This window comes from Pteropus medius, unplaced genomic scaffold (assembly GCF_902729225.1).
Source record: "Pteropus medius unplaced genomic scaffold, Ma_sr-lr_union100, whole genome shotgun sequence".
In the NCBI taxonomy this organism is placed as follows: Eukaryota; Metazoa; Chordata; class Mammalia; order Chiroptera; family Pteropodidae; genus Pteropus; species Pteropus medius.
In genome coordinates, this window is record NW_024343732.1 from 2,710,565 (window position 1) to 2,822,965 (window position 112,401).

Here is a 112,401-nt window from a genome sequence, read left to right on the forward strand (position 1 = left end):
CTTTGTGAAGGTGCGCGCCTACGCCAATGACAAGTTCGTGCCCAGTGAGCAGGTGGAGGGCGTGGTGGTCACTCTGGTCAACCTGGAGCCCGCACCTGGGTTCTCGGCCAATCCGCGTGCCTGGGGCCGGTTCGACAGCTCAGTCACCGGCCCCAACGGCGCCTGCCTCCCTGCCTTCTGCGACGCGGAAAGGCCCGATGCCTACACGGCCCTGGTCACAGCCACCTTGGGCGGAGAGGAGCTGGAGCCCGCCCCCTCACGGCCGCGCCCTCTTCCGGCCACCGTGGGCGTGTCCCAGCCCTACCTGGACAAGCTGGGGTACCGCCGCACCGACCACGATGACCCTGCCCTCAAACGCAATGGCTTCCATATCAACCTTGCTAAACCCAGGTCTGGCGACCCCGCCGAGGGCAATGGCCCTGTGTACCCATGGCGCAGCCTGCGGGCGTGCCAGGAGGCTCCAGTGAACGCCAGCCACTTTCGCTTGCGCGCGTAGAGGCAGACAAGTATGAGTACAACGTGGTCCCATTCCGTGAGGGTGCGCCGGCCTCCTGGACCGGAGATCTCCTGGCTTGGTGGCCTAACCCGCAGGAATTCCGGGCCTGCTTCCTCAAAGTGAAGATCCAAGGTCCGCAAGAGTACATGGTCCGCTCCCACAACGCCGGGGGCAGCCATCCACGTACCCAGGGCCAGCTCTACGGGCTGCGGGATGCCCGCAGTGTCCGAGACCCCCAGCGCCCTGGAACTTCTGCTGCCTGCGTGGAGTTCAAGTGCAGCGGAATGCTGTTCGACCAGCGACAGGTGGACAGGACGCTGGTGACAATCATGCCCCAGGGCAGCTGTCGTCGCGTGGCTGTCAATGGGCTCCTGCGAGATTACTTGACCCGGCACCCCCCACCTGCCCCCACGGATGACCCGGCTGCCTTTGCCATGCTGGCCCCGCTGGACCCTCTGGGTCACAACTACGGTGTCTATACGGTCACTGACCAGAGCCCAAGGCTGGCTAAGGAGATCGCCATTGGCCGCTGCTTTGATGGCTCCTCTGATGGTTTCTCTAGGGAGATGAAGGCTGACGCGGGCACAGCTGTCACCTTCCAGTGCAGAGAGCCATCTGCTAGCCGGCCCAGCCTCTTCCAGAGGCTGCTGGAGTCCCCAGCAACAGCACTTGGTGACATCCGCAGGGAGATGAGTGAGGTGGCCCAGGCACAGGCCCAAGGTGTGGTGGGTCCCCTCCGTACCCGCCGGGGCAGAGCCTGGCAGTGATCTGGTCCCCAGCCTTGCTCCTCTGCCTTGCTCCAGACTCCTCTATTTCCAGGAAGTCTCACCCCCTTCTCCAAATGTCCCCCGCACCAGCCCAGTCAAGTCCGATGGTGGAAATGCCAGGCAGGCGAATATTGCTGTGTGACATTAAATGGAGTTCGAGTTTGTCCTGGCTGTGGGAGCCAGCATCCTGGGAGACTGCTGAGGCTGGAGGGACTCACTCCCAGCTCACATGCTAGCTATGATTTCAATTGTATTTAGACCCTGATTTCAAATATTATGCCCCTTGGGATTTCTGACCTTTGGCCTAAAGGCCCCTGTGTGTCGCTGATCTGGGTGCTTTATTGGGTCATCTGCCCCAAGCTTTATTCTTGGGGTTATTTATTGAAACAAAGCCTGTGGGGCTGGTCATGGGGGTGAGTGGTGGGTTCAGGCCCAGTGAAGGCCTGCGGAAGGGGCGTCTTGTCTCTGGGGCTGGGCAGCACAATTCTCACATTTGGTGCTTAGAAACCTCCGGGAAGTCAGGGCAGGGAATCGATTAAAGATGCTTCATTTTCAACTCATCGTGTCAGTCTTGGGGAGCGAATGATGGAGGCTGCAACTACTGACCCAAACACACCTTGGCAGAAACAGGCTCCAAACACACATGGACACTCATGTGCAAGCAGCTCAAGGGCCCTCACAAGACCCCGATGTGCCTTTTGCAGAGGTGTGGGCCCCAGCTGAGGCAAGCAGAAGTGTCTGTGACACGTGTGTGCAGAACCGAGTTGTGAGTGGCCAGAGCCTGTGCAGCCCTGACCGCTGAACACAGTAGCAACTGCTATCCTGGCCTCCTCAGTGCCTGGCTGTGGGCAGTGCCTCCTGCCTGGCCATGTGCCTAAGGGCTTCAGTGGGCAGGGAGGGGCCAAGGCAAGGGTGCATGTCCTAGGTGGCAGGAATTGAGCCCACTGTGGATTTCCTCAGCTGGATCCACAGCTGCCCCACCCTAGGCCCCACCCAGCTGACACCTGCCCATGCCTTGGCCAAATGATGATTGGGCTGCCCAAGGCCATGGTCCTGGGCCTTCTGACCTTGTTAGGACCCTCAGTCTGGAGGAGGGGGAACCATCACTTGCTCCTGTTTTGTGCATATGGCCAGGCAAGTCCTCTTGATGCCCCATGGGGCAGGTGCTGTTCTGACCACACACTCACTTTTCAGACAGAGTAACTGAAGCCCCAAAAGGAGAGGCAAAGGGCTGCCTGGGCCCTGGAGTGAATTCCAGATGCGGGGCGGGGGGTGGGGGAGGGTATGTATTCCCTGGGTGGGCCAGTTGGCCCCTGAGTCCATAAATGAGACTCCCTCAGCCTGGAGACATTGGCCTCTGGAAGGCATCAAAGTGGCATTGCTGGGTACCTGGGATAGGAGGCATTGTGCCTGGCTGATCACCCTGGGGAAGTGGTGACACCAGGGAGTGGGTGTGCAAGGCATTTACTTAGCCCAGGGCATGCTTGGTCTTTCTGCACACTCACTCGCCCACTTCCCCTTCTACTACTCACCCATCCACTCGGCCACCTGCCTGCTTCCACCCCCTCCCACCCACCCCACCTCTGCCTGTCCAGCATTTAGAAGTGTCAGCCCTGTGCCAACACTAGGGGCTTGGAGAGGTCCAGTCTTGGGGAGATAGGCTCACGTGCAGGCCCCAACGCACCTGTGCAGTCAGCGCTCAGCCCACATGGCCTGCCAGCTCTTCTCCATCTGATGACTCTGATAACTCCCAACCTCTCTGGACCTCACGCCTCTGCTTAGGCCATTCTCTTCATGGGACCACCATCCCCTGCCCAGGGGGTACACTTGGGGGCCCGGAGTGTCAGGGAGAAGATGGCAAACCCAAGGGCATCAGCCCCAGTCTCTGAGGGTAGGCCCTGGGGCTTTGCTGGATTCAAGGTGTGGGAGGCCCCAGTGCTGGCACCCCAGCCTCACCCTGGATAGGCTGTGGTGGACAAGAGAGGGGAGATGCCCTTGGGGAGCCAGGATGCATGTGAATTTATCCAGACCTTACTGTGTCTATACTCCCAACTGACAGGGAGGCTCAGAGGGACAGGCCCCCCATACAAGGTGACCCAACTCTGAGCCAGCCTGCCCCAGACCCCGGCTCAGGGCTGTCTGCTGGGGTCCTGGGCAGCAGCAGGAGCGGGGGCTCCCCTTGCAGCCGACAGGCGAAGTTGGCTTTCAGGCCGAGGGTGATGAGGTGTCAGGCTCCATGGCCAAATACCTTTCACTGAGAAAGTGTTGGGGCTGTGGCCACTGCCAGGCCTGCGGCAGACGGGTTTGGGGCAGACGGCTGGCTCCTCTAGGGGTGGGCGTCATCCTGAAGCCCCCTTCCTAGCTGCTGTGGCTGGACCAGGAGTGAGCAGGGGCTCCTAGAGAGAGTGGATCAGGGAGGGCATTCCAGGCAGAGGGCACAGCCCAAACAAACGCTTGGCACTGGGCAGGGACTATAGCCCAGTTCTTCCCCATTCCTGCTGACAACTCTTCAAAGGGCAACTCCTGGCTCCAATTTCCAGATGAGGAAACTGAGGCTCCAAGAGAAAGAAGCCGTTCTCCTGAGCTCTTAGCCCTGTGCTTCTTGACACTGCCTTGTGAACCCATTCTAGCAGCGAGCCAGGAGTCCACCCCACCCCTCCTGGAAAGTTGGCCATCAGCCTCCTGGTAAATCCATCTCTCGCCCCATACCCGGGGCTGCCAGACCACACCCATTGGCCTGGGGGGAAGGGGGAATGAGGCCCCCCAGAGACCCCAGCTCCAGCCATCCTGGGGTCAGCTCAGGGCACAAGGAGGCCCTTGGTCCCACGCACAGCATTTTAGACTTTTATAATTTTAGAACCAGGGGTTCTTAAAATTCCTAGCACCGTGAGTGGGAGAAAATCTTGGAACAATGCTTAAAACAAGAGAGTCTTAAAACCACAGAATCCAGGAAGAGGAAGATAAAAATGAACACACATTGAGCACTGACTAGATGCAAGCCCTCTCTGCTCCCCCAAGGTCTAACTCACTAAGAGCATGTAATGTGTATTTATTGTATCGGGGTTCAAAATATGCTTTTAGGGAGAGTGATTTTCATACTCCTCCTCCCTTCCCCCCATCTTGCACTGAAGGGACTTGCCCAGGGTCACACAGCAAATAGGGAAATTGGGCTGGGGGATAGTGCAATGTTTCCCAAAGAAGGGGACATAGGTGTTGGGTCTTGAAGGATGTGTAGAAGTTTGCCAGGTGGCTGGGCAGCAAGGGCATTCCAAGTAGCTGGGAAGGTGTATCCAAAGGCTGGAGGGGAAAACCCTTAGGTGGGTATGAAGAGCAATAGCAGAAGCGAGACATACAGGGAGGTGAACAGGGCCTTGAATGCTAAGTGAAGAACCTGAGTTGTCTCTGGTGGGTGATGGGGAGCCACGGAAGGTGCCAGAGCAGGGGAAGTTTACACAACGTCTCAACAAAGACTCCCCTGAGCTGGCGTGGCATTCTGCTTGTCGCAGAGTGTTTATTCTATGGGACTGGGATCTGCCCCCTTACATGTGGCAGCCCAATGCCCCCTTCCCTCCGGCTGCCTCCTGTCCTGGCTGAACATCGCTGGCTCCCCCATCGGGGCCTCGTGGACCTGGCTCGGCCACCCACCACTTCCCCAGCCCCATCTGTGTCTCTCATCAGCTCTCGGAGTTGGGTATGATCCAGTCTCAGACCCCAAAGACTGGAGCCAGCCTGGCGGGGAGACCTGGCTTCAGTCAGGTCGGGGAAATGCTCGGCGTTAATGGTGGAAACAGAGGCAGGGTGACAGCAGCGGAAGCAGTGTAGGTGGCCGTCTTGGCCACTCCCAGGGCAGGAGCTGCGGCCAGACCCCAGGGCCTGGGGCGGGGGTCTGGGCTGGCAGGAGGGAGGGGAAGCAGGGGCGAAGAAACAGGAGAAACGGACATATTGAGGTGGATGTGGGGGGAACAGATGCTGCCCTACCCAGGGTCACAGCCTCCGTGCAGCACAATGGATGTGGCACATGGAACCAGGCACCCCTGTCATCATTCCGAGGTCACACTGTCCTTGTCACACCCTGTCCCGGTCCTCCCTAGTCAGACACTCCCTTCCAAACCACTGGAGTCACCTTCTTGTGGCTACACTGCTACTCAGTCACCCCGCCCAGGGTGCACGTGGCTGGACTTGCCCCATGCGCTGGACACACCAGACACACTGGATGCTGCCATGCCTTTCACAATCACACAGGCAGACACGCCGTGACATGCAGGCCCGTGCTGCAGGGTCACTCGGCAGCATGGTGCATCGATACACCCAGTCAACCTGCTTCCTCCCACACTTGAGGACCCTCTGACGCCCAGACGCTCAGACTGCCCTAGTCAGGGCCAATTCTAGCCCTCCACGACTCCCCACAATTGAGTCCCTCCAAGCACACCAGGCCATAGCCAGGCGCACGTGCACATCCCACCTTCTCAGGGCCCTGGTGAGGGTGTGGGCCTGGGCTGGAGGCTGGGAGGTGGGCGTCGACATCTCAGCCTCATTTCCTGGGAAGTCCTGAATCCCTTCCTGCTGACTCAGCCCTGGGGGCCAGCCAGCCGGTGCTGCCAAACCTCAGGTATGTCCTCGAAGGCTGCCCGCAGGGCCTCTACCAAGGCGGGGGTGGGGCTGATCTCCCACTCAGGACTCAGCTCCTCCCGGGGCCCCAGCTCCCCCTTGCCTCAGATGGAGCTTCAGCTTTAATGGTAGAAGCTGAGGCTGGCTGCTCACACCCCCAGTTCTTCCCAGCCGAGCCAGGCTCCCTCATAAAAGGGCCTTGCTCAGCCTACTCTCTTGAAGACACCAAGCTCGGGTGATCTGGGGGGAGTTGGCCTGTCTGCCCATCCTGGAGCCCAGCACAGGGACAGGGACAGACAGACACATGTGCATACATGTGCTCTCATGTGATGTCTACATGCAGACCTTTGGGTATAGATATGCTCAGTCACATACAGGCTCAGCTCCGGACTGGCACTCACAGAGCCCCATTCTGAAGAGCAAGGCAGAACCGGGCACAGATACTCGAGTCCGTGGGGTCAGATGTGGGCCAGTGGGAGGGCCAGGGGCTGGGAAAACCCCGAGGAGGGCCCAGGGAAGGCTTTCTGCAGGAGAGGGCATTTAATACGGGCTTTGAAGAATGGATAGGAGTTTGTCAAACCAAGATCAGATGTCCAAAGTTCTCAAAAGCTGGTGTTACAATTTACCTTTTGTCTGTGAGAATTTTGAGCAGGGGAGGGTCACAATCAGACAAATCCAAATTCACTACCTCCTGCTGAGGACCCAGCCTCTGCCCCCGGGGCTTTCAGTCAGATGGGTGAGGCAGAGCCAGACCCAGCCAGGAGGGACAGAACAGACCTCAGGTTTATGAAGCACCTGATATGCACTAGGTTGGATCCTGTCAACAACCCTTTAAGGCAGGTTCATTATCATCCCCATTTTACAGCTGAGGAAACTGAGGCTAAGAGAAGGAAGTACATTGCCTAAGGAGGGTTCAACAACTCTGGTCTCCGACCTGAAATTGTGGCTACCGACTTGGCAGGCTAACCCTAAAGCGTGAAGGACAGAATGGTAAGGCTTAAATAAGTCAGCTTTGCCCAGTGTCGTGTCTTTGCACCTGGGGTCCTGGCTGGGGAAGGAGACCCCTCCTCATGGGACACACAAGTTCCTCCTGAGCTTTGTCAGCAAGATTGTCTCCCATCCCTCGTCATTGGACTGAATGAACTTAATGAGGGGCTTCCACGCAGAGGGAGGTCTAAGTGGGGGCCTGGGGGTTCTTCTCCAGGCCTTCTGGAAGGCTCGAGCCCCTGGCCTTAGCCTGCACCCGCTGTCTGGCCCAGTTGAAAACAAACACTTGGAAATGGCCAACCCAGCGGAATCTAGGTTGTGGTCAGGCCGTGGTTGAAGAAGCCACTGGAAAAACACGCAGTCCACGGAGCCAGGCCCAGCTTACATTTCACCAGGCAGAAGTGGCCTGCCCAGCGCCTGGAGCTGAGGAATGTCCGTTCTCTAACTCTTTGGAACCTGTTGTCTGACCAAGGAATCCAGCCTCTGGGCAGTGCCACTCTCAAGTCTCCTGTGTCAGGCTGTGACATGACTCTTAGTGTGTCCTCTTGGCTTGGCCCCCTGGCCAGACTGCTGTTGGGAGATCCCTTATCTGCTTGCATGCCCCTGACAATGGGGAGCTCACCGCTTTTACAGCTGTCATACTTAGCAGCCAAGAGCCTATGATTGGGCTGATTCCCCACAGGAGGTTTTGGCTCCCTTGGCCACATGGAGGGAGGTCAGGGCAGTCTGAGTACCCCCCATCCCACACCCCTCCGTGGGTCCGATCCCCTTCTGGGCCTCTGGACCTTCTTTGGGTTCAGCATGTCCCACAGGTAACCAAGTCTCTCTCCCCAGAATGTGCTCCTCATCCTGTGGCCATGTTTTAGCACTGTCTGTCCACCTGCCCTGAGCCGTGGCTGGGCAGGTCTCCCACGCACCCATCGGGCACCTACTGGACACTGAAGCACTTTACTTGCATCTCTTCTCTGACCTCTCCCAGTGAGGCTGTTCCTGTTACTGCTCCCCTCTACAGATGGGGAAACTGAGGCTCGAAGGGTTCACTTGGTGTCCTGGGGTAGCAGGGGCCGATTCTGGAAATAGGTTCAGCTCCCTGCTGGTGCCAGGATAGGGACTTTGTCTTTTAGGCTGGGGCAGCCCCTGGAGGACAAAGGGGGACCTGCAGCCTGAGTATCTCTGGCTTCCCACAAGATCTGGTCATTCCCCTGCTCCCACACCTTCTATGGCTCCCATGGTTCCTCAGTTGGGTCAGAAACACTAGGTGAACATTGCTGGGTCACCACAGAGACCTCTGAGCACAAAAATCTAGCGTCTTTTGTCAAACCCAGGTTCTGCCCCCAACCTCACAGTCTCAATGTTCTTCCCGAGGATTGGACCAACAACGGTCTCTCTTCTTCGGGTCTTGATAGATGCTGGCTGGCATGCAGGAGGTACTCAGTAACACACAGGAGAGGCACAGGGATTGGAACTGGGGTGTCCCAGGCAGCTACTGCCTCTCCCCAGGGCTTTGCAGTGGTGTTGGGTGAGGGACATTAAAACTCCCAAAGCACCTAAATCAGGGTCGTAATTTCCCCACCGGGGTCTGAGGACCTCCAGACTTCCTCCAGGGCACTGGTGTGACCAACCTTGAGATGCCTCCTGAAGTCCTGTGAAATCTTTACTAGGGATTGGCTATGGGGCCTCACCAGGCACTGATGAAGGGGCTCTTGGAATTTCCATGTTGAAAGCTGATGTGTGGGACCTTGAAGTTGCCACAGCCCACCTAACTTGGGCCGGAACATAACTATGCAACCTAGACTTGGAGAGCCCTCTAAATCTTCCTATGCACTGGCCCAGGGGGTCTGAAAACTTCTATTAGTGGTTGGGCATGGGGAGCCTCCAAATTCCCATGTGGAAAGCCTCAAAGCTCCTATTTTGGGGATCACACCCTTATCAGGGGCCTTGGGAGGGTGGACGGTTGTGGCCATTCTCCAAGTGAAAGACTGAGGTGCAGAGAGGGTTGGAGGGAACCCTGAAAGCCGTCTGGACCTGAGCCCTTCTGACCCCAGGGACTGGGGAGGGGTCCAGGGCCCAGGGACAGCAGCCAGCCTCACCAGGGACAGAACCCCAATTTCTGACCCTTCCCATCCCAGGTGGACTCCCTGGAGATAGAGAAGGCCCAGGGAGGAAGCAGCACTCACAAGTGCAGGAACTTCAGGTGAGAAGAGGTGGGGCCAGGATCTGGGGTGGAGCCAAAGCCCCTAATGAGGCGTGGAGCCAGGGCTGGGCAGGATCAGATGTCAGATGAGGGGAGAGGCCAGTCAGGGTCATGAGTCTGGGGTATCAACTGGGGTCCCAGTGAGGTGGTGGATCAAGCGAGGGGCAGGGTCCAGGTGGAGAACACGTGCCTGCTTGCCTGCTCCAGGAGAGACCACGAAATTAAACTGGAAGCTTCGAGGGACACTTTGACAACCAACGTGGGGCATCTGAGATCTCAGACACACCATCACCCCCAGACCACAGCTCTCCTCATCTGTTAACCCTCCCCAGGACTCGCTTTGGTCTAGAAAATCCTCATTGCTCAGGCAGGTAGGTATAAGGCTGAGAACCAGAGAGGGGGGCAATTCGTCTCTAGGGACACACAGCCCAAGCCCATAGCTGCCAGAGTTGCCTCATTTTTACTCCAGAAGAGAATGAGGTGCCAGGCAGGTGAAATGTCCCCAGTCTCTCAGGCACCCCTAGCCCTTGGCTGAGGTCCCAGGATGCTGGCTGGACAGTAAGGAAGAGATGGCTCAGGGGAGAAAAAAGCTGGGGAGGGGTCAGGGCTTAGGAAGAAGGGCTGTTGGGGAGTGAGCTGGGAGCAGAGGAGATGGTCTGGGGTGGCTAGAGTAGTTAGCTAGACTAAGAAGGGAAGAGAGGGCACTTAGGCAGAGGAAATGACAAATACAAAGGCCCTGAGGTGGGAATGTACTTATGGGAGGAGTCGTGAGTGGCCAGTGATGAGAGAGATGATGTAAAAGAGGGATTCTGTAGGGCCTGGCGGGAGAGGTGATGGATTCAGAGGGAAGTGAAAACAGGGCCAAGTAAACAAGCCTGGATCATTGTAAGATCGCCCCCTGGTGGCCCAGTGGAGAACCGGCAGGGAGTAAGGTCTGGTCCACCTCTGGCCCTGTCACAGGAAGTGTGGCAGCCTGAGCAAGGCTGCTCTCCTGTCTTCCTGATTTGGTTTCCCCTTGGCAGAATGGGGACAACACAGCCCTCGACTCTCCACAAGCAGGGACAACATCCTCAGCACTTTGAGGGGATGTACTTATGAGATTCCCATCAAACCCTACAGGCAGAACTTTTATTTCCGCTTCAGAGGGGGAAACTGAGGCTCAGGAAGGGCAACACATGGGATGCAGAGGCAGGACTTGAATTTGGGCCCTGGCAGTCTAGGCTGGCTTCTGGTGGGGGTCTGGCCCCGCCTGACAGGTGTCCCTTCTGTAAGGAGGCCCTGGCCAGGAGGCTGGACCAGGGTCAGGAGCTGGAGGAGGTGCTAAGAGTTTGTAAGGGCCGCAGGTAGGTGGGAAGGGTGGGGCTGAGGAGTCCAGAATGTGGGGAAAGGGCCTGCAAGCCCCCACCCCCAAGGTTCTCTCCTTGTATCTTGGTTTCTCGGATTCTTTGGTTGAGGGAGGTGCGTGGAACGTACCAACTCCCTCTTCGAACTTTTCCCTCGCTGTGTTTGGTGTCTTCTGGTGATTCTTGCATCAACTGGTGCCATCATGGGCCAGTGGGAGCCCCTTCAGTGTTGCATATTTCAGTCAGAGGACAGGCCTTTTGTCTTCCTGTCCTGGTGTCCCCGTCGACGAAATGGGGACAAGATGACCCCGTGTCTAATTTACTTTAAAATTCAGGTCCTCTGGATTTGAAGTAAATTGATCCTGTGTCTAATTTACTTTAAAATTCAGGTCCTCCTACAGATTTGGGTGCACTTTTAGAGATGGAAAGCACCATCCTCTTCCCAAATTCGCGCTATTCCAAGATAAGGACTCCGAAGGATCTGACAGCCCAGCACCCTGCCCCAGGTAATGGGCATCATGTGTGGGATCCACGCCAGGCAGAGGCCGTTACCCCAGTCAGGACCACATATTCCAGGTATTTGGCCACCACTTGAAAAACTCTAACCTAAAACTCAGTCTTTTTTATTGCCAATCAACCCCAGACACTTTGCTAATTAGCATGATGAAAGTATTTTTTTCTGGTGGGAGGAGTGAGGTTAAGATGTGTGGATCAGGGAGAATATAAGTGGCCTTCCTGCCCAGACACCTGGCCAGACCCTGCACTTAACCCAAGAGGCTCAGGCCAAGACCCCTGAGAGTAGCCCCCATGACCGGAGAACTTCCCAGTTGGTCTTGTGTCCTGCTGCTTAGAACCCTGCCCGAGTTTCGGTGGCCTCTACCTCAGTGAATGTGTGGCCCTAAGAGGAGAGAGTGTGCTTTCCTAGGGCTCCAGACCAGGCAAGTGGAGATGTGATTTCACAGAACCTGGGGGTGGGGTCTACGATGTCCCCCCACATCCCAGAGATACCCAGGACCTGGCTTCCCAGTCTGTCTCCCACCAAACTGGCTCACAAAAGGAAGATAAATCTATAAAAAGCCATGCAAATGACATGCAAACAATACACAAATACAACAGTTTAAATTCAAAGATCATGCAAATTATATGCAAACATCACTTAAGGGAGGGGGCCTGGGTTCCTGGTGAAGGTTGTTAGATGCATTGCCAAGGGATACGTTGAGTATAATAGTAATGACAGAGGTCCCCGTTTCCTGCCTTGAGCCTGGTCCTTTACATGGATCAGCTGTTGAACCCCACAGCCACAAGGTGAGGGGATCTTACATCCCTGGGGCCCCAGCCCAGAAGAGGAGGGTCTTCAGGACTCAGACTTCCCGCTCTGTGCTTTCTGCAACATATGGGCCACAGCGGCCCCTGGTGGCAAGTGCTGGGACAGTGGCTGAACCTCTCACCCCACCCACATCTGTCTCCTCCGATTCCTAGTGAAACCCCTGATCACCCACTTCCAAGCTCCAGGTTGGCGGGGGGATAATGAGCAGGACTGGCTGAGGGGAGTGATCGAAGTCTTAAAGACTCTGGCTTCCCTCCTTACATCAGCCTCTTTAGGGATTTTTAAAATACAAACTGCCCAAAAAGAAACAAGAGATGGACGGTCTCCCGCCAACCCCCCTGACCCCTGGTTCCCTCCCTGGAGGCCACAGCTGTGAGCGGTGTTTTCTTCCGGATACATTTGGATAAAGGCCCCTCCCCCCAATTTAAATAAATGTACACAAAGTGTCACCCTCCCTACTCTTAACACTAATGTTGTAGAGGAAAGCCCCGTCAGCCTTTTTACCAGTTGTATAGTCTTCCACTGTGTGGCTGGGTGGCCATTGATTTAAACGGTCCCCAACTGACTTTTGTTTTTGATTTGCACAAAATGTGGTAAGAAATGCTTCATTTTGCACTCATATCCATGTATCTATAGAAAAATTCCTAGAAGGAGGGATTGGTGAGGGAAAGGGTATGTACATTTTAAATAGATTCTAGAAAACTGCTGTATTGAGCGACTGTACTTATGAGCAATCCCACCAGCACTGCCTTCAGGCTCACAGCCCTGGCTCTGCTAGTCCCTCTAATTGGGGGTCAGGAAACCTCCAAGCCCCAACCTGTCTCACAGAGGCTCCATGCCAGCAGGGCAAGGTTCGGGGGTGCTGGGGTGACTCCTTTGTGTTCCTGTAATCTTTACAGCTTGATTACTGTCATGCTGCCACATTTTAGGCATTTTTGCATAGTGTGATACTAAATGTTAGCAAAATGAGCCTTTTTGTGCAGAATTTGACCTAGGGGTGTTTCCTGAAAACCCTTGAGGAGATCAGCGTGAAGTCAGCGGCCGAACCACAATCTGCATTCACACAATGGCCACCAGAGGGCGCGTGTGAGCCAAAGGCGAAGCCACCACGGGGCTCTGGCAACAGCCTCTATGGTGCAAGTGTCATTTCCCTTGAGAACGCCCGGTCATGGTCTTTAGTAACATTTCAACTGAAAATGGCAGAACTTGTATTAACAGGGAAAAAAAGCCAAACCATTCCCCAGGAAAATTCTGAGCCCACGACAGACTTAAATCAAAACCGTGTGAAATGATCCAATGGCAGGCAGTGTCCACGTGAGTCCACACACAAATGGACAAATGCATGAACGGGATCACAACTCGCTCGTCTGCGCCGGTACGACCCTGCGCCCGCACTGTCAGCCATTACCAGAAACAAATCTGATGGTGAATAATATTGAAATTAAAGTCAAAAATTTTAATGGGAAAATTTGTGACAAGTCCTAGAAGAGACAATTCATAGTCTTGCCATAAAATCACTGTTAGAAAAAAAAGTTGGGAAAATGAGTAGTGTCTCATCCCGCTTCGAACCCCATCTGACAAGCAAGAAATGGCATGGTGTCCTGGGCAGTGGCTCAGGGAGTCCGTTCTGCTGTCAGTTCTGAGTTTTCTGAGGTAATGAGCTGCAACGTGCAGTAAAAACACCAATGCCGGCAAACCACGGCAGGTCACACTGTTTGCTTTTCTGCTCGTCCCCAAAGCTTAATTAGATGCATGTGAGTTGGCACTGCTGGGATATCCAGCAGATGGAGAAGTCGACACCGGGGGGGTGGTCCCCTGCCAGCTGCCCCTGGACTGAGGAGATAGCAACAGAGCATCAGAGGGACAACCGTGAGACCGATGGCCCATCTCACCCCCATTTCTCCAAGAACCACGAAGAGGAGTCAGGAGACAGAGGTGGGACAGAGGGGTGAGACAGCTGGCCTCACTGACTGATCTGTGACATGGGGGAAATTGGACCCGATGGGCCACCCCATGGGGCTCTGGCGAAGGACTGATGTGACATCTCAGTACAGCTGGGGTTTCTATGCAGTCTGAGGGCGAGGGAGACCCAGTTAGACCTGGAGCTGATGATGGTCCCGTCCCTAACACATCATGGGAAGAGGCTCAGAAACCTGGCCCAATGCTCAGGGGCTCCCTCTGCCCCGCAGACATGTATTGGGCACACGTGATTCTGAGGTGTTCGTCCACAGGACCCCCCAGAGTGGAAAACACCACTGAAAATGGCTCTTCTCGGGCAGTTTGCTCTGCGGCGAGTCCTGTTTGCATGAGAGCAGGACTGCTTGTCCCCTTCCCAACGCAGGCTCTGGTGTCGGCTCCTGAGCCAACCTTTCCAGGTGCCCAGGTGTCACACCCTCCACGTGACCCGAGGGTTCAGCCTCTCCTGACTCAGCTGGAGACCAGTGCTACTGTCACTGGACAGTGCCCGCTGCGTGAGCCTCTTCACCTTCCTTTCTTGTACTTTCCCTCACAGGCTGAGCCCTCCCGCTGGCCCCCGTCCAACCTGCTAGGCGCCCCCCACCCCCGGCCAGCTATTTCCTCCCATGTGTCCCAAATAGCTGCTATGGTGCTTGCACCTCAGAGGACAGTGTCGGGCAAACGTATCAACAGATTTCCTTTGGGGGCTGCCTCAGTACATGGCATGGAGACACCAACAGGTCGGCGCTGCTCCACCTGTCAGTCTGAGAGCAGCTGGGACAAAGGCACTGGCCTCAGGGGGACACACACTGGCCTCAGATGGACATCTGCAGACCTGCGCTCCCGGAAGGTGGACGTGAGTGGTAAGGGGACCGGGAAGGGACAGGCTGGTGCCTGAGGGTGTGACTGGGAGCCACATTCCTCAGGCACCCAGGGTGGAGGTGGTGGCTTCCAGCCTGAGCAGCCTCAGTCCCTGAGACCTGCTCTTTGAAAGAGCATCTGTGCCTGCCCAGTGCAGGGGACCGCCGCAAGTTGGGTGGGAAACGGGTGGCACAGGCAGGGAGCTCACAGGGTGTGGCATCTGCACCAGAACCCCGACATTCCCATTACTATGTGGTCACGGTCTGGGAAAACCCTGTGGGGACCTGGCCTCCTGGGTATGGTCCCAAGGTTAAGGGCAGGCCTTGTCTGCCAGGGTCCCCGCTGGGATACTCACTCCAGTTGACTCTCACACACTTGCACCCACTATGACAGAGGTGCTGAGCTTGGCCCAAGCACCAAGCTCCCTGCTCTGCCCACGTGTTTGTTGTGAGCAGCGTGGTTGCCATGGTGATATGACATGCACCACCTTGCTGAAGGCACCAGGAGGCAGCCTCCCCTGTGCCTCTGCTTAGGTCTGGGGGTAAATCGGTGGAGGGCTGACTGTGGCACAGCAGGAAACACCCATGTCAGGCAAACGGGTGGGCTGTGTAAGGCCTCGGCCCGCCTCCCATGGACACATCACACCTGTGCCTGTGCAGCCTTCTGGGGATGACCCCGCATGTGGGGTCGGGCCCCTTAACCACAGTGGGAGGCTGGGAAGGCCCCAGGGATGAGAGTGATGGGGCCCCCCAATCCTAGCTGGCTCAGCACACTTCCTAGTACCCTGAAGAAGTTCCAGAGGGAGCATTCTGAGATGCCCCAGATCCCTGACTCATTTTCTTCCCAGTCGCCAAAGTAGATCTTCACTGTGGCCCAGCTGGGCACGAGCAGAGGGGACGGCTAGCCTGGCAAAGCCCAGGCACTGCAGGGCAGTGAGTCTGAGCCCAGCAGGGCTGCCTAAATGTCTCTAGGGTGTCAGGGCCTCATCTGCTCACCCCCATTCTTCCCCATGGGGTACAGGCTCTTCCCCAGGAGGCAGGGTCCTTCCTCTCAACAGCTAGAGCCATGTCTTGGGGCTTCACACCCACCACTCAGCAGCTGCTAGTTACTGAGTCCTGCGGGGGGTGGGGGGCAGCAGCGTAGGTCTTTGCAGAGTGAGCTGTGCCCCCAGGTGGTTCCGCCAACCTGCAGTCATCATGACAATGGATGGAGTGCCCAACAGGTCCGCCTCGTTGCCAGGACCTTGGGGGAGGCTTGCAGAGGCCATGAGGTGGCTGACAAGATGGTCGGTTCCGAGAACCAGCCACCCACAGGGCTCCACGTCTCCACCCCGACACCGACTCTGGGACCCTGAGGGCATCCTTGGGATTATGCCCTGAGACTCACCTGAGACCACAGGCTGCCTCCTCCAGGGGTAGGGCGGGGAGAGGCCAGCGTCTGCAGGGTGATGAGCGCGTCCCTGGCACTGGTCAGTGGGAAGTGTCCAGAGGATCCTGGGAGGGGTAGGAGGAATCAGGACAAATGTCCCAGCCCCAAAAGCTGCAGCAACTCAAGTGGGACCTGCTGGCCCCTCGTCAGGAAGAGGCCTTGACCACGGACACCAGCCTGGGGTGGGGACACTGACGCAGCCTGATGGGATCCACTGACATGACTGGGGTCACGGCCACTGCGAACAGAAACCTCACGGTTTAAATAAGGAAGTGGCGCATCGTGGCCAGTCCGGAGGGGCCGTGAGCGCTGTCGCCCACACCGCACTCGCAGCTCCGCGGGCCTGGCTGCAGGGGCACTACGGCCCGGGCTGGCGGCCTCACTCACCGAAGCTGGGTGTGGATGGGCAGCTGGGCTGGCTCCTCGGGCCCCCACCTTCGGTGGTGTCCGCCACCGTGTTAGCTGTGTAAATGCTGGCTTCTTCTTGAAACTTCCCCATGTTCTTTTTATACCGGATTCTTTTGTTGCCGAACCAGTTGGAGACCTGTGGACATACAGACAGAAGCTGCCGGAAGAGCTGACCCAGTGACGACACGACGTGTACATGACAGGCTCCCTGAGGTGCTCCTGTTTCTACCGCCCTGGAAGAACATCTGAGTGACAACACGTGGCCACGGGGACGTGTGAGAGGCCGAGACGGAGAAGGTGGTGCTGACTGAACCACAGACCCGGGGAAATGTCCATAGTGTGCTGAGAACACCCTGGAGCTGATGTGTCTTACGGGGGAGGGAGGAACTATGCTGCCCAGGAGCCAGGTGCTGCTGGAGGGGAAACGGGCACGTCTGTGACACGCGCAGAGACGAGCGTCCACTCACCGCAGGGCAGGCAGCAGACTGGATTCTGGATTCTTCTTTAGGGAGAGCCAGAGCTGGGGACACACGCCTGCGAGCACTGAGCTAAGTGCCTTTGCACCTGTGCCTGTGTTCAGCGCTCAGAGCCAGCTTGGGGGGGTCATTGCACTCTTCCTACAAGCCCGCGGTCTTGGCACATGGAGGAGACCCTCCGGGGGTTCCCCTCAAGGCGGCTCTCTGGGGGAGGCTGTCCTGGGCACTGTTGGGTACTGAGCAGCATCCCTGGCCCCCTCAGTTGTGACAATGAAAATGTCCCCTGGGGGAGGAATTGTCTGGGTAGCATCTATGCCAGTGCCTGCCTTTGAGGGTGGAGATGTGCACAAATGGAAACACCTCGACACCCCGAAGTGGAGCAGCTGCGTCCGCAGTGGGATGTGCGCACAGTTTAATGAACAGAAATAAACTTCTGAGTTACGGTGCCAGACTGTGGACAACCTTTCCTCTTTAAAGTCCCCACCTCCTCCTCTCAGTGTTAATCACGAAAGGGAAGGGCACCCGAGTGCGAGCTCCGCACACAGGGACCCTACCCTCCTTTTGGTTCCCACTTATCTTCAAGGAATGTGCCAAACGTCTCCATGGAACTAAGTTTGCAGGCAAATGGCAGCAAGCAGTTTTCTGTTGGACTCAACTGGCATTTTAGAAGGACAAAGAGCAAACTTTCTGTGAGGGTGGGACTGGGAGGAGGCTGGCCCTCTTCCTAGGCGGATGAGGGGGTCCAGTGGTTGGGGAGAGCTGGCCCCAGCCAATGTCCCCCTTCTCCATGGGGAGCGCCCCAACATAGCACCTCACACAGGTATGGGTGCCGCGCAGGCTCCCAGATACCATCTCCCCGACTATGGCTCGGAGCCACCAGCCACTCCCTGCCTTGTCCCTGTAGCCAAGCCAGCTGCAGCGGCCCAGGTTCCCCATTGCCCTCCGCCACCCACTGGCTTAACTCTCCTTCCCCTTTCTCCCTTGGGCCTCCTCATCTGGACCTGCGGCTGATTCTGTCCCGAAAATGTCTGTGACCTCATCTGTGACACCCTTTGCCCTAATTGTGCTCTCCTTCCTCACTACATTCTCCTTAGGTGAACCCCACTTCATGCATCTGTACCCCATATTCGGAACCCGCCCTCAACTGATTGTCAGCCATTTCAAGCTGCCCTGAGACCTGGTAGACCCAGCAAAGCGAGAAGAAACTTCCAGCACAGAATTCTGCTGCTGGTGGGTGGAGATTTCAGGGCCTGGCCATGGAGGGGGAGTCACTGAAATGTGGCCGGTGCTTCTCAAAATTTTGTCTGCAATGAACCCTTTCCTCAGGTGAAGTCTCAGACCCAAGCAAGACCCATCTGCCCTGCAGGGGTACCAGGCCCTGAAGTGAACCTGCCTGTTCTTCAGACAACTGCTCGTGGTGGCAAACAAGTTGCCACGCTTCACGCTTCTTTTGGGGCCTTGGAGCCCGAGGCTTGGCCCCTTGCTTAAGCTCTGGCCTTGGTGCTGAGGACACCACAGCAGTTCTGGGTGAGTAAAGTAAGATGGGACTGGGACACCTGCAAGGCATCATCGAGAAGTCACAGCTGGACTTGGCCTGGGCTGGAGCAGAGGGTAGTGGCTAAGGGCATAGGCACTGGAGGCCACCGGACTAGGCTGGAAACTCAGTTCCTCCAACTGGACAGTGCGAGGAGGGGGGTGCTTCAGTGAGCCAGTATGAGGCAGCATCAATACCAGCCATCCTGGCTGCCAGAAGCAGGGGCTGCCGAACCGAGACCCCCGCCTCAAGCTGGTGGGCTGCCTGTACTCATCGTTCCCACTTCAAAACTTTTTCTGAAATGTTTCTTAGACTCTTACCTTAGCTCCTCCTCCCTCGCCCCCAATTCCACTGAGAAGACTAATGGGGTCACCCAAGGTTGTCCAGGTCCCATCTCCCATCTGCACTAGCATTCCCCATCTGAAGTAGCGCTTTCTCTTGAGAGCTGGTTCATCATTTTAAGTCCTAATCTTGCTCCCAAATTTTTCTTCTCCTAAACTTATAACCTCACCTCTCTCATGCAACACAGCACAGTCCTGATACAAAAATATTACATTGTAAATACTCCAATTCACCCAGTACCACAAGCTACACTCTACCAGCATAGCCCCAGGGGCTCCCATGCCTGGTGGGTGCACGTGTCTGAATCCCAAAGGACGGAGCCCGAATCCTGAATCCCAAAGCACAGAGCCGGGATGCGAGCCCAGCCAGGCTGACTCCAGGCCTGGACACTTGGCTCCTGCTCCACACATTTAGTGAACGTCCCTGAGTGCCCTCCTCACAGGCCTTAGCCTTCCTCCCCTTCTGGGTTCAGGGGAGCACGCAGGAGAGGCCCGTCACCTGGGAGACTGTGATGCCGCCTTTCCTGGCCAGCTCTTGCTTCACTTCCTCGCTGGGGTAAGGGTTGCTCAAATGAGAATAAAAGTACTCATTCAGCACTTCTGTGGCCTGCTTGCTGAAATTCCGCCTCTTACGCCTGCAAAGACAGACAACCTCAGCCAGTGTCCACATGCTGGGACTCCACCGACGTCTCCTCATCCCCATGTATGATTACAGAGGTTAGAAAAACAGCAGCCAACACTTCCAATCGCCTTCCAAGAGGCTGTGTGAGGGCCACACCCGCAGCCACGGCCAGACCCCTGGATGAGCCCCGAGGCCACCGAGCAAACTTAAACCTAAGCTGGCACCGACTCGCGCCTCTTCCTAAGAGCTGACCCTGGGGCTGTGAGTGGTGGGCAGGGCCTGACCTGGCATCCAGGAGCCGCGAGCGCAGGGTCATCACAGCCTCACAGGTGCTCTGCTTCAGCTGCATCTGGATGGCACTGAACTTGCTGTGAATGATGCCAACCATGCGTTCCATCTCCTCGGGCAGGACGGGCCTTATCCTGCTTTGCTCCCGGAGAAGATTAGTGACGTGCGTGGTGAACTCATGGCAGGCCTGGGGCAGGGACACACACGCCAGCCTGTGACTACCCAGCAGGCTGGCTCGCGGCTCCGCGGGGACCAGCCACCTGCCAACCCCCTCGGCTCCCACAGAGACTGGCTATGGAGAAGTGAATGCAAAGGGCTTCAGTAAAACCGGCACCTTTGCCGTGAGACCAAGCGCGTGAACTCTCTGGTCTGTGCCACAAAAGAAAGGCGGTTAGCGGTCCATGTTTTGCTTTGACAAATGTGCATTCACATGATAGAAACTCTTCCATGCAGAAAGATCACCTGTTCATATTTCTCTAGCTCAGAGTGGTAAATCTGTCGGATCTGGGACAGCTTGGCCCTGTAGTCAGAGTGCTCAAGGCCATTGCCATTTGGACAGCCACCTGGTGTTGCTGCGCCAGCCGCCGCTGCCGCTCCTCTTCCTCGCTTCTCCGGCCTGGACACGCCCTCGGCCAGCAGCATGTTATCCAGCCTCATGAGCTGAGCGTCGGGGAGACCCTCTTCCGCAATGCCACGGATGCTTAACGCTGGGTAAGAGAGACCGGGCCGAGTCAGTGTCCGCTGTCTGAGCCCAAATGACCGCAGCCGGTCACCAGCACTGGCGCCACGTCTGAACGCTCCTCGCAGAACCCTCACGGGGCAGGAGGACTTCCTTTTATCTGGTAACAGACACTGAGTTACCCACCGTGACACTGAATCAGGAACTACAGTCGGGGCTGCGGTCTGAGGGGACAGACAGATGCCAGCTCAGTGCAAACCGTGAGGGCGAAACTCCCAGCCCACAGCTGGGTCCACACAGGGGGGCCGGGCAGGGCCGGGGCAGCGCCCAGCACTGGAGAGGCCTGAAGCCCTGCAGTGTGTCCCCTGAGGAGAGGGGAGGGCACGCTCCGACAGACGCTTGCCCAGCATGGGCGTGGCTACAAAGACGACCAGCAGCCTGGCACTGGCACAGGGCTGTGCTCGTATGCGCTCGTATGTGTCTGCTGCACCTGCTGTGAGTGTGAAGGAGGGCTGTTACGAAGTCAGTGAGGAAGAGCCTGACCCAAGAGGTACCAGAAAAAATGAACTGACTGAGATATAAAGCAGAGAAATGAGACAATGGCCCTGCAACCTGGAAAAGCCATCCCAGAGGGGCTGAGAGGTTGACCTGCTCAAGGACATGGCTAGACAGGCAGGGGAGGCAGTGGGGAGAGCTGCCACTATGTGGGTGGATGCAGGTCAGCTATGGGGTGGCCGGGACAGTCCCCAGGAACTGAGACCACTGAGTGTGGGCTTGAAAGAAAGGAAGCAGCCAGGGAGACCCCCACATTTGCCCCGTGTGGCATGGCGTTCTCCCAAACACAGCACACAGAGCAGCAGGTGGGCAATGAAAAGGCACTGCAGGCTGGTCCTTGACCTGGCTGAGCAGGGGCGTCCAGGTGGCCGCAAGGCAGCTGCTCACTGGCAGTCACGGTGGAGCTAACAAGTTTGGGCAGCGGGCAGGTAGGTATTCACGTGTTATCTGCATGTGGCGTTTTTGAGAAATCTGTATACATCTACCTGTACCTGCGGCTACACTTCTGGGAAGAAGGCCACACCCTATGAGTGCCAGAAAACCAGCATTTAAGGAACAGGCAAAGGAGGAGATAGAGAGAATAATCAGGTTGAAGGAAAAACAGAAGTGGTCACAGAGAAGTGAAATGTGGGCTTAGTCATCGGGACAGTGTCAGTAACTTCTGCAAGAGCGATGGCAGGGTCTGCTGGGTAGAGCCCGGCGAGAGGAGGGTGGGAGCCAGGCCAGGCGGCGGGGGCGAGAGAGGCTGCTGCAGGGCTACAGAATGAGGGCCAGGTCCGAGAAGCGTGGTCCTGTGTTGTGCTTGCTTTTTCAGTGATAGAAGCAATGTCCGCAGAGAAAGGGACAGGTGGAAGATTGGGGTGGGGCAGTCCCTGAGCGGACGGAGGCAGGGGACCGGGAAGGAGCGATGATGTCCATCTCGTTCTGACTTTCCAGAAAAACAAAGTTTAAAGTGTTTTCTCAGAAACGGTCTCTCTTAATACTATAAGCTACTAACTGACTTAAGTGCTCAGATAAAAACTGAGTTTAATCGCATCAGAGATACTCATTAATCATTTGTCCTTTTCTTGTTTCCCCACAGAACAGATTTACCTTTTCGGCCAAAAACTCACGAGTGAAAACTGAAGCCCAAAAAGAAATCCTCGTAGGAAACTTCCTCACATGTAGGGACCCTCGCCACCCAGTCTCACTGGGTTGCCACGTGGCTCTTTCGGAAAGGACTGAAGGAAAAGTGCCCCTTTCATCAGCTGCCTGTGGCCTTCCAGTTCAGAGACCCAACTCTCTCACTACCTTACTTGATCTTTAAGCAGCACCAGATGTAAACTTTAGTTCCCATGAGCCAGGACCGCCCCCGCAGGCTGTGCACACCCCCACGTGGTCCCTGCAGACTCCAGCAGGCAGCCTCAGCAGCCGGGCACCTGAAGGAAGGACCGGAGGACCGGAGGACCGGGAAGGCCCCTCCCTCCTCTCTCCCAGTCGCCCTCCTCCCCGTCTCCGTTTTCCCATCTTACTCCTCACATCTTCACAACCAACCTGCCATCAGCTCCTCCATTCCTGAGCCCTGCTGGGCCCCCTCTCCTGCCCTCTGTGACCTGCAGAGGAAAACCCTCTCCCCCGCTCCGACCCATGATTCATATCTGCCTCCACCTCCCAACGCTGGCTCCCACACAAGTCTTCTGTTCAAAGACCAGAATCTCTCTGGTACCCACAGGTAAAGCCTGGAGCCCGAAATGGCACTCAGGGTCGCGACTGACATCTTTCCAAACCCACCTTCAGGAACATTCCCTCTGCTGGGCCTTGCTCGGCCCTCCGATGCTCTGCTCCTGTCCCGGGCTGATTTGGCGGCCCCTCCCTGAGCCCAGGATGCGGGTCAGGAGTGGGCCAAGAGGGACAGGCAGTTCCTACTCTCCCCCTGCAGGGCCTCCAGCATGCCCTGACACCCAGGGGTGGCGAGGCCACCTCCACACCTTCCAGTACAGCTTCAACTGAATTAGGAAAAGTAGTGGTTAAGGTTGGAACACACAGCTTAGTGAAGGGGTGTGTGGGGCAGGTGCGTTCATGCGTGTGTATACATGTGACGCTGGGCTGCTGTGGGGCGTGGTATCTTCCACTCATTCTCTTATTTATGCAATAGCAAGTATCTGAGACTCCATCACAAGCCAGGGACCAAAACAACAAGGAACTTACTGCTCTCGAAATGAAAAACTCTCAAATAATGAAGAGTACACCTGAGGCTTTTTAAATTTCTCTTCCAGGGGTACATGCTGATGCAGCCTTTTTTTGGGGGGGGGTTTGAAATGCTGCTGCACGCTGAAAGTGCATGTCCTTTGATCTCCAAACTCCTGTCCTGAGAATTTATCCCACAGAAACACTGGCCCCTGAGAATGCTGCATTTATAGGACGTACATGACCACATGGTTCATAACTGAAAAACAGAAACTGCCCAGATGTCCTTGAATAAGGAGACGACATGCCCGTCACACCTCACAGTGTTAACTGAGCTTATGTGCTAGTACGACAAGCAGTCACATGTTACAAGTTTGATTTCCTTAAGACTGTATATTTTTGCAACATGTACATGTATGAGTAAAAGCAAACTTACCAAAAAAAATAAGTTATTCCGAGTCTTGGTCACCACTACCAGTCACAACTGTGGATGAAGCCACGCCAAGCACGTGTGTTTGGGCTTCACTTTACCTGCCTGCCAAGTGTCCTCTGCCCTCTGACAACTGCCCCTCCCAAGCATCTCCCTCAGCACAGTGCAACTGTCCTCCCAGTACACTGTCGCTGGCCTAATTTTGGTCATCAGACACTTGTTACCTTCAATTACAAGCTCATTTCCGGTTGGCTGTTCAAGAACATCTCTGTTTGTGCTCCTCAGCTCCCCCGGGGCCCCTGACTGGTGGGCAGGAGGCCTCAGGGACCAGGAGCTCAGCTCAGGGACACCAACTGTTGGAGGCACTTGAAAGAGGTGGAATTAAAACAGAGGCATCTCCCCAACACTGCCAGATTTTCTCCTAGTCCCGACTTAGTGAAGGTGATAAAAACCCCAGTAAACCAAACAGTAAAGTAAAATAAAATTGTGAATATGAACATATTATGTTTTTTGTAAGACACGATACGGTACTACTATGGACTGAATTGTGTCCCCTCCCAGATTCACATGTAGAAGCCCTAAATCCCCGACAAGACTGTATGTGGAGACGGGGCCTAAGAGAAGGTTATTAGAGTCAAATAAAGTCATAAGTCTGGGGCCCTGATCTGTAGGACTGTGGCTGGCTCCTCGATCTTGGAATCCCAGTCTCCACAACTGTGAGGAAATAAATGTCTGTTGTACAAGCCGCCCAGTCTGTGGTATTTTGCTACGGCAGCCCGAGCAGACTGAGACAGGAACATGACCCCAAGTCGTTTTCAATTTTCTCTCCTCACGGAACAAAGGCGTGGCTTTTTGGCGGGGAAGAAAGGCTCAGAGGAAAGGCCTCCTTTGCGCTGACAGCCACCTGTCCCCTCACCCCATTGGGTCGGGAGTGCTCAAGCTTAGCAGCAGGACTGTGCTTCAGCTTCCTCTGTGCCAGGGTGTGAGGCTGAGTGGAGCCCCTCCAGGAACCCCAACTGCCCAGGAGGGAGTCTAAACTCCTGGCCGAGTGCCGGACATGTCAGATGCCAACTGGCCCCTCTGAAAGGCCACTTTCTGACCAAGTGACCATAAACGCATCATCTGCAGCCCTTGGCTGGGGATGGGACTGAAGAAAGGAGAGGGTGTTTACTTAATCAGTAACCAAGAGCTTTCCTAAAATGTCTTACTAAGGCTCAAACCATGGGGGATAATCACGTATAGACTTACACAGTTTCAACACTGAAAATCAATGATTAGAGAAAACAGTGCCTGTTTTTTCTAAATCCTGATAAAAATCACCTCAAAGAATATGGAAGTAATTTGTTTCCAGACCCTAATTAAAATTTCCTGACGCCAGGGGGTATAGCAACTCAACCTTATCTTTTCTATACATTCCTTCCTTTTGGTGTAAAACTGTGCATCACTGAACCGTATATACCCTAAAAGAAACTTCTGATGCACCAGGCGTAATTTTTGCTTACTCCTCTGCCTATACGAGCGCGCCCACTTTTCCGAAGTCAGAGCACTATTTCAAGGCTACTTCAAGCTCTTCTCTTGGGTTACAGCCCTCAGCTAGGCCCTAAAAATCAATCATTCTAATATTTTCAGAGGTTCCGTTTTTTTTTTTCGTTAAGATGACACAGGACAGGCCTGGTTTGGAGCCTGCCAGGGTGTGGGACTCAGCAAAATGCTCACCTCCCTTCTTCCCTCCCTGCCCCCGTTTCCCCGCCTAGCGGGTCCTGGGCCCCCAGGCTGGGGAACCCCCTTGCCCTTGCAGAGGGGCCTCCAGCACCTAAGATGGATTAAGCTTTGGGAACGTGTAACAGAAAGGAGTCGAAGCTGAGTGAAAGGTGACCGAACTCCTTTAAGGGGCCTCTGGCGACAGGAAGTCTGAGCCTGCTGTTGGGACCTCAGGTACAGGGTCCCCAGCCCCGGGGTCTCGAGTTCAGGCTGAGCACCTACAACCAATGATGGTGACGCCCGCCCCACGTCCATCTGCCCGCACGCCTGTCCCTAGTGCCAGTCTAGAGTCCTGAGCACCAGCATCTGCGCAGGCACAGATGGGACGAATCATCGGGAAGAAAAGCTTGGGGGCTTCTTGCTTTTAGAAACTTTTTGATGCTTTTTTTGATCACTTGCTGAGCGCCAACTAAGGCTGGACATAAGCAGGGGCTTTGGGGGCTAAATCTTGGCAGGAACGGGGCCTCGGGGGTGAACCCAGTGTGGTCGCCGTGACTTGTGCCGAGGCTAACCTTTCCTGTCCTCATTCTCAAACTTGAGCTACGCTTCCCCAGCTCCAGGATCTCTTATAGTTAAAGAAGCAAAGGTAGTTAGGTAATTGTACAGGATTTTGGCAAAGGACTAAACCCAAGAACCACCATCGCTCTCTTTTACGAGGGTGCGTCCTCCCTAAACAATGCCTCTGACATCAGAGGACGTGGAAAGGGGTGGCAGGAGGTAAATAACCTTCTTTACATGGACTCCAACTGTTTAAGGAAAAAAAAAAACCCCAGCTATAGGGAAGGTCTCGACGGCCTGCGGTTGCTCTTTCTGATTCTATTGTCTCTATCGCTTGGGTGTCCCCCAGGTCCCTCTCTTGAGATGGATATCACTGGAGCATGTGTATGGGACCCAGGAGTCTTTTCCTAGCAGGGTCATTTTATCCGAAAGGCCAGAGGTCTCCCAAACCAACTCCAGACTCACCTGAGAGCCATGACACTATGTCTAGTAGCCCCATGCTCCCCAGGGGGCTCCAGGAGTTGGCAGGGACTATAGATCAGAGGCTTCCTGTCAGAGAAACCAGCTGATCCAGACCTAGTGCTAGTTGTTACTCCTGCTGGACAGTTTCTGAGCCTTACTTCCTCCATCTCTGAGTTGGGAATCCCACACATAAGGATTTGATGAGATCACGAGGGAAGCTGGGGCGCAGTGCCCCTGCCACAGATGTGCCTCGGTACCTGGGAGCTGCTGCTGCTGTGAAAAACCCTCAGATCATTGCTCGGGGGCCCAGGAATGCCTCCAGACCCCCACCATGGACCCGGAGGCACACATCCATCTGTCACTGCTGTGTGGGGCTGCCCTGCTCACTAGGGACCATGGCGATCTTGTCCCCTGCCATTGCCCCAGCTCCTCAACATACCCGGCCTTGTAAAATCATGCTCCGGAAATAGGACTTATGCTAAGAAACCTCTCTCCAAGGGCCACCAGGACATTTTTTTTGACCAGCACTATCAGGTCCTCAGCAAAGAGAGAGTCCTTTCACCAAAACACTTTAGAGAAGAGATTCAATAAAAGCCACCCACTCGTCATACAGAGAGCTCAAGACACATGCTCTATGAGAAAGTCACAGCCCAGTCTCATTCATGCAGAGCTCGAAACAGCTCAATAAATGACCAGCACACCAAAGTTGGCAGCATCTATGCGTGTATGTGCACAAATACATGAATCATAACCAAGAGGATTTATCTCAGCACACTGATGCTTTCAAATCCATCAGTGTAAATCATCAATGTAAATGGAAATCAGTGTAAATGAAAATCCACCAGTGTAAATCATCACAGTAACCTAGAGAAAAACTGTAACTCCAAAGATGCAAAAAGAAAAAGATTAAAACATTAATGATAAAAACCCTTAGCAGAGCAGGAATAGAAAGAACACTCCTTAACTTGATAACAGTCATCTCCCCAAAACGCACAACACATCCAGACTTACTGGGGACACTTTAGAAGCATTGCTTCAAGTCAGACATGGGCAGAGAGGCCTCTCCTTGGCTCTGTCCACAGGTGCCAGTGGAGAGGATGAAACCAAGAGCCTGGGAGGGACAGACAGGCAAGGTGACCCAAGGCTGAAGGGCATTCTATTAGGGTGATCGACATCACATAATTCAGCGGTACTACGGAGCCACCGTTTCCAGATGGACACACTGGACACACCCTGGCTGGCACGTCCCCAGTGGGAAGTCTCCCTCAGCCCACAGGGCTCTTGGGTGTATCACTCATTCAGCTGTTGGAATGTTGCTTACCCAGTTCAGACAAACACCGAAGGGAGTGCTGTGGGGGTTGCAGGCAAACTTGTTTAAACCCCACAAAAGCCCGACCTTTGTGCTTCCATTTGCTGGAAGCCATAATATCTGCTCTCTGTGATTTAAATAAGGAAGAGATTAGACAGACCATTAGACGTTCAAACTCCTGTGAGGCACCTGAGCGAGGGGGGTACCTTACAGCCTGGCAGGGCAAGGGGGTGTCTGGAGGAGGGTGACCTAGCCCTGGGGTGTTGCAGCCCAAGAAAGGTGAGAAGGGCATCACACGGGAGCTGTCAGCAGCAGGGCTCGGGAGCCGAGGGAGTGAAGAGGGGATGGGGGAGGAAGACTGGGCATACGCCGTTGCAGGAGGGACGACCAATTAAATAAATAAAAGTACTGAGGCTAATGGGAGCAGGGTTCTTACTATCAGAGAAAGGAGTTACAAATCTGGAGAGAGAAAAACAGAATGAACCCGTGGCGTTGAACTAGAATTAAAGATATTGGAACGAACTTGTACTTTTCAATGTGTACAGATATAGAAGAAGTAGATGTGAATTTGTGTGTGCATGCACACATACGTATCACCCATAAATATTCTTTCACTCTGTCCTCTGAGAGTGATCAGAGAAGTAATACCTCAATAGCAACGAGCGTATGTAAGGCCAAGATCCACTCTGAATAGAGCCAGGGCTCCTCAGAGAAATGGCTAATTCTGGCTGAAGCGGAGAGAGTAGAATATGAGTCCAGACTATGTTTTGGAAGCTACGATACTGTGATTTACAACAAGAAATATATGTTTAGTCTTGTCTACTTCTGGAACAGAGCTCCTAAAACCCTTGGAAAAAGGAATCTTTTGTTATGTAAATGAGGTGACTTTGGGGACAGCACCTAAGGATGGGGGATGGTTGCTAGGGGACCCAACCGTGTGACTGGAGGGTTGGAACTTTCAATTCCACCCCACCCCCAACCTCCAGACTCCCAGGGACAGGGGAGAGGGGCTGCATAGATGAGCAATGGCCAGTGATTTAATCAACCACACCTGTGTAATGAAATCCAAAAGGAGAGGGTTCAGAGAGCTTCTGGGTTGGTGAATGTGCGGAGGCTGGGGGAGAGTGATGTGCTCAGAAAGGGCATGGAAGCTCTGCGCCCCTTCTCCATACCTTGGCTTTATGCATTTCTTCCATCTGGCTGTTCCCGAGTTGTATCTTTTTATAATAAACCAGTAATTTAGTAAGGGAAATGTTTCTCTGAGTTTTGTGAGCCATTCCAGCAAATTAATCGAACCCAAAGAGAGGGCCCTCGGAACCTCCAATCTATAGCCAGTCAGAAGCACAGGAGATAACCAGGGCTTGCAACTGGCATCTGAACTGGGAGGTGGGAGTGTGCAGTCTTGTCGGGCTGAGCCCTAACCTGTGGGATCTGATGATTATCTCCAGGTAGACAGTGTCAGGATTGAGTTGAATCACAGGAGATTCAGGTGGTGCTGTGGAGAAACCTCCTGCCACACGTTGGAAACTGGGTATAGAACCTTTTACCAGCAAGTAAGGACATACTCGAAGGATGATGGAGACGTGTCAGAAGGACACAAGGCCATTTTGAAGGGGCTCCTACTATCCAAATCTGGGACAATTTGGGACAATTTGAACATCAAGATGAATGATGACAGTAAAATGACCATGATAAAATAGGCCTCCATGAATCTATACTAATGCCAAATAAATAAATAAATGGAAAATTCAATGAACATTTCTGTAAATCTGTGATTATTTCCAAAGAAAAAGTTAAACACACATGAACAAACCTATGAGAACAAATGCAGCACTCCAGCTACAATGGCTTTGTAAATCAAAAGGAAAATAACCTTCCAGTTACAAAGTGCACTAGAAGGGAACAGAATTAGAACAGAAATATAGGACAGGCTGGCTTCTATGGAAAAATAAAGTAGTGGTAAAGATAACAGATAAAATGTCGACTTCTACCTGGGCTAAGGAGTGACAACATGAAGATCCATGAGATATTTCTTTGAACTAATATGGTTCTCAAATCTGCTGTCAACACAGAGTCTTTAAAATGTCAAATAAGTATAAAAGAATATCATGTTCACCACAGTGAGATACCCCTTCACACCAACTAGATGGCTTATTATTAAAAAAAAAAAAAAAAAAAAAGACAATAACAAGTGTTGCTGAGGATGTGGAGAAACTGGAACCTTCATGCACTGCTAATATGACTGTAAAACGGTGCAGCCACCGCAGAAAACAGTCTTGCGGTTCCTCAAAAAGTTAAAGAGAATTACCATATGACCCAGCAATCTCACTCCTGGGTGTATACCCTACAGAACTGAAAGCAGGAACCTGAAAACACCTGTACATGCATGTTGACAGCAGCATTATTCACATCAGCCGAAAAGTGGAAAACAATCTAAATGTTCTACAACAGATGATGGATAAGCAAAATGCGGTCCGTCCACACAATGGAATGTTATTCGGCTTTAAAAAGGAATGAAACAGACACATGCTACAAATGGATGAATCTTGAAGACATTATGCTGAGTGAGGTAAGCCAGAAACAAAGGGACAAACATTGTACAATTCCACTTATATGAGGTACTGAGAGCGGTCAAAATCATAAAGACAGAAAGTGGAATGGTGGGTGCCAGGAGCTGGCAGAGGAGAAACGGAGAGTTGTTGTTTAGTGGGGACAGAGTTTCAGTTTAGGAAGATGAAAAGTTCTGGAAATGGATGGTACACTTAAAAATGGTTAAAGTGGTAAATTTTACCACAATGAAGAAAACTCAAACGTTAGAAAACAAAAGGAATATCACATTGTTACAGCATTTGGGTGAAACTTAAATGTAGGTTCAAAATTGAATTTCTCTTTTAGGCACCAGATAACTACTGGAGGCTGGCACCGTACCCACAGCCTTATATGTCTGAACTCACATGGTCCTCAGTAACCATGAGCTAAGTGTTATCACTGTCCCCTATTTACAGAGGAGGCCTGAGGACAGAGAAAGGTTCAGTCACATGCCAGATTCAGTCATGCAGAGGTGAAACAGAATTCAGACGCTATGGCTGCTTTTGGCTACTGTCCATGTTGAGTACATGCTAATCTCGTCCCAAAACCATGTTCAGAAAGAAACATACTTTTGTACCACATACACACTTTCCATGAGCCCCAGGATATCTGAAGTGCCATGCTCCAAAGTGACATACAAAATTCAAATAATTGACCTCAAGAGACCAGCTCACTCTAAGAAATCAAGTGACAACCTTTCTGTTGATGACCTCTGGTTTCAATGATATCTTCATCTTATTTGGTGGATTCTCTTGTAAACTCTCTTCCAGTTGTTATTAACCTTGACCAAGTGATCAAGGTCAGCACCACCAGTGAAAGGAAATATCAACAGCATGTACCTCCAACACAACGCACTGAAAAGAACACAACGTTGCTTCTGTAGGATTCCCGCCAAAGGCACAATGCCTCAGTCTAGTCGTGAGGAAGCAATGGACAAACCGCACTGAGGGACACCCTACGAAACGACTGAGCAGTTCTCAGCAATAGAGTGTGGGTCACAGACGACGAGGAAAGACTGGGGCACCATCACAGATCGAAGGAGACTAAGAAGACAGGATGGCTAAATGCAACGTGGGAGCCTGGGCCAGAAAAAGGGCATTAGGGCAAAACCCGGGGAAATCCAATAAAGCCTGCTGATCAGTGGTGAAAGAGCACCGTGCCAAGGTTAACTTCCTGGTTTCTGTCATCGCACTACAGTTCTGACGCGCTAACCGTGACGGAAGCTCAGAGCAGGGTGGAGGGGAACTCTGCACTACTTTTTTCAACTTTTCTGCAAATGTGAAACTAATTCAAAATAAAAAGTTATGTGGGTTTTTCTTTCTTTTTTTTTTCTTTTAAACAAAGGATTTGCAGTAGCCTTCCACAGGAATTACTTTGGATGCTTAAAAAACCAAAACTGTTATTATTCTACTTTTCTATCATCTTTCCCTTTTCCACAATAACTGAATATCACAGCACCTCTTAGGTCCCGCTGAAGACGAATGCAGCTGCTTGTTACTCAGCGGTAACAGTATTGCTCCAGTTATAAACTGCAAAAGAAATGGATGTGATACACCAGAAAGCAGGGCTCTGGAAAGACAGAAATGAACCATCTGCTGCCAGAGAGGGATGTGATGGGCACAGTGGCTCACGATGCACGCTAGGGCTGAGCCAGGACCAGAGGCGTGAGGTTGTCTTGGTCCTGGTTCCACACAGGAAGTATCTTCTCAATGGGTTACCTGTCTTTTCCTTGATCTCGCAGAGCACACTGAAGAGAGCAGGCTTCATCCGATGGCAATTCAGAGCATGCTTTCTGAAAGACAGGTGACAGAGGAGCATGTAAGAAAGAGAACCATTATCCTGTCCACCAGAGTAAAGATCCTTCATACTGACCCAGTTGGTTCTGCTGAAAATCCCTTACGGAGGTACGGTACCGTAGAAATTCATATGAATTGAATTTGTGCAGTTTAAGTGGAATATACAAATATTCAAAACATTTCCCTTTATATGTAGAATTAAAAATAATGCAAATAATTCATCAAGAACTATGAAATTTCAAGGTCCAGTGATCTGAAAGCTGTACTCACTCCACTGCTCTTGGCGGCACTTTGGTGCAGAAGCAGAAACCCCAGCCATCCCGCCCCAGTGCCGTGAGATGCTAGCTTCGCAGGTGTTTACTGAGCACCTACTACATGCCTCATACCACTTAGTTGTAGAGACACAGACACACGAGGTTTGTACTGATGTAGCAGTTAAGATGGAGGGGGTAACAAGCGCCAAACACACACACAAGCAAGAAAACCATGAGCCATGGTAGGTGTTTTGTGACGATTTAAACTAGAGTAATAGCTAGAAGGTTTACTGGAGTTTATGTCTCTGAGGTGACATCAAAGCTGAGATCAGAATGATAAGAAGTCAGGCAGAAAAAGGGCTGAAGAGAGTAATAATTTAGGCAGAGGAAACAGCCAGTGCAAAGCCCCCGAGTGAGAATACAGTGGCTTTTTAAGAAACCCAGGATGCTGTAGGGTAAGAGCTGAGTGAGGGAGCCACGTGGTGAAGTTAGAGAGACAAATGGGGCCGACTCAAAGAGCCTTGTGTGTCAGGGAAACCTGGCTTTTGTTCGCTGGTGATGAGAACTGTGGTTGGCAGAAGAACATCCCCCAAAGATGTCCACATGCTAATCCTTGGAACCATGAGTATGTTGCCTTACAAGAGAAAATACTCTGCAGGTGTGATTAAGGTTAAAGATTTTGAGATGGGGAGATTGACCCAGATTATGCAGATGAACCCATTCTAATTACACTCTCAGTCTTAAAAAGCACAGACTCTCCCAGCTGTGGTCAGGGAAGGACATGCGATGACTATTTCTTTTGATCCAAAGCAAATCCCTTAAGATAGGATACTCTGAGAAGGAATACAGAACAGAACGAACGACATGGTCATTCCTTGCTTGGCAAAGACTTCAAGGCTATGCTCGATTGAACAGCAGCTAAAGCAGGCAGGCAGCTTACCCGCACCCCGCTTCCAAGGCCATGCCTTCCACTCAGCCCGATGGAACCATACTGCATGCTTTCCTGCTCTGAGCCTTCCCTGCACACATGCTTGCCCCTAGCCTAGAATGCCATGCTCACTTTCTCTGCAGGGCAAAAAGCCTCACATCCAGATCAGTCACCTCCTTGGGGTGTGCTCCTGTGCCTCAAGCTGACTTCAGTTGAATTCCAGGGTCCCATCGTCCCTGCTCCACAAGCTCTCGTCTTGTTGAAGGGTGGTCTCCCTCGCCTTGGCTAATTCCTTATCACCCTCTCTCTGCTCCTCTGAAGCCTTATTAGCCCAACTGCCTGACTATACAGCACACGAAGCAGGAAGGGATGTCATATTCTAAAGAGCCCGAATGGTGTCATATTCTGGGAAAAGGAGGGGGCAGCAAGTCAGCACCAGAGCTCAAAAGAACACTGCCAAATCTCCACCCAGCCACCCCTGAGCTGTCTGACCTATGGCAAGTCCTTACTCCCTGGGGACCCGTTCCTCATCTACAGACTCAGTGAAAAATGCCGACTTCCTGGGATACTGGGAGGTTTGTACTCAAAGGCACTTGGTAACTGTCACAGAAATGAGTGCTACTTGCTCATTTGTGCAATTTTTCTGAAACTTTTTGCACAATGCTTTACTTACTAATGAAGCCACTTCAGAGGAATTTTGCTGTGATCCTAGATTTTAGGTAGCTTTGGGAAATCATTTTAAAACAAAACTCAACTCGAAGGGCATCAAGGACATCAAGACTTTCCTCTGGCACGAGACCAAGCCAAGCTAAGCATGTCAATCAAAGCTCAAAACCAAAACCTATAAGCGGGCTAAGAATAATGACTGCAGACACTCAGTCGACTGGTCTCTAATGAAGCTCCTTTAAGGATGATGAAAAAGAAAACTTCGACGCAAATTCTATCTCCCAGGTTTGAACTAAGAGAGTCCCTCATGCTAATGCCGTCTGGCTTTGGGAAATTCCAAACCATAAATTCCTCCTCTGACCTCTTGCATTCTTTGAACGATGTGCTGAAAGCTGAAGCTGACAAGCATTAACGTGCACTTCTAAAGGTCTATGTCCCCTTATTTAGTATTCCTGAGGCACTGAGATGAGGGGCACACCATTCAGTGGACGGTTTATGCTTTGCCATTTCGGGTAAGTTCTAAGGACAGTCAAAATTACACCATCTCTAATAATTAAGAATTTAATCTATATTATAAGCAAAGTCAATCTGCAGAAACACTAGAAAGTCACGCAAATTTCTACTGGTAGAAAATACTCAGAAAGTCATGTATGTAAAAATCAAATAAAAAAAGTCCAGAGAATTTTCTTCCTAAGAAATGCTATCAAAGCCCTAAACGTAGTACCTGTAATGTTGCCTAAAAGCCAATTTCTACTTTTATAGTTTCAGGCACACCACCCCACATACCATATTGCTTGCTCCTAAAACGTGTAACAGTGACCATTCTCCGACATACTTTTATCCGCTATATGTAAAGTTCTTTTTGCCCTAAATCTCATTACCATTCCCCAATGGTCATTTCCTATTATACTCAAGATCTACAAACAACATAAGTTTAAATTGTGGTTTTCTAGACTATACAAAGGAAATATGGAAACCACCCTGGAACCTCTAAAACCCGATTTCTTGAAAATATAAAAAGACCCTGAAACAAAAGGGCCTCATGTTTTTTTTTTCATTTAGAGGAAAAAAAAATAAACTATTTTCTGAATTTCATTTCTACTTTTCTTGCTATATTAAGCAGGAAAAATAATGCTAATGATGTGACTCCTGTGATTAATTTAAAATCCATTGTGCCCACAAATATAACTTAGGCTCAAAAATAATTTTCATTTGTAGATTAACCATCCATTAGCCAAACTGTTTTATGAACACTGAAAAACAGGATGCTACCATCTGCCCTCCCGAGAGCCTGACCTCTCCAAGTGTTGTCTGGGATCCGCAGCATTGGTACTCTTGGGAGGCTGTTAAAAATGCAGACTCTCTACCCCCACACCCAGACTTACCACATCACAACTTGCGCTACAGTAAGAATCCCACAGACATTTGCTGCATGCAGAGCCTAAGAAGCACTGTTCTAGGGCACCACTGTCCAGAATTTTCTGTGACGATGGAAATGTTCTCTATCTGAGCTAATGTGGTATCCTCTTGAGCACTTGAAATGTAACTAGTGCAACTGAAGAAGTGAATGTCTATTTATTTAAATTTAGGAAGACACATGGTGAATGACTACCACATTGGACTGTGCAGCTCTCTAACGTATGTGCATGCACCTGCAAAGGGTCAAGAAGCGACCTCGACTGCCAAATCTGCCAGTCCTGCAACACAACCCACCTGTCGTTCCAACATGCAGAATGACTGGAAGAAGGGACAGTCCTCTTCAGCTGCTTCTACCAGAACATCAGGTATGGAGCCTGGGTCTCCAGGATGACATTGCTGACCATTTCTGCTTCATTTTTTGATCAGGTTTCCAAAACTCACCACTCAGCCATTCCTAGCTCTAGAGTTTTCATACTGGCTTCTTAGGAATCTCATTACTGGACAATAGAGGAGTCCACCAGCCTCTGATGATTGGCTGTTTCTAGGCTCCAGGGCATCTGAGGCTTGAGGATCCCCAAGGGTGTGATGAATGAGCACACAGTTTGGGGTGTGGGGGAGGACCCAGAGCCTGCAACTGATTTTCAAAAGGGCCCATGATTCAACCACTGGCTAAGGACCCTGAGAGGAAGGAAGAACTCTGGAGCCTGACAATCCTAACAGAGGAGCCCTCAACTCTAGTCTGATAACCCTCCTAAACCCCTCAGAAAGGTAGCGAAGAGATGCAAATGAAATAACCTATGTAAACTGTAAAGTGCTATAAAATTTATTGTTACGAACAAGTAAAGCTATGCATGATAGAGTAAAATATTCAGACAATCCTTGGCAAATAAGATTAAAATTTCTGCCTTACTGATCCCATACAAAAAATGAATGAGAACGTGATCAGTGAAAGGTTCAAATCAGAAGACGGGGAACTATCCCTTCCCTAGGAATAGCTCAGGGTGTAGGCTAAGAAGTCACAAGATTATTCAAGGAGATAGGTCACCCCTCACATAGGAAGTCTCCAGCTGACTTGGGCTTAATCTAAACTAAGATGGTACATCTCACAGTTCCCGATATCCCTCCACTATCTGGATAATCAAAAGAAAAAACAATACACAGTTCACTATCCCAAGACTACTTAGTTATAATGACAAAATAAATTATGCACAAGCACTTTCATAGCGTAGAAAGAGAACAATCTAGGTTTAAGGAGAGCAGGTGTGCTCTCCTTCTTTAAACATACTTAAGGGGACAAAACAGGTTGAGAGGGCCTCACAGCTAATTCTTGCTAGCCAGGTGAGCTACAGGGACAATGAAGGGGTCAGCAGGCACACTGTGAGAAGGCCTCACCCAGTCAGCTGGCACAACCTTCTGGGTTGATAATCTACCAGGCTGCACAGTTTACTGTGAGGAAAAGACCCACCCAAGCTGTTTGCTCCAGAGTGGAGCAAAGGGCCCACCTGAGGACTAAAGACTGTTGTCTGGGCTTAGGGGACTCTGAGTTCTTCTAAAGGCTACCTCTAAAGAAGAGGGGCAGATTCTAAGCTTCCAAGTCTCAAAATAAAAGTCCTAGGGGGTCTTTCTACTGCAGAAAGAAACCAAGAACCAGCTATCTAACAGCCTTGTTGCCAGCATGCATAAGCTCCACTATTCAATTTCTTAGCCTTAAAAGAAAAAGTGCTGCCTTCAAGAAGAGCAAGGAAGAGGTGACTGACTGCACTTTATTCTAAAGCCTATCTAGGGGAGTCTCAGAGATTGCTACAAGGAAAAACAGCAGCCTTGGGGCTGTGCTGGGGTGACAAGTGCCTGAGGAAGGTCACAGCTGGGCAGAGCTCAAGTGACTCTCTGCCTAGGACAGAAGGATCATGGGTAGCTCCACAAACCCAAGAGCACTGCTTCTGTGGTTCCTGGGTATGAAGAACCTATTTCCTGCTAACTCTTCTAGAATCTAAGTGCCACAAAACTACATGCATGCTGGGTGCCACTGTGCACAGGAAAGTACAACAAAGACCCTGCTTTCGGACCAGTCTAGTGAACAGGGCATCACGCAAAGACACCCTCTCCCAGTCCAGCTCTTCCGTGCAGGGAGTTACCTCTTCTCAGCATACTCTTGATATGACAACTATTTATAAATTAGTCTCCCACACACCCTGCTTCTCAATGAGCTCCAAGAGGGCAGAGAACAAATACCTTAGCCATCTTGGTTTCCCTAGCACCTAGCACGCTCCCAGAAGTAGAATGAACATGGTGATGGTGGGATGACACTCCCCCTAACTTTCGGGGAGAGGTTATGAAACTGCAGAAAAAGTTGACATTCCAGAAGAATCAAAGGAAAGAAAGATTGAAGAACAAAATGAATGCTACGTCCACCTTTTACTCCGCCTCTTCTTTCCTGGGGCTGCTGTTCAACTGGCTTTGTAGAGGACTCTAGGGACTACAGTCCACGCGACTAGACCATGGTCCTACCCTCACAGACCATCATTCTCCCCGAAACAGGCCCCATTCAACGAGGCCTCATCCTTCAAAAGGACTTCAGTCCTTTCCTATTTTCTAATAATTTGAGCAGGCCCCAAAGACCCCCAAAGGGCTGCCTTGTAAAGCCGATTTTACCCATCATGGCTGAATGACAGTGGTGGATGGAGGTAAGTGGGGCAGTGGTCTTAAAACTGCTGTGATTTTCCCAGTGCAACTGAGACTTGTAGGCCCCGTGTGACCCAGTTCCAGCCTTTGCCCAAGCTCTCAACTCGGGAATTTCAGTCCCTGGCTCGGCTTTCTTTCCGCCGTTTCCCACCTCCAGGGCCTTTGAAGGTACTGTGCCCTCTCCACCTGGTTTCCTGCAGCGTGCCATCCCTTTCTTTACAGGTTTTCTCACAGTTGATGCTTAGTTTTTTGCACTCAGGTATCCCCCTCAAACCATGAGCTTGACAACAGGGACAATGTCAGCATCCAGCTCGGTGCTCTGAATATAGTGTCTAAAAGATATTTGCCTAATTAACAACAAAAAATGGGGTCCTTCGCTTCTTCACAGCTTCCCCACTAACCACTTCTGATGGTTCCCACACCGAATCGCCCATCTCTTCATTCTCAAGTACCATTCCCCACAACTCACATTCTCCATTATCTGCCCTCAAAACTTCCCATTATGAATTCCACTAATCCATCTGTTTACAAGCCCCCACACTCCTCTTAACCCTTTATATTCCATAAACCCGGAAATCATCTTTCACCATAAACCTCCCCACCGATAAACTCCCCTTAAACCTAACCGTCTCACCCCAGAACGAGCTCCTAAAACCCACCAGCCACTGCTCAGCCCATGAGCCTTTCAATCTGTTCCATTTTAACTCCATAAATCCCTTCGTCGTCCTCCTCAAGCCTCCCATGTCTGCCCTCCCGGCTCAGAGGCGCACCCCACGCTGTCGCCCTGCCCCCTCCTCAGCTTCACACCCAGAGCTGCCCGGGCCCTGGCCCCTCGGCCCGCCCCTTTCACGGCCGCCACTTTGGGTGGCCCCCGCTGAGCCCGCGCAGCACCTGGCCTGCGCCTCCTCCAGGCTCTGGTCGGTGATGGCCATGATCTGCTGCAGGACGTCGCCCGTGTCGGGGCCCGGGGGGCCCCCGGGCGGCGGGCTGCGCGGGGATGGGGGCGGCGGCGCGGGGCGCGGCTGGGCGTCCATGGGCGGTGGGACCCGGCGGGCGCTAAGGAGGAGCCACCGGCCCGGCGCCGCAGCCAACCGCCGCCGCCTGAGCGACGCGCACGCGCCTGGGCCCGCCCCCACCGCCGCGGCCCCGCCCCTGGACACGCCCCTAACAACCCGGCTCAACGGCCCAAGGCTCGGTTAGGAGTTGCGTCGGAGCTTCCCGCCCAACCCTCCTCCAGCTCAAGAGCGGGTGACGCCGGCTCCGCCCGGCTTCAGAGGCCCCCACCCCCACGTCACCGCCTCTCACACCTCCTGCCCAGAGGCCTTACTCCTTTTCCTCAGAGTTCCCACTCTTCTTCTGGGCCCCCGTATCTAAGCCCTTCAATCCTCAGGGACCCACACATCTCCTGAGTCCCCATTCTCAGAGCAGCCCACTCTTCCTCAGAGCCACCCCTTCCTTATAAAACATCCCTTGGCTCTCCAAACTCCATCAACACACTCCATTCATCTCCAGAAGGCCCGGTCCCCCAAAGTCACTAGGGCTCCCAGCCTCCTGGCTCTTCCCGGGAAGCTTTCCATGAGGATACGGGTTTGTGGTGATGGTGGCTGGGATGTTAGAACTGAGTGATTTTCTCGACTGTAGAAGTCAGTTCTATCCACCTTTCAAGATCTGACTTGAACTTAACCCCTTCCTCCTTTATTCATTCTCTTGCTTTGCAGCATTCCAGGCCTAGAAAACCCTAGCACCTGTGGATGCTTCCAGAAAACCTACCCTGTCGTGTTCTCCAAGACAACAGATCTTCATGAGAGAGAAAAGGAACAGACTGGACGTGAATGACTCCTCCAAAGTCATGGGACTGCCTGGAGCTTGTTAGCCCTCAGCCTGGCTGCCAACCCTTCAGGGCAGGGTCTTTCTTCCCATTGCTGCTGGAGAGGAAATGCAGCAACCATCTGGTGTGATTTGATTGGGGGACTCCAAAGAAGACATCAGGGAATGGAAATGAGTGACATGGGCCACTGTAAGAACTTCAAAAGCTCCCTGAAGGAAATGCTACACTTGACTGCGGTAACAGTACTAGAACATATGGGCACCACAGATAGAGGATGCTGTGTAAAAAGGTTAGCTGCTAGCATGACACTTGCATAGAAGGCCTGAAAATTGTGGGGAACTTTGGTGTCCTTCAGACAATGGGGTAGGGGAGTAGGTGTTTGAAAGCTTCAAGGACCAGCAGAGACAAAAATTTGGTCACCTGGTAGAGAAACCTACAAGAGTGAAAAACTTGATGGGATAAAATCCCGAAGGAGGTGCAAGGAGTGTGAGTTACATCCTGGAGGATGCTGATTGCAAGAGCAGCCAGCTCAGAGCAGATGAAACAGAGCTGCCTTTGGGAGGCCAGAGAAATTGATTAGCTGCCTTGGCTCCCAAAGTGACATGTCTGTTCAACAAGCCCAGAGTTCCATGGAAACAGGGGCTGCATCTTTCACAGGCATGTGACTGGGCACATGGTACAAGCTTCTGGCTGGGTCATCACCTCTGGAGATTCAGGCCTCAGATCCTAAGAGCCATGCAACCCACTTTGGACCCTGGAATACCCAGTATCCCAGTTCATTCTTATCTCCTCATAGAGCTGCCTTAGGGCAGATGGTTTTCCCAGAGGGAAGCCCAGCCCCATTTAATATAGAAGGCCCTACATGTTTTTGGTTCTTTGGCAATGTATCTTTTTAAGTTTAAGAATTTGGCCTCTGATGGGAGGCCTGGGTTCAAATTCAGCTGTTATTCCGTGTGTGTACCGGAAGCAGGGATGTAACCCTGTCTCCTCCTCAGGTGGAAGCAGAGAATACAGATCCTGGTCTACACCATGCCTAGCAGGGTACCTCTATGAACATCTAAGAGAGGGTTCATCATCATAGGTATGGCACGGCTGAGGCCTTGGGGAGCCGTGGGGTGAGGAAGGAAAACCAGGTTGAGTTTGTGATCAAATCTGCTCTCTGTGGGAGTCTGAAGTCCTTCCACCGAGGGCCTCTTTAGTCCCTCGATGCATCTCTGTGCCCTTTTGAAGCCATGTAACCATGAGTCAGATCTCAAACTCTGAACCACGGTCCTCAGATGAAACGTGTAATGATTGCAAGTGGTTAAATAATGTACCTTACGTGCTTATCAGTGTGCCAGGCAACATCAGAAGAGCTTGAGAAATGGCAACACTCATATTTTGCACCCTGTCCCATGGACCCCATTACCCCTGGCCCATAGGTGTGTAGTGTGCAATGGGATAGACACAGCTGACTGTTAACAACCTGGACTCGGACAAAAGGGCAGGTGGGAGAGAGGGCACTCGCCTGGACCACAAACTACGCTGGGCTCCAGATGGAGACAGGCAGGCAGCAAGATGGAGGGGTGGGAACACGTGAAGACAGGCAAGAGGGAACAGGAGCGAGACTCCAGATGGAGTAACAGCCAGCCAGAGACTAAAGGGGAATGAGAATAGGCCTGAGGAGATGCCATATTGAAGGATCACTACCCAGCTAAAGCTGAGATGGACAATTCTGGGACACAGCGGCAGGCTGACTTGATGACAGAAAGTGCTTTGGAGACCTCAGAGAAAAAAACGGTTTACTCCTTAACATGCCTTTCCCATGGACACCCTCAAGTCTACACGGACAGGAAAGCCCCAGAGGCTGTAAGGGGCCACAAACCTTACTCGGCTCCCACTCAGCACCCCTCAGTCTGTGTCCCTGCAGAATCAGTCTCAGGCAGATGGTGCATCCATGGTCTGTCCTCATCAGCGTGGCCCGAGAGAGTCCTCATGTCTCCCACCTTTAACACCCACATGACCACAGACAAGGAAGCAGTCCACAGAATTTGCCAGGGATGTGCCGTAAAAACAGAAAAATGTCTGTTAAAAACCCCTGAACCTGAGATGATTGAAGAGCCAAATCCCTGCACCCCATCTGACACTCTCCCGGGCACCTGGAGATGATCCTACATCCCCAGGCCCCGGAGCAGGCAGAGCTTGTGTGTCTGAGGAGGCCTGGAAGTGGTGGCATGCCATCCAGACCAAGGATCTGCTTTTAATTCTATCCCTCACATTGTTGAGCCAGGCACATCCACAAGTCATCAGGGGTGTAATCTGGTTCTTGCTCCATCCTGCTGAAGTCCTGCTAAAGGGTAGAGTCCATCAGGGGGTGGCCATTCTCAGGGAGCATGATGCTAGTGCTGGCACCTGTCCGGGCAGAGGGTGTGTAGCGGGCAGACTTGTGGGCGGACCGGCGGAGGCACAGACAGCAGAGGAGGCGGCGGAAGGTGCGGCGCATCTCAGCATCGCGGCATGAGTACACCACGGCATTGACCAGTGAGTTGGCCTCGGCCAAGAGTAGGAAATACTTCTCCACAGCCAGGACGTTGCAAGACTTGCAGTCCAGACCATCCAGGAGCAGCACCACCTGACCTGGTGTCCAGCAGACAACAAATGCCCCTGTGGGATGGAACCTGAGGTGAGCAGGGCCAGCTGTTGGGGGGCCTGCCACTCAAAGTTCTGAGCTCAGGGCTGGCGGGAGGTTGTCGAGAACTTGGACAACGGTTGTGGTTCGCAGTGCCACGGCAGCCTACCTTGCTGCCTTGGCAGCATGATGGGACAGAATTGCTAAGAGGGGACACCTTTCTCATTTGTCTGCTAGAAGGGACACCTTTCTTAATTGGTACACCGTGGCTAGAGCCTTGTAGGTTTCTACATGGAGATTTGTTCTATGGGGGAAAGGAGATCACCATGGGACAGGCCAGTTACTCGAGGGGGGAGGATTGGGAAGAGTTGCTCCCATATTCTTGGGGGGGTATATCTAATGGGAGGGCCTCTTGCCACCTCCCCCACATAGATCATCCTAAATTTCAACAGCCAGAGTGACCGTTACTCCCTGCTAAAAACTCATAAGGGCTTCCCACTGACCTCAGAACAACAACAGACTCCTATCTGGGCTTTATGAGGCCATGTTGACCACCTCTCATCTCTGAAGGTGCTGGCCGGGCGCTGCCTGGGGCTCTCTTCCCTTTGCCAGCATCCAGGTCTCTGCTCAGATATCACCTCCTTGGAGAAGATTTCCCACCCAAATCATCTCCCATCATGCTCTATCAGCTCTTGGAGGAGTCGGGGGGAAAGTGGTGTCCCACTCACCCAGGATGATGACAACAGTCTTGACCAGGCTGAGCGTGGTCTCACGGTAGCGGGGGTGACAGCTGACGTGCTCTGCCATGCGCTGCACTCGCCGCCGCACGTAGAAGAAAATGTGGGTGTAGACTGCCACCATGAGCAGGAAGACGAGCAGGCTGGACAGGGCCCAGACGGCCAGGTAGGAGCGGCTGAGCAGGGGGGCCATGCGTGAGCATTTGTCCAGGGCACAGACGCAGTGCCAGGAGTGGGCGGGCAGCAGCCCCAGGCCCAGCGCGGCCACCCATACACCCACAATGAGCAAGACCACACGGCTGCGGGGCAAGCGACTGTGCAGTTGCATAGCCATCACACTGCGGTGCCGCTCCACAGCGATGGCCAGCAGTGTGGCCACTGATGCTGTCAGGCTTGTGTCCAGCAGGCCCTGCCGGACGAACCAGCCCTGGAGTGAGAGCCGGGCTGTGCGTGGGCCAGTGTGGAACATAAGGAAGAGGTAGGCTACGCCGGCAAAGAGGTCGGCTGCAGCCAGGTTGCCAAGCAGGTAGTAAATGGGCTGGTGGAAGCGCCGGTTGGAGGCGATGGCTGCGATGACCAGCAGGTTAGTCAGCAGCACCAGCACACTGACAGTTAGCCCCAGCGCCACCACAACCACATCTTTGGGCCGCCAGTGGAAGCTGAGCTCCTTGCCACTGTTGTTGTAGAAGAAGCCTATGGTCTTGTTGTAGTAACACTGGCCCATGATGACCATCTGGGGGCACAGAAGAAAAGGTCAATGATGCAGGCAGCACCTGTCAGAAGGAGCAGCATCCGGAGCGGAGGATCAGCACAGGAAGGGCAAGGGTCTCAAATTCAAATGCCTCAGGGCAAAGTGGTGGGAGTAGGGACCAAGGTGACCTGGAAGTGGAGAGGGGCTCCATGAATTGGGGAGAGGGCGAGACAGCTGTCGCTTACTTACTAGTAAGACTCTTACAAAGATAGCTCCCAAATCAAATGACTGGCTGGGCTTATTCATTTATTTATTTTTATTTTCCAGTTAGTTTCCCTTTTTTAACCTAAAACAAAACCCGCCTGCTCATGTGCTGCCAATCTGAGTCCAATCTGTGGTGGTGGCAGGGACGGTTAGGGCAGGACGAAGGGGTGTGAGCTGTGAAAGTAGGGGAAGGTCAGTTCGGTGTCTGAGTCACTGCAGAAAGCAGAGCCCAGGGGGCACGTGTGCGCAGGGTGGGGTCACTGCTGGGCCCCTGCAAGCGGTCAGTGCTGGGGCGTGGAAGTGGCTGGGGAGACCGGGGTGGGCTGCGAGACGGCCCCAGAAGTTGGGCTGAGGGATTTGGGCTCGAGCGCTCCCGAAACGAGCGGGGAATCGGGCCGTACCGGGTGGGATGGAGGACCCCGGTGGCCTCCGCAACAAAGAGGGCAGTCAGGGAGGCGGTGGCTGGCGGGGCCTCCTGCAGCCGCCAGGCTAAGAGAGGACCGGGAGAGGGGGAGGGGAGGAGGGCGTGGCGCTTGGGCCCCGTGGGCACGTGCCGCGCCCTCCCCGGCACCCGCACCCACCCGCCCCCGTCCGTGCGGGCCTCACCTGGGCCGCCCGTCACGCTGCAGACGGGGCGGCCTCGCGGGAGTTCAGGGTGGGCGGGAGACCCATGGCTCAGCAACTGCTGCGGGAGAGTCTGGGTGCGCCTAGCGCAGGCGGCAAAGAGAGCGGGAGGCGGGGTCCCGCCCCGCCGCTCCCTATCCGCGGGTCGCTAGCGCCCCGCCTCCGCCACCTGGAGCAGCCCCGCCCCGCCCCGTCCCTGCCACCTGGAGAAGCCCCGCCTCCGCGGCCGAGCTAGGGCAGGGTCGCCGGAACCACAGCCCCCTTATTTCCTCCCTGCCTCGCGGCCCCTCGGTCGCCCCTCTCCACTTCCGGCGCGGGACCACCACCCTGTCCCCGCACACCTCACGCGCCCCCAGTTTCGGGCCTTCGGGACAGCTAAGTCACTTGCAGCGGGAGAATTCCCACCGTGACCTCACGCCGCCCGGGCTCACCTCTGGTGGTCCCAGGGTCTGCACCCCCGACCCGGCCCCACCCCGCTCTCTCGCGTCCAATCCGCTTCCGAGTTCCAAGCCACGCCCTGATCCGACTGGGCTCCCACCGCCCGGACCCCCGCCCCATGCGGCTTCGCCGGCGCCGAGCTACTGCACCCCGCTGCCTCCCAGTACTCGCAGACCTGTGACCCCAGCTGACCATCCCGCCGAATTCAAGTTTCTCGCAGCCCTGCCCCCGTCCCCGGCGTCGTTGTCCCCTGGCTTGCCCAAGCCTGTGGCGGCCTTGGGCTCCCACGGCCCAGAGCACACAGCCCCATTGTCCCGGTTATCTGCACTCTGTTCTCTTTGTTCGATTATGCAGGACCGGCTCAGGGACGCAGAGCTCTGGGAGGGCCAGGCCAGCGTGACTCAGCCCGGTGCCCAGGTCCAGCCCCGACTGCCTGTAGATACTCAAAGAAAAGGGGTGTTCGTTTCCCTGATGGGTAAAATGGGGCCTGAGAATGCTGCCCTCACCTGGCAAAGACAGACACTCAAGAGTATAAAGACAGTTTATTCAGAGGCCATCAGATTCCATGCACTACCAGGATGTCATCTGGCCTGTCCCTCTGCACCTCCAAGAGCTGGTCACTTGGAGTTAGCCTAAGGAGGCAGGCAGAGGTGGGGAAGTGGGAAGTGGCCACAACCAAAGTAGCAAAAGGCACCTCTGTTCCAGGAGTCTGAGACTGGGGTGGACCCCAAGGATCCTGTGACCTGTATTGAACCTGAGTATTGACCCTGAGTGACCTCTGATCCTGAGTGGCCCTGATGTTTGGCAGTGACCTGCGTCTCATGGGGTGATTCTGATACATTGTCCTCAAAAATGTTTTAGTTTCCTCCTAGGCCATGTAGTTTTTCCTTATGAGAACTCTCCAGACCCCCCAACATTGAACTCCTAGGAAGAAATGGATCCATCTCCTCAGTCTTGGGCCACTTGGTCAGTGCTGGGAAAGTCAGAGATGGTCCTCGGCTTCCTCTGGGCAGCAAGTGGCTTTGGGCACAGGCTCGCCGTGCAGCTTGGAGAGCAGCCGGGCTGTTTCCTGGGTGATCTCAAAATGCTTGGGCAGTGGGGTGCGGCGCAAGGGGCTGCCCTCTGGAGAGGCAGTGGTAGGGTTGGGCCCCCTCCTCCGCAAGCTCCCTTGGGGCACTGATGTGACAGGGGTCTCCTCGCACAATTTGGAAGCCACCAGGGCCAAGCTGGACAGCTGGTGGGTGACAGGCCGCACACCGCCCCGGGGATACTTCACTGGCTGGCGGCTGAAGTGGCCACGGGACTGTGTCCCCAGGAGTGAGTCCTCGGGGCCTTGGCTGGACACTGTGGGATGGAATGGTCAGTGCTGAGCACCCCTAAGTCCTCTGGATATTCCCTTGGGAGTCATCTCTCAGCCAAGCTACCCCAGGCAGGGGCACCCCCAGAACACCGGAGTTACTCCTCAACACACTCACCTTCCCCTCTCTCGTCTTTGGTGTCTTCAGCCACTTCCTCTCTTGGGTCACTCTGTGGAGTTGGAATCTGCAGAGAGAAACCCAAGACCAAGATCCTAACAATAAAATCCCAGTTCTCTGAGACTTTTGGAGAACTGAGGGTTTGTTCCTGGACATGCAGTTTCCTTTGTAGTTTTGGTGTCTAGGGAGAGATGATGCCCTTAATTCGGGGACTGCTTGTCCCTCTGTGCAGAGCAGCATTAGTCTCAACTGTGGGGTCCGTGAGGGCAGGAACACCCTTGTTTAGCCAAAGGCCAGGCCGGGTTGTGACTTTGCCATCTCCACACTAGGATAGGAATCTCCTTCCTGCTCTGTTCTCTGTGACCTTATGCCCACATTTTAGCTGTGTATTCTCTCTGTTCTGCCTTTAGTTAAATGCTAACAGCAGCTGCTGTTCTGTGTCAGATCCTGTCCTGAGCACTTTCTGAGCCATTCCAGCACTCAGAGTCCCACAGTGCACCAACAGCCCCTTTCCCGGCTCTGGGATGCTGTGTACTCAGGAATGGTAGGTGTAGCAGGAAATGAGGGACAGAGAAACCCCCATTGGAGTCTCACGTATAAATGTTTTTCACTAAAAGTATCCACCACTCAGGGCTGTATGACAGTAAGCCTGTAAAGTACCTGTGCAAAGTGCGAGGATGACAGTAAGCCTGTAAAGTACCTGTGCAAAGTAGGTGGTGGCCCACAGGCTTCTCTTTCGCCTCACTTCCAACTACCTTCCCCTCATTACAGCATAAAGCCGTGCCCTGCACACAGCAGGCATGTTCCCACCCCAGAGCTGTTGCACTGGCTTTTCCGTTTGCCTGGAACACACGTCTCCTGATCTCCACGTGGCTTACTCCTCCTCCACATCTCTCCAGTCTTTGCTCAAATCCACCTTCTCCATGAGACCCACCCCTACCATCCTACTTACTGCTACAAATTGCCTGTCAACTCTCGCCGCCGCCTCAGTGGCCCTGATAGCCATTACCTATGTATGCTACTGTTTCTTTTCTCCATAGTACCTATCACCTTGTAACATCCTACATAACTGACTCTGTATATTAATTGTTTATTGTTGCTTTCTTTCCCAGGAGAATGCGGGAACCAAGAGAATGGGGTCTTTGAATATTCTGCTCACTAATATATCTGTAATGCCTAGAACAATGCTTGGCACACAGTAGGTGTTCAATACATATTCTGAAGGAATGATCATGTTATTACTTCTGCAGGGCTGTACCCCGTTGTTTCTCCATTACTGCCCACCACTCCATTCCTCACTTTTCCTTTTAGAACAAGAACAGGGTAAATAAGGAAGGAATGAAAGAGGAAATTTTAAAGGGAAAGGAAGGAAGACAGGAGAAAGTGAGAGGACGAAATGAAGAAAAGCCCCTCCTATCTGTGGGCCCAGTGGGTTCCTACCTTGGGGAGCATGGCCTCGGGATGCTTCTCCAGTGCACTTTGGGACTCTGGGTCTGGCTCAGGGTCTGAGGTCAGGGCTGGGGGCAGGGGATCTGGGGCAAACATGGGGGGTGGTGGCTGGGGCTGGTTGTGAGGGAGCCAGGGGCCAGGCTCCGGTCTTGAGGCAGGGGCTCAGTGGCCAGGGGGAGCTCGTCCATCCCGAAGATCTGCTCATAGTGCACGATGAGGAACTCAACAAGCTGGGCCTGGTGCCCAAAGTCCAGGAGGCAGGAGCCAGGGTCGGTGACAGCTGCCCCAGGACCATCTGGTGGCCGCAGCAGTGTCGGCCCAAACACAATGCCCAAGTTGTTCGCAGACATCTTGTTTTCCTCGAACTGTGCTGCCACCCTGGGGACGGGGTGAGGAGAAAGGTAAGGGCACAGAGGGCACAGAGGGCACAATCATTGGGTAGGACATGAAGGTCAGGCTAGCGCAAGTCATGGGTCAGTGGTCCTGGTCACTATTTGAGACCAGCAGCTACATGCCCAGCAACGGAAGTCAAGGGTAGGTACTCAAAGTCAGGAGTCATGTATTAAGGCTCAGAATATACATGCAAAGGTCAGGGGTCAGTGTTATAGGTCAATAGTCACATGCCCGGGGAAGAGGCCACAGATCCATGCCTTAGGTCAGAAGGTCAGTGATAGTGCACACCTGAACAGATGGGCCACCAGGTGCCGCAGGGTGTTGTAGTTAGAGTCAGGCAGCTGCACCAAGAGGGTCTTCAGCAAGCGGATAGCCTCAGGGCTGGGACTGGGGGTCCCAGGATCGTGCCCAGGGTCTGCATGCAGGGCCTTAGCCAGAGAGATGAAGGCGCCGTAGAAGTGGAAGGGGACCACGGGGTCAGTGAGCTGGGGGTGGAACGGCATGGGGGACATGAGTGTGGGTTGGCTGCAGAGGTTCCTTAGCCTAAGCCCGCCATGCCCCCTGCCCCCTGGCCTCTGAGCACCTACCTCCTGGAGGAATCGCTTGAGGACACTTGAGACATCATGAGGTGAGTTTCCTGACAGGTCCACCAATGCTCGGCCGTTCTCGAAAGCCTGGCACAGCCGTTCCACACGAACCCGGGACCCACTGACCCGATAAATGCCCTGCAGGTTAGGGTGGGAAATGGATACCTGGGTCGTTATCCAGCCATGGAGAGGGCTCGGTACAGCGGGGGATGGTCAGAGGTCAAGGGTCAAGGTGGCACCTGCACACCCAGTGCGCGCTGTTCTATCTCGGCTGTGCACCTGGTGACTACAAAGGGCACCTCTTCTGGGAAGTCCCTGGGCAGCTGCAGGAAGTCGACCCCAAAGAGGGATGTCCGGGCTGGGAGCCGCTTGTGTCCACAGAGGATGAGCAGAGTCTCGAGGCAGCGCTTGTGGCAGGTCAGAAAGCACTGGGGGGAGAAGGTTATAGGGTCAGGGAGGTCATTGACGGTCAGCAGGGGAAGAGAAGGTTAGGATCCTTAGAGAATGGGAAACTTATGGGAAATCATCAAGGCTAGATCAAGGCTATTTCTAGGGACAGGAAGGTCATAGGAATATCAAGTCATGGAGGTGCATGGAGTCAGGGAGGTCATGGGGGTCAGCAGCAGAGGGCATTGGGTCATCGGCCCAGGCCACACCTCCTCACACTCGGTCCCGCTGACCATGAAGGCATCACACTCGCGGCACTTGGCTGGGCCCCTCAGCCGCCGTAGTCGGTGGGTCTGGGCTGCGCTGGACAGTGTCCACTTCCTGAAGGGGCTGCCTGACCCATTCTCGAGCCCATCTCCCAGATCTGTGGGAAAATAGGGTCAGGGGCCTGGTCCACCTGCCCCTGCCCCACCCCACCTGCTTCCAGCCTCACCAGGGTCTCGCTCCTCAAAGTCGTCCGAGGACTCGGTGCCTGTGGACGAGACCTTCACCAGCCGCCTCGTGCCAGGACCTGGTATCAGAGGGTCACATAGGTTGGGAGTCACACGGGTTATGAGGAGGCTCCAAGCTAAGGAGACATTCCTAGTTTTCAGGCCTTCCAGAACCACCCACAGATGCCCTTGGAGAAAGGGTCAGAGGTGAAGATGGGGGTCAGACAGGTCAGAGGTTGAGGAAATAGGTCAGGGGTGTAGGTAGGTCAGAGATCAAAGGATAGTTCAGAGATTGAAGAGCAGAGCCTGGCCAGAGGCTGAAGGATGATCACAGGTCAGGAGTGGGTCAGGGCCAGGTCCTGGCCCCACCTGGGCTGGAAGTAGGAGAATCCAGGGACCGAGACTCACTGCCACCGCCCATGCTGTCTGCATCGCTGCCTGGAGTGGGGCCTGGAGTCCCTAGGAGGGGACAAGTCAGTTAGGAAGACCCCCTTCCCTGGCACCACTCCTGCCCACCCTGCACTGCACTCACCCTGCCAGCTTGTGCCTGTGTCCTCCCAAGGGCCTTGCTCAGCCACACTCTCATCCAGCCGTGGAGGTGAGGGGCCGGAGGGCTTTTTCCTTGCGTCTAGAGGGGTGCTGAGAGGAGAGATTTTAGGGCTCAGAACTAGGACACTGGCCAAGGTAACAGCACTGTGGCATCATGTCTTGGATCCAACTCCAAGTATTTGGGTCTGCAAGCTCTAATGTGCATGAGCATCGTGGCCCAGTGCCAAACCTCAAAGTCCTGGCTCTCCCAGGACTGGGACATCCCTCCCACAAAAAAAATGAGCCTTTGGTACTAAATCCAAGTACTGAAGCTTTGAGTTCTCAGCCCCATGATGCCAATGGCTGGCACCACGTCTCTGGGGCTCCTCCCTGCCCCTGTTCCTAGGGGCCCACCTGTGCGGGGCAGGCACGAACTCCTGGAAAGAGAAGGCAGGTGGCGGGGGCGGCGGGGCCTCTGGGTGCAATGCCCGCACGAACTCCTGGTAGCGCTGGCCGGGTTCAAAGGGTGCACAGCACTCTGCCAGGGCAGCGAAGGCACGGGGACCACGCTCTGCTTGTGCCCCCCGCAGCCCGAAGAGTCCCAGGGTCACCTGCCAGGTGGAGATGGAGAGAGGGAGGGAGGTGGAGGCAGGGAGCTGACCCTTAGAGGCACCAGCATTGTCAGGGTTTGGGGGCAGGTTGGGTGGGGGAGGTGGCTTAGGGACAAGGGCAGTCAGCTAGGGTGGGGACCTGCTCAGAGATGCGCTGGGTCATCCTGGGGGCAGGACCCCATGGGATTGGGGCCTAGGCAGAGGTGCAGTCAGGGTCTGAGGGCAGGAACTGGGCTATCTATGGGGATGGAACAAGTCCTAGTATCCTGGAGGCAATTTAGGGATGGGGGTGGGGGAGAGGAGACCCGCTCTGCTGGAGCCAAAACGAGGAGGGGGCTAAGGTGAGGGTAAGGGTCTCACCCGCCTCATCACTTCATCCCCCTGCAGCACTAGCTTGCGAACATGAGACACGATCCGCTGCTTGGCAGCCTCTAAGTCCTGCTGCCTCGTGTTGGCCTCACGGACACAGGCCTGGTATAGTACCTCGGCCTCCTGCACCTGGAGAAACCGAGGCCAGAGGTGCATGTGGGAGACAGGACAGCGTGGGCAGAGGTGGGGGGCACCGAAGCACTGCGGGGGGGCAAAGGGGTGAGGTCCCACCTTGGCCTGGGCCTCCTCTCGGGAGCGCCGCCGCCGCTCCTGTTGCTTGCTGGGTCCTGGAGAGGCCTGGGGGGCTGGGTCCTCGGGGGATGCCTGGGAGCGTACCCGCAGGTCCTCGCTGCGCTGTATATACTGGAGCTGGGCCCGCCGCAGCGCCTGTACCGCCTCGTTCTGGGGGCGGGGCAGGAGCACTGTAAGCACCCCTTCATCTCCTCCCCTAGCGCACTCTCATCCACCCTGAGCCTCACCATCCGCTTCTGCTCTTTCATCCACTGCTCCTTGAACTCTTTCCGCCACTTCTCAATTTCAGTCCGCTTGGCAGCCAGGGGCTGGCAAGGATGGAAGGCGAGGATGCTGCTTCAGGGCTTCAGGTACTTCCATCCCCTGAAGCCATATGCCTTTCATCCTCAGAACCCTTTTCTAGGTCTGCACTCCCCAGAGGTCTTCTCATCCAGACCTTCTCCCCTAGCCTTGTGTCCCCACAGTCTTAGTGGTCCCCTCATCCTTTTCTGCCTGGACTTAGAGATGCCAAGGCTCTCTTCCTCGGAAAACTCAGTACCTCATGCTGTGCCCCACCAACAAGCAAAAGCACAGTTTTGCAATTGCACAGGAAGCCTGGTTTGAATCCCTGCTAGGTAACCTTGGGTAAGTTCCTTAGCATCCAGGGGCCTAAGCTTCCTCATCGGCTAAACGGCACTAATGGTAACAGTGCCTTCCTGGTGGGTGGTTGTGAACGACAGGGTTCTCTCACCTGGTAGTAGTCTCTTTTCTGCTGGGCCACTGTCTCTATAGCCAGGGCTCCCAGGCTGAGGTCGTGCTCCAGAAACAGGGTGTAGATATACTGAAGTGGCATGTGGCTCTGGGGGATGGGGAGGTGGTGGAGGATGTTGAGGATCTAGGAGGGTTGGGCTGGGGTTCTGGAGGGCTTGGGCTCTTGGAGGGGGGCTGGTCATGGTTACCTGCTGGTGGATTGACACCTTACCAGCCTCAGCAATCTTCATAATGCTTTTGGCAAATGCCAGCTCTGGAGGGAGACAGCAGAGGTCTGAGTCCGGTAGGGTGCGGGTGCTGCCTGGGGCCTGGGGCCGGGTGAAAGGGGCCCTCACCGAGGCTGGCTCTCTTCTCAGTCCAGGCCAGCAGCTCCTTGGCATAGCGGCTCCAGGTCTTGGCATACTCCAGGGCTGCGTCTACACCCCCCTTGGTCCGAATGAGCCGCAAGTCCAGTTCTTCCCCTGGGGCACATAGGTGGACCTCTGACCTTTGAACCCTGACCTCACATAGAGCTCTGACCATCCTTGAGCCCCTAGACCAGATCACTGGCCTTTATTTTATACCCTATGGCTCCCCCAAAATCCCCCTTTGTGATGACTTGCCCAGGTTGCAATGATTCCTCACCCAGACTAGAGGCTCCCTGAAGGCAGGGGCTCAGCTCTGTTCTGGGTGCTGTACTGTCCCAGGTGCAGGGGACAGGCAGGCAGCGATGACTTGTTGAGGGAAGAACTTCTTTCTGCCCCCAACCCCTGGCCTCAAAGCCCCCTACCTGTAAGGGGTGCAGGACCCTCTGGGGAGGGGCCACTCCAAAGGCTGGTTTCATTGGTCTGAGGGGGAGGGAGACAGCGTTCAGGTGCTTGAAAGGCAGGGGCCCACCTCCCTAAAACCCCTCCTCTCAGAGGTCCCTCCTCCCTGCCCCCTAGGCCCCACAACTCACTACAGTAGCTGTGGGAGTCTTGTCAGGCTCTGGGTCTTCTGAAAGCGCAGGGTCTCCAGCCAGCATCTCAAGGGGCCTGGGAGGTAAGGGTGTCAGGATATCACCTTCTACCCAGCCTGTCTGCCTAGGGGTGCTGGGGACCACAGTAGTTTGTGGGATGGTCCTGGAATATCACCTCAGAGATATCGCTTGTATCTGGGAATTCTGAAGGATGTGTTTTTTTGGCGGCGGGCAGGGGGGGGGGGGGGGGGGAGAGGCTGGAACCAGGTGAGATTTTTTTATGGGACTTGAGACAGAATTTGAAGGGTTACAAGTAACTTTGGAGTCTATAGAGTAGGATTATAGGGATATCAAATGTTTCAAGGAGTCACAAGGATACGTGAGGGTTCTAGGACTACTCTGGGGATTTCCAGTGGATTTGGGGGTGACCCAGGCTCAGACTCACACGTTCCCCAGTGAGATCTCAAGGTTGTCCAGGCTCCGGAAGATGTCACTGTACCTCTTCCTGCTCTCAGGAGCTGGGAGAAGCCCTGGGGGAGGGGAGTGTCACACAAAGCCTCCCTCCACTCTTAGCACTTTGGCTGGCAGTTTGGAGGGTGGAGAGACAGAGAGAGGGGAACGATATAGACAGAAAGTTCTGACTCTGTGGGGAGTGTGGGATGGGATGGAGGGAGCTGGGCTTGGGTGGGGCTGACAACCCAACGCAGAAGGCACACACCCACAAATGCATGGGCTCAGAAGAAAAGCAACAAAACAGATGCCCCAGATGCAGCCACACTGTCCCTAGGGGAAGAGAGCAGACTTGACAATGAAACCACAAGGATTTCAGGCCAGACAGATGGAAATAACACGTGGGACAGACAGGCAAGAGAGCTGTGGCAGAAACACACATAGGCAGACTGAAACTGGGAGAAACGTAAAGACCGACTGACACCCAACATGCACAGCAGAGACACAAAAGACAACCCCAAACACGAGTCAGACCTTGCCACATTTCTGCCACAGCACACCCCACCCGCCCCCTTCTAGGGGGTCCAGATCAGCACCGCCTCTCCCTGGGCTATGGAGGAGCCCGGTGGGGATCCTGAAGCGATGCCCTCTTCATCAGCCTTGTGACACCCTGCCCCCATTACAAATATCAGAAGCAGAAGCGGCCACTTCCCCTTCCTGGGCCCTCTCCCCCAGGCATCCGGGGTGAAGACTCCGTAGGGGGAGGGGGTCAAAGACTGGTGTCCCGGGCCCCTCTAGGATTAGGGGATCCCCACAATGGAGAATTCCCATGTCCTCCCCATTCAGGAACTCCTCTTCCTGCTCTATAGACAGAGACAACCGTGGTCCCTCAATTTAGCAAGTGGGGTACGGCCGGGGGATGCCCCTCTCGGATCCCGTATCCCGGACCGCCTACCCGGCTCTGCTGCGTCCATGGCCCGGCCCAGGGACTGCTCGGCGGGGACTGGGATTGGGACGAGATCGCGCGCGCCGGCGGGGCCTAGCCCCAGATTTCCTGCCGGGCCGACGCCTCTTGACTTCTGCATCGCCCCGCCCCGCCCTGCAGAGGCCCCGCCTCACCCACGCCCTCAGCGGGAGGCCACGCCCCCAAAGGCCGGAAGCAAAGACCACAGCCTGGCCGACGAGTCGCCAGATACTGTCGGGCCAGTGCCTACCGGGCGGCTACTCCAGGCTGAAATGCCACAGACCTGGACACTCCAGGACTCCATCCCGGCCAAGGTTCCCCTACCAGCACACTCTTCCCAGAGTGACCCCAGAGTCAACCTGTTCCCGAACCTTCTACACGCCCAGTGACCGCCCTGCCAAGGGGTCTCTTGGACCCCTGAACCTATTCCGCCCTACCAGAGCCATGGAGCCCCTGGTACAGGCCTGTTGTCCAATTCTAATTCCAGCCGAACCTCCCCGGTGACCTTCAATGCTAGATCAGGCTCTTGATTACAGTGCATTACAGCGCAGCCAAAAGCACCACTAACACCTCTCTGGGGGCACATAGATCCTGACCTGAGGCCCCAAAGAATCATCCCTGGCAAACCCAATTCTAGAGTGCTCCCCTCCAAGTCACCTCAGATTGTATCAAGAATTTGTTGCCCCCTACATTCCACACGACCACAGCAACCCCTCTAAGGAGTGGGACCTGGGGTCACTACCCCTCTGGAGACCTTGGCCAGCACTAAAGGCCCACCTGATGCTCATGAACATCCTTAGCTGGCCCCTCTCACTTCTCAAGGCCTTCCTTGGACTGCAGGCCACATTCCACTTGATGGGGAAGCCAGACAGGGGTGGGCTGCTGAGGATGACCAAGGGGTCTGCGCTGGAAAGGGTTGAGTGCTCCCCACTGAGCACTGGGTTTGGAAGGTTGCCCTGAAGGCTGACCTGCGTCTGGTAGCCTGTTGTCCAATGCAACTTGTCAGTTATAAAAATGTATCTCTATCCTTTACTCATACTTTCTAGATGGAAATGACTGTTTATAACTTCGCTTTCTAAAGGTTTTGGCTCTTGAGAAGGCAAATCTCCGACTGGCTGTGACTCTCAGTTCTCATGCTGCCTACATACTCTGACGTACTTCAGTTACAGTGAGTGAGCGCCTCTGAAAAGAAGTAGTGTCAGTATGAAGGCTGAGAAGGCTGCTAGTAGTGTCAGTATGAGGGCTGAGCACCTTCCAGGCTGCTAGGTCAAAGCCTGGCTCTGAGATGGCACAGCACCTGTGTGGCTCAGGGCCTCAGGTATCCAACGAGTGTGACCTGAGTCAGTATTTGTAATGATGTGGGAATGCCACCCATCTTAAGACCACCCCCCACCAGCCCAAGTGTGTGTCAAAATGTGAAGTTGAGACCACAGAAGTATGGGGGTGCTTATTAAACCTGGAATTAGGCAGAGCTCTCTGTGTTACAAGATCAGCCCACCCAAGTGCTACGTTGCAGTGTCATTAACAACCTCACACAGCCTTCTAGGAGTATGCCAGGACCTTCCTCGGTGACCACCCAGCCTCCTGGTGACCCCTTGATCGGTGCAGACAGAGGTGGAGGCAGGGCTTCTTAAAATTGTGTATGCTGCTTTATTTACCAAAGATGCTGGCTGGGGGCTAGTCTGCCAGCCAGGCCCGCGGACAGCCATTGTGGAGGGGGTGGTCCCAGCTCAGTCTGGTGGGCAAAGCTGGGCCAGCCTTGCTGTGGGGGCAGTGTTCCCTCCCGGGGCCCACATGATACTCCTGCCTGGCGGCAGCAGGACAAACAACAGAATCTGGCACAGTCGTCTCAGGAAGGCACTTTCAGCTTCGGTGTCCCTAGGAAGAACTGCAGGATGCGGTCAGCCAGGAGTGCCAGGCAGAAGTCAAAGATCAAGACCTGGGCGATGACCAGCTTGAACTGCAGGGCAAGGAGTGATAGTCAGCTGGGTGCCCACTGATGAGCCCAGGCTGTGTCCCAGGGCCACGTCTACAGGGTTACTCACCTCCACGGGGATGTCCACGAGGCCAAACTGGCTGTTGAAGTCGGGTGAGGAACCAAGGAGCAGGCCCACAATGGCTAGGAGAGACACGGCCAGGCTCCACACCAGAGGCCTGTTCTCGGGCAGGCTCTCCATGAAGGGAGGGCCCTGCAGGGACAGATGGATGGACTGCTGTGTGTTGTGGGGGCTAAGCAGGTGGGTAGAACATGCTCAGGCTGGGGCTTTGGCTCACCTTGTAGTTGATGGCAAATGTGGCCATCTGCATGGCCATGGCCATGATGTACACGGTGCTGTTGACCAGGCTTGGCTCAAACTCTTTATACAAGTCCACAAACTGCTCCTGCCTATATGAAGCGTGAGATCAGGGCCTTTTTATGGCTCCCGCAGCCCCTGCACATAACCAGGGCTCTGCCTGGCCCTGGTTGTCCCAGGCTGACTTCTGCAAGTGCATCCTCCTCCCACCTCCTACCACAGGGATGCTGCCGGCTCTGGGTGCCCCCCGCAATACCTGCTGGGGCAGTACTCACTTCTCAGGGCTCCGGGCCTGGGCCTCCCTGTACAGGTACACGAGACTCAGGAAGTGCACGCAAAACTGGAGCAGGACCGTGAGGATGGTGTACAGGTTGAAGATATTGGGCAGGGGCCGCTCTTGGGACAGGGTCTTGAGGGGCTGCAGTGGTGGCGGGGGTGCAAAGAGATGGATGGGTATCAAAGCCCAGAGAGCCTTCCGCAGGCCTGGTGCAGGGCAGTCACCACATCCTGAGGCTACAGGTCAGCACCAGCCCCCAGAGCCCGGCTTGCCTGTGGACAGTGCTGGGGCCCAAGCTGTGCCACTGGAAAGAGTCTCAGTGGACACCTGCCCTGCCCCACAATCATGCCATCTGTAACACGGGGACCATAGCTCCCACTCTGAGGGCTGTTGTGGGGAAGAAATAAGATAATACATGGCGGCCCCTCTAACGTCTTGTCCTGGCTGGCCCAAGCATCCCTGGCCACAAATCCACGAAGCCTATCAGCACCTCCAGGGAGGGTGCCATGGCTCAGAGAGGCAGAGGGTGCCCTTGGCTAAGGTGGGAGCTATTGCTTTGCCTGGGGTCCCAGCCTACCTTAGAGCGGGAGATGAAGAGAAAGCAGCCAGCCAGCAGTAGCCCCTGCAGTGTGGCCTGGAAGTCGCTGAACTTGACACCCTCCAAGTAGAGGACGCTCTGACTATAGGCCAAGATGAGGGCGTTGAGCGCCAGGATTTTGAACATCTGCAGTGTGGTCACGAGCGTGCAGCGGCCCTGCTTGATCACGTGGCAGACTGCGCAGATGGGGGGAGGGGAGAGGCAGGTGTGGGCATGGATGCCATGTAGGGTGGGCAGGGGGGACAGGGTAGGTGGCAGGACTCACTGCACTGAATGGATGAGAGCTTGGAGGTGAAGGGTGCTGCAATGCTGGCATCCCCCAGTTTCACGATGGGCATGCTCTCATCCTCCAGGTCCCGCAGCACCTGGCTCAGGCGGTCCTGTGGGGTGGGAGGCAGGCAATGAGACTGAACCACAAGGGGGTGCTGGTGCCCCTTTCCCAAGACTCACCCTCTGAGAGGTGGGCTGTTCCTCTGGGGGCGGGAGCCCCAACCTCTGCTTGGCTGCCCTGGAATTGGCTCTGATACCGCTGTTGCTCAGGATGGGGCTGTCCCGAGGCCGCCGCCTCCGCTCGATGACCCGTTCAGGGGCATTGGCCAGAAGTGCCACACCTGGGGGTTGTGTGCATTAGGATCTAGTAGAGTCCCCTGGCTTCGGGCCAGAGTGTGGTATCTGCTCAATGCCAAGATGGAGCCAAACTTCCCCAAGGAACACCTTGGAGAGCATCTATTTCATTTTCTACAAACTACTTAAAAACCAAAACTCATAAAATACAACTCTAAACGGGTCAAAACCGATTTCCAAAGTAGTTTATTGCCAAGGATCATGATTCTAAGAGGTAAATACTACTCAATAAATGTAGTCGATAAAAAAAGCCAAAAAATATGTTCTGTCAACACTGATCCAAGGCTGGGAATCACTGGCAGTGCTTCCGCTCCGGTTATGCATCCCCACTTGTTCCATTTCTCCCTGATCTCTGTGCCCAGGGGGCCTGAGCAAACCAAGTCACATCTGCCCCACAGAGCCTCCCTGGCTCCCCAAACTCTCCCCATCAGACGCACTGTGCCTCAGACACCTGTGTCTGTCCTTCCTGCCCTTACAGACCCTTGAATCCCCAATCCTAATGGCTCTGCCACATCCCCTTGCTGCTTGCTCATGCCTGGTGACTTGTTCTCGATGCTGAGCCCAAACTGGCAGAACAAGGAACAGCCCCTGCCCACAGGGCTCACCCACGTCAGCGTGCTTCAGGGCACCCACATCATTGGTGCCATCCCCACACATGAGGGTCACGTAGCCCAGCTCCTTCAGGCTGGTGATGACAAACTCCTGTGTGGGCAGAGAAAGGCCAAGTGAGGGCTACGTGCTGCCTCAGGTTCTCGCCCGAGCATCACCCCTGAACCTACCTTCTGTTTGGGGGCCACGCGGGCAAACACCTGCACATGGGGGATGAGGCGCAGCAGCTGCTGGGGGTCCTCAGTCTGTAGGTGGGCCAGGCCATCGCCTGTGAGGCACAGCGCATGCTCCAGGGCCAGCGCCTTCGGGGAGCCCTGGACCAGGGGCAGCACGATGCTGCCGTCGATGGAGCACCACTCGCAGGGTTGACCTGCAGGGCCGGTGCCCAGGGTCAGGGATGGGGCTCAGCTGCCCAGGCAGACCTCCTCACTCAGATCCCACATGCCCGGTCCTAGCCTCTCCTTTCCGGAGCACCTTCCTGACTCGGCCTTCCTTATCTCTCCATAACTACATCTACACCTACCTATATCCTGGACCCCTGGGTGCCCCACAGAGATTGTCCATAGAACCCTTCAATACGGATGAGGGATCCTAGAACCTGGGCATATCCCCAGCATGTTAATTAGCCCACCCCTGCGCCCCTGCCTGAAACTGCACTCTCCCAGGGCCAGGACACCCTGAGTCACTTCCTCTGGCCCGACACTTGCTCTCTACTCCCTCTTTCCAGTTGATTGGCCCACTGGCCCCTTTGGCACTGGACGGCTCACCCTGAGCTGGCTGGGCAGGAAACCAACTTTGACCCAGCTTTTGTTGTTGTCCTTTTGTTAGTGCAGCTACACTTGCCAAAAGTCCTGAGCTACCTGTGGACTACCTGCCTACTATCCTTGGGCTCTGAAGAGCCCAGTGCCTGGAGTTGAATGGAGCCCTGGGCCCAGCAGTGTAGACTGAGGGAAAGGCCAGGAGGTTCCAGAAGCTGCCCTGCCTGGGCACTACCAATACCCTCCCTTGGCCTGTAGCCCTGTAATGCCCCTGGTGCATGCTGCCTCCTTGCCAGGCCCTGCACTGGGCGCCATCTCTTGGCACTGACAGACTGCATCCCACCAGCCAGAGAGGGACTGGGGCTGGATTTGCCCATCGATTAGTTTGACTCAGGGGTATCGCTTGCAGCCAACTGAGTGAACAATTTTTGGTCACCTAACAGTGGCCAGTGGTTGGAGTCAGGCTATCTAGGTTCCAATGCTTAGTGACAGTGACCAAGGACCTTGTTCTGTTTCACTGTCTATGAAGTGGGGTCCCAACAGCTGATTTGGATGGCTTCCTTCCATGTGGCACAAGGATGGTAAGGCTTCCTGTGCAGGGTGGAGGAATATGGGAATGTACACCAAGCCCTGTGCCCAGGGCCTGGCCATCCTGAGCACCAGCAGCCCCTGAGCAAAGGCAACCCGCCAGGCCTAGAGTCGGTGTGACTGTAGCCAACTGCCTTGAGGTTTTAAGTGACTCATCCCAGAGCCAGTGACTATCTGGACACATCGGTATGGAGCTCCCTGGTCAGATGGCCCGAGGAGGACTGTGATCCATAGGTCCGTGTCACACTATTGCCACTGTCACAGGTACTCAAGTGACACTAGGTGTGCTATTCAGGCCTGGCATGCAGGACAGCCACCAGGACAGGAGCTGTTCTTGGACTCACAATTCCCCCAGTTCCCAGTCACTTAGGGTCTCACCTTTCTCTCTGGGAGGCTGCAGGATCAGCGTGTGTGCCTTTTCAATGAAGTGTAGCTCCTGGGCTACATGGCAGGCAGTGAGTGGGTTGTCACCTGTGATCATGACCACCTGAGGAGAAGGACAGAGGCTCAGTGGAAAAGAACTCCAGCCTGAAGACCTGGTGCCTGAGGCCCCTCTAAGGAAGGCCACAGAGGGAGGTCCTGGCTCTGGAAGCCACAATCAACCCCCACCTGAGGGTATTTTAGGAAAACAATACATGCGTGTGTTTCTGACAACACCCATACATTTTCTTTGCAGTACAAACTACAAACCAGCTCTTGGTGTGGACCTTCTTGGTTTGGTAGCAGCCCAGGAAGTTATGTGTAGGATGGGTGGGAACCACATGCTCTGGCCTCTCAGCTTAGAGCTGAAGAGGCCTGCTGAGTGTCAGGGGTGGGAATAACCACGTTACTACTCTCTGAGACTGCTCACTTCCCTCCCACGCCCTGAAGTGCATCCTGACTCCCAAACTAGAGAACACAACCACCAGGATGAACAGACCAAAGCCACTGGCAGACAGACAAGGTCTGTGTGGGTATTGAATCTACCTCTCCCGACCCAGCCTTAGCCTCCCATGGGTGTTGGGGGCCCAAGGGAGCACTATGAGAAGGGAAGGCCTAGCTGGGTTGGACAGTAGCCTCAAGCCCAGGGCAGTTGAGTGTCCAAGCTGTGACAAAGCTTAGCCATGGTGTCCTCCCTGTGAAGACTCGGACACCTACCCCTGCTTGCTCCACTAAAGGTGGAAGTATCCTCTGCTGTCATATCCCCTTCTCTGTAAAAAAGACCCAAGTCCCACCCGCCTGCCTGAGCTGCTTGGTGTGGAGTCCAGCAGCCATACCCGGTGGGAGGCGTTCTGGATCTCCCGGATCACAGCCTTAGAGTCAGCCTTGAGTGGGCAGGAGACCACGATGAAGCCAACGAACTTGAGGTTGCACTCCAAGGCTTCTCGCTTAATCTCCCGGGCCTGTGGACAGACATGGCAGTACCTTCACGACCGGCCCCTCCTCCATTTCCCAAGCTCTAACAACGTGCTGGGTAAGTAAGGAGGTCAGAAAAGGCCTTGTCCTCTCTTGTGGCACAGGGGTGTCACAGTAGCTGGGTGGTTCCCACCCATGACGATACTTCCACTCCCCGCAGTGCACACAGTACATCACGGAGGCCCTGTGGCTCAGCTCTTGTCAGTAAAGTCAGAATTCTCCTTTGTTAACTACTCGGCATACACTCACCCTGTACGTCATGCCAGAAACCAAAAAATCCCCACCCTCGCAAAGCTTGTCTTCTTCCGGGGGAGGTGGGCAATAAAGAAAATCACAGAATTAAGAGTACTGAGTGCCATGAGAGAGATGACGACAAGGGAACAGGGGCAGTCAGGGGAAGTGTTGAGCAGGAGTGGCTCTGAGGAGGGTGTGACCATATGTGAGTTCTGGAAGGCTCTCTTGCTGCTGGGTGCAAACAGCCTGGATGAGGGCCAAGGCAGAAGCAGAGAGAGGAGGAGCATTGGCAGTAGAGGTGGGAGGAAAGCTGATGAGGCATGGGGGGTGCGTAGGGCTGGGGATGCTCCTAAATCATGCAGTGACCAGGTGGCTGGGTTGGGAAGGGATAGGGCTGGGCTGGAGATGGGGAATCGAGACGCCTCCCGATGTTCCCCCAAGGGCGTATGAGGACCTGTGGGTGTGGGAGGGTGGGCGGAGGTGGCCAGGGCTTGAGGATGGGATGGGGTCCCATGGGGGCAGGGCACCCAGAGGAGAAGGGACCGAGGACCGAATGCCGCCTGGAGTCTCCAAAGGTAGAGACGAGAGAGGAAAAAGATGAAATCGTGCTTGCTCACAGCAGCACTGAGGGGCCACAGGTGATGTGGATGGAGGGTCTGGCAAGGGGGAAACCTGGGTCCTTACCTGTTGGTGGGTGAGGTGCCCCAGTTCCTTGTACCCCAGGGCCAGGACGCGGGCTCCTTCTCGGGAAATCTCCGTGTGGATATGGTGATAGTTGGGTGGGCACTGGGCAAACTGCAGGGAATGCAGGGAGACGTCACCAACCGCCTCGCGCTGACCTCCCCCATGAACCCCGGGGCCAGGCCCAGCTCACCATGGAGTGCAGGGTTTCAGGGGCCCCCTTCACAGCCGCGATGTAGCAGAGGTCAGTGGAGCCTAGCTTCTCGTAGGAGGCGAGCACGGACATTCGCTTTAGGGCACTGGCAAAATGAAAGCGCTGGTGAATTTTCAGCCCCTGAGTTTTAATACTTCGGGGGAATACTTTCTCATCTGGAAACAAATAAGTACGAGTCCTGAGGGCCTTCGCTCCAAAGAGGCAGCCAGGCCCCCGCTTGTCCCTCCTCCCTACCCCCACCCCCAAACCCGGGGCCTGTGGGGGCTCCTGGCTTCAGGGGGTCAGAGCTGGAAGGTCTGGACTCAGAGGATCCTGCCCTGTAGCTTTGGGTGGGGTGGGCTCCAACCCAGGGAAAACCCCAAGGGTGTGGCCTGTCCTAGGTCAGGGACATCTGCCCGCCTGCTGGTCTGAGCTGGACACAGTTTTCTCTGAGGGGTCTGGACTGCAGGCCTGAGGGTATGAGAGCGGGCAGTGTGTCTGCACTGGACCCGAGACTCTAGCCCCTCACCTTTGGTCAGTATCCAGTCCACGGCTGTCAGCATGGCTTTCTCGAGGGGGTCACCCACCAGGGTGCCGTCGTCCAGCTGCATGAGGGAGTGGCAGGAGGCCAAGGCCCGGTGTGTTTCTACAGGGATGTTGGACACGGGGGTCACCTCCTTCCCATCTCTGCAAGGACAGGGAACAGCTGGTTACAGGAAGGAGGAGCCCCTGGGGACTGTCAGCCAGGATGAGGGATGGACCCCCATACTCCATGCCAGTCACTGCATGGGCAGTGCAGTTAAATGTGGTCCTTGTAACACCTGTGCCTGTTTCAGACGACCAAGGTGATTCCCATGTCACTGTCACTCATACTGAGATTGCACAGGAGCCCCTTGGATCAGATCTCTGCAGTAGGGCCTCTGACAGGCCCTCACTTTGGGGGCTTGGGTGGGGCAGTCAGCCCCTTGAGCTCCCAGAAGGCCCTCTGCTGCTGGCTGGCCACCTCAAGGCCCTGGCCTCCACACTCACCTGAGTCCAGCCACACCACGCACCACCAGGCTGTCGCTGGTCAAGGTTCCTGTCTTGTCGAAGCAGCATACTTCCACCTTGCCAGCAAAGGGGATCCGGAAGGGCTCCGTACAGTACATGTCTGAGAGATGAAGCCAGGGTCAGGAGTCCCGCCAGAACTAGCCCCTCAGTGTCCTGTCCCTGCCCCAAGCACTCACAGAGCTTGGCCAGAGCGATGAGGGAGGTGTTGACGGCCAGAGAAAGCTCGATGGGCAGCTCAGGGGGCACGACTGACGTGAGGATCAGTGTGCATTCCAGAAACAGCTTGTAGCGGTTCCGGCTGGGGTCCTTGGTGCCTGCGAAGACAGGGCCTGCCAGCCTGGAGGTGGTGGGCACAGGACCCAGCAGACAGGTAGGGGGCATAGCGCTCACCTTCAATCCACACATATGCGGCTGCTGCGATGGCAAAGATCAGGAGAAAGAGGATGAAGACGAAGGTCTCCAGGTTGTTTGCAGTCACTCTTTTGACCCCAAAGAGGATTGTGCGCAGCAGCTTGCCCTGGAGAGACAAAGACCTTTCCTGGGGGATGGGGTGTGGGTGGCAGCCTCCCCCACCTGAGGGCATCAGAGCCAGATCCTCCCTTGGCTGACAGGGAGCACCTGCCTGGGCCACTGAGTGAGTCCTGCAGCCGAGGAAGCAGCTACTCCAGGGACCACATGTAGGTGGCTGCAACTCGGTTAAGAGATAGGCACACCAATGGCAGAGGCCTGGGAATTGGGGAAGGTAGTGGCGTCTGAGACAGGGAACAGCAGTTCATGGAAGGTCTGGCCATTGTCCCTGCCCAGGAGTCCTCTTGCTGCTCTAATGAGTTCATGGGCTCGACTCTGTTCATGACCCCAAAGCATATGGTAACAGCTGGTCTGTTGTTTGCTTCCCACCAGGCTCTCAGCTGGGGAGAACAGGCCTGGTCTGTAGCTCACCTCTGCAAGGCCCTTGGCCCAGTACCTGCTGTCAGAGTGAGCCTGTGGGGTGGGCGTTCTTGAGTCTGACAGGGCCGCTGTCTACCACCTGCCCTGGGGCCCGCCCTCCCCAGAGCCAGGCAAAGTGCCACACCTGGGATGTGTTGAACCCAGTCCTCAGGACGTAGGCCACACACCCACTGTCGACCGCTGCGGAGACAAAAAAAGAATCAATGTCACTCGTGTCTGTTCATTTCAATTTTCCCATGGCCCAGCAGATGTGGAGGGGATGGGGGTGATGGGTCCTGGACACCTCAGATACCCGCAAGGCACCTACGCTTCAGGCCCGTGGTGGCCTTCTGTGGGGGGATGTGCTGCACCACCTTAGTGCCCCCGAAGATTACGTGGAGCCGGGAGTCAGACTGTAGGTCCAGCACCCGGTCAGGACTAAGGTCTTCGATGGGCTCCTAGGGAGAAAGGGAGGACAGTGAATTTGACGGCCCATCCCACTTGAGCGTCGTCCACCCTGTCTCTGGAGAGCTGGACCCTGGGGCTGGAGAAGCCTGCCTACTCCTCGTAGGACTCCCTGCCCAGGTCAGCGCATCTCGCCAGGGATAGAGGCCCCACTTTAACTTTCCTCTACCTGCACACGCATCGCCTCCCTCTGACCTGGCACCTGGCCTGTCCCAGAAATCACACCTTCCTCATTTCTCAGTTTACCTTGTTCTGATACCCCAGGGCATCCGGATGCCCCAACACTGTGAAACTCTGTGTCCTCTTCTCACTTCCACCCAGCTTCCCTCCGTGCAGGACACTGACCCCCAGGAGACCTGGCAGCTCTGTCCAGATGTTGCACCCACTCTGCCTTGTCCAGCCTCCCGGGCCGGGGCTCCATCCCACCTCCATCTGTGCCTGGGCAGGATGCTGGCCCTGTCCTGGCTGGTGGCTCCAAGGGTGAGTCAGCGATGCACCCGAGTGGCCTGACTCCCTTGCTGCACACCTTCATCTGTGGTACTGACTCCCCCGTGAGCATGGCCTCGTCCACAATGCAGCGGCCCCGCAGCAGCAACACATCGCACGGCACCAGATTCTCCTGCGGCGAGCGGCCTGTGGGGCAGGGCCAGAGGGTCAACTAGAAGCCAAGGTTGGCCTGCCACTAGGATGGAGCAGAACTGGGTCTCACCGATGGAGACGATGTCCCCGGGAACGATCTCGTCGCTGGCAATGGGCCTCCACTTTCGGTTTCGGTAGACCTGGGTGGGGTGGGGTTTGGTCAGCTTTGGGGACAAGCCTACACCAGGCCCACCCGAGACCGTGGGGACCCTGCTGGCCACACCTGGATTGTGTGGGGCTTGTTGCCCATCTTCCGAATCTCAGACATGTTTCGCATTTGTTGCTGCACCAGGGAAGCCTCGAAGGCCACAAGCATGGATAGCGTGAAGACACTGTAGTACCAGTATTCGTCTAGGCACCAGAGCCCCACGCAGAACACCTGTCCCCGGGGACGCAATGAGGACTGGTTACACACTGAGGGCTGTTCCACCCATGGACCCTGACCCATGAGGAATGGAATTGGACATAGGTTGTTCTGGCTGTGAAACTCCTAAAAAATGGGGGTGGGGAGAAGGGCTGGAGCTGCTGTTTTACCTGGAACACAAAGAAGGGTGCTGTGGCTCTCTCCTTGAACAGCTCTGAGAAGTCAGGCACCACCATCTCAGCCCTGCAAGAAACCAGACCTCGGGCCTAGTCATGGTGGAAGTCCTTAGAGGCCCCACTGACACCTCTACTTCGTGGTACTGCACACCTCCTCAGGAAATGAAGGGCCCTGGCAAGCTTCTAGATAGGATGCCCCATTCAATTATGGCTCTCTTCGTCCCCAGGGTACCAGGGCAGGCATGCTGACTACCCTCAGCCCTCTGCTCCACAGAACCCAGACGAAACTTCGAACAGGCTCTGCAGGCAGCTGCCCCAAATTGATGTTGGTGAGATATGAGAACCCATCATCTGGTCAGGTGACAAGGCAAGTAAAGAAGGAACATCTGACTGGGACAAGAGCCCTGAAGCTACACAGAGGAGCACTGGTAGCCAGATGTTGAAGAGCCCCCTGGGGCCTGCAACATGGTACTTGAGCCCCACCCCACTCTGGAGAGGGGAGGTCTGGAGCTAGGATTTCCCAAAACCTCCCTGAATGAGCTTCAGAATGTGAGAAGCTGAGCCTAAGGGTATGTCTGCAGCACTGTATGTAGTAGGCTGTCTGGCCAGAGGACTGGCCAGCACAACTAGGGCCTGTCCTCGCTCTGCTCTTTAAACTGACATCCTAGACATGGGACGTGAGAGAAAGAAGCCACAGTGGTCTCCCACTGTGATAACAATGAATAACTGAGTCCCACCCTGTATTGCATTGGGCACCTTTGCATGAGCAAGGATATGATAGCGGATGTTCCGGGCTGCCACCATGGCTGACCAAAGTGGGGGTAAGGATCGGTAAACGTTTCTTATAACTCTTCCTGTCAGACTGATGGCTGTGGTAAACAATTAAGTCAGGAAAGAATACCCTAGAAGTTCTGAGGGTTTTCAGGATGACTACCATGGTGGCTGGGATGGGGACTCTAAAACTCAGCTCTGCCCTCTCCTAGCCACAGGTCAGCATTGGCGGTTTTGTTGAAGATTAAAGAAGAAAAGGCACACAGAGCTCCTGCCATTCTACCTGGTACAAATACAAGCTATGCTCATCACTGATGTCCTTCTTCTCACCATTCTTTAAGTGCCAGGATACGTATGAAAATGGCGAGAACCTCCATTTAAAAAAAGAATTTAAAATGAAAAGGGGAATTACAAAACAAGACAAAGATGAACAGCCAACTCTTGCAGGCAATGGGCCAGGCTCCCGAGGAAGGGCTCCTGGCCCTAAGTCCTCCAGGGGGTTCCTGTCAGCTGGCAGGTTCAGGCAAAACTAGAATATGTTTCTCAAAGGGTGCCACCTTCACCTGGAATTTTCTGTTGAAAAGGTGGACTCCTCCATCCCACTTCTCAGGCACCCCAACTCAGAAGTATGAAGGGGCAGAAGCGGGAAAGGGGCCCCTGGCTAGGATAGGTGCATGGCCTGTAATCACAGGCAGAGGCCCAGCTCTGTCAGCAGGGATGACACATGAGGATATCAAGACTCACTTGTTGCTCCCAAACTTCTTCTCGGCTATGCGAATCTCTGAGTCGTCCTGGAACCCTCTGTTGCTCTGGTAGTAAGAGAAGGAGTTTCCCACAGGAAAGGCCACGGGGAGGAAGCGCTTCTTCTCCAGGGCATCGTAGGAATACTTGATCTTCTGGAATTCGAAGGACAGCACCTCCTGCCCATCTTCGCCCTGTGGGAGAAGGCATGTCTGTGGCAGAGGCCCCCTGACTTGGGGGTGTCAATGCCTGGGAATCCCACCTAAGCCCTGTGTTGAGAGGCACAGCAGGTGGTCCCTACCTCATCGCGGTGCAGAGCCACGAGCTCAGTGGAGCCATTGTTGGGGGTTGGCACCACCTTCACGAAGGTCGCTTTGCTGGGGTCATACTCCTGTGAGAAACAAAGTGATGCTGCTGAGTCCTTCTTAACCCCCGTCCCACAGCCTCCACTGGGGAGGTTTTGGGTGCAGGAGTTCTGTGGACATTTTCTGGAATATGCCACTGAGCTCCAGGTGCTGGATTGGCCACTCCCCATTGTGTCACTGGGACAAGGTACACCATGTTGACTCTCCTCTGATCCTGTATCATAAAATCGGGGTCTTGGATAGCGTCCAATGCCCAGGGCTCTGATGACGATGACATAAACTCAAAGAGCAAGAACACTGCCCAGCACGAGGCCTTGATTCATGTCACAGCCTTGTCACAGCCCAACAGGCCCACTGTTGCTTGGCTTCCTCCCCCAAACCCATTACTATTCTCACTGTGTCCTCCAGCAAGAAAAACCAAGGAGGTTGTAGGCTTGTCCTTGCCTCTCAGCTAAGGGTCTTGGCACATGCTGTTCTCTCTGCCTAGAACATGTGGTCACACAGTTCCAGGCCTGTACTCAAACGTCTTCTTCTCAGGAGGCTACCCCTGGATGCCCCATGTAAAGTTCTTTCACAATGCTCCTATCCTCATCCCTATTCTCTCTCTTCAGCACTGTCTGCTGGGTGTGAGCTCTATCTCTCTCGCTAATATCATGAAGGAAATAGGTTTTGTCTGTTTTGTTCACTGCTGTTTCCTCAGCACCTAAGATGTGGAGGCACTGAATGGAGCTCAATTAGCACGCCCTCAGTCATGAGCTGCACGCACTCCATTGCCGCTCTGCTACACGCAGCACTGCCTGTGTTTGAAGGGGGGGTGGGGTGTCACAGCAATGACCTGAAAAAACAAAGCCCCGCTCCTTGGAGAGTTTATGGACAATACAAACAAGGCAGAAAACAAGGACAAACACATAACTGAATTCTGGTAACGCCATGGAAGAAAAGTGCAAAGTGCTACACAGGCCTAGCCCCATATCAGGCGCTTTGCAGATATTATGTTTCTTCTCACAACAGGACCCCAAGGTAGGTGTTACGTTCTCACTTTGCACAAGGGGAAACTGAAACCTGGAGAGAAGCACCGGTGTCTTGAGATCTCTGATATGCAAACCCAGATCTGCCTGCCCTAACCTAACAGGTGCTTAGCTCCTCCCTGTTCTCCATCCGTGGAGAGGAAGTCACACTTTTAAGCTACAGGCCAAAAGACAGCTGGGAGTTTGGGGGGGGGTGTCACACTACCCAACTCCTTTCCATTTTTCTGTCCCTTGCTGCCATCTTTCATTGTACTGATTTGAATCTACCAAGCCCAGAAGAAGTCTGAGCCCCTCCCCTGGAGTGAGGATTGTTTGGATGAGGGAGATTGCACTTTCTCAAGAAAAAAAGGATTCAGTCCATATTCAAAGTCAAAAATGGGGAGGGGGGCACCTGTCTCTTTCATCAGCCATTGGTGCTGTTCCTTTTCCCTCTTCTTTTGGCAGACACACACTTGGGGTCAGAGGGGAAGTTGGTTGGAGGCTGACCTCAGCGCCCATAGCTACAAACCTGCCGATGCATATGAGGCAGGCCCAGAGGGCCATGGCAGTCATGGATATCAACTGTTGACCCAGGGCAGCTCTCATGCATCCAGATCTAGGGGCTAAAGGTCTTATTCTGACAGCAGTCTTCGCCATCGTCACCCTCATCTTGTAGATGGAAACAGAGATTCCAAGCAGTGAAGTCACTTGCTCACAAATAGCTCTTGCTCCTCTTAAACGCTGTGATTAACTGCATTTCAAGCTCATTTTGGTAGTAGCACCTGACGCATCTGAGCACTGGACAGCAGGAATGCTGTTTTCAAACAAAGCTTCACAGACATGAAAACCCATCCCGCGGGTTGGCCTTACACTTTGAAAACCAGGGTGGGCAACAGACGACTAGGAAGATAGTGCTGTTGTACTCGATAGAATGCGAGCTAGTATTAACGAGCCCTATCAGACAACGACATATGCCGGGCCTTGGGCTAAGCTTTTTACAGGTATTAAGTTATGGAATCTAAATAACTACACCGGGGGAGGAATTCCTGCGTCAGGGTCGCACAGCATGTCAGCAGCGGGACGAAAATTATGTCAGCGCTACAGGGTATAGGGCGCCGCTGGGGACCGAAGTCCAGCAGAAGAGAGGCCCGGGTCGGGCTGGGGATCTACATAAATGTCGTGGCTGCGACCTGCGAACAGGACCAACCCTTTAGGGGTCAGGACTTGTGCCCGCACACTTACCGGGGTGCAGGTGAGAGCGCAGTGAGCGTGCACGGACCAATGACCCGAGAGAACAGTGAGCGCGTGCGCGAGACAGATAGTGGCGAGCACGAGCAGCGCGGCCTCGGGGATCTGCGCCCAGCTGCTGCTCCAGCCCCAGCAGCCGGCGGCCGCGGCGCCCAGCCAGGCCGGGTAGAGCAGCCCCGCGAACGGCAGCACCGTGAGGCGCCGCAGCAGCGCCAGCCTCCGGTACGGCCACACGGCGGCGACCAGCTCGTCGCTGTTCGCTATGAGCGCCGGCCCGGCGGCAAGGAGCGTGCGCGGCTGCGGCCTGGGCTTGGGCTGCCCGCCTGGCCGAGCCCCGCAAGGCCGGGCCCGGCAAGGCACCGCGTTGCCCACTACCGCCGCCGCCATCTTTTCCAGCACCGCGCTTGCTTCCGGGCAGAGGCCCCGCCCCCACTTTCGATGCTTTACTTCCGGCGAACATTGGACGCCGCCATGGCAGCCGGCGGTAAAAAGAGCCAGGCAACATAGGGTGCTGGGTCCGGAAGTGGCTACTCAGGGTGCCGCGACAGCAGGTTGGCCCGAAAATGGGGCAGGGCGTCGCCGTTACAGAGCGGGTCTAAAAGGGCTAGAACGCCTGCCCACTCTGCCACGCCGGACTGAGACCGGAAAAGGCGGGCTGGGCACTACCGTGACAACCTCGAACGAACCGGAAGCGGCTGGCCCTCCTCCGTGATTGCACCAGCACAGGCCTGTCTGGGTCACGAGGGGCAAAGCCTGGACATTGCAGAGGCGGAGCCAGTCCGGGAAGTGCCGGCCTTCAGGGAGCTGGGCCTCGTCGCGCCGAAGGGGAGGGACTTGTTATGAGGGCGGGGCTTGTGATGAGTTGGTGTTCCAGGTTGGTCGCCCGGCGGGGGAGATGGGTCTCTCAGGGTCCTGGGCAGGGCTGTGGCTGATAGGGTTAGCGAACCAACAAAGGACACAGCCATGCTGGACCAAAGCCGTCATGTAGTAATACCCACACAAAGCTACTTCTTTAACATAAAAATACGAAAAATTGGTTGAAATGCTGTATTATTTTGTATTATTAACTTTGTTACATAAATGCTATTATTTGAATAAAACCACAAAAATGCTTAACGGTGAAAATTAATAGTAGAATTAGTTAAACAATACGTGGAAGAAAAAAGTATAACAATATTTTTATAATGTTTCTTTGTGTCCTCTGATACGGCAATTGTATTACTTTTTACACTCTGTTGGATATTTACGTTTTTAGACTGTAGTGTATGGCATAGTCTTAAGATACGTAAATGTAAAACTTTCTAAAAGGAGAACTTAAATGAACTAGGACTTGGATAGCATTCAAATTTAATAAAAATAACAATGACGTTCATTTCTAGACAATTACGTAGTAGGGTATTATTCTTTCAGTTTTCTTTTTAAGTAATACTTCCCTGTAATTAATGCCCTGCAAACTTTAGGACATCTTTTTTTTTTTTTTAATCTAGTGATAAAACTAAACAGTCAAAGGTGACATCACTTTGATATGCTTTCCTTATCAAGTTCACAGTTACTTTGATTCTTGGTGTCATTCAGATGCTAAATACCCTCTCAAACTAAAGCCTACAATTTGTAGGAATTCATTTCTAGCTCTCTCAAACAGGTTTGTTTTGTACACCAGTTATTTGTCAATCAGGTCTTTGCATTTATAAAATAATTACTGCTATCTGTTCCAAAATGTTCATTATTTTTGAACACTCCGAAGCACGTTGGATAGCATCATAAATGAAACCTCCCTTTCTCAGAGAGACAGGTTTTGAAGCATAGAGGTAATTTGAAGTTGTGAAATCAAAGTTGGATTCCAAATAGAGACATATTTAAGAAAGAAATCAAGACTCTCTTATTTAATAATTGCTCATATTAAGTGAAAAAATGACCAGGAATGTAGGGCAATCCCATTCTTTAAAAACTCTGTAAATTTAGATGAAATTATATAGATATACTGTTAGAATTTTCCAGTTTTCTAAAATGTTTTATTGTAGTTAGGAGTCCATAAGTATCCTTTGATTTGATATACTAATTTTTAATTTAAAGATTTTTATTAAAATATAGTTAACATACAATATTGTATTAGTTTCAGGTGTACAATATAGTTATTCAATATTTATATACCTAAAGAAGTGATCACCACGATAAGTCCAGCAACCCTCTGACACTGTACAACACTATCACAATATTATCGACTGTATTCGCTATGCTGTACATTACATCCCCATGATTTATTTTACACTGGAAGTTTGGACCTCTTATTCCCCTTCACCTTTCCCCCCGTTTTTTGATTTTTCTATTATAGTTGACATTTAACATTATTTTATATTTTAGGTGTACAGCATAGCGGTTAGACATTTATATAATTTATGAAGTGCTGCCCCTGACTGGTCTAATACCAACCTGGCACCATACATAGTTATTACTGTGTTATTGACTATATTCCCTATGCTTTATATCCCCGTGACTATTTCGCAACTACCAATTTGTACTTCTTAATCCCTTCACTTTTTTCACCCCACTCCAATACCCCTCTCATGACATACTAGTTTTTTAAAACTAGACACACAAAGCTGTGATGTAGACAAGTTATTCCCAGCATGCCCTATTTTCTGTCCTGGAATCCAGGTTCTGACTAGGGCGCTCAATAAATACTTCCTGAAATACTGCACTTGGGAACTGGCCTATTTTTTTCATGACAAGATAGTGACTTCCACAGGAATGCACCTCCCAAAACATTAAAACTTACGGAATTTATTTTGGTTTAACAGCAAGCCTGGGAAGATGTCTGGTGTCTGCTTCTATTGCTGACAGAACCTGGAGTACTGCAGCACTTGTGCCATTTCTCGCTTGGTCACCAGAGGGCAGTGTATGTGTGGCTGCACATGACCGGTGCTGCTCCTCCTAAGTTACTAGCTAGCCTTCACGTTTTATTCTCGAAATCCTTAGAGGATTTTTAAAAGAAATATTTATTTGCTTTGTTCTTTGATTTTATTTGGAAGGTAATGAAAATCCGCTACAAGTACCAAATATAAGGTGACCTGCTGACAGGAAGAAGTTTCTTGCGACATAGACGTGTAAAATTATGTGTCCAACTCCTGTCTGTGTCCACCTCTGTCCCTCCCCGTCTCCATCCATACATCTGTAAATTCTTTGTAAAATATCTGTTGATTTTAGATGTGATTTATTAGAGATATTTGTCAACCACCAATACAAATCTTTGAGTAGCAAGTTGTCTGCTCATATGACTGTGCAAATGTCACCGAAACCCCGAGACACTTGATGAAGGTGATGGGCAGGAGATCTCAGCGAAGGTCTGTCAAAGTGAGAGATCTGTTCAGCATGGCCAAGCTTGGGTACACACTGTCTACCATCCCGAAAGCACCAAGTCTGCTTTCCCCTGGGGAACTTTGCTGAAATCTTCTATATCCTAAAAGAACATCATGGTCAGAATAATGAAAAATGGTTATAATTTTTGTGAGAGAGAGAGTAAGGTTATGGTTTTAATTACCTGGCACTCTGCCTACAACTGGTCTTCACTCCGTATGATGTAATCGTTGCTCAGCCATCTGAGAGCAGAGTCAACACTTTGGTTCTGCGTATATTATAGGCCCCTAGCCTAGCACCTGGCAGTGAAGATGTGTCAAATACTACAGAATGAATAAATGTGGGATGCAAGATCTCAAGTTTGAGAATATATTTGAAATTGGGACTCTCCTGAGCAGTTCGGATATGAGGTCATCATAACCAGGTTGCTTTATCACCTAGCAGGCACTTGATAGTCATGAGCCTTCCCATAGCCCCCCTTAGCCAGCTGGTGCAGAGGAGTCTCCACACCTGGGACCCCAAGATGACCAGGGAGGTTCCAGAACCTGGACTCCCCTCCTAAAGCTTCCCACTAAAATGTCCCACAGTCCCACTCCTAAAGGAATCTGGGCTTTCACTTTTCCTACCAGCTACATGGGAGAGCAGAAAGACACTTCTCAACATGTTTAATAGTAGAATTAGAGAAAAAAAAATTTATGTTGTTTTCACTTCACAATAGACTATGAGCATCTTTGCATTTTGCTGTTTTTATTGTTTTAACTCCCTGCCCCAGGGATCCTGTGCAGCAGTCAGCTCCATTGTCCTTACAGACCTCCAATCCCTGACATATCATCACACTCAGGATGGTTTACACACAGAAAGGGCAAGGATGGGATTAAGTTACTCCATATGTTTCTCTGCAACTTGTCACCTCATAGAACATGTCGCTGTGACTTGCCAGGTTAGGAACTGTGGCTTCACTTCTATTCATAATATTCCACAAGGGAGGCCATTATGCCACAGTGATGCAGCCTTTTAGTACTGTTGGACCTCAATGTTATTCAATTCAGGTGCTATTTCAGCGGTGCTGCCGGGAACACTCAAATGTGTCCTAAGGGACTGTGTTAGTTTGTTTGGGTTGCCATAACATACTACCACAGATTGAGTGGTATAAACAGCAGACATGTATTTTGTCACAATTCCAGATGCTAGAAGTTTGAGATAAGGGTCAGCAGGGCCGGTTCCTCCTGAAGGGTTTCCCTGGCTTGTAGAGGGCTGCCTTCTACCTCTGTTCTCATGGACTTCCCTCCGTGCTTCTATATGTCCTCCCCTCCTCTTCTAAGGATGCCTATTGTATAGGATTAGGAGCAACTCCATTTAACCTTGATCACTTCCTTAGTGATCCTAAATCCAAATATAGGCACATTCTGAAGTTCTAGGGGTCATAAAGTGGAAATGGGAGTTAAGGTGACACAGTTCAGCTCACAATATATACTAACCCCCTGCTGGAGAAAGACACCCAGGAATGGGACTGCTGGCTGAAGGATATGCGTATGTAAAATTTTAACAGCTACAGCCAGATTCCAAATCAAAGAGGCTGAATTGGTGATGTTGCCAACAGCAGTTTCTGATGGTGGCTGCTTCCTTCTATCTAGCCTGGCCAGGGATGTCTCATTCTTTTAATTTTTTACCATTCCAATGTCGGGTTGTCCAATGTCACAGTGTTCCTTGATTTGCAATTTCTTCATGGATACTTTGAGTCACCTGTCAGCTTTTCACCAGCCCCATGAATTTTCCCCTTCCTGGGTCATCTGGTCACATTCCTCCCTGGTGATCTCTGTTCTGGAATCTCCAAGTATTTGCCCTTTTGCTCAATCTGGAATCTCCATAATGAGGGTCTCTAAATGCCCTTTAATATAAAAGGAAGAAAAAGAAATGTTTTCTTTTCTTCTGAAATCAATGGTTTTCCTAGGCTATGTCTATTCTGTACGCTGTCTGCGAACTGGGGAGAGACAGGGTTCCTCCAGACCCTCTCCTCCCATGTCAGGGGCAGGTCAAATCTCAGTTAGCTTGGAGGGAATGCCATGCAGCCCTAGCTTTAGGCAGTTCTCAATTCTGACCTGCATGACCTTGAGCAGTCATTTGACATCCCCAAGCCTCTGTGTTCTCATCCCTATAATGGGAATGTTTCTTGAGGACTCACTGCGACAATTCTCTTAATACAGACTATTAATACAGGGAGGTCTGTTGTTCCTCAGCTAACAAAATGCCTTAAAGGGAATAATCGTATAATCCTCTGCTACCCCTAAAATCATATTGTGCTTTTAAAGCCCAGAATCTTTTTCAACAAGGGCACTATTGTTCTCCCTGCATATGTCCTGAGGGGCTGGGAATTCCTGGTTGGGCTCATACCTCAATTCTCCTTGTAAATCATGGTGATGAGGCTGACTGTATGTCAGTCCTTTGTTTCACCAAGCATGAAGATGAATTAACTCTAACCCTAAATGAGGCCTTCAGGATGTGGGCCCTTCAGGAGACACACTGGAGAAGGTGGCAGAGTCCATGTACCAGCTTTCTTGGCTAGGTAAAAATAGCATCGCCTTTATGTTCATCCACCCAGCCTTCACCACAGCCCAACGGGTCCTGGACCAGCTGTTTCCTAGATGAGCACCTGCTCCCTCTTCCACACAGTATTGACTCTGCCCACTGCTGGCTGCACGTCGAGAATGTCACCACATCTCTCTGAGCTTCAGTTTGTTCCTCTGAAAAGTGAGTTTGTATAGGATAAACCTCATGGGATTTTTATAGGGACTAATAGGATAAACCATGGCAGGTGCTTACTTGGTGCTTAGTTCTGCAGAAAAGGCTGCTGGATGTACAGTGGTTATTCATGGTAATTATTTCTCTCTCCCCCAAGAAAAGTTGTCTGCCTCATCCATCACTGACCTGTGGCATTTCTGAGTTTGGAAAAACACATGGAAAGCAACATCAAGGAGTTTGGGATTATATCCATCTTGTCCTTGTCCTTGTCCTTGGTGTAGCATGATTAGGGATCTTTGGGGGTAGCAGGGCGTCCCAGGCCCACACAGATATCTGGAATGGTTCTGGTTGGAATTAATTTATTCCAACCAGAATATATATATTAAACACCCACTATATTTAGGCACTTTTTGAGACACTTAGAATAACTCAGTGAATGAAGCAGACACAATTCTTGGGCCTCAAGTCTAGTCAGTGAGTCAGACAGGCACACTAGACTTCGTTCAGAGGTCCACCATATGTCAAATCTGATGCCCTCATGACTTTCTCTACATCTAGAGTCATCTTCTCATATTCTGACCAAGATGACAGACCACAGTATCACCTAAAAAAGTGAGTGGTCTTCAAGTTCAGAAGAAGGGCCTCCTGTGTCTACAGAACAGGATTGGGGGGAGAGTACAGGGGCTGTGGGTGGGGAGGACCTGGCAGAACCCTGAATATTACACGTCTTCTGATTCTCATAAAAGGGCTGAGCCAAAGAGAACTGTGGATGGGGTCCCAGGCTCCCTGGAACTAAAGGGGAGGCTGGCCTGAGCTGTCCCCTAGAGTTCCATCCCCACCACAGTCCCATCTTGCTCTGCCTGACCCTCTCTGCACCCACCCCTCCTGACCACCATCATCAGGTCCAGAGCAAGAGATGCTGTGAGCAGCCTGCTCACAGGTCTGTCTCAGTCCTCAGTCCAGATGCTCAGGTTCATGGAGGACAGGGATAGGCCATGTCTAGGCACTTTGGGAGAAATGTCAGTGGCAAGAAGAGACTCGCACAGACTCCGTGTTAAATCTGCTGGGTGACAAGGTCAGCCACTGCCAGGACAGCCACACAGGGATCAGGGGTAAGATGGGGTATGTTGTCCTCTGGCATAGAGGTCCGATCTCAAACAAGTGTGTTATGGGAGGGCAGTGTGGAAGGAGAGGCCAGGACGCTGACTCTGCTGCCCAACTCCCTCTCTCCAGTGCCATGTATTCTATGCTGGGAACCTGGCCAGATCAGGTGCAGGATTTCGGCCAGTCCTTGCACTTTCCCTGTTGGAAGCTACGGCTAGCCTATGTGCAAGTTTGCTTGCCTGGATCTGACCTTGTGCACCATGCCCACCTTCTCTGGGTGTAGCTCGAGCATCTAGAGCCCACTGAGGCAGAGCTGGAAGGTGAAGAGAATGCAGTCTGGGAAGAATATCCGGAGTGGGGTTCATGGGCTGGAGTTTCCCTAGGGGCAGTGGCATCTTTCCTGTCTTTGGAAAGGCATGGGGAAAGTCAAGTCTCTTTATACTGTTTCGGAATCATCTCCAGAGCTCTAGCCAGCTCCAGAGCCAGAGCAAGGGCCAGCTCCAGGCTAGAGTCAAGTTCAGCTCTGTTTCTACCATCTGTGCTAGTGCTGGAGTCAGCATCACCTCCATCAACCCCTTCAGAGTTGGAGCCACCACCAACCTCTCCTTTAGCCTCAGAGCCAGCTCCTGAGCTAGAGCCATCTGGATCACCAGCTGGTGAATTCAGTGTGAATTCCATCTCCAGCTGCTGCAGTAGCAATAGTGCCAGCTCCAGCCCTAGAACCTGACTGCCCTTGGACTGCGCCCACCAAGAATCTGCTGAAGTAGGAGAAGCCTAACTTGGAGGCTGGTGGCAGAGCAATTGACTCGATAGATGCGGTGAGCAGTGGGCCTCTCAGGGCAGTGTGGGACAGACCTTCTCTTTGCCATCAGCTGCTCTGACCAACCTTTCCCTGATAGGGACTCCTATGATCTGGGTCCAAATTCCAGCTCCACCACTTACCTACTTGTGTGACCTGGGCAACTTTCTTAACCCTCAAGCCTTCGCTGTCCACTTCGGACAGCAGAGGTGGACCCTAACAGGACCTGTCACACAGAGTGGCTTTGCAGATTAAATGAGGCAGAACAGATAGAAAGCTGGGTGGGTCCTGACCCTCTTGGTGGGGGAGGGGAGCTCACTGTGTGCATCTAGATATGTCACCAATCCAACTTCCCAAGTAGCTCAGCACTGTCAGCATTTATTAGGCACCTGATGTGTATTTGACTACAAGGGAGACAAACAAAGCCCATGGTTGTAGCTGTCGTGGGAATGTGCACTGAACTGGGGAGTTAGACCACAGGGATGATCAGGATGGTGGGAGATTACCCTCTGGGATGAGCAGACTTGAGCTGCCTCCCGGCGCTCTGAGTTAGTGAGCATGGGCTGGGTGCAAATGCCCCTCTCCTTTTTCTGCCATCATTGGGTCCTGGGTCATTCTATGCTGGGCCCGCTCAGTAAATAGGAAGAAACCCAGGGACTCCCACAAGGCTCAGGCCACATCTTCAGCTCCAGCTCTGACCAGTGAACCCTGCCTGGGACTGTGGGAGACCGTGGACGTTGAGCTGGGGGTATGGCAGGGCTGGGTGACACTCCCCCTTCTCCCCAAGAGCTGTTCAAGAAGGTGGTGTCCCACTAACTCCTGGGCTCAATATGGCCCCAGAGGAGAAAGCCTGGCAAAGAGCACCTGGTGCCCACCATTCATACCCCTGGCACACAGTTCAACAGTACAAAAGTGGTCACTGCATCATCGCCACTTGCCTCAGGGATCTTAGTATGACAGCCTGTGACGGGGCAGGGTTGTGGAGCACTGCATCAAATGGCCGGGGTATGCTACGGGAGGCCCAGTGGAGTCCTTGCCTGGAGCCTTCAAAAATGCCTCTACTCCTTTATCAGCTCTCAGGATTGAAAGCTATAGGCTGAGTCCCTGCACAGTCCCTAGGTCCCTCCTCCCATGGGAAAGCTGACTTTGATTCTCAGGTCCCAGTGGTGGAAGCTCATTTCCTACCTGGCTCCTTCCTTGGGTTGAGCTAAGATCCTCCTTTCTGTGATTGTAACACTTTGGGTCCTGAACGTGCCATCCCTAGACTCCCTGAGCATCTGTCCCATCCAGGAGAGGAGATGTAAATTGAGAAGGACTGAAGGTAGAGAGCAGAGCTCCAGCTCCCCACCTCACAGCTCGTTTCTTCCTTTCCCCATGAGTGCTGAATCCTCTGGAACTTCTCTTCACTATATGCCAATCTTTGTGCTCTATAGTTACTGGATTCACCATCTATAGAAGCCATGGGGAAAAGATGAGTAGGCCTCTCCCATAGGAGGACCAGGGTGGCGAGGGATCTGCCCTATGTTTACCATTGCTCCTTCAGCAGTACCTCTTGGGAGGCAGCCAACCCTAGGGACAGGGACTGAGCTGCTACGTGGGGTCTCTAAGCCTCCCTGGGTCCTTAAGCCACTAATTCTGCTTTAGGAATCAAGTTTCCTTAAATGTCAGATACTGCAGCGGTCCCTAACCTTTTTGGCACCAGGGACCAGTGCTCCCATGAGAATCTAATGCCTGATGATCTGAGGTGGAGCTGAGGCAGTGATGCTAGCGCTGGGGAGTGGCTAGAAATACAGATGAAGCTTCACTTGCTCGCCAGTCGCTCACCTCTTGCTGTGCGGCCCAGTTCCTAACAGGCAATGGACCAGTACTAGTCCATGGCCTGGAGATTGGGGACCCCTGAGATACTAGGTTGAGCAAGATTGATTTTCAAGTGTTCACTCTATAGCAACAGAACTCTATGCCCAGGTGAAACTCAAACTGGTCAAAACAGAGCTGCTCAATAGAAATGGGAATGGAGGTCCAGGTGACCAACATGACAGTTCCCACCCCGGTCCCATAGAGACTTTCATGCCCAGAAAAAGTCTGAGAAAACTCTCATCCAGGCAGTTTGAATCTTTTAGATTCTCAAAAAAAAAAAAAAAAAAAAAGAATTTGCACTTAATCCCTTCTCCACACGTTGTTCCTAAACACCTCTTTCCTACTTTCTCTTCTAATCAAGAAGAGCTCCTGAACATTTAAAAATCTGTGTGGTGGAGACAACTCACTGAGCAGGCAACAGCTCATCAAGGCAGAGTGTTGGCTGGTGGCCTGGAAAGAGAGGAGGGAGAAAGGGAAGAACGGGGGACAGGGCAGGATGTAGCTTTGATAGTTTGTCATCTAAAGTTTTTCTGAACACTTTCACTCTATCTTGTCCTGATGAGCAGGAAGAGGGATCTGTTTGGTCTATGGGCAAGTGGGGGGGCAGTTTGAGGGGCAGGAGTCAGGGAAAAAATGTAGCACACTAGGTTTCCTAGGTCTTAGCAGACGCTGGCTCCAGTCTTCTTTTTTTAAAAATTTATTTATTTTAATTAGTTTCAAGTATACAGTACATTGGTTAGACATCTATATAGTTCATAAAACAATCCCCCCAATTGCTCCCTCCCTCCCCTGACCCTCTACCTAGCCAATATATTAATGCATTCCCTGCGCCATGCTCCCTATCCCTGTGACCATCCATCAGCTACTAATTCATACTTCTTTTTTAAAAATTAATTTATTTAAATTAGTTTCAAGTATATGATACATTGGCTAGACATCTATATAGTTCATAAAACGATCCCCCCAATTGCTCCCTCCCTCCCCTGACCCTCCACCTAGCCATCATATTAATGCTAACTGCATTCCCTATGCCGTGCTCCCCATTCCCGTACCAACTATCAACTATGAATTTGTACTTCTTTAACCCTTCACTCCATTCTCCCAGACCCCCAACTCCCCTCCCCTCTGTCTGTCACCAAATTATCCACTACATTTGTGAGTCTGTTTTTGGTTAGTTTGTTCATTTTATTCCTTAGTTTCCACATATAAGTGAAATCATATAGTGTTTATCTTTCTCTGTCTGACTTAAATACCTTCTAGGTCCATCAAAGCAATATCTTTTTCCATCCCCTTCCTTTTAGTGGATGTGTGTCTTTTAGTCTGAAGGAGTTTTGTTATCCGTTCAGCCACTCTATCTTTTGGTTGGAGCACTTAATTCTTTTCTATTTAAGGTACTTATTGATAGGAATGTAGTTGTTACCATTCTTTATTCCTGTTTTTGATTTTTTTTTTTTTCTTCTTAAAGAAGTCCCTCCAACATTTCCCGTAATACTGGCTTGGTGGTGATAAATTCCTTTGTCTAGGAAGCTCTTTATCTGTTTTTTAACTCTAAATGATAGCTTTGCTGGATAAAGTATTCTTGGTTGTAGATCCTGGGTCTTTATTATGTCAAATATTTTTTGTTAAGCCCTTCTGTCCTGCATAGTTTCTTTTGAGAAATCAGCTGCCAGTCTTATGGGTGTTCCCTTATAGGTAACTATTTGTTTTTCTCTTGCTGCTTTTAATACTCTTTCTTTGTATTTAAACTTTGGCATTTTAATTATGATGTGTCTTGGCATGGGCCTCTTTGGATCCTTGATTTTTGGAATTCTCTGAGCTTCCTGGGGTTTTACACCCATTTCCTCCACCAAATTAGGGAAATTTCCATCATTATTTCTTCAAACAGCTGTTCAACATCTTGATTTTCTTCAGTTACGCTGATCAGACGGATATTTGGACCCTTAATAGTGTCCCATATGCTTCGTAAATTATTTTTATAGTCTTAACATCTTATCTCTTGCCATTCTGGTTGAGTGTCCTTGTCTTTCTTGTCCTCTAGATAGGGCATTTGATCCTTCTCTTTATTCACTTTGTTTATTCCTTTGTTTATTCCATTTAATATATTTCTCATCTCATCTCATCTGAGATACTGTCTTCATTTCAGACTGGTTCCCTTTTATAATTTCCATTTCCATTTTTATGTTTTTTAGCTTTTTGTTGAAGTTCTCACTGAATTTATCTACACTTCCCAAAAGTTCATTGAGCATCTTTATAACCAGTGTTTTGAACTCTGCATTCTATCTGGATCTCTGTTCTGTTCTCTCATATGGCTTCTGCTTCTTTGTCTTTCCATTTTGGCTGCCTTTCTGTGTCTGCTTCTATGTACTAAGCAAAGCTCATAAGTCTCCCTGTCTTATTAGTGTGGATTTGTGAAGTAGGTGTCCAGTGGCACAGTCCTGAGAGGGGTTCAGCTGCAGGCCACATTTGGCCCAAGCCTCAACCCCTCTGGGGCCACCTGTTGAGATTCAGCAAGTAATCCACAGATGCTGTGCTTATAGTTGCCTCAAAAGGCCACACCAGAAACCGAGGCCGGCTGCTTCCAGTGTGAGTCTAGGTGCTGCTCAGCAAGGAGCACCTGACTCTCTGAGGATATACCTGGATGTGGCTTGTGCGGGGCCGCGAGTTGAGGGAGATGGGGTTTCAGGGAATCTTCTGGGTGCAGAGACTTCTGTTATCCAGTTCGATGATGTCTTGGCTATGGCGGTGTTGTGTCCTGTGCACTGGTAGGGGAGAGGGCCCAACAGGGAACACTGAATACTGCTGGCACTTCTGTACCGAGCGAGCCTTCCCTCGGCCCTCACTCTGACAATGTCTCCCTGTACATTGGTGCCCGCTGCGTGCAGCCGAGTTGGCACTAGTGCTCAAGGTGAGCAGATCTATCACCCCGAAAATCCACTTGCGGATATGGCCTCTTTAAGAGGCTTCGGCCGCTGTTGCGGCCGCAGCCTCCGTCTCACTCAGCCGCTCGAGAACGGGCAGTCCCACGTCCTAGTTGCAGGGTGATTTCTTGGATCTCTCCCTAGTTGTATGGCTTGTTCGTCTAGATCCCAGGCGATTTTTCCTTGATGCTTGCTCCTTGTTTCCGTCGCAACTTCGATTTGGTCACCAGAGGGATGAATAGAGCCTCTATCATCTACACCATTTTTTTCCCCCTCCCCTATGGCTCCAGTCTTTTGAGAAGTCCAGCTGCTCTAATTTCTGTTCTTGGGTTTCCTCTGTTGTCCTAATAAATCTCCCCTCTTGCTTTAAAAAAATAGGCATGAGCTAAGTGAAGGAGGGAACAAATGGATTAATGAGCAGCTGAAGGAACTGATAAATGAATGACAAAGTGACCAGGGCAATTAATTCATGTCCCCAAATGTTCAAAGAAACTAGAAGAGAAATGAGACTCAAGCAGAAGAAAAAGAAAGGCCTCCTCACTGGGGATGCCTCAGAGGGATCTCTCCCTCCCTACCAACATCAGGGGTCTCTACTCTTCCAGGGAGCCAGGGCCAATTTCAGCTGCAACAGACAAGAGGAGCGAGGCAGGGTGGGTGGGTGGGAGAGGAACAAGAGAGGGAGAGGGAGGCGGAGGATGGGTGGCTTCCTTGCAACCTCTACTACATCCTCTCCTCTCCTCCATGTGGCCTTCCTACACTTCCCTTTCTGAGTCCCAAACTTGAGTTTCAGTAGTGGGAGGGCTCAGGATTCATAAACATCCCCAAAGAGATTTTCTGTAGCAGCAGTAGCAGCATCACCTAGCCTCACAGGAGCCTAGAGCCTGAGGTCCTCACACACACAGAAAGCCCCAGATCCTCCTCTGTCTTGGGCTGACTCACAGCTGGGTTCAAGGGCCACCACAGTATGTCAGAGCTGAGGGGGTTCCAGGATCCCATTGTCTTTAGTGCCTTGTTTTGCAGATGAAAAAGCAGAAGCCCAAAGAGTGGAAGGAAGCCTTTCAGGGCCATGCAGTGAGTGGCACAGTAGGACTAGAAGCTACCTCCAGATGCTTGCTCAGACGAAACTCATTTTCTTTGTCGGACTCCTGGGTGATGGCCTCTCTCAGAGTAAATTAGCAGTCCTGAAACTCACAGTAGCACATACTCGGTGATCAGTGGATGTTTGTGGACTGAATAAATGATTATAATGGGACACAGAAAGCAGTGGACTCCAAGTCCTTTGCTCAGACAGGAGGTCTTGGTCCTTTTCAGTTTGGGTGAAATGAAACTGGACACTCACCCTTGCTCTCTCAGGCATTGCACTGTGTCCCACCCCAGAAACATGGTGAACAGCTCACAAATTTCCTTGGAGCCAGTGGTCACATGACCATGAGCTGGCCAATATTACATTCTCCCCAGTGACAGTGATGGGCTCAGTGATGTGCACGTGTGACCAACCAGGTCCCAGGGGTCAGCCCTTAGTGTTGGAATCATGGGGCAAAAGAAACTCTACTTCTGTTGGGGCCTGGAAGGGATATGACATCATCCTGTGGCTGTTGGTGGCCATCTTGTTTTCATAAGAAGAAAGCTCACCTGAGAATGACACCGGCACAGAAGTAAGTAAGCAAAATCAAGTTTAGGAGAGATGATTTTGTTGTGGGATTCTCGAACAGAGAGATGGGACACCGAGGCTATAAGCCAGAAGCAGCGTTTATTGATGCTGGCACCGGCTCAGCAGATTCTTATCCAAAGGCTGAGCTCCGATTGTAACATAACTGGCAGTTTTATACAGTCTTGTCATTTCTACACAGCTACAGAGATAAGGAAGAACATTAATTGGTTGGCAAGCTATGAGAAAACTGATGTCAGCTGGAGAGTCCTTGGAAGGGGGTGCAGTCAGGAACGAACTTGTTTGAACAGGAAATGGCCAGGCAGGGTCAGGCTGCCACAATTCCAGCTGATGTCATTTAGCACCCAGGTAAAGCCTTGCCTGAAGCAATCTTCTTTTAGACTTCCTAGTTACATAAATTATCTCCTATTGCTTTGAATGTTTGCTTAGTTAAGCCACTTTGAGATTCCTGTCACTGGTTATCGAAAAAATTCTGACTTTTTCTATCAGCTGGCCAAATGCAGCATCCAGGAACTGCAAACGTACGGATTTAGGCTAGCTTCAAGGAAGACTTCCAGTGCAGGAATGCAGTCTAATGTGGAACTCCAAAGGGATCCAAGCAATGCCTATTGAGGGCTGGCTGTAGGCTGCGTCATTCACGTTCCCCAAATTAATCCTCATGGGATTTAAACCTGTTAAGGTAGCAATTGATGAACCCATTTTAGAGGGCAAGCCTGAGGCTCAGAGAAGAGACATAACTGGGCCATCGTACGGAATTGTGGAGCCAGACCGCACACTGACATTCTGCCGCTCGTACTCTTAGAAGCCGTACAATGTGTCTTGTCCATGCGACAGGGGCTAAGGCACCCAGCCCCACGCCTGGGGCACTGTGTGTGCCTGAGACTTGGTAACTGCCATGTGGCTCTTAGGAGACCCCCAAAAGCAATTCACACCAAAGGAAGGAAGGAGAACATTTTTCACTAGCACCACGGAACCTCTTAGACTCCCCACACCCGCATCCCTTTTTCTTGCTTTGCTTGGCAATTACATAGTGATGATCATGTGACCACACGGCCAGTCCCCCATTCGCAGGCAGGCATCCAGAGCTCCTATAAGAGCCTTCCTGCATCACCATACCTGGGGACATCTCCTTCCTTTGGACCTTAGGGGACCCTCATCCCCATTTGCACACCAGCAGTCTCTTCCAGAACATGCAGAAACCTTACTCCATTTGGACGGCCTGTATCCAACACTGCTCCCTTTTCCATGGCTCCCTTGAAACTCGGCTCATGTACTCCTTTGTCTGCACCGGGGCCTCCTGTAGCTGCCACAGGATAGACTGAGCTGATAATAAATCATCAGCTCATCACTTGAGGCACATGAGAAGTGATATCTGACAGATGAGACCTCACGCTTCACACTGGAAAGGCTGTAGAAGCCCTCGGGGTCTGGAAGTAGTACTTGGGCCAACGCGAATCCAGAGGCTTTTTGATGGCTGGAGGCTTCTGGCCATAGTGGCAGGGGTATGGCGAAGTCCCTGAGGTGTCCTGAAGGCTTGCTGTGTGTGCAGGCTCAGAGTGCACAGAGCAGAAAAGGCAGAGGCTGCCTCAGGGGTGCTCACAGACCAAAGATGGCCAAGCCAGCCAGCCAGACAGAGCATCATAGCTCATGAGCTGCTTCATGAGTGAAAGTTGGGGGGATAGGGGCCGAGACCCAAGTCTGCCGAGGAACCAGTTAAGGACAGAGAATTTTTAACTGAGACTTGAAGGCTGTATCAGTTAGATATGTGTTTGGCTGAAGTAACAGAAAACTCTACGAAGAGTGACTTCAACTACAAAGGCATCTAAGGTTTAATGTTCAAAGATGTGAGAGATGGGAGGTCCTGAGGTGGTCTGGTGGCCCAAAACTGTCATCAGTGACTCAGATGCCACCCACCTGTCTACTGCACCATTAACGGAATGTTGGTGTCACTCTCTCATGGTTGCAGGATGGCTGCCTCTACTCTAGCCATCATATCTGCATAGTTAAAGCTCAAATGGGAAGCAAGGGCCACCTCCTTCCCTGCCCATCTCTTTCTTTTCAGGAAGGAAAACCTCTCACATTCCTTCGCTTCTTCTGCTTTCCAGTGCGGCCTCGTGTAGTGCAGCATGCCCCCTTCTCTGGAAACTCTGAGTAGCGATCTGTCTTTTCAGTGGCAGTCATTTCTGGATCTGTTGGCCCTACCAAACCTCAAATTTTCTATTAATACGTTCTACTTCAAAGCAGCCCTACAAGAAGACACTTTGCAGATGCTTAGAGTAAACATATGAAGAATACATGAACTACATACATTTTTACAATACCCTCAAGAACTTTAATATTTTAAATTACCTCAGAGTTCCTTTTTCCCATAGAAGTGCAGGATCCATAAGAATGAAGCGCATGTAGGAAATTATATGGACAAGACAGGACACCTGAGGAGTCCTAAATATCTGTCTCCCCAAACGGAGAGCTCAGGCCAAGGCTTGATCAAGTCCCACTTTCTGCCTTCACACCATGAGCGGCATTTGGTTGGTTTTGGAAATTAAGCTTTTCAACTTGTCAGCTTAGCAGGGAACTTGTCAGTTCCAAACTCACATTTCTAGCAATAATCGTGCTACACCAGATATGAGACAGCCAGTTCCCTGAGTTATTTAATATCTACAGATATTAGCAGGGAGAGAGTCAGCATAGCATATTTCAAAAGCAGCTGTGTCTTTGGGAGTGGGCGGGGTGGGGGGGAGGGATGCACAGAAGTGGGTGGAAAGAAGATGACATCCCTGGAAGGATTCATTCCTGACTCATTTAGTTGGCAGCATCGATCTTCACATGTTAGATTTCCAGAGAAGCACGGGAGAGGAGAGTGGGCTGGAGCTGAACTTGGCTGTCACCCTACGGAAGGGAGGGCTGACACTTTCAGGCAGCTGTGGTTCTTGGGGCAGCCTGATCCAAGGGAAGAATAGAAAAGTCCCTTCCAAGACTACTGTCCTGGTTAGGATAAGGTTCAGCTGCTGTAACAAAGGGCCCCACATAAGAGAGGCAGATAGAAGCCTCCTGCTCTCTCTGGAGCAGACAGTCCAGGGCTGGTCCGGCAGGGCTGCTTTAGGAAGCTCCTCTCTCTGATGCCTCGTCATCCCAAGGGAAATACCTTGTTCACACAGGCCAGGGCTCAGCTACAGCTTCAGAGTTCACATTTGCAGCAGTGAGACAGAGGGAGAAGCAGAAGGAAGGGCCTGCTTCCCTCTCCTGGGAAATATCCTAGAACTTGCATAGACCATTTCCTGTCCCATCCTGGAGAGAGAGCTTGGTCGCATACCAAACCTAGCTTCAGAGAAGGCTGGGAACTCTGTAATCCTGGCCGCCATGTGCTCAATTTTAAGTCAGATGAGAAGCTGCTCTGAGAAAGAAGTGGGCAAGGCTGTTGGCAGTCACCTGGATGTCTCTGTCACACTCTTTGTAATGTCTCCTCCTACCACCTAACCACTTAGTATCCTGATTTCCTGCTTTATGAGAGATTGTTCATCACATAAATTTCATTAACTCATAACTCCAGAACCCACTGAAAATCATGGGTCAGCAAGTGCTTTTCATTTGATTTGCTGGCAAATCACAGGTGGGACTCCATTCCTGACTCTGAGGCTCTCCCCACCCCAAGCCCACTGTGCACAGGAACCAGGGGCGTCTTGTCCAGTGGCAGTTGATCATGTCCCTCCCTGGTCAGGATCCCCTGCTGTTTAGGACAAACCCAAAGCTCTTCTTGTGGACCTGAGTGGGCACTAGGGATGGAGAGCAGAGGCAGCCCCTGGCCCAGCCGGGTAAGGTCAGAGCTCACAGATGGAGAAAGTCTCCTGAGCAGAGCGCTGTTATCGGAGCTGACTGGTGTCCTGACCTTGAGCTGGGGGACGTGTAAGTTTGGATTGCAGGGCAAATCCACCCCAGGGGGGGTGGATCCCGGAAACCAGGGGTGGTGGTCCAACCCTCTGTCCCCAACCTCACCCCCCACATCAGTCCTGCATGCACCGAACACTCCTGCTTCCTCCTGCCCCATGCCTTCTCCACTTCCCGTTCCAACCCAGGCATCGGGGCCCCACTCCTATGGGCCAAGGGGAGGGCTTTACTCTCGTCTTATAGTCAGGAGACTTGGCTGCACAAGTAAGTGACCTCTAAGCCACTTCGGGTTCCACAGAGAAGTGTTCTCTGACACCCTACACAGGCCAAAAGTCCCCCTCGGTCCTTCTGAAAACGTAAGGTACTGTGAGCGTAGAAGGTAACACACAATTTTTATCTTTCTGCCTTGCAGCACGGCTTGTGGTCATTTCCCTTTGGGGCCACGTTTGTTGCTGTGGGGAGTTCACGTGATAATTCTCTTCAGTCATTTTTCCATTAGTCGTTCTGACGAAGTCCAAATACTACATCACTGCACAGTTCTCAAATTGGAGGATGCACAGCCCCAATTCTGTGTGGGGAGGATACAAAACAGTATTTGGCACATCTTTGTGGAGCACCCAGTTTATTACAAGATTTGGAAAACTCAAGTACTTTAATAAGAACTGCCCCACCCCCACACACCTGGAAGAAAAGAGGAGCAGGGGTGGGGAGAAGGACCCTGGGAAATCAGTCCGGTCTCTGAAGTTTCACCCATGTGGGGGCCAAAGCGTGGACCTGCAGCGAGGGTGGCCTCTTCTTTTGTCCCCCAGACGGCTCCAGGCTGTCCTTCGGAATCACCAGGTATTTTGGGTACGATGCTTCTGAAGGCCACGGAGATACTGGTACCAACCATCTTGATTTGAATCCTGTGCAGAGAAAACTGGGGCAATTTGCACACCTCCGTCGCCCGCTGGACCAAGTCCTTCACCACAGCGTGAACTTCTTGCCCTGCTCTCATGTGTGGTGGTTTGCGTCCAGCCTCTGGCCAGTCCCTCGCACCACATTGCCGGCCTCCCCGGAGCTCAGCATTTTGGAGTTCAGCATGTAAAATGCAGGGAGAGCGTCTTGACCTCCCCAGAGTCTTTGACCGTGGCCCTGTCTTGGCCATCTACAATTTAAAACATTGCACTGGCTTTACTTGGTTCCCTTTGCCATGCTGCTTCTTAGTGGTCGGCCTACAGCAGAGGTATATTAAGAGGCAGTTCCAGAACCTCCTCGCCACCCCTTGACAGCCCTAGCTATGGCCAGAGGGAGAGGCTGGGGTCACCCCATGAGGCTGTCTGGCGTGGACGAAGTTTTCCTTGTTGGTTCCCTCCGGGCTCCACTGCTACTGCTGGTGCTGTGGGTGGAGGGGGAGCCCCAAGAGCCACGCTGAGGGGCTGGACTCGAGGTGGAGGTCCTTGACTTCAGCTAGGTGGGTAAATGGCTGGCTCTTCGGCCTTCTGTCCTCATGGCTCATCCCTGTGGGTGGGGAAGGACTGCAGTTGTTCGAGTCTAGGGGAGGGAAGGGCCTCACTTTGATGGTCCAGCCCTTCACCTAGGGTGCTTCGTGGCTCAGAATCAGGTGTGTGGCCATTGCTCTGTCGTACTTTCTGCCTCTTATTGATACTGGCTGCCAGGTCATGTGACATGGTGACCCGCTAACTACACTAACGACATGCTCAAATCTCAGGTCCATCATTACCTTGGCCACCTGAGGGTTTATGCTGTCACAGGACTGTTCCTCGTGTGGCCTGAGTTTCCCCTCCTGGCCCATGTTTAGCTATGAGTCTTTCATTAATTTCTTCCAGAGTTCCTCTTTTGTGGGGGTCGAGGGTCAAAACATTTTCAAAACCTCACACTCCAAAGAGGAGAAATAGTGACCACGGTACTGCCTGCCCAGGACCCTCTCCTGTAGTTCCCAAGAGTCTTCTGCCATGAAGGGCAAAGTCCCAGTGACCATTTTGTGAAGGGCGACTCCCAGACTCCACACGTCAACTCCAGGGCCATCGTATCCTTGTCCAGGAAGAGCTCTGGGGCGGCATAAGGGAGGCCACCGCAGAATGTGCTCAGCTTATGGCCGACAAACTCGTTGTTCAGCCCAAAGTCTGCAAGTTTGACTTTCAGCTTGGCATCAAAAAATGCGTTCTCTGCCTTCAGGTCCCTGTGGCCGATGCCCCTCTGGTGGCAGTACTGCACAGCTGATACCAGCTGCCGGAAAATGCCTTGGGCCACTCTCTCCGTCATACGGCCGTGGTCTGGTAGATAATCAAACATGTTCCCTCTGTTCACATGCTCCATCCATTACAGTGTGTTTTTGGTGTCAGTCACCTCAAATAACTTTATAATACTTGGGTGGTTCGGAGCCTTCATGCAGTGGACATCCCAAATAAATCTGGAGGAGCCCTGATTGATGACTTTGACAGACACCTCTATCCCAGTCAGAATGTGCTGGGCCATCTCCACCTTGGCAAAAGTTCTCTGGCCAATGGTATTCAGGAGCTCGTAGTGGCCAACACAAAGCTCATCATCAGTAGAGATGGCTGCAAGGCAATGCGACATGGTGACCTGATAACTACACTAATGACATTATTATCAATGTGAACTATGCTAGCAAACAATAGTAACTATACTGACTATGCTAACAAAGCTAATAAACCGTATTATACTATGCTAGCTGATAGTAATGCTAACAATGCTAATTATGCTAACTAATGATGCTAATAAATGATACTAAAGATACTATGCTAACTGATACTAATATTAACAATGCTAACCATGCTTCTTGTGCTAATAAATAATACTAATAAACGATGCTAACTATACTAATGATATCAATTCTAACTCTACTAAATATACTAAAAATACTAATGATACTAACTAAAAATTTTTTTCAAGGAAAAAAAATGACAGAAACGACAAATAAAAAAAGAACTAAGGAAACAATAGAGGGGGAAAAAATGAAAAAATTGAAAAAGAAAAACAACGAGAAAAGAATATAAAAATAAGAAAAAGAATATTAAAGAAAAAAGAAAAATGAGAGAGTATAGACAAAAGGGAAAAAAAGCAAAACAACAACAAAAGACGAAAACGAGTTAGCTAATCCAAGTCTTAGGGGTCATCACAAATCAGCTTCCTGGGCTCTAAGGAAAAAAATCTCAGCCAAGCCAAGACCTTATATAGGAGTTTTTGTAATTTCATCACAATGTTGCCTTATGAAGTCAGAACAAGACAGAGCAATCACGGCTGAGGATAAACCAGTTTTAGTTTTTTTTTTTCTCATTGTTTGGTCTCAAGACCCTTACACTTAAAAAAAAAACAAAAAAACCCCACAAAAAGCAAAAACAAAAAAGGACCCGAAAGAGCTTTTTGTTTATGTGGGATATTAAAGATTGATATTTACTTTATTAGAAATTAAAATCTGTAGGATGCTTCAGCGACCATTTTCATTACTAATTTGAAAATCTGTAACAATTTTTGTCTTTTAAAGACCTCAGAATGTCTACACTTAAAAGAGTTAATTCCTTTTTCTTAAACTTGATGCTACAAATTAACTTATATATTGATATTATAGAAAAATGTTCTGTTGCATAAGACAAGGTATATTATTAACATTTATAAAGCTGAGAGGGCGGTTGCTTTCATCATATTTTCACCAATAAGATCATGAGCAGATTTCTCATCAGAAACCATGGAGACCAGGGGCAGTGGGTTGATGTATTCAAGTGTTAAAGAAAAAATACTGTCAACCAAGAATCCTATATCTAGCAAGACTATCTTTCAAAAATGAGGGAGGCCTTAAGATATTCCTAGCTAAATCAAAACTGAGAGAGTTCTTTACTACTAGATGCGCCCTGTACGTAATATGTCCTTCAGGGTGGAATGAAAGGACACGGCTGTAAATCAAAGCCTTATGGAAAAATAAAAATCTCTGGTAAAAGTAAATGCATGGACAATTATAAAATCTAGTACTATTGTAACTGGTTTGTACCTCTACTTTTTGTTTTCTACTTGATGTAAAAGACTGATGTATTAAAAAAATTATGCGTCTATGGTTTTGTACACAATTCATAAAGATGTAGTTTTGTGACATTAACACCTAGGTGGGGTCAGAGCTGTGAAGGAACAGAATTTTTATATGTTCTCAAAGTTAAGCTGGTACAAATTCTCATAAGAATGTTATAGTTTTAGAATGTTAAATATAATCCCTTGGTAACTAGAAAAAAATAACTATAGATACATACAAGAAAAAATGAGAAAGGATTAAAATGTTTCACTATAAAAAAATCAACTAAATGTAAAAAGATAGTCATGCAGGAAATTCAGGACAAAGGCCATGGTTGAGATAATTTGAGTCTAAAGAAAAATCAGCTCAACCAGCAGGGACACAGGTATGGGTGGAGTGCAGAAGGGTCTCTCGGGGTTCATTTTTTTAACATTAGCAAAGACTGTCAACTCTTGGCAGCCATCACACTTTATCTAGCTAGGCTAATGAAGCCCAGAAATCATCTTTCTGAATCATTAGATGCAGCCCCTACTGCCCACTATTTTTAGTGAGGGTTTGTTGTGGAAGAGTACCAGAAGTGGAGTTCTCCATTGAGCAGAGTGGATGACTCACTTTTGTTTTTCCCTTCCAGTTTATGCCCTGAAAATATCTGAGTCCTGAATCTGATTAGCCATTAATTTGTGCCTGTTCTGTGCAAGTTGTCATGCCTGAGGCTCCCAGCCATATCAAGGTGAACTCATTCAACCAAGGCCTGTTGGTGATTGCTCTGTGCCTGGCATGTGCTGGCCTCATCCCGAGATGACCCAAGGGCCTCATCCTGGGTCCCTTTCTCTGTCCTGGGGAAAAAGATAGCGCTTAAGTCACTAGGACACACAGCAGAATGAGCTTGGATATGAAAAGCGAGCACAAAAACTACAAATTGCAAGCAGGAGGGGCAGCACCTCTGCCACAGCCCCTCAGCTCCTCATGGAGGCAGCAGCATGGGGACTCTGAGAAAGACACCAGGTTGGCTGAGAGGAGGGAGTAGGGAAACAGCACCGACACACATACAAGCCAGAAGGCAGGCAGGAGATCAATGGATGCATTTAGAAGGGCGAGTAGCACTGTTGGGAGGGAGCAGCAGGTGCGTGGGGCCAGGAGGAGAAAACCAGCTGCATAGGTGGGAGCTGCTGGGTGGAGGGACAGGTCCCTACCTTGAATGAGTGCTGGGAAATGTGTGCGGGATGAATGAACCCGCACAGCAGTGAGACTTCCGCCTGGAACAGAGCTTGAGTGCCATGCCCCATCTCCACCCCCACCTCAGTGTTCTGTTCTGTGTGGTAGGTTGTCAGGAAAGTGTTTTTGCAAGGCAGGCGATGTGGGGGCTGAGCCCTGAAGGAGAAAAATAATTCTCTACATGGGATGAGGGTGGGAAAAACATTTTAGCTGGGGGAAGAGCATCTGCTTGGACCTATGTAATGAGAATAAGGAATGGCCTTGGAATACGGGGCACTGGTATGCAAGGTCGAACATGTATGTGTTCACAGCTTGAGCCAAATGGTTCTCAGCAGGACTCATGGAGATGAGAAGATGGGTAAGGAAGAAAACCGATGTTAAGTTCAAGCAGAGGAGGCTATACTTGAGTTATTCCAGTGCTGAAGAACCCAACCCCCTCACGACTCCCAGTCTACTTCCCTGTGTGGACTCCTGGGTCCAAGAGATTTTTAGGAGTCATGGTAGAAAGCATCGCTGGGAATTTAAGATGTTTTGTCAGGCCTTGACTGCATCTATATCATGTGGCAGGCTTTGTGTTTCACCCCCAGGGAGTTGTCCACACAGGTATCAGACCTCGGCCACACATCACAGCCACTTCTCACAAGGACACACTATGGACACAGGGGTACATAACAAAGTCTCTCCCTTAACTCAGGACCAGAAGCTCCTCAGAGTGCGGGTGGGGTGTAGGTGGGGGAAAGTGTCCCAAAGGATGCTTCTAAAGCAAGAAGTGTGAACCTTTTCTACCGGGTGAAGAACTCTTTACAGAGTTATAATTATTTTTCTAGTACACTTTCTAATATTATTCTAATATTATTTCTTCCTCACAGCTAGATAGGTGTATAAAGAAGAACACAGAAGTGTTTTACTTTCACTCTACTGCCACATTTTACTTCAGTTCTGATGCCAGATGTGTGGGTTTTCCACACACTAAGTAATTCTCCAATATCAGCTTGGTGTTCTACGGTCCATTCTAACACCATTGTCCTGGAGATAGTGTCAGATCCCACAGGTTAAGGGCTCACTCAGTCTTACTCAGACTGCTCCCACCCACTTCAGATGTCAATCTCCAGTAGTAGGTCCTCAGGTTACCTACAACTTCTATATGATTTAGCTGCAAATCGGGGGGGTTCCTGTGACCCCTTAACTCAGATTCAGTTAATTTGCTTGAGCAGCTCAGAGAACTCAGAGAAACAGTTACTAATGTTTATCAGTTTATTAAAGGATATGATAAAGGATACAGGTTTATAGCAAGATGAAGAGCTACACTGAGCAAGATCTGGGAGGCTCCTTAGTGCAGGAGCTTCTGTCTCTGTGGAGTTAGGGTGTCTTCTGGTGTGGACATGTTTACCAATCTGGAAGCTCTCTGAACTCCATGCTATTGGGATTTTTATGGAGGCTTCCTCATATAGGCATGATCAGTTAATAACTTTATTTTCAGTCCCTCTCACCTCTCTAGAGAAGTGGGTGGGAGGCTGAAAATTCCAAGCTTCTCATCATGTCTTGATCTTTCTGGTGATCAGCTTCTGTTCAGGAGCCATCTGAGAGCCACCCAGATTCCCCTCATTACAATAAGATATGCTCCTACTACTCTTATTACTTAGGAAATTATAAGGGTTTCAGGAGCTCTGTGCCAGGAACTGGGGTCAGAGACAGATACGTATTTTTTCCATTATCTCACAGTAAGGAGTGTATTACTTCTCTCCTATTTCCTATTCTTCGTCTCCTTAAGTCGTAGAACTCCCAAATTTTACCTGGGCACATGTCTGTCCTGAAGAACGAGAATTCCCAGCCTCCTTTGCTGCATGATGGTCATGAGACTCACTCTAGTAGACAGAATGTGAGTAGAAGTGATACCTACCACTCCCAAGGCACACTTTTTAAGGGAAAGTCAGCTGTCACTTTTCCTCTTTTCCTCCTTTTGGGCTGGCTGAAAGTAGACCCCATGGACACAGTGGTGGGCATTTTCCAATCATTCAGATATGGCAGCGCCTGGGCACGGGGTGGAGCGGAACACAATGGAAGAAGTCTAAATCCCCAACATCTTGAAGATGCATATCAACCAAGGTGACTTGCCGGCAGACAAGTACATGGGAAAAATAAGCTTTTACCATTCTCTTTTTGTAATTTTTAAATGCATTTATTTCTCAACACGTTAACAGAAGAGTTTAAGGTGTTTAGAAATCTAATAAAATTAAAATATGCATGAGCAGATCGGGCCAAAGAGGAGTACAGTAGAAAGGTAAAATCAGGAGTGTGGTTGATATCCAAACTGTGAAATTTTATACCCTACTAAAGTTGGACCACATTAGCTCAGAGTTTTCTACTGCCAAGAGTGCAAGGAAAGCCGACTGGTGACCTGGTTCATGGTGTTCATATGACAGAAACGAACCAGTTTTTTGTTTTTTGTTTTTCTGGAGTAACAGAAGAAACTCATCTTAGGAGTCCCCTAAAAACACATTTTATAATGTGATGATCACTGTCTTATAATATTTTGTAGAAGGGTGGTAAGTGGCAGACAGCTGTTTCTTATGATCTGCCCCAAGGTAAGCTAAGTATACGTTAAACCACAACCAGTACAAGCAATTGTATTTGTAGTGTACTTGGATTATATACTACTCCAACGTGTGTGAGAGTGGGAGTGGCAGTGGGGATGTGGGGCTTGACAGATCACTGTGGTCCAGACTGCAGCTCTCTGTTGATCTGACTTGATCCAAATGAGATGCGTCTGAGGAAATGGGATTCACCAGAATCTTCAGGGAGAGCCTTGCATTTATTCAGAGAAATGTTCTGTTGTGGTTGAAAGGGAGCTGCTGAGGATGCTTAGGACCAAAAAAATGGTCACAGGATTGCTCTACATAATTAGGAGAAGAGGACTTAGAAATGTATGTGGAAATGAGATGGAGAAGGAGGAGGTGGAGCAGGCAAGGCTGGGTGCTATTGGGGGAAGGAGTAGGGGATCCTCAACAGCAGAGAGGGAACAATCTTGGGGAAAATGAGGGAGTATGTGTTGTAAGCTCCCTTCTCTTCCTCCCCTCCGAAACCAACATGCCCATTGCCCATTGTTCCCTGTGCTTTCCTGTGAATTGCTCCTTTTGGACAAACTCTAAGAGGAGAAGGTTCATGTACCCAAAGGGACATAGGCAGAGCAGAGCACAAGAACAAAGACAGTTACAGGGAACATCTGGTTATGCAAGTCCAAACCTAGAGTACCTGGTTGGACTGCACATCCCATTAGTAGTCCTCCCAAAATGCTGCTTCTCCCAAATGAATTTGTAAAGTGCACTGAGCAGCAAGGTGTCTGCTTTCCATTCTCTGATGAGTGCCTGATAAGTGGGTACTCCGACCATAGCACCAGATGCTTTGGGTCTGCTGAGCTGGGCCAAGGCGTGAAGGGTCCTTATAAATGGTATTACAAACAGGTAAAGAAGTTTAACAACAAATATATTTAAAAGATGAGGACTTGCATCATTCTACAAAGGGCATTGAATTGAAATGCTTACGTACAAGAGGCAATATTGCCTAAAATGCCTACATGATACCAATTCACTCTTAGAAGCATAGTTTTGGTACATATCAAGCATTTAAAAGTAACTAGGAATGAACGTCTTGGTGTGGGTCTCTTTAAATTTATCCTTCTTGGAATTCGTTGATCTTATTCAATATGGATTTTTTTCTGATCAAATTTGAAAAGCTTTTGCCAATCATGTCTTCAACTATCCTTTTGGACCCCTTTATACTTCCTTTTCCTTCTGAGACTCCCATTATGTTTATGTCCTTATGCCTGATAGTATCCCGCAGGTCTCTGAGGACTTGTTCATTTTTTCTTCTTTTTTTCTTTTGGTTCTTTTGAATGGATAATCTCTGTTGACTTATCTTTCAGTTCGATGATTCTTTATTCTTCCTGCTCAGCATCGATGTTGAACTTCTCTAGGGAATTTTACATTTCAGCTTTTATGTTTTATGACTCCGGGATTTTGATTTGGTTTTTTAAAAAAATAATTTGTATTTCTTTATTGATATTCTCTATTTGGTTAGATTCATTTTCATAATTTCCTCTAGTTCTTTAGACATGGTTCCTTAAGTTCTTTGTACATATTTAATAGAGCCGATTTAGAGTTTTTGCCTAGTTAGTCCAATGTCTGGGCTTCTTCAGGGATAATGTTATTAATGGCTTTTCTCCTCTTTATGGGCCATACTTTCATGTTTCGTTGCACTATACATTTTTTGTTGTTGAAAATTGGACATTTAAATTGTATAATGGGACCACTCTGGAAATCACATTCTTCATTCTTCCCAGAGTTTCTTGTTGCTGCTCATTGTAGTTGTTTGTTTAGAGACTTTTCTGAACTAATTCTTTGTTCTGTGTTCTTTATTGTATGTGATCACTGAAGTCTCTTCTTAGTGGTCAGGTAATAATTGTTTAGAGATTTCCTTGAATGCCATGCCTGGAACTGATGTCTCCCAGTCTTTGCCAAGGGCTCTGTGTGCATGTTGGGGGCACACCCTTACCATTCAGTCAGGTGGCTGACAACTCTGTGGTAGCCTTCACTTTCTGCTTGTGTAGAGCTTCCAAATCAGCTGGGGATGACAGCTTTGGGACATCTCAGGTATTTCCTGAGTATATGCCCAGCCCAATGCAGATGGTCTTCTAGATTCCCAGGAAGGTGATATAAAAATCCTTATAGGTATCTCATTTCCCAGCTTTTCTTTTTAGGCTTTTTGGTTAGTGCATTATTTACCTCAACTATTATCCACTATCAGCCACAAAGTGCCTGTAATTATATTCAACAAATGTCCCCCAGGGAAAAGGCTTTTTACACTAAGTGAACTAACTACGAGCCTAACTACTGCAAATGACATCTTTCAGTGAACCACCTGATAGGTCAAATCATGACACTCTTTTGGGAATGAGGCTTTGAAAGAGCTCCATCGCATTCTTATCTCCCCACATTATTGTTTTTAAGGCGGCTGCAGAGCTTGTGAGCAAGGGATGGGACTAAGGCAAGTTAAAACATACACATTATGGACATTACAATGTCGTTCTTGCTGAGATGAACTGTTTTTCTTGAATAAATACTCCCTGTGTTGCTACAAGCCTTTGATTTAACTTCCAGAGTTCTGAAAAAGTTGATTCTGAGAATTTTTTCCATTTTCTTGTTGCTTTTTGGGAGAAGATTTTCAGAAGTCCTTAAACCACCAATTTTGCTTGTTCCGATTCATATATTTTAATGCTCTCTCCTGTATGTATGTTTTTTTCCCTCAATTGTGTGCATATTAAATAAAAAAACTGTTGTAAGTTGGGGTTGCAAGAAGCCATGTGGAGCAGGCACCGAGTGATGGGCTGTAGATTGGCCAGAATGATGCCAGCCTCTGGTGTACAGAAAGGGCTGAGGACTTAGAGAGTGTCAGCTCCATTAGGGGTTGGGGACTCTGCCCTACAACCTCTGTTACTTTGTGTCTCCCAGGTTAAGGCTGCCAGGAGCACAGCTATGTTCAAATGGATGGGACAGAGACCTGACAACAGAGGCCAGAGTTGTTGGGGCTGCCACAGCCCCTCATGCAGGAAGACTCCCTACAGCCTCAGAAGATGGACCTCTGAGTATCCCAGAGAGCTGAAGAGTGGCCCCTAAACCACTGGGGATTGAGTAGAGCAGAGACACCACCTTGTCCATCAGCCCTTCATGTTTGCAGGCCTGGGACTGTCTGGGGCTGGCATATTTTTGAGCTATTTCCAGGTAAGAAGTAACTAAATGGTAATGGTGGTGATGGGGCACTATCCATTGTCAGCTTAGAGAGTAGGTAGCTACATGTTGGGTCCAGATTGAGGGATATGGGGCAGAGCCACCTCTTCTCAAATATTACTTTTATATAAATTGGGCAAGATTCTTTTAGTTACTGGTGACAGAGACTAAATTCAACCTAGATTAAGCTTTAAAAGATAGTAATTCATAATTGAAATATCTAAGGGGTTGAATTTCAGGCATGGCATGATCCAGATGCTTAAAAGATATCAAGATGCTGGATCTTTATCTCTCAGCTCTGTGCCCAGGGAACCTGGGCTGCTCCTCACTGATTCGGAACCAATCAGTGTTTGAGTCCCATGTGGGGGTCAGTGCGTGGTGTCCGGGAGGATCTCAATCGTGCAGATATTCCTAAGTTTTAAAAACTCCGTTGATTATTGTCTACGAGATAAAATCCAAATGCCTACAACGGCATCCCAGTGTCCTAGGCTGACCTCAGTTTTATCAATTAGGATGATTTCAGCCATAAGCACTAGAAAACACGATCTGTAGTGGGTTAAATAAGAAGGAAATATGTTATCTCCCAAAACGAGATTTCAGGTTCATGTAGGCAGTCTTTCACGGAGCCTTTCTTGAGGTGTCAGCCCAACATTTCCCCTTCACATGGGCGTTGTTTCTACAACTGACGGAACATTTGTCATTTCCTGTTACCTTGTGCATTAATCTGACACTCTGAATGGTTTGAATGTCAACTCCCTGAGGCTGCACTTTTTTTTCATTAAAAATATTTTTTTTTCTGGAAAAGGTAAAATATTCGTGCGCTTCAGTGTTCAAAAGATTCCCTAGTTGTGCACAGAGACAAGGCCCCCCAGTCTACCCAGAGGCAACCAGTGAGTCCTGGGTGGTTGTTTTTTCTCCTAAGGACATTTTTTGCGTGTACAAACAAGTGTCTACATATGTTCCTTTGTCTCTGTATATTTTTTCTCACCCCTTTACCCAAGCGGTGGCATATACGAACTGTTAGATGCTTTTTTAACTTTCTAATATATCTTGAAGATTATTCTTTATAGATATATCAAAAGCTTCCTTCTTTAAAAATGGTTGTTCAGTATCCGCTCATACAGATATACTAGAATTTATTTAACCACTTCCTTCTGATGTGCTTTTAAACTTAGCAGCAACATATTAGTTTGCTCAAGTTGCCATAACAAATATCACAGAGTGGGTGGTTTAAACAACAGAAAGTTATTTTCTCACAGCTCTGGAAGCTGAAAGTCCAAGATCAAGGCATCAGCAGGGTTGGTTTCTTCTGAGGCTTCTCTCCTTGGCCTGTAGATGACCATCTTCTCCCTATGTTTTCACATGGTCTTTTCTCTGTGTCCAAATTTCCTTTTCTTATAAGGCACCAGTCATATTAGATTAAGGCCCACCCTAATGACCTCGTTTTAATTTAATTACCTCTTTGAAGGCCCTATCTCCAAATACAGTCATATTCTGAGTTACTAGGGGGTCAATTTTTTAGGGAGAGGGGAGAGACACAATTCAGCCTATAATGACTTAAAATAGTATTACTAACAAATGCTGCAATGAACAACCTTGACATTTTATACCTGTCTGAGTAAATAAGTAGGATAAATTGTTGTAAGTCGAATTGTTGAGTCAAAGTGTACATGTATTTGTGACTTCGATAGACATCACCAGATTATCTACCGTAGGAGCAGGACCAGTTATACTCCCTCCAATACCGTAGAGAAATGCCTGTTCCCCAGCACTCATTAACATCGTTAATTTCTGGCCTCTTTGATCTTTAACAATCCAATCTGTGGAAAATGGCATTTCAGTGTACTCTGCTTTAGTTTCTATTGCTGTGTAACAAGTTATCCCAAAACTTAGCCACTTAAAACAGCATTCACTTATTATCTCATGGTTGCTGTGGAACAAGATCCAGTTTAGCAGGGTTTTCTGCTTTAGGGTCTCCCATCAATTTGTAGTTGAGGTATCAGCTATGGCCATAGTCATCCTCCTAGCTCACTCACCCAGTGTTCAGTTCCTGGCAGGTTGTTGGACTGAGGGCCTCAGTTCATCACTGACTATTGCCCAGAGGCCATCCTCAGTTATTTTCCTAACATGGCAGCTTGCTTCATCAAAGTGTGTGGTCTGAGGAGGAAACAGTCTCTTGGCAAGACTAATCACTCTTTTGTAACCTAATCACAGAAGTGACATCTTTGTTTCCCTTGGCTATAAGCCAGTCACTAAGTTCAGCTCACATTTGAAGGAAAGGGATTATACAGGAGTGTCAGTATAGGAGGCAGGGATCACTGGGGCCATCGTCAAAGGCTGCCTGCCCTGTCTGTTGTAGTGTAATTTATATCTCTTATTGTGAGAGAATGCAGTTGAATATCTTTGGGTATTTCTATTTATTTTCTTTGCCCATATTTCTATGGAGTAAGCATCTTTTTTCTTATTGATATGTAAGGGCTCTTATGGAAATTGGCCCTTTAATTCTGATATGGATTGTAAATATATTTTCCGTTTCCCTATTTATCTTTTGACTTTGCTGCTTTGTGGTTTTTTTTTTTTGCTCTGTGTGTGTATGTGTGCATATATACATACATATACACATATATATATACACATATATAGACATACACATATATACATATACACATACATATATATGTACATGAATGTATATATATGTTTATATATAAAATATATACGTGTGTATATATACATGTATGTATATATATAAAATCAGACTAATACTCTATCTATTAAGGTTCTGAGCCTGTGTCCTCCTTAGAAACAAAAGCTGCCTCTTATGTAGCTCTCCAGCCCCTGCATGGCCACACAGGGCAAGCACATATTACAGGGTTAGGGAACCTGTTCATATGAAGAAGACAGAACTCCACTTTTGGTGGTGAGTCTGCTCCCTTTGTGTTGGGTGTATCAGAAATTCAAAATGGCAGTCCACAGACATTGTGCTGGTCTGCAGAGTGGTCAGGAACTTTGAACCCTGTGTGGGTGGGGTAAAGATCAAGATGAGGGAGGGTCTGGTGGGGATCACACTTAACTAAGACGTGGAACAGCCTAGAAAGGCCAGGTGGGAGAGTGGGGTGGAGTTATACGAGGGAAGAGATTGCAATAGGGATTGAGTGCCGCAGGAGATGAGTACAGCTTGTCGTGATCGCCTCCTCTTCACCTTTTTGATGATGGGGGGATTCCCGCCTTAGGATTATGAGGGTGGTTGAACACATGGCATCTGACACTGGACAGTTGAGATCAACAGCAGGTTATTAATCACATGTACTCACACGCGGGGAGAAGGCAGTGCATGCCACGCAGGGCCCTCAGGAGGGGGCACTCAGAAACAGAGTGAACCTTTGAGCAGTGGTCACTCTGGGTAGTCATGTTCCTGCAGCTGGGGAAAACAACTCTGAGGCACATTCTAGGTCAATAAGACAAAATGAGCAGAGGGAACCATAATGCCTGGAGAGATAAGCACGCCTAGGAAGAGAGTCCAGAGTTGTGCATGCGCATTAGTTAAAGAGCTGTCCTATACTTTTCCTCATTATTATAGTAAAGAACACTACCCTAGGTGGAGATTTAAGATGCTGATGAGACATGTGAGCATGTAGTAGCATGTAGGTTCACCAGGACCAGCGTCAACATACTTCAGGGAGATTGAAGGGAAAGGGGAAGTGGTGCCTACCAATCCCAGGAGCCTATAAATCCGCTGTAGTCATAAACCTTGGGGAGCCACATCCATTCTCTTTCAGAGTGCGCTCCCTTGGTGCATAAGCTTTCACTTTCATAAACTTTTCTCTGTAAAACTGTTTTGCCCACTCTCTTGATTTCTATCCTGAGAGAGGCAAGGACCCCTGCTCTGGTAACAAACTCGCAAGGATTGTGTGTTATTGGAAGGGTGGGGGAGCCCCTGGTTTCTGTAGGAAGGCGTCACTGGCTTGCTCACGGTCTGGCAGGGAAGCAGAGCCTGCTGCTCACGGATAAGAAGTCACTGTCCCCATAATAATCATGTTGTAGCCGCCAGCCCCCCATAGATGCACAGACCACCAAAAACCAGTGAGTTATAGGAAACACTCTTTATTCAGCCAGCTGGGTCTGCAGGGGTATGCAGACCCCAAATTAAGCAGCTCCGAAATGTAGAGGTGCAGGGTTTTTAAGCTCTAAACCCCATTCCTCATTCTGTCTGAACACAAAAGTCTATTTTTCTTCTATTTACTAACTGTCAACCCCCAGGTCAGTTGTGCAAGTAGGGGTACAGAAGCAGAAAGCTTATTGTTAGAATGTTATGTGCCCATGGGCGATAGCCAAACAGTAATTTTCCAGCCAGCACAATCACACTTGGGGCACTCGCAGGACATCTGTCTTGTTAAAGAAAAAAATATTTATGATCCTTGTTGACAACGGTAAAAATGACTTTTATTCAAAGGAAGACCGTTGTAATAGGTATGGAGACCACTGCAATGGGGTCTTGGAGTGGAGGAGAGAGATGGGGCTCAACTCTGAGTACAACAAGGACAATTGGGAATTTATAGCCAAGGAATAGGGTGGTGGTGGCGTGGTCAATGGAAGGAAAAGTACTAAGAGGAAGCATCAGGAGTAAGGAGTGATTCTGGCTACACCCATCTAAGAGTGTTCTTGCTAAAAGCAGGCCAGAGTGATCAAACATCACTTAAAAAAAGGTCAGGAATGAGGAAGCTGATCAGATAGTGAAGGTGAAGGAGTCTGGATAAACTGATGTAGGAGGATTCTCGCTAAAAATTAGGTGGTGCACAAAGGACCAGGAAGCCTAAATATCAGGCATAGCTGGAAAAGAGCTCAGAGGAGCCTCAGTAGAGTTTGTTCAAGGGGAGAGACTTCGTCAGTCTCCACCCCTCACTCAGCATTTAATGTAAGGGGCTCTCGCAACTCTAAGATTTTATCTTATTTTGGTCGAAACATTCAACTTGAGTATGATGGAGGCAGCCCTGCTCCACTGGATACTAAGCCATCCAATCCATTTGGATCTGAGCCCAGAGACTGGAATTCCATTGGGGAGAGAGAGGCATAGAACCCGAGGAGGTCGGGCAAGTAGGAGGCTCAGGCCCTGCCCATATCGGCCTTGCCCACAGCGGCCCCGCCCTCTCGAGTCGAGGCCCCGCCCTACCCTCATTCACAGTATCCTGCCAATCCACTAGAAAACAGTTGCAGGAAGAGTCGCTTTCAGGGAAATGAGTTTCCTTCTTTCCATTTCAAACCTGCCCTTCAGAGTACCCCCATTCCACATCCTGCCTACTGCTGCTGTGTGCGTAGTGAGGGTGGTTGTGAACGTTATAATCTGCCCCGCCCCCTGCCCCGCCCATCCTGCTGGCTGTGAGCCTCGCCTCGCTCTGAGAACCTTCCAAAGGTTCGATCTGCCGTGGGCCCCAGGTCAGAATCCATTTCCGTTAAAATCCCAACCGCCTAACTGACCCATAAGGACACTACCCGCTACCTGGCTATCCTGCTTTAAACCTTTCATCGTCTCCCCTCCCTACCCTACTCCTTGTCAAGTTTCCACTCTGGAGGTAGGTTCTCTCCCTGGCCCCCAAGCTCTCCCTTCAGGCCCTCAAGGGCAACCCTAGGATGCCCTGGGATTCTGCAGATCCTAGCCCTCTCCTGAGGCCCCCTATCCTCCTCTTCCTGCAACCAGGTCCTGCTGCTCCGCAATGTTCTCCTTCAGCCACCACTCAGAAAGGCCCCTGAACCTGGCACTGAGGGAAGTGACTGGACCCTTTCCTGTAACACCCTGTGTTCTGTCTCAAATCCTATCCAACTGACTACCTACCAGGTGCGTTTATACTCCCATTGGACCACTGAGAGTGCTTTCCTGGGTTAGGGGCATCTTTGCTCCATCTCTGAATGCCCAGATGGAGTGGGAGATGAGGAGAAATGAGACCAGCACCAGGGAATTGGAGTGAGTAAGGAGAGTTGGGAAGAAACAGATGGTAAAAATGGAGGATGGAGGATGGTGTGGGTGCAGATGACTTGGAAAGGCACAGTGACAATGAAAAAAGATGAGGTGGGAAAGATGCAGAGGGAGAAGTGACAATAAACCAAAAGGGGAATCAGCGGAGAGAGGGAGGATAGTAGAAGAGTAAAGGGGCCTTGACCAACAGTAGCAATATGGGCAACAGAAGGGCACTTTCAAATTCAGTAGATGTTGTGATGGTTAATTTTACGTGTCAACTCACTCTGGCTAAGGGATGCCCAGAAAGCTGATACAATTTTTATTTCTGAGAGTGTGATTCCTAAAGAGATTAGTATTTGAATCCGTAGACTTGAGTAAAGATGATGGTCCTCCCCAGTGGATTGGCTGGGCATCATCCAATCCATTGAGGACCTAAATAGAAGAAAAAAGTGGAGGAAGGGCAAATTTGTTCTCTGTTTGAGCCAAGATACCCATCTTCTGAGTGTGAACATTGGCTGCCCTGGTTTGCAGGCCTTCAGGATGGGGCTGGAACTCTGCCACCAGCTTTCTTGGGCCTGCAGCTTGCGGTTGGGAGATTGTGGAATTTCTCAGCCTTTAATCTTGCGAATCAATCCCATCTAATAAGTAAGTAAGAAGTAAGTAAATAAATATCGTACTGGTTCTCTCTCTGGAAAACGCTGACTAATAGAGATACGTTTTAGATTTCTAAATTTTTCTTTTAATTGATTTTGGCAGATTTAGATTGAGGTCTCAATTTTTTTTATTGCCTTTTACATGTTGAAAATATTCTTTTACACTATTTCAATGTGTACTGGACTTGATAAGAATATCGATATATTTTCTGTCACAATGCTGGCCTCTCCTACTCATTTCCTTGCCTGCCCAGATACACAAAGTCACAAGACAGCTGGGTAGGAGAGAGACCAAACTCTCCCCACCACCAGTGTTTCTTATTGCAGTAGAATTCACATTACAAAATTTACCACCTTCACCATCTTTAAGTGTACAGTTCAGTGGTGTTATACAACCATAATGTCATACATCCATCACCACCATCCACCTCCAGAACTTTTATGCTGTAAAACTGACTCACCTTATCCGTTAAACATTAACTACCCATTCCTCGCAGTCCCCAGCCCTTGGCAACCATTATTCTACTTTCTGTCTCCATGATTTTGACTATTCTAAGTACCTTGTAGAAGTGGAGTCACATACTGTTTGTCTTTTTTTGTGACTGGTTTATTTCACTTAGCATAATGCCCTCAAGTTTCATGCATGTTATAGCATAATTTCCTTCTTAAAATTTCAAAAAAATTTTGTTGTATGTATAGACCACACCTTGCTTATTCATTCACCCATTGACAGACACTTGGGTTGCTTCCATATTTTTGCTATTGTGAATAATGCTACTATAAACATGGAAATAGTTTATTTAAAATCAGTTTTGTCTGATATTGGTATAGCCACCCCTGCCCTCTTTTGGGTGCTATTTGTACAGAATATCTTTTTCATACTTTAACTTTCAATCTATTTGTCTTTTGAGCCAAAGTGAGTATCTCGTAGATGGCAAATACTTAGATCGTGTTTTTAAATCCATTCTGCCAATCTATGTCTTTTTATTGGAGAGTTTAATCTACAATTACTTTTTCCTTTGAATAGACCCTGCTCTCTTTCGGTTACTGTTTGCACAGACTATCTTTTTCCATTCTTTCAAGTTCAACCTTTTTGTGACTTTGGATCTAAAGTGAGTCCTTTACAGTCTAGAGTTTGTTCATGTGTTTTTATTCATTCTGTCAATCTCTCCCTTTTTATTGGAATATTTAATCCATTTACATTTTAAAATAATTGCTGATAAGAAGGGACTTATTTGTTCTCTGTCACTTTGCTTTCTATATGCCTTATGGCTTTTTTGTTCTTCATTTCCCACATGATAGTCTTCTTTTGTGTTTAGTTGACTTTTTCGTAGTGAAATGTTTAAATTCCATTCTTATTTCCCTTTGAGTTTATTTTATAGCTGTTTTCTTTGTGGTTAGCATGAGGAGTACATTTAACGTCTAAAGTTATAACACTCTCATCTGAGTTTATACCAGCTTAACTTCAATTTCATATTTAAAAAAAAAACCCCACTCTTATATAGCTCTAGCCTCATCCCTTTTCAGTTATAAAGTTATATAAGTTTTTCAGTTATAAAAATTCCATTTTTATGCATTGTGAGTCCAAAACCATAAACTAATGGTTCTTTTTAAAAGTACATTAGTCTCTTAAACATAGAAAACAAAAAAGTGAAGCTACAAGCCAATGTCACAATAGTACTAGTTTGTATAATCATTCACATACTTATTTTTAGCAGAGGTCCTTATGTCTCCATAAGGCTTTGAGTTACTGTCTGGTGTCTTTTCATTCCAAGCCGAAGGGCGCCCTTCATGCAGGGCAGATCTAGTGGTAAAGAACTCTCTCAGCTTTGGCTTATCTGGGAATGTCTTAATATCTCCTTCATTTTTGAAGGACAGTTTTGCCAGATATAGGATTCTTGGTTGAAAGCTTTTTTTCTTGAACACTTTGAATAGATCAACCCACTGCCATCTGGCCTCCAAAGTTGATAATGAAAACTCTGCTTAAGATTATCTTGGGGTAAATATGTTGAAAGCTGTCTTCCTTTCAGGAAGGTCATTAACAAGAGTCAGCAGAGCTCCTTCAGCCTTCAAAGACTTTTCTGCAAAGTCCAGAGCATGAAGGCCTTTAATCACTCCAATGTTGTAACATCGTTCCAGGTGATCTACTCGGCAGAAACACTTCCTCCTCTAAGAGTACCTTGATGGAAGAGACATGTTCGATTATCTAGCGAACCACGGGCACATACCAGAGAAGGAGCCCTGATGCAGATTCCAGCAGCTATTACCCGCTGTGCAGTACTGCCACCAGAAGGGTGTATCCTCAAGGACCCAGAAAAGCCTGACTTTCGACGCTGAGATGAATGTAAAAATTGCAGACCTTGGCCTCAGTAATGAGTTTATTGGCCATAAGTTGAACACCTATTGTGGCAGCCCACCGCCCCCCCACATTAAGCAGCCCCAGAACTCTTCCTGAGTCCCAACTATGATGGCCCTGCAGTGGATGTGTGGTGCCTGAGAGTTGTTTCGTATTCCATGGCCACTGGGACACTGCCTTTTGTGGGAGAGGACTTCTTGCAGCAGCAAGACATTGAGTGGGCATCATACCACATCCCATGTTTCATGTCTTTTGTATACAAAAACCTCTTGAAGAAGTTGATGACCCTCGACCTCAGCGACAGGAACTTCAGAGGAAAAAATGAGGGACCTGTGAATAAACATTATTTTCAAGAAGTATGGTATTTGTTGAATAGTACATTTTGATTGTTTTCTTATTGATAGGGAATTTAAGTCATTTAAAATTTTTGGTCATTATACATAACGCTGCAGTGAACATTTTGTAGATAAATCTTTGTCAGCATCTCCGATTATTTTCTTTCTATAAATTCCCAGAAGTAGAATTACTAGGTCAAAGGCTATAAATTTTACAATTCTTAATATGTATTGCCAAAGGATGCTCCAGACAAATGACACCATCTACATTTTTCCAGAGGAGCATCTGAGAGTGCTGGTCCCACTGCACCTTCATCACCTTGACTGGCACAAGATTTCTGAATCCTTGCTGGCTAGATATGGGAAATATGTTAACTTTCAAAGCTGAAAGCAGTGTGCATGAGGTTATGAGTGATGGGGGTATAGGAGGCGAATTCTTTCTAAGGGTTTAGATGTAGCTTCACTGAATTGTATTTTCTTCTGTGCATCATTATCTTGGGGGATGAATGTAGGTGTGTGCCTGTGTTATTTTCCTCCTAGGGTTTAAAGCCTCCACTTGAAGCCCTCCTGCTCCCATTTGGTATTTTGCTATTGTTCTCCCTTGTTCTTGCCCTGTTGCCTTTGCTGGCCAGAGAGCCTCAGAGTTAGTAATGGGGTTTCACCAGCGATTTGCCTGTAAATCTAATGAAAAGCACCTACTGACCCATGATTTTCAGCTAGTTCTTAAATTATAAATTACTTAATGCAATTTATCTGATGGACAATCTCTCATAAAGCACAAACTCAGGGTAAAGAGTAGTCATGTGGTGAGAAGGAACATTTTAAGGGTTGTAGCGGAGACATCCAGGTGGCTCCCCAGAGTCTTGTCCACTTCTCAGAGCAACCAAATGTCTGACTTTTAACTTTTAAACATCCATGTTTTAGCATGTCATTCATTTATTTGGCTTAAGAATTTTTCGTTCTAAGATATATATATATATATGTAACATGGGTGTGTGTGTAGATATTTTAAATGTAGAAAATACACATAATATGAAATTTTATATACCCATTTGAAATGTACAGTTCCATGGCATTTAGTACTGTCTTCCTGCTGAGCTCCAATTGCCCCACCCACATGGAGCCACCAACAAGCCCAGAAACCCCTCAAAAACCCCTACACCACCCTCTCAACCAGAACTCCACGCACAGGTACCCCAGCAGTGGCCAAAGAAGGGAGTTCCTGTGGTGGGGGAAGGGAGAGAGACACACAAGGGGAGGAAGAAAGGGAGAGGCAGGACACAAAAGCCTGCAGCACCTGGTATTATACCCCTGGGGGTCTCTCTATCAAGTACTTACTCACTAGGCCCAACTGCTTAGCTTCTGAGACTAGAAGTGAGAAGGCACTTCAGGGTGGTGTGATCAGAGCCATTGGCAGCTGAGGCCGGCACCCTGGTTGGCAGCCCATAATACGTAGCCCTGCCATTCCAGGGGCCACTCACCAGCAGGCTTTGAAACCCTGGGTCCCCATTCTCCTGTGGATAAGCTTTCTATGGGCCAAACCACCAGGCTGCACCTTCTGAACCTGTGCCCACTCAGGGAGTGTGACCTGTGGTAGCGCTGCCAGGACCAGCTGGAAGTACCTGGGAGGAAAGTCAAGGCTCCTGTATTTCAGCTGCTGCCCCAGAAACGCCATTCTCCTACTCCTTAGGCATTGCTCCATCCATTCGGGCATTCCACAGACACAGCTATGGGGCAGGCTGGGATTCCAGGGACAGCGCTAACAAGGTACAGCGAGAGCGGCACCATCTCGCAGTGACAGTCCCTTCCTGGGCTGTAAGCTCCCAGAGCACAGGAAGCCTGTTGGGCTCCAGCACCCAGGACTGGAATTGACTATAGCTCTCATCATGGAAGCTTCTGGTGACGTAGCTTCAAAGATGGCCACCATCAATTTTCTTCTTAAATATACCACGCCCCAGACTTACACAAAGAGAAGACACTAAATATATATGCCACCCTAACCAGTAAATGGGACAGCAGTCCAGAAGCCACTGGTGTCCTTCCTGACAAGCCCTCTCCTCAGGGTGACCAGTATTGGGACTTTTATGAGAATCTTGTTCCTGCTGGGCCTTTAACTCCCCAGTGGGCACCTCTCAGCTGAGGCATTGAGATTGCCTGTTTTACAGCATTCGGATGGATTTTGATGCGTGCCCTCTTTGGGGACTGGCTGCCTGGGCGACTCCCCATGCTACTGATGGTGGCCAGGACTCATGCATTCCCATGGCTGTTTAGTGTTGTGTTCATGGACCATTCAACTGTTAGACACACTAGGCCCATTCCAGCTCAGGCTCCAGGAGCACCTGGCCGCAAGCCATGTCACATGTCTCACTGGCCACTGGTGTTAATACCTAGGAGCAGAACTTCTGGGTCAAAGCCACCGTCTCTTCCAAAATGGAGCACTTTTGTGTGCCGGGCACTGTGCTGAGTTGGAAGGGGAGTGGGGGCAGCTTTAATCAAAGCATTATTTAAAAAAATCAAAGCTGCAGGCTGGCCTGTCCTGTGGGGAAGGAGCAGGCTGTTTTGAGAGGGATGAAGGAGGAAAGCCTGGCTGAGTTTGTGGAGGGCGGTCAGAGATCTTCCCCTAGTTAGGGACACAGTGGCTGAAAGTGATCTATGGTCAGGAGGTGTTAACTTTGTGAAGCGTTCCGGGCGTAGGGAAGAGTGTGTGCAAAGCCTTTGAGCAAAGCTGGAGAGGGTATATTGGTCCAGCTCTGGCTATCAGAACAAAGTGCCACAGAGTGAGCAGCTTAAACAACAGAAATGCGTTTTCTCCCAGTTCTGGAGGCTGAACAGCAGTGAGTACTGGTGTTTTCCTATAAGGGCACTAGCCCTATGGGATCAGAGCCGCATCCCTAGACCTCATTTAACCCTGAGTACTTCCTCACAGGTCCCATCTTCAAATATGGCCATACTGGGAGTTAGGGCTTCAATATATAAATTTAGAGGGATAAACATTCAGGCTATAACAGGACAGGGGAATTTGAGAAACTGGAGCATGCATGGTGAGAGAGGCGAGGCAGTGTTTGGGTTATTTGTTGTGTAAAATATCAC

The 112,401-nt window shown here is 50.9% G+C and overlaps 5 protein-coding genes across 7 annotated transcripts in view; 1 reads left to right on the plus strand and 4 right to left on the minus strand.

Moving 5' to 3' along the window:
- LOC120606601 (cartilage intermediate layer protein 2-like) overlaps positions 1-1,819 on the plus strand; it is a 5,356-nt gene extending 3,537 nt beyond the window's left edge. Inside the window, 2 exon segments of the mRNA XM_039867994.1 lie at positions 1-482; positions 485-1,819. The exon segment at positions 1-482 is cut by the window's left edge and continues 1,075 nt beyond it. Coding sequence (XP_039723928.1) covers positions 1-482; positions 485-1,263 — 1,261 coding nt within the window. The 3' untranslated portion in view covers positions 1,264-1,819.
- Positions 1,820-13,157: 11,338 nt separating this feature from the next.
- PBX4 (PBX homeobox 4) lies at positions 13,158-38,899 on the minus strand. 2 transcript variants are annotated; one of them, XM_039867996.1, is made up of 8 exons: positions 38,722-38,899; positions 31,804-31,877; positions 20,099-20,343; positions 19,633-19,823; positions 19,226-19,361; positions 16,355-16,511; positions 15,926-16,032; positions 13,158-13,555 (listed from the first exon to the last, which is right to left on the minus strand). In XM_039867996.1, the coding sequence occupies exons 1-8, from the start codon at positions 38,862-38,864 to the stop codon at positions 13,463-13,465; spliced, it is 1,146 nt and encodes a 381-aa protein (XP_039723930.1). In that variant the 5' UTR covers positions 38,865-38,899; the 3' UTR covers positions 13,158-13,462. The 2 variants fall into 2 exon arrangements, with proteins under 2 accessions (XP_039723930.1, XP_039723931.1); XM_039867997.1 differs by lacking the exon at positions 38,722-38,899 and adding an exon at positions 35,443-38,687.
- Positions 38,900-41,422: 2,523 nt separating this feature from the next.
- On the minus strand, positions 41,423-45,112 carry LPAR2 (lysophosphatidic acid receptor 2). Of its 2 annotated transcripts, none has more exons than XM_039867999.1 (3): positions 44,565-45,112; positions 42,995-43,776; positions 41,423-42,301 (listed from the first exon to the last, which is right to left on the minus strand). In XM_039867999.1, exons 2-3 carry the CDS (start codon positions 43,734-43,736, stop codon positions 41,988-41,990), a joined length of 1,056 nt encoding a protein of 351 aa, XP_039723933.1. In that variant the 5' UTR covers positions 43,737-43,776; positions 44,565-45,112; the 3' UTR covers positions 41,423-41,987. The 2 variants fall into 2 exon arrangements, with proteins under 2 accessions (XP_039723933.1, XP_039723932.1); XM_039867998.1 differs by having other exon boundaries at positions 42,995-43,736; positions 44,565-45,109.
- Positions 45,113-45,543: 431 nt separating this feature from the next.
- Positions 45,544-54,811, minus strand: GMIP (GEM interacting protein). The gene is given in 22 exon segments (XM_039867995.1): positions 45,544-46,364; positions 46,496-46,562; positions 47,936-48,057; positions 48,060-48,322; positions 48,626-48,822; positions 48,925-49,062; positions 49,164-49,352; positions 49,581-49,735; positions 49,805-49,882; positions 50,172-50,261; positions 50,335-50,441; positions 50,745-50,941; positions 51,302-51,439; positions 51,542-51,712; positions 51,790-51,870; positions 52,293-52,400; positions 52,501-52,565; positions 52,648-52,773; positions 53,082-53,139; positions 53,250-53,325; positions 53,695-53,779; positions 54,655-54,811. Coding segments are annotated over 22 exon segments (3,003 nt in total). The 5' UTR covers positions 54,785-54,811; the 3' UTR covers positions 45,544-46,002.
- Positions 54,812-56,290: 1,479 nt separating this feature from the next.
- On the minus strand, positions 56,291-71,312 carry ATP13A1 (ATPase 13A1). The gene is made up of 26 exons (XM_039868001.1): positions 70,662-71,312; positions 68,349-68,438; positions 68,051-68,241; positions 66,530-66,602; positions 66,219-66,374; positions 66,066-66,135; positions 65,883-65,989; positions 65,220-65,349; positions 65,037-65,092; positions 64,355-64,481; positions 64,141-64,278; positions 63,944-64,064; positions 63,444-63,601; positions 62,915-63,090; positions 62,725-62,835; positions 61,668-61,793; positions 60,790-60,898; positions 59,236-59,435; positions 59,062-59,158; positions 58,283-58,443; positions 58,098-58,212; positions 57,812-58,008; positions 57,233-57,375; positions 56,938-57,049; positions 56,709-56,852; positions 56,291-56,623 (listed from the first exon to the last, which is right to left on the minus strand). The coding sequence occupies exons 1-26, from the start codon at positions 71,052-71,054 to the stop codon at positions 56,513-56,515; spliced, it is 3,612 nt and encodes a 1,203-aa protein (XP_039723935.1). The 5' UTR covers positions 71,055-71,312; the 3' UTR covers positions 56,291-56,512.
- Between the last annotated feature and the right edge of the window lie 41,089 nt (positions 71,313-112,401).

Coding starts and splice junctions, on each gene's coding strand:
- PBX4 (XM_039867996.1), bottom strand. CDS start 38,864: ATGGACGCCCAGCCGCGCCCCGCGCCGCCGCCCCCATCCCCGCGCAGC. Junction 16,033..16,354: donor CCCATCCACACCCAGCTTCG/GTGAGTGAGGCC, acceptor TACCCCTCCCAG/GATCCTCTGGACACTTCCCA. Junction 13,556..15,925: donor GAGGCAGCCTGTGGTCTCAG/GTGAGTCTCAGG, acceptor CTATCTCCTCAG/TCCAGGGGCAGCTGGCAGGG.
- LPAR2 (XM_039867999.1), bottom strand. CDS start 43,736: ATGGTCATCATGGGCCAGTGTTACTACAACAAGACCATAGGCTTCTTC. Junction 42,302..42,994: donor GACTGTTGTCATCATCCTGG/GTGAGTGGGACA, acceptor TCCATCCCACAG/GGGCATTTGTTGTCTGCTGG.
- ATP13A1 (XM_039868001.1), bottom strand. CDS start 71,054: ATGGCGGCGGCGGTAGTGGGCAACGCGGTGCCTTGCCGGGCCCGGCCT. Junction 64,065..64,140: donor CATCGCTCTGGCCAAGCTCT/GTGAGTGCTTGG, acceptor TTCATCTCTCAG/ACATGTACTGTACGGAGCCC. Junction 58,009..58,097: donor GCTCTCATCCATTCAGTGCA/GTGAGTCCTGCC, acceptor CCATCTGCGCAG/TCTGCCACGTGATCAAGCAG.